The 105118-nt window shown below is 38.9% G+C and overlaps 1 protein-coding gene across 1 annotated transcript; it reads left to right on the top strand.

Annotated features, from left to right (window-relative positions):
* The first annotated feature begins 1402 nt into the window (after positions 1 to 1402).
* On the top strand, positions 1403 to 102023 carry ephb6 (eph receptor B6). Its single transcript, XM_038284425.1, has 19 exons — positions 1403 to 1524; positions 29531 to 29595; positions 50667 to 50939; positions 56441 to 56610; positions 56713 to 57008; positions 85313 to 85468; positions 85829 to 86100; positions 88139 to 88220; positions 92714 to 92838; positions 92932 to 93094; positions 93633 to 93747; positions 93828 to 93883; positions 94909 to 95025; positions 95104 to 95351; positions 95442 to 95660; positions 95750 to 95899; positions 97708 to 97892; positions 97990 to 98148; positions 100746 to 102023. The coding sequence occupies exons 1-19, from the start codon at positions 1467 to 1469 to the stop codon at positions 100849 to 100851; spliced, it is 3015 nt and encodes a 1004-aa protein (XP_038140353.1). The 5' UTR covers positions 1403 to 1466; the 3' UTR covers positions 100852 to 102023.
* The last annotated feature ends 3095 nt before the right edge of the window (positions 102024 to 105118 follow it).

The raw sequence follows: 105118 nt of genomic DNA, 5'->3' as shown, positions 1-105118 counted from the left end.
GTGCTTGAAACTAAAAATTTGAAACAGCTTTGGTCCATTTTTATATATCATTTGTAAAAGAAATAAATGTCCTGAATTTATTTTTTGAAATACGACGTAACTCAGGTTAAGACATTTTACTGATTTTATCAACCAAATTCTATACAGTCTCATGTTTAGTTCACGCTCTCAACAACAGAATTATATTAAAACGCATTTTATGGTATCATTTTAATCAGAAGCAAATGTATAAACCAAGGTTTGTATTATACACAACTGGTGTAAGGCTAATTAGCTTCAACCGTCAATAAAGGATCATGTTTTTAGACTGTGGGAAGGATCCAGGTTGCCTGGACAGAACCCATGGATGGATACACATGAAGAACATGCAAACTCTAAGCTGAAAAACTTCCAGTCTTGGGTCTGACTGGAAGATCCATGCCCAATGTGCAGACCGAAGTTTGATTCAATAACATTTGTAATTAATTTATTAATCTTATGGCACCTTTAAAAATGAAAAGGAAATATAATCACAGACTTTTTTGCTTTTACAGCTGTTCTGATATTTTTCCCACCCATCTTGCCCTCAGAGCTGCAGCCCGCTGGATCATATAGCTTGGGTTCAGACCCCCCTGGCTTGCTGGGAATTGGGCCATCTAACTGTGTCAAACCAACGAGCTGCATCTTCAAAGTAAGAGGCCACGGTGGTCTGACGGATCACAGTGAACTGGAGCATGAAAACCCATCAACACGCTGCAATTCTGCAGGCTGTCCAGTGAGGGGCACCAGCATGTTTATTATGGTGTGTATGTGGATGTTTTAATGCATACAGTCTGGGTGATCTGTCTTGAGAGGTTAGGAGTGTGTCTGAGAGGCATAAACAGAGGAGGCTGTTTGGAGGAGAGAACTACAAAAAGTACATGGAAAGTATCAAAATTGCTTCTGATATTTTTTTATTTTTTCCCTACAAAGTTGAAATAATAAAAAAAGACAGATAAATAAAGGAAGTTTTGAACTCCCACATGCCATAGCTGTTTGCACATAGTCCAGATGTGTGAGGGATGCTTTCCGGGTGGCATTGTAGGAGCCCTGAAATGGATGTTAAACATGTCATGACAGCGGCTTCCTAAAAACCGGACAAACTCGTATTCATCCTTTCCAGTCTGGCAGACAGGGGAAATAACTTTTTCTCTTCTCCTCTCTCTGTTTCTGATGTCTTCATCTCCTCCTCCTCCCGTCTTGCTCTGCAACAGCAATGTTTTGCTGCTCTGTAAATATTTTCTTTGCTCCCTCCTTCATCCATTTATCCACTAACACCACCCTCCCTCCATCTTTTCTCCCTCCTTTTTTCTCTCAGAGAAAAAGGATCAAGCAGACTCCTCCCCCTCCTCCTCCCTCCCTGTCACCCACTCCATCTCCCTCTGCCTCTCTCTTTTTCATGCTGCTCTCCCTTCCTCTCTGTCTGTCAGTGTCATTCTAAACTGGAGATGTGGAGTGTCTTTCTGTCTCTCTGCCTTTTCTTCCAGCCCAATTCAGCTGAGGAAGGTAAGAGATTAACTTTTTCTTCAGATTTGTGCATGCTGAAGCCCATGATCCTCTCATCATGAGCTTGTAATCAGCATTAATCTTCTACGGTTAGGATGACATCTATGAATAAACAAGACTTTTTCAGTGTGTGAAACTATGCCACGTGGGAGCTATGTGCCTCACCTGAACAATTATCAGAATTTTACCTTCTTGTGTCTTTTCACTACTGTCTGTGAATATGCATGTGCAGATACTTTAAAGTGGCAGCAGATCAGACAGGACTTTCTTGGCATGGAGGTGCCAGGTGTCCTGGTGCAGCGTCGGGTCCCATCAAGCTCTGACAACAAAAGGATATGGAAATAAGGCGGGGGAATAAGTGAATAATATACGTTGCATAATCCATTTTTCTTTGCCTTTGGGCGCATGAAGCCACCACCGTTCTCCAAGCCCACGCCTAACCCCCCCCATGTCACTCATGATCTCTCAGATGTGACTACCCAAGACCCCTACCCCCCACCTCCAAGACTGGTCTTTCACCAACGGGTATTTTTCAACGACTCCTACTGCTGTGCTAAATGGGAGCATTAGGAGTCTTAAAAAGCGCAGAAGTGAGTGAAAATGATGGACACTTAAGCGAGACTTCATCCGTAAAGTGGTCTGTCAGAGCAGAGTGGGGTGATTCAAGAAAGCTGTGATCATCTCATGACTCAAACTGTCTTAATGTTGCACAAAAGTGTGTGCATGCACGAGTCTGCATGCACATAGTAATTATAAACTATCTCTACATCTCCTCTCCAACACTGAAGAGTGTGTTGGCAGTCAGCAGGCAATTTATTTTCCAAAGGTTATGGCTGTATGTTGGAAAGAGCTGCACCTGTTCGCACTCATATCCCTGTGGCTTTACGGAGCAGTCTGAGTCAGTTTAACAGCCTATTGCAGTGGGAACCTATATGTCTGACTCGGCTCCAGATTTGAGCCTTGTTTGTAACAGATGGCTTGGACTTAGTTGAGACAGAACAACAGCGAGGCTGTGCAGAATTACTGGTCTACTGACTCTCTTATGTCGTATCAAATGGGGGCTCCACATAATACAGTATTAACCCAGTAGCATGGATGTCCTTATAATTCCACAGAAACTGAACCATCTAGTGATATCATGAGGATGAGCAGCCGTCGCTTTGATTGGAGTCTGTGGATTTGTGTTGATTGGACTGTTGTTCTTTCTACTATGTGAAAAAGAAAAATTGTTCATATTTAACATCAATTCTACAAACTCTAACTACAAACTGTATTCAAAGGGGTGATTAGCAAATTATTGCATACCTGTACAGTAGGCTAAAGTTGAATTATGTCTTAAAGGTGTTATGTTTTCTATGAACCCAAATATGCTCTGTTTTAAATAGATTGCAAACATGAGGAAAGTCACCCAAAGAATATTCTGGAGGAGCAAGAGATTCATGTTTTAGGTGGACAATGCTGTTGACAAGGCAATTTATGTCATGATCGGTACACGAATGTGACCCAATTATGCAGAACACCACGAGGCAGGAAACAGTTGAAAAGTTCACAGAGTTTATTGAATACAATTTTCTGAGATAATGTGTTCAGGTTCTGGTCCTGGGAAAAACGGGTTCACCGGAGTCTGTGAGGAAGACAGTTTAGTTAGTTGGGTTCTTAGAGGACTGTCCTTAGATAGTTTCTGGTTTGTACCTTGAGGGTCCTTGAATAGCACTTGGAGAGGAAGGTTGTTGGAACTGGAGAGAGTCTGGTTAGCAGAGTCCGTTAGCTGCTTCAGCGTCTTGCTTCTAGGAAGGTAGCAGACCTTGACTTTGGGTTTCCAGCTCTTGGTCCAGAGCTGCATGTGAATCCAGAGGTAATCTTCAGGTTTGGCTCAGAGGGCAGGCTCGGCAGGTTAAGCTCTTCCTGAGCTTCGCAAGGGAAGATCAGGTTTTCCTGGAAAGACAGAGACAAGATTAGGATCCAGTCAGGACTCAGAGCAAACTAAGTTCTCAGAGGTTCTAGGTTTAGGTTCTAACCAACTGGCTCAACACTGCGGCGTTGAGGCAAGGTCTGAAGGCAGCTTAAGTAGTGGATCCTCTTGATGATGGTAATGAGCAGCAGCTGTGCAGGAGGCTCTGCTCAGGAGGATCCACGGCGGACTCTGCTGGAGAAAGGAGGTACTTCTCCAGCTTCCAACAGTACCCCCCCCTCAACGACCGCCCCTTGGCGGTCCGGAGGAAGTAGATGGACAGGAACGCTCGTACTCCTCGATCAAGGAAGGATCGAGGATGTATGAGCCAGGAACCCACTGACGGTCTTCAGGTCCGTAGCCCTCCCAGTCGATGAGGTACTGCCAGCCGCGACCTCGCCGACGGGAGTCCACAATGCGACGGACGGTAAACGCAGGGTGGCCATTGACTTCCAGGGTGGGTGGTGGGGAGTCGGATGGCGGGCACAAGGGACTAGAAAACACGGGCTTAACCTGAGAGACATGGAAGGTGGGGTGGATGCGTAGACTCGGAGGTAGCTGGAGGCGGACTGCAGAGGGACTGATGACCTGGGAAACCTTGAATGGACCGATGAATCTGGGAGAAAGTTTCCGAGACATCCCCTTGAGGGGGATGTCTCGGGTAGATAGCCAAACCTCTTGTCCGATGGCGTACTCGGGGGCGGGACGTCTTTTGGAGTCAGCGAAGCGTTTATTGGTCTCGGATGATCTTTTGAGGGTGGTGATGGTTTCCTTCCAAATTCTCTGACAACGACGAATGTGTTGGTTGATGGTCTTGACCGCTATTTCTTTCTCGTCTGCAGGGAAAAGTGGAGGTTGGAAACCATGACTGACCTGAAATGGTGACTGGCCGGTGGAAGCTGACTTTTGTGAATTATGGGCGTATTCGATCCACGGAAGGTATTGGCTCCAGTCGGTGGGGTTGTTGGAGGTTAGGCAGCGGAGGGTGGATTCAAGGTGCTGATTCATGCGCTCGGTCTGACCGTTGGATTGTGGATGATAACCTGAAGTTAAAGCAGACTTACAGCCCAGAGCTGAGCAGAAGGCTTTCCAAACTTGAGAGATAAATTGAGGACCACGGTCTGATAGGATTTCCTGGGGAATGCCATGTAATCTGAAGACGTGTTTCACGAGAAGCTGAGCAGTCTGGAACGCCGAGGGGAGCTTCCTGAGAGGGACTAAATGACAGGACTTGGAAAAACGGTCAACGATGGTGAGTATTGTGGACATACCTCGAGAGACGGGGAGACCAGTGACGAAATCTATGGCAATGTGGGACCATGGACGTGAAGGGATCGGAAGAGGTTGTAGCAGACCAGAGGGTGGCTGATGCGAGGCCTTGTTCCTAGCACAAATGGGGCAGGCCAGCACATATTCCTTTACGTCCCTGTGGAGAGTGGGCCACCAGAAGCGTCTGGTGATGAGAGCTATGGTTCTACTGACTCCAGGGTGGGCCGAGAATTTGGCAGTGTGCATCCATTGAATGAGCCTGGACCTGACGGAAGACGGAACATAAGTTCTGTTAGCCGGACCGTTACCTGGGTCGGGTTCCGTGGCCAGGGCGGAGTTAATGAGATCGGATATCTCCCAGTTCACGACTCCCACAGTACAAGAGGCCGGGAGGACTGGCTCTGGTGTCTCGGGTTGATCGACGGAGTATAGGCGCGAGAGGGAGTCTGGTTTCACATTCTTTGATCCGGGTCTGTAGGAGATAACGAGATTAAATCTGGAGAAGAAAATGGACCACCTGGATTGACGAGGGTTGGCCTGTTTGGCAGACTGGATGCTAGCAAGGTTCTTGTGATCAGTCCAGACTAGAACCGGGTGCTCAGCTCCCTCTAGCCAGTGTCTCCACTCCTCCAACGCCAATTTGATGGCTAATAGTTCTCGATCTCCAACGCCGTAGTTCTGTTCTGCTGATGACAGTCTGCGAGAGAAAAAAGCACATGGATGAATCTTTTGATCTGAGTCGAGTCTCTGGGAAAGGACGGCTCCAACGGCAGAATCCGAAGCATCGACCTCCAGGATGAACTGTTTAGAAGGGTCAGGCTGAATTAACACCGGTGCTCTGGAAAACAAAGATTTCAGTTTGTCAAAAGCAGACTGAGCTTCGGGAGTCCATTGAAAATTCCTCTTAACCGAAGTTAAAGAGGTCAGAGGTTGAGCCGTCTGGCTATAATTTCTAATGAAACGACGGTAAAAATTGGCGAACCCCAAAAACCTTTGAAGCTGTTTTCGAGTTTCAGGAATCGGCCAGTCCAATACCGCCTTTATCTTGTCCTCAGCAGGCTTAACCTGCCCGCCCTCGAGCACAAACCCCAAAAAGGTCACTGATGGTTGGTGGAACTCACATTTTTCTGCCTTGACGAATAACTTGTTCTCCAGTAGCCTCTGTAACACCAGGCGGACATGTTTCTTGTGTTCAGTTAAGTTCCGTGAATAAATGAGTATGTCGTCTATATAGACAAAGACAAACACATTTAAAAAGTCTCTGAGAACATCATTCACTAGTGCTTGAAAGCAGGCGGGGGCGTTTGTTAAACCAAAAGGCATCACCAGGTACTCGAACTGACCTAATGGTGTCTTGAAAGCAGTCTTCCATTCATCTCCTTCTCTGATTCTGAGGAGATGATATGCGTTTCTCAGATCCAGTTTGGTGAAGACTGTTGCCCCCTGAACAGGTTCAAAAGCTGAGGCTAGGAGAGGTAAAGGGTACTTATTCTTTATAGTGATTTGGTTCAACCCTCTGTAGTCAATGCATGGTCTTAATGAACCATCCTTCTTGTCAACAAAAAAGAAACCAGCACCCAAAGGAGAAGAGGACGGGCGAATAATTCCAGCAGCTAAAGACTCGTTAATATACCTCTCCATTGTCTCTCGTTCTGGTTTGGAGATGTTATATAAACGGCTGCTGGGTAACGGTGCTCCAGGTAACAACTCAATTGCACAGTCATATGGTCTATGTGGTGGAAGGGACGTAGCACTGACCTTACTGAAGACCGGGGCCAAGTCATGGTACTCAAAGGGAACTGAAGATAGGTCAGGAAAGTCCATCTCTCCCCCCCCTCTAGGAGGCCCCACCACGGGGGCTGCCGACCGAAGACAAGTCTCATGACATGACGAAGACCATGCTTCCACGTGACGTTCAGTCCAATTAATGCGTGGATTGTGTTTCTCCAGCCATTCGAATCCGAGCACCAACGGGGAACATGCAGAAGGAATGACAAAAAATGTGATAGTTTCACGATGGTTACCTGAGAGGAGGAGCTCGAGTGGTTGAGTTTGATGAGTAACTTGGTGGAGATTTTTCCCATCAATGGCTGAGACACGGAGAGGTTGAGAAAGGGGAACAGTTTCAATCATCAACTGTTGAACAAGGTTAGAGTCTATGAGGTTCCGTTCACAGCCTGAGTCAATAAAGGCAGAAAAGGAGAGGTTCTGATTATCACAAAACAAAGTGGCAGGAAGCATCAATCGAGGAGATTTCTTAGAGTTGGTTTGGCCCGCCAGACTCCTCAGATCCTCTGGCGGGCCCTGCCTTTTAATTTAGCCGGGCAGGAAGCAATGAAATGTCCACTTTCACCACAATAGATGCAAAGTCTGCTCAAAAAACGTCTTTGTCTCTCCTCAGGAGTAAGCCGAGTGTGTCCCACCTGCATAGGTTCGACCTCCATACCACCTGAATGTGAAGCCTGAACAGGCAGAGGGAGGGACTGGGCCTTTGGTCGCTCTGTGGGAGGAGAAGAAACAGTCACGATATTTGAGGCAGATGTAGGGGCGTGAGACCCAGAGTTTCTTATCTTGGAGCTGTTTCTGGCTCTAATTCTGTTGTCCAATCTAATTGTTAGTTTGATTAGATCCTCAAGGGAGGCTGGCTCGTCGAGAGTTGCCAGTTCGTCTTTAATATTCTCATTTAAGGCCATGAAATAAGCTCCCTTCAGAGCACTTTGATTCCATCCGGAAGCTGCTGCCTTAACCCGGAAGTTGATCGAAAAATCAGCCACCGATGAATTTCCCTGCTTAATACTGAAAAGAGCACGAGAGTCAATTGTTTGATCAGTTTCTTGATTAAAAACCTGGGAGAACTCAGAAATGAAATCAGAGTATCGGCAGTTGAGACTTTCATCTGAGGGAAATCTGGCCTGGGCCCACTCCAAAGCTCTTCCTGTTAGTTGAGAGAGAATAAAGGTTACTTTCTTAAAGTCCGTCGAAAAACTGTTGGGAGAGTTCTGGAACAATAATCTGCACTGAAATGAAAATCCTCTGCATTCCTTCATATTACCCGAGAATTTTTCAGGAAGGCTTAGGCGGAACTCTGATGACGTCACTTCTGGTGACCTCTGAGGGGGAATTGGACCCGGAAGTGGTTGCGCTGCCGGAACGGCATTAGCGCTTCCAAAATAGCCGGTGAAAGACTGTAAAGTCTGGTTATGGTGTTCAACAAAAGCATTCAACTCACGGAGAGTTTTGGCTTGACCATGGACTTGAGCTTCTAGTACTTCAAGCCTCCTCCGGAGGTGCTCTGCTGGGTCCTGTGTTTGGCCGCAGTGTTCTGTCATGATCGGTACACGAATGTGACCCAATTATGCAGAACACCACGAGGCAGGAAACAGTTGAAAAGTTCACAGAGTTTATTGAATACAATTTTCTGAGATAATGTGTTCAGGTTCTGGTCCTGGGAAAAACGGGTTCACCGGAGTCTGTGAGGAAGACAGTTTAGTTAGTTGGGTTCTTAGAGGACTGTCCTTAGATAGTTTCTGGTTTGTACCTTGAGGGTCCTTGAATAGCACTTGGAGAGGAAGGTTGTTGGAACTGGAGAGAGTCTGGTTAGCAGAGTCCGTTAGCTGCTTCAGCGTCTTGCTTCTAGGAAGGTAGCAGACCTTGACTTTGGGTTTCCAGCTCTTGGTCCAGAGCTGCATGTGAATCCAGAGGTAATCTTCAGGTTTGGCTCAGAGGGCAGGCTCGGCAGGTTAAGCTCTTCCTGAGCTTCGCAAGGGAAGATCAGGTTTTCCTGGAAAGACAGAGACAAGATTAGGATCCAGTCAGGACTCAGAGCAAACTAAGTTCTCAGAGGTTCTAGGTTTAGGTTCTAACCAACTGGCTCAACACTGCGGCGTTGAGGCAAGGTCTGAAGGCAGCTTAAGTAGTGGATCCTCTTGATGATGGTAATGAGCAGCAGCTGTGCAGGAGGCTCTGCTCAGGAGGATCCACGGCGGACTCTGCTGGAGAAAGGAGGTACTTCTCCAGCTTCCAACAATTTACAGTTATGCACTTCTTATACAATTTGTTTTTTTTTTTTTTTATGAGAGAAAGGCAAATAAATAGATAGGCCATTGTTAAAAAAATAAGTCACAAGCTAATTTCTGTAGAAGATACAGCAACCACGTGTATATATATATATATATATATATATATATATATATATATATATATATATATATATATATATATATATATATATATATATATATATATATATATATATATATATATATATATATATATATATATATATATATATATATATATATATATATATACATACATATATATTATTGTATTTAAATGTTAATCTTATTAATTATAATAAATATCTAGAAAAAAAGATCTAAATTAACATTTAGACTAAATGAAAGGGAGCAGAAAGAAAGGTAATCTTATGTTGTCTGGCCCTAAAACAATACATTTATAAACAACTTAAATTACAAAAGGGATCAACAACAATACTTTGCATCAGCCTAAACAAAAGCCGCCACAATGAAACAAGGTAGAAGCAGCAGAGATGGGAAACCTGTCAGCTGGGAGATGGATGGAGCTAAATGTAAAGCAGTAAGAAGAAACAAACAAACACATAATGTTAGAAACAATAATGTTAGAAGTTAGAAACTGTAAAAAACCTGAGATTCAACGTCCGGGTGGACAACCAACCTAAACATACAACCAGAGGTCCATTCAATTCAACTTAGCTTACCGTAGGTTATTTTGCACAAAGACAGAATGGTAAAAATTCTCTGCCTCTAGATGTGCAAAGCTTGTAAATATAAACTTCAAAAAGACCTGCAGCGGGAGCTGCAGTTAAAGGTGGTTCTAAAATATCCACTCAGATGTCTGAATACAAATGCAGGTCATATTTAGAAAATTGTTATGAGTAAAAGTTGTTATACCCCCAATTGTTTTGTTTCTACTTACGGTACAGTGAAGTTTATGCTGATTAAATGGGAAAATGACCAAAACATTTGAAGGCTGCTGCAAGGCATAAATGTGCTTTTTGCTTTGGATTCTTGCCCCTGCAGTTATAAGAGCTTTCTGTCCTCTCCTTTGCGTGCATAAAACTAGAATAGGTGTGACTTTGGATTTTTCACCCTCACAAGTGTTGATTCACTGCTGATGGGAAGCCACAGAGCTGGGCTTTGAAATGTGAGGTGTGTGAGAGACTGTACGCTCACTCTGGATTAACACGATAAATTAAAAGGAAGAAGCCGGCGCAGGAAACACACCTGATGCCCTCCAGTGTTTCCCATCATGGGTGAGCAGAGACACGGTGATGCTCACTGACATGTGCCTGGGCAATTACTGAAAGTTATGTTGTGCTTTTAAAAGATAATAACATTTGATTCTTAATAAAGATAATTGCAGGCAAAATAGTGAAAATTCTAACATTTTTTTAAACTTTTATATAATTAAAGTAAAAAATATCCTTCCTATTCCTATCTTCAAGGAGTTTAAGAATGATTAAAAAGAAATTAATCAGAATACAAAATACACACAATAAAAAAAACAAAAAAACAATTATGTCTTGAAAAGCTGAATGAGAAACTAGAAACTGATGTTGTTGTTAAGCAGGATTGACATAAAACTAAGAAGGGTTCAATCTCACCTTTGAAGGACAGGCATAAATCTTATCTGTTAGATTTCCAAATACTTTAGAAAACAAGTTGTTAATAGTTTGCAGGCTAAAAAGGAGTTTCAGAGCCGTGGAAAACGGTCTTGAACCCTCTTTTTCAGCAGGGTCAACCTATAAATGTCATTCTAAGGAAAAGCATTAGGAAAGAACTGAGCAACAATGGCTCAAAGAATAAATCTGTGTTCTGTGAAAGAGGTTTCATTGCATCAGGCCCACGCAGCCTGCTGCTGTTCATGCAACGATGGGTCCTGAGCTACACAAGTGAACTCTAAGGGAAAGTGCCAGGACATCTGCTCACAAACTGTATCAACGTACTAAGTGGGTCAAGCGGCAAGACAACTGCCCAAAGCTAGAGAGTCATTTTACCAGAGACCCCCTAAAGATGGATAAGGTCAAATTTTAGGAAGAAAAAAGTCAAAAGCTTGGCTCTGATTCAATGTTGGGAAAAGGCCTACAGTTCTTTTCAGAAAACCCATCAGCATCACAGAACTGATGCTAAAACGACCAGAGGAAAATTCTGCAATCATTTTAGTTTGGACTCAGAGTGAACACTAAACAACAGGGAGGACTTTTGTAATCAAAAAGGAGACGTTTGATTCCAACTTTTACTTTTTATTTGCGCTTTCAGTTTACAAAGGTGTGTTAATTTGTCACATTTAGCTCTTAATTGTTTATTATTTTATTCCAAAAGTTTTACTACCGTTATGTACATTTTTAATATATGTATTTTTATAATTAATTACTGTTTTCTACTTTTCATCATTTACTTACTTATACGTTAATCACTTTATTTTTCTCTTATGCTAAATAATTAATAATTCCTAATATTTTTTTACTCAGTGTTACATTTCCACACTTTATTTATGTCTTACAAATAATTGCATTTTTCCATGATTAATGTATTATTATGCATTTAACTTATAATTTAAAATTTTAATTTCACTTATTTATCTTTTTATGTTTTTGTTCATTTATTTGTGCAAAACCCTGTTTTAAATTGGTATTTCTTAATTTAAATGTTTCTTTTTTAAATAAATTTTTTCATTTACTTTTTTTTACTAGTTTATAGTTCCTTAATTGTTTCTTTGAAATTAGATTTAGTTTTCCATTTATCAATAACCTAAAATTACATTATTGATTAAAAAAAAAGCCAGCCTCTTTCTTATTAAAATTCTATTCAAAAATATTTTCTGAATCTCACATGGAGATTAAATGTTGTAACTACTATTATAGTAGTTAAACACCCTAAAGATAAAACAAGTGGCTTCAATACAAACATGACAGGACAGTAATTTGAAGGTGTTAGGAATTAGCCTGAGAACAGAAGTAAGGTGCTTCCTAACAATAAACTTGTCTGCATGTTGACAATTCCCACTTTAGGGTCACCTGGGCCACCTATCCAGCTGTCAGCTGCTTCCAGCTCTAACCGGGTATTAATTGGACAGATTTCCCTCTCCATCCTGGGTGCCATAAGCTGCTCTTCAAGTGCACAATAATTTAGGAGAGTGTGATGAGAAAACAAACGCCACGCTTTTCGCAGACCTAATTCTGTTGGGAATAAGAGATAAAAACAAAGCAGCATCTTTATCTACCTGTGGCCTTATTTTCATATGCATTGTTGACGTATTTTCTGTTGCGAGCACTAAAATAACATACGGTCATATTTCCTTCAAATGAATCACCTAACTGCCATTTTGCAGGTGGGGATTCTGAAGCCTCCAGGCAGCCTGTGAGACAGGCCGCTCTCTTAGGGGTTAGTTAGATAACTCTTTCATGAGGATGGAAGTTGAAGTGTGATGAGAAGAGAAAGATGAACACAAGGTTTCGACTTGCACTGAGCAGGAATGTTGTTTTAAGTTTTGGATTTCACATTGAGAGAGCTGCTGCAGCGACACACCTTCCAGACTGAGAAAAGAGTTAGAGATTATAGAAAACTGATCTTCTCTCAGAATTGCATTCCTTCAGTGCCCGACGCAAAGAAGGAGGAAACAGTGATGAAAATAGAATCTGTCTTTGAAAGTAATTCAACAAGACTTTTTAAGGGAAGCTCTTAGTCATTAGACAACTTTTTTATTTTCCTTTGGAGTTATGATTTTAACCTCCTTGCAATGATTATTGAAGCATGAGTAATTTACAGTGGGCTAAATCAAGCAAAAAAGTTTACTAATCTGGTCCCACCAAAAGCTTCAACAGTGATGAGTACAGCATATTCTTCTATATCTATCCTAATTGTACTGTTTTAAGGCGTTATTAGGACAATGGTTTAAATTTATCATTTAATTAAATATGAAAATTTCTAATTGGGTAAAGCAAATTTTCTTTAATTCTTTTTTTTAACCCACATATACAAATTACAGCCTACCCACTTCCATGCTTTGCATTTAGCTTGAGTGACAAACATGCCTGCCAACACAAGCAAAGCTCACAGAAGAAAATGTCAACTGTTTGCCAAAACCAAAGAATATTACCGTTGGCTGTAGTCTTCTCTACTCATTACATGCAGATGATTGCAGACAAATCTGTCTAGACTTTAGTAACAAAGCCTCATTTTTTAAAAGTCTACAGGTTATCATCGGTTTGAAATAAATACCATGAGACATTTGCCTAAAGCTAATTACTGTGGATGTTCCTGTTTCTGGGCGTTATCAAGAGGCTGAAGAATGACGTGGAAGAATTCTGTGCTAGAGTGGCTTTGTGTTCTCAGATATTGAGTTTAGTGAAATACACACAGAAAAGAAAAATACAAACAGGATTTTTATTCAGTTTATGATTTAGCATAATGCTCATTTTTTTAGATCAGAGATCAGAGGTGATCGCTGTAGAACGATACACAGACACTGGCAGAGCTTTTGAATATTTAAATAATGAGTGTGATATGATCTAACTGATTTTTATTTAAAATGATATTGTGTTCAAAACTGGTAAATTGATACATTTATTTTTACCAGCATCATAATGTCAAAATATAAAGTGAATATCTTTATTGACGGGTAATTACTGTGATACATACAGCCACATTCATTAAATTTAAATATTATTATATAAGTAACTCAGTTAAATAAGTGAAACACATTTAGATCTGTTATAAAAAACTGATATTTCAATCCTGTTTCTGATAATCATGATACCTTAGAATTAAACATTACATCATACCAATAAAATGTTGAATGTAGACATGCAAGCCTAATGAAAACTATATTATGAACCTGTTTGTGTGTTTTTTTTTTAGAGCTTATTAGAAAGCCTCATTGGAAAACATACTTTAATTAGTTATATATGTCTGTAGAGTTTGTCAGTCTTGAGTAGCTAGCCTGCAGTTGGCTGTTTGACAGACATTGTCACTCAGTCCGCAACTGGTCCTTGTGTGTCATGGGTGGGGCTCTTTGGCTTCTGATACTGTGATTTTTGAGACCTGAAACATTTCCTTTCCCACAAATTGCATTTTTCCACAGGTAAAAGTGTAGAAACCTATTGTTAGCCAATTGACTGAACATTTGCAGGGAGGGGTCAGCCCTCCCTACACCCAAATTAAACTTCGGCTATTGCAGCACATTCTCTGGTGTCCCATTAAAAGGATGACATTTTAACAGCTTTAAAACCATAAATATTTATTCAAACTTTTCTTTAACTTGCTACCTATTTACTGTTGAAATGTATTGTTGGATTTTAATCTGTGCCCCTGTTTGACCTGTGGGTAACATATCTGGAACGATGAAAAAAACTTTTCATATTATCTGTCAAACCTGATATAGTTCTTCTACGGTTTAGCACAATTGAGGATATATTTTGGACTTGGTCATCTCTAAAGGTCTAAATATTTCTAATGTTTACGTAACTGTTTACTTTCAAACCGTTTTTCCTACTGATCTAATTACCAAAAGAGATTTTATAAGAAAGTGCGTTATCATAAATAGTACAATTAATAACTTTCCAGGTTTATCCTTCTGCTTCCACTTTACCCCCAGTGGATGAACTGTTTGATAAAGTCCATTCTAAAGTTGCAGACATCATTGTTTCAGTTGCTCCTGTTAAAGTGAATGTTCTCTCTGGGAAGATGAAATCTCCATGCAGAAATGCTCAAGCCATAAGAAAATGAAAAAGGGAGTATCGAAAAGCTGGACGAAGGTGGCAAAAGAATGGCGAAAGAAGATATGTATAATTTACAACTAAGATGATTCCTTAAAAAACAGCAATTATCAAACCATTGTTGAAAAATAGAATCTTGGACAAATTGGTCCTACAAAACTGTAGGCCCATCTCAAACCTACCCTTCATCAATAAGATTATTGAAAAAGTTGTGTTTTAAGAGTTAGATGCCTTCTGACAATGAGCAGCTCTTTGATGTTTTCTAGTCAGGGTTCCATGCCAACCACAGTACAGAGACGGCCCTGATTAAGATGTTCAATTACATCCGTATAAACCCAGACTCTGGAAGAACCACAGTGCTGGTATTACTGGACTTCAGTGCAGCGTTTGCTACTGTTGATCACTTGATTTAATAAGAGTGTCTAGAAAACTGGGTCTGCCTTTCTGGTACAGCACTGGAATTATTAAATAAGACTTGAAAGATATTATAACCCCATTAACACTAACCTCTGAAAACCGATCCGTGCCGAACTTGGATCAGTTAACCGCGCAGAGCTTGGTTCCTTACGACCATTTACACACCACGCTAGCACGGTTCCTCGCCTCCTAGTGAAGATCTACGGTACTTCTGCTCTCTAGTAGGAAAACAAGCACACCACATGGCGCTGCCATGTGGAGTCAGGCAAAGAAGGCAGCATTTGGTGAATTCACTTGACAGAGTAGACTTTTGGGAAGTGGATACGACAAACGATAGTCTAAACAGGGCTTACAGATGCAGGAAACAACAACATAAGTTAAGATAATCACACTGCTAAGCAGAAACATCACTGGAAATTGTGTGGCATGGTAGGAAAGCTAGTAGTTTTATGAATGTCTGAAGTTTCATGATTATGGAGGTTGACTGTAAGGAGATAACATGGTCTGCTCATGCGCTCTTTGTTATCTGAGAACCGAGCCAGAACTAAACAGTGCTGAGCCCTACTGATGAAGCTTGGTTCGAATGTGTCTGGCGTGTGTGTCTAGAACCAAACATGAGGAAGCTGCATTTAGTTCCTATGCTCAACAGATCTGGAACAAACTTCCAGAAGACTGTAAAAGTGATAAAAACCTGAGTTCTTTTAAGTCAAAATTAAGTCAAAATTTTAACAATGTTAAAATCCCATTTTTTTAATGCCTTTGAATTTGAAGTTAAACTGTTAACTGAGGTATCATAAGTTTAAGGTTAAAACTGTTTTATTTGTTTTACCACCTGCTTTTTGTCATTTTTTATCTTCATTTGCTTTTTCTCTGCTTTTATTTTCTTATATTTTATTGTCTAATTCATATAAAGCACTTTAAATTGTTAGTATTCTGAATTGTGCTATACAAATAAACCTTGGCCTGCCTTGACCACTAGTTATTCCTCACAAACAATTTAAACACAGGAAACTATCTGAGATTCAGAGGTGGTATAAAATGCAGAGTAGTGCTGCAAAAGGCCTTTTTGTCAGTAGCAAGAAAGCAGCGCTGACTCAACACATGGGAGTTCCAAGTTTCCATTGACTCCAAACAGATGAAAATAATATAAAGCTTATCTGATAGATAAATTATGTTTCTGTGTTTGTAATGCCCACCCAGTCCATATAAAAATCAACCACAGCTCCTAGAACTGTAAGAAACCTGGTTCTCACAGCTTCTTCTCAAGACATTTTAATGAATTTGCTTAATGAGATGTCCAATTGTTTGATTGATCGAAATCAAGTTGAGTTGAATAATGCAGAAGAGTGTGCTGTGGTGGGCTGTATGCTGCAGTCTATAGGCCTCAAGACTGCAGACACAGAAAACCAAAATCTATAGACATAACCAAAGCAGATCAAACACAACTAATCATTACAAAAATCAACTATCCATTCAAAGTACGCTACATTGTTTTTAACAAGAATAGTGTCAAATTCAAATAGATGTTAATTTCCTGACTTTACTGTAGATGAAAACGACAAGGGGAAAGTGTTCTGACAACATTCCCACTTAGGGTTTAAAGATCCAGTCAGACCACTTAAGCCCCAGTTTAGTTTGTTTTGCTTTTAAAACTCCTTTCACAAGAAGATGAAGGTATGATTTACTCTTACAAAGCAAAAAAATAACAAACATGCAGAGAACAATGCATTGGTTTCTTCAGAAACCATCAGTTCTTTGACGGATCTTGCTAGAGACATAACTATATACTAACAAAAAAAAAAATGATTTTAACTTTTTGATAGAATAAAATTGGTGGTTTTGATTGATTGATTATTTTTTAATTGCTTTAAAGAAAACTTTGCTAACACAAATGTATTGTTTAGTCTTCAGGGAGAACATCATCCAGAGAACAGGAACAATCTGAACAACTTCCAAAGCAGCTACAGTATTGCATCAAAAGCGCTGCAGATATTGGCAACAGTAAAAGTTAGTTTCATGACTAGAGTAATGCAGCAGGACAATGATGAAAAGCAATCTACCAAATCCACATTAAAAAAAACAAAATTGACTTCTTGAGGGGTCTAGTTAACGCTGTAATAGACTATCCACTGATAAAAAAAAAATCAAATGGTTGATAAGAATTGGTCTGAAAAGAAGAGAAATTGGAAAAAAAATTATGGAGATAAAATTATTTTTTGTTGTTTCTGTAAATGCTTAATCTGAAATCAAATCTCAGGGTAAATCATTTAGGAAAAAGTTTGCTATTGAAAGCTTTTTTCATCTTTAACTTTTTTTTCAATTTGTATTATCTTTGTCTGATATCAGGATTTGTTGGATGATATTAAAGTTGTCTATATGATATTTCACTAAACCTCCTGAGTTGCTGAGAACATTTTAAAATTCTTTAGGCTTTTACTACTTTTTTTTATGTTTTTTTCCATCCAGTGCCTGCCTATATATAGAGAAATTATGGTATTTTTTTTATGTGCGGCAACTTTGAATAATTATGTCATTAATAAAAATGACATAAAGTAACTTAATAATTCAACGTATCAAAGTTCTTCTTTAAAAAATCAGTGTGTCTCTGAGAAATTTTTGTTCTATTTCTCTTCGTTTGGCTTGGTGTGAAATCCAACGAGAAGAACACACACACTGAATAAGGTGATTTCCAAAAACTAGTTAAAAAAAAAATTCCAGACAGGTAATGAACATCTTGTAATCAAGCAGTCAGTTTTTGTGAGAAGTCCTCCCCTTTGCTGCCTGTTGCTACCTGCTCAAAGTTTCTTTGGGGATTTCACTCTGTCATCTTCCTTGGCTTAAACACTGTATTTTTGCAGCTGCACTTTCATTCAGCTTAAACCACCACTGAGTTTTTTGATAACTCCCTTTGACATGTGCATGCTTATTTCTGGATTCACGTTAATCCCCCGCCCTTCTTCTCCTCCTTCTCCCTCTTTGTCCTGGCGTATCACTCTCACTGTGGTTGTTTGTAATGAAGGTTTAGCGCAGGCCTTGTCCTTCGCTGACTGTCTGTGGGTGGGAGCATCTGGAGCATATAAAGAATTGGTGGGAACGGGTGCATTGGAGGACAAAAGACAAAACACAAGATGAACACTCAAAAAGTATTCACTGACACTGCAGGAAACATGTAGCGGACATTTGTCCACAAAATAATTCATGGTTTGTTAGACTTGTTAGACCATGTGTTTTATCCTGAGTTTATGTAAAGACACATAATCTTAAAAATGGGGAAACCTTTGCTCTAAAAACCCTTAGATAAAATCATAAGTATTCAACAACCTTATTGTAAGTTGAAGAGTTTAAGTCTTTAATGTTTTATTGCCATATTCAGTGCATGGTGAGAAAATAGAGCGCCCTTTGAAGCATTACTTTTTTCCCTTCATGTTAAAAGTAGAGCCTTAGATTAAAAAGTAATCATGGATAAGCAATGCCAGTCATGAAGATGACAGGAGTTCTGAAAATCTGACTGTCATGGGAAGAAGAGGAGCAGAAGTGGTCCCAAGGTGATAAGTTATGTAAATCTATATTAAAGAAGGTGACAGATTTTTTCAAAATACTAATAATCAAATCTTGCTAAAGTTTCTTTACATGTAAAAAACTTAGAATTTACTCTTTAAGAGTATAAAAATTTTAAAATGGCTCATTGATGTCCAAACACAAATCCATTTAAAAATCAACAAAACGTTTTGAAAAAAAGTGATATATTTTCCATTGAACGTGAGAGAGGATGGCTTATTTTCAAAGAGCAACTGGCAAGAGATGACACTGGTAAAGCTGGTCAGCACCATATTTCCATCTGTACCTGAAGAAAAATGGGCATAGCATTAACTTAACAGCACAAAACAGAACTACATACATTACATGTTAGCTGCATTAGTTCATTGAGTATGCATCAGTTTCACTTCAAAGTAAAGATTTCAGTTAGATACAATGAAGTTGTGGCAGGTAACTGAGAAAAAAAAGAAAAAAGATGTGCACAGTGTATTTCTGTTCGTTTTTTTGACGTTGATACTGAGGCATTATTTAAACTCCTATCTCTCATAAATCTGTGAAATACAAGTAGCTAAGTCCTTTACTGAACAGTGGGCAGAGCTGTGGAAAAGTGTACTGTAAAGTATCCTACATCTGCTGTCAAGGGGTGTAACATGGGCGACAGAACAACACTTAGCGCCGAAGAGGGTGTCGGTGCATGCATGGGTGCACTGAGAGGGAGAAGTGTTGGGCATGGCGATGTGAATGGCGAGAGCAGAGGGGGGGTCATTCAACAGAAGAGCACACTCCAGAGGCAGAGGGGACAGCCAGAAAGTAATGCAGGTCACCTCTGCAACAAGAGAAAAGAGCATTTTACACCCACGGCATGCACAGTAGGAGAGGAGAAACAAATTCATATGCACAAGCACAATCATATCACCTAATCCTTTCATAACCAAGCTTTTTTCTACTCTATTGTATCCCACTTTCTTTTGCTTTGGTTATCAGGGCACTTTCCCAACAAATCCAGCATCAATAATGGAGCAGAGCGTTATCTCCCTCCTTTATGTTCAGAGATGCCTTACCCTGCTGTCACTTTTCAGATTAATAATACACAGAAAGCGGAAAGCAGACAAGAAAGTTGGGAGGTGGGGGGAGGGACAGGGTGGAGGTGGAAAACTTTTTCAACAAGAGAGAGAGTGGAGCGAGACGCAGGCCTGTATGCATTAACTTAGCACTCAGGTGGAGACTGCAGACTCAGCGGTTCCTCAAACTGTTGGGGACAAACTTTGAGTGTTTCGTCCCTCATAGACGTCTCACAGAGATGCTGCGGCGCAAACAGAGTTAAATAAAGGGGCTTTTATAGCCACATGAAAGCTGAACGCACGCTCTCTCTCCTCGCAAACCCCAAGCAGCAGTAATTTCCACAAGTATTTTCTGAAAATGTGTTCAGCTTCAGCGCTACATGTCATGGTGAATTATTCAACACGTTTAAGTCACACAATGAGACATGCATGCTTGGGTGATTAAACCCTCCTCCATGTAATCCTGGTGTACAGGTCTGTAACAGAAAAAGAGCAAAAATGACGTGAGGTCCTGGGTCCCCACAACAAGCGACTGAATAGCAGGCACATAAATATTAATGCCAAAATTGTTTGCTCTGTGTTATTTATGCATGACTGTGCCTGAGGAGGATAGCTAAATGAATCCACAACGACACATCCACGCTACTTATGAAGGGGTGTGTGTGCGTGTGTGTATTTGTCTGTGCATCTTTTATCTGATGTGAAAAGGATGATACTTAATAAGGTCACAGTGCAGAATCTGTGAGTCTATGTGGTTCAAACATGGCTTGTTTTGCAACTTAAAAAAAACATATCCCCTTTAATTAACCCACTTCATCTCATTGGCCAAGGACAGCTGCGGTGCACAAACATTACCAATCATATAATTACGGATATTAAAAGGCAATACATAGCAATAGAATAATAAAAACAAAGACTAAGTAGCAGAAGAATTCCACGCATTAAAATTTTATTGAACCAATATAATTTTAATATCAGCTTAAACAACTGCCTCATTTAGACACTGATTAAAAGGTGCCTTAAACATTTAAAACAAACATTTTAATTACTATTTTTTATTCTTTTGATTGTAAACTGAGGAGTTTTTTGTTTGTTTTTTATGCCATGTATAACCTTAGGTATGGGTTACAAAATTAGCTTATTAAAAAGCAGATAATGCCCTCTTGAATATTTCCTAAAAAAAATAAAAATAAAAAAAAACAGACCGTCCATCCAAAAGACCTTGATGAGTAAGGGCTCCAATACCAGTAGTAAAAAATAAAAGGCTCAGTGATATACAGAGTCCAATATATGCAACCAGTAAGAAGATTCATGCATGTAAACCAGTGATCTCAAAATCCAGTCCTACAGGGCCAGCTTGTCCTGGAACTTTCAGATGTGTCTCTGCTTTAATTATCACACCTGATTCCAATATAACCTAATCAGTAGAGCTCTGCCTCGCTTTAATGTTGCTAATGAAATAGTTTAGCCTTTTGATCCAGGTGTGTAGGGCAAGAAAGCCATCTAAAAGTTGCAGGACACCACCCAGAGGATTTGAGTTTGAGACCACTGATCTAAACCATGTCATTATTGTTTAAGATGAGCAGAAAAGAGGAGGCGACGAGAAGCTTCTAAGCCTTGAAAGATAAACAAGATATAATTCTACAATAAAAACTCAATGACAGCTTTGGAAATGAGCGCCAACTTTTGAATGAGAGGAACAAAGGACATAGATTTGTGAGTAATACAACCATAATATTTAGACATAGCCTTGAGCTGAGAGTCCTGAAAAGCGGCTGCAAAAATGTACTTTAGACATTTGCTGTTGACATTTTTTAGTATTAAAAATAATCATAAACTAGAAAAAGCTGTTTCGGAGAAACAGCAAGTGGGAATGCTTTTGCTGAATGAAAAAAGCTGAAATTAACTGCATAACATATGAAAATGTGATAGGAAGTCATCAGAAACTTCAAACTGCAGAAAACAATAGAATAATCTGAAGATTTTGTAGGGTAGAATCATTTGGCAGTAAAATGGCAGAAACAAACTCATCTTAAAAGCTGCGCAGCCAAACCATACATGATATCAAAAATGTCTAGACTGTGGGTGCTACAAGGGTCTTAATATAATGTCTCCCAAGTTTCTAGAAAAATATATAAAGACATTTTGAAGGGGGGCCACCTACTGCCCAGAAACATGTCAGGCGTGTTATGAATTAGCAGCAAACAGAAAAGCTTAATTCCTGTCCAGAAAGAGAGCAGAATGAAGCCAAAGTTCACAGCATAGGCTGAAAAGTATTAAATTAGCTGAATCAGAAAAGAAATTACAAAGAAAAACTTGAATCTTATCTGTTTGAAGAAAAAGTGAGTAGCTTAAGGATGGGAAGTAAAATGTTGAGGAAGATGGTATTGAATAAGTATCAATATTTTGAAATCATATGTGGAAATGTCAAGACTTGGTAAAACAATTTGTAATTATTTAAAATGTGTCAGTTGATCAGCATAAAGAAAACAGTGTCATCCTTAGAGGATTGAAAATCTAAAAAACTATGTGCAAGACCGACCATGACAAGCAGAGGAAGGACAGAGAGAGAAGCTTATGGAAAGAGAACTAATTCCACTTAAGGAGCTGAATTTATCAAAAAAACTAACCTGCATGTTATGAGCCGCTGTGTTGATGAAAGCACCGTTGGCAGGCTTAGGCTGCATGTTACGAGGTTAGCAGATGCTTTATTACAGTGTAAATCTTTGAACCTGATTAAGAAATATGCACTGAGGTGTGTGGTCAACAGGCCTTGTTAGTGTAATCTGAAGAAATTGGTTGAGTTTGGGTCATAGCTACGAGCCATAAAGCACAATAAATTAGTGTGTGTAAGGAAGAGGCTTTTATTTTGTAGAGTCCCTTTAGTCGTATTTCGAAAGTCTATCATGGAAGTGTGTCAAGGGAAGTGTCATGCCCAGCAGTGATATCCATTTCTAAATATGAAATCACTGGTTTTCCATGGTATTGGGTGAATAGATGATGTATTAGAGCGTAAATGGGAGACTTTTATTGTGAAATTCGCTCTAGGGTATGTTTTGAAAAGGTCCCTAGAGTCTAATAGAAACAAGCTGGTAGAGTTTGGGTCATAATGCTGAGCCATTTGCATCAATTAATACGCGAGTATAATATAGAGGCTTTTATTTTGTAGGATCACTGGAGTCTTATTTTGAAAGTCTAGCAGTAGTGTGTTGAGAAAAGGGTCAGACCCAGCAGTGATACTTGATGACTTTCCAATCATTAAATCACTCTTTCCCCTTTTATTAGGACAGTAGATGAAGTGGCAATGAGATGCTTTTATTTTGAAATTTGCCGTGGGGTGCGTTTTGAAAAACCCCTAGAGTCTCATTTTTAAAAAAGTGGTTGAGTTTGGGTCATAATGTTGAGCCATATGCTGGGAAAAAAATATGAGTTTAATGTAGGGGCTTTTATTTTGAAGGGTCCCCGGAGTCTTATTTTGAAAGTCTATCAGGGTTGCGTGTGAAGGGAAGGGTCATGGCCAGTAGTCATATTGTATCCACTTCCTAATGTTAAATCAGTGTTGTCTCCCTTCATTAGATTAAAATGTGCTGTTTAAGGTGGTGGAGGTAAAATCCCTTTGAAGCACGGTTACCTTGACAACGCTTAACGAGCCTGTCAGTGACAGAGAGAAACACGCTTCACTTTCGTTTCTTTGTTCTCAGGCTTTTTTGAATGGGATTATCAGCTCCGAACAAACGAGTGCTGAAGACAAACCGTAAATGTTATCTAAATAATTCTTTCAGTCTAAGCGAGAGCTATCCTTAGTCTCCGATTGGGGTAACTTTCATGGATGTAGCTCATTCACAGCCTTAATGGGAAGGAGAAATATAAAGGTTTGAGAAATCCTGCTGGTCTCATTAAATAACATGCAGCCCAATGGTAGAGCAGAACTCTCAAAAGCAAAACTTTCCCTCCGAACAAACGAGCGGTGAGCCAAAACCGTATTAGGTATTCAAAAAATTCTTTCACCGTGAGCGTCAGCCCTCTTTGGAGTACAACTGGTGTAACTCGCATATTTCTATAATATTTCGTCTAGGCGTGGTGACGATGTAAAAAAGTGTATAATTGTCAAAATCTTGATTTTGGGGTTCGGACAGATTTGTTACCCCCGAACAAACCTTTTTCCTAGCTAAACGATAAACGATATCGACACACTTCCTTCAATGTGAGTGCTAGGAAGGTCTGAGGAACAACTTCCACAAGGCTCATGTTGCTACGTCGCACGGTTCCCGAATGGGAGCGATACGAAAAAGTCTGTTTTTTTGAATTTTCAGTTCGGATTTTCAGAGAGCTCTCATTGGATTTCTATTGGAGAAGTGTGGACTTCTTCGTGGTCTGGGCTAAACTGTCGGAAAACCGTAAATGCCACACAAATGAAGGTTACATTTCCTGAATCCTGACAAAAATCCCTACGTTTTGATGTAAAATTTATCTAGATAGAGTAAAAAATGAGCGAGTGAGTTGAAGCTGTTCGGCATGAGTGAAATTTTTGAAAACGCTAGAGTGTGCCACTCAGCTGAACATTCCATCCATAGACTTCCATTATAAATTTGAAAATCTGTAAAAATTCTTTAAAAGTTTGAAGCTTCACTGAAGCAAAACTGTAAAAGTTAGCTGAAAGCCGAGTTAAACAGTAATAGCAGAAAGATACGGAAACATTTTAAAAGTTGAATGGTGTTTCTAGCTGAAAGTATGCAGAAGTAGTTAAAGGTCAAAGATGATGAAGGTTTAGCTGAATTTTGCTGAAATCTAAGAATTCTACATGCATTTCAATGGGACAAAAAAAAATACGCAGAAAAAGCTGAATATCGCGAAAACTACAAAAAATATCTTTACCAAAAGACATAGCAGAATTCTCCTGAACAAGCTGAACGTTTTGATACCAAAATTGTTGAAATCAGTTGAAAACTGCGGGACTAGTTAGAGTCAGAAAAATTACAAGTGAAAAACAATAAGTGGGAATGCATAAGCATTCCCACTTGAATATCATCTGTTGGCGTTAAAGACTGTTTAAATCACACAGACTGGACTGAAGCACACTAAAACAGAGAGCCTGGAACTTATGCACAGTTTCTTGCATAATGATCTTAAACTATAAGACAAAAACTGTATTTATGTTTTCACAAATGTTCCACAAACAAAAAATCTAAAATGCATTTCAGATTTATTTTATGCTCTATTTAACTTAAAACAATAAATAGTTTTTCAAATTTCTGCCTAAAAATATGAACAGTCTGGAAAGCTGTTACCATCATCAGTAACGCCTGACATCCCCACCATGGACTGTTCTTCCTGCTGCCCTCTGAGGCTTTGCAGCATTTGCTGCAAGATCAGCAGGTTCTGCAACAGCTTTTCCCCTGCTGCCATCAGACTGTTGAACTGCTGAAACTTGTTAAAGGTAAGCTCTGTGTCTACACCTTGAAGCTTTCCCTCTTCGGTTAATTTTCCTGAAAATAGATCACTTTGGACAAACTCTTTGAGCAACACTTCATTACTTATATGTATTCAATAACCATGAGACACTTGACAGCAGATTTTGATATAAATTGTAATCTTACTCAGTTTAGAAAAGTTGCTTAGGGTTACAGAAGGCAGCTGCTTACCAACCAGGCTCAGTTCTGGGGAAGTGGCCCTGATAGGCAGGCAGATAAACATTTTATACTTCTGTATGCCACATCAACACATCGTTACATCATACACGTTTGCAGATGAGGAGACATCCATGACTCCAGCCTTATCAAAATATTCCACTTTGTTCTTAGCTAAAGGAAACCGCTCTCATTCCATTCCCAAATCTTTGCCATGTACAGAATGAAGATTATAACTGTATATAGCCGGACCGAGGAACTGGCCTAATTAGATAAACTACTGGGAAAAGATTACTTCTGACACCAAAAGGCAGCTAATATTAAGGTGCAATAAACTCACAACTCATCAATGATAATTATTCTTACTAACACACTTTTGCGTCACACATCAGATTTGCATTACATGGCTGAGTTTTTTTCATATCCTTTTAAATGGAACACAACTCAATATTCTACTGCAATTAGCACCACATTTATTTATTTGCACTGCTCTGATTTTTTCCTTATTTATACCTTTTTGCACCATGACTTTCAACAGGTTTCACTTTTCTCCTATACTGTTTACATTCTGATCACTGCTGCACTTTATAAATGGAAATGTTCATTTCACTGCTGTAAGCAGCTCATTCACTGTTGAAAAGCTGTATGCACTGAAATTTTGTTTTGTATAAACTGACAATGACAAAGTTTGTCAAAGTAATTTTATTGTTTTTTCATGTTTTATGATGCCACTTTAGTACAGCATATAGGAGTGTTTTTCTAGCTGCACATCTACAGTCCATTTTATTTAGCAAAGTAGTTCTAACTTGGGCTGGATGATTTAATCCATACCATTGTAGTTCTGTCTATGTTTAGGTCTGTTGACCTACTAGAATGACAATCTCAGTCCAAATCTCAAATTTTTTGCAGACTCTATCATCTTTTTTTTCATGTTCCCCTTTTGTTCAGTTCCACCCATTTTAGCATTCATTTAATCCAGGTCCCCCTGTCCCTCTGAAGAAAAGCCTTCCTATAGCAACAATGCATCACAATATCTGTGTTTCAATTTTCTTCCACATTTAGTTTTTTTCTTGGAGCCCAAGAAGCTGTGATGGTCTTATCTGAACAGGTCCTATCTTATATGTTCCTCTTGTAAAAACAATTCTAACTTTTATGACCTACGGGTTTCTTTCCCAGATGGCAAGGCAAGGCAAGGCAAATGTATTTGTATAGCACAATTCAGTACAAAGACAATGCAAAGTGCTTTACATGATTAAAATATAGGAAAATAAAACAGAATCAAAGCAAGTAGGAAAAAAGTGCAGAAACAAAAAAGGACATTAAAAACAGTTGGACTAAAGAAAATAAAAAAGTTGAACTAATGATGTTTTAGTTGAACTTTTTAACTAGAACAGTCAAAGGCAATCCTAAACGAATGTGTTTTTAGTCTTGATTTAAAGGAACTCAGGCTTTCTGCACTTTTACAGTTTTATGGAAGTTTGTTCCAGATAAGTGGAGCATAGGAACTAAATGCTGCTTCTCCATGTTTAGTTCTGGTTCTAGGTATGCAGAGCAGGCTGGAGCCAGAAGACCTGAGTGGTCTGGAGGGTTGATACACTGATAGCAAGTCTGTGATGTATTTAGGTGCTAAGCCATTCAGAGATTTATAGACTAACAGAAGTATTTTAAAGTCTATTCTCTAAGATACAGGGAGCCAGTGTAAGCACTTTAGAACTGGGGTGATGTGCTCTACTTTCTTAGTCTTAGTGAGGACACGGGCAGCAGCGTTCTGGATCAGCTGCAGCTGTCTGATCCACTTTTTAGGCAGACCTGTGAAAATACCATTGCAGTAATCAATCCAACTAAAAATAAACGCATGGATTAGTTTTTCCAGATCATGCTGAGACATTAGTCCTTTAATCCTGGAAATGTTCTTCAGGTGATAGAAAGCCGACCTTGTAATTGTCTTTAAATGCTTTTGGAACTTCAAGTCTGAATCCAGCACTACACCTAGACTTCGGGCCTGATCAGTGGTTACTAGCTGAAGCGACTGAAGCTGTGTGCTAACTTTAGATCTCTCCTCTATTGGTCCAAAGATTATTTCTTCATTTATGTTTTTATTCAGTTGAAGAAAATAAAGGCACATCCAGGCATTGATTTCTTCTAAGCATTTCCTCAGTGCTTGAATTGGTTCATAATAACCTGGTGACATGGTGATGTAAAGCTGTGTGTCGTCTGCATAGTTATGGTAGCTGATGTTGTTGTTTTTTATTAACTGAGCAAGAGGAAGCATGTAGATGGTGAATAGGAGGGGACCCAGAATGGACCCTTGGGGAACCACATGTGATTTTTGTCATCTCTGATGTAAAGTTGCCTACTGATACCCAGTTTTCCATGCGCTCTAACAGGATGGAATGATCGACAGTGTCAAATGCTGCACAGAGGGAAAAATGGGAAAAAGATTACGGTACTTTCTTTTTCCCATTCTTCCCTAAAATACAGTTATGTTAGTGTACAACTTAAACTACACAGTGTACAATGTGTTTGTCCCTTTTAAAGATTAGTGGGGCTTGCATGTAACCACACATAACTTCTGTCCTCAAACAAGAAGATAAAGGATTTTTCTCTTGTAAAATCCTTGTTTACTGTAGCGCTTGCTTCTTCATCCCAACTCAACTATTTGGTTTGGTGAAACAATCTGTGCTGCACAAACCTAAAAGCCGTCACAGTTCATTTGTCCTCCTGCAGCTGATTCAGCTTGTATCACCTCAGAATCTGGCAGACATCCATGGAAAATCTGTGACTTTAATGAGATCGACATAAAGAAAAGCAAGTGGGTGAAATCAGACATACCCACTGAAAAAAAGGCTTGCAGGGGCGACTTGTGGCTTCTCCATCTGTGTGTCTAATCCTGAAGAATCAAAGTGGTTTATATAGGTGGAGAACAGTGATATGCTTCAGGAGCAACAAGAGATATCCTGTTCTTTGATTTATTAAGACAGGCAGCAGATTTCAGAGCACATCTCCAGCATTTCCGGGACACAAAAATCTCTATGTCTCGATCTCTGTGGGTCACTGTTGTTTTGACTGGTTGGCATACTTTTTAAATCCCAGCATGCATTCAGAAGGTAGCATTATCCTATCTTTGTTCAACTGACAGAGAGAGAAGAGAGCCTTTAAATTGCTAGTAAGCAATTTAGTGACACGAAATGGAAAATAAATGATAAAAATGAAAAGAGTTATTTATTTGAAAAGAGAGAACGATGGCTGCTCTCTCCCACAGTGCCTCGTTGGTTATTATGTGTCTGGAGCCCTTTAGGTGATTAGTGCCCTCTCTGTTTTTTCCTCCATTACCTCCATATGCACAGGCTTGCAGAACTGAAGTCTGATGCGTTCACCACCTCTATGTCGAAACAAACTTTGGCGTGCATTCAGTCCCCAGTGAAGGCTGTGCCAAACTGAATGAAGAGCAACCACCACAGCTTCAGAATACTAATGGAAAATTCAAGGGCTTTGGTTCTGTGTGGGAAGCTGCCATGTGTCAGCATGCGGCGCTCAACATTAAAGTCACTCTTTGAGAATGAGCTAGTCAGTGAGTGTATGTGAGAGAGTCTGTGTAATTTATTTGCCAGTTTGCTTTTTTAAAGCTCTTAAACCCTGAAAAAGCAGATTTATGGGAAAATATGCTATGGCACAAAGGTATAGGCTTATATTCATTGCTCTCTCTGCAGATCTGAGAAAATATGGAAATATCCGTTAAGGAATGTAGAAAACTTCGAATACTGAGCTTTCTGATCTAGTAAAGTCAAAAGAAAGGGTTCTCCCAAAAACTGTTTGCTTCTATAAACATGTATCAGTTAGAGGCGCTGCATGTTTAATCTGGGGAATTTGACCTGAAAGCACGTTGCCCCCTCAGGTCAATCAGTTTAATTTCCTAAACCCCAGAATTCGGTGCCAAGATGCATCATCACACAGATTTAGTTATGGGGTTTGACAGATGCACGCAGCTGGAGATTGCCCTGATTTCACTCCACAGAGAAGGAGAGAAATCAAGAAGAAACGTGGACAAAGTCTGTTGCAGTTACACAAGCTGTGCAGTGACTTCTGACTTTATCGATATATAAAAAAAAAAGTCTTATTCTAAACAGATGCTTGAAAAGAATACTTAATGAACCGAATCTGAGTTTTAGATCTTGATGGAAAACATCACACAGAATCCCGCGGCTGTTCTAAAACCGTTAATTATTGATTCTGTTTCTCAGTTTCTTATCCTATTTCAGTGCCCAAGCTGTTCCTCCGTGAAACTATCAAGCTTTAAGCAATTATTTTAAACCAAAAGCTTTAGATGTCAACTGTGAGTTTTCTTACATCTTTTCTCTTTGTCTCTGCTTTTTCTACCTCCCAGTGATGCTGCTGGACACAACAGAAACTACCTCAGAGCTGGGCTGGACAACCTATCCAAAAACTGGGGTAAGAAGCCACTTGATCTGCTAATATGGCATCCAAATGTTTGTGTATTAAAGCCGCTTTTAGGCCAGGCAAGTTGGCTGCACACACAGATGTGATCTTAAGTTTTAAACACAGTTCTAAGTATCGGATAGGCATCCAAATGAAGGCCTTTTCCAACTATTAGAGTAAGAGTTCCTGGCTTAAGTCAACTCCCAGTTACTGTTGTTGATGTAGTGTTTGGGATTTTATGTCAGCTCTACAGATGTAGTCTGCAACCTGTATAGTTGTGTTTTTTGTGGCTTGTTTTTAAAATTCAGGACTTTATTTGCACTTTGTTGGACTGATAAATACATATTTCCCCCCAACACACTGTTCTCACACACTGACATAACATTCATAATAAAAAAGGTACTATATTGGCTGCAGCTACCTTTTTAAGTCAGATAAATATGAAGGTGTTATAGAATATTTCTTGGATGCATTCCATTACCTGGAGTAGACCTTTCCTGGTGTGATAATATAGTCTTGTTCCAAAATAAAACAGCATTGATATATATTTTTATTTAATATATGTTTGCATCAGGTGGTGATCAAAGACAGAAATATTTGCTTCCAGCTTGGAAGAACCAGTTATCATTTTGAAAACTCAGTTTCAATTTCATTAGAGTGAATTTAATGCAGTATTTTATTTTGCTGGTTTGTTTGTATTAAAATAACCCGAAAAAACTGATTTAGCAAACTAATTATTTAATATATTAGGACCACAAAATACATGTCAAATATATCATCAGACTATTTATCACAGAGAGCTGATTGAAGAGCAGTAACTGTTTGCTAAAGTACCGGTATCCCTAATCTTATGAACTTGCATTTTTCATGGTAATGTAATATTTGGTAAGTTGAACATCTCATGGCAGAAATGCTAACACCGGACAGAAATGATAAATTTCAAAAGACTCACACACAAAGATGAAAAAGAGAGAATAGAAATATTGGTATGACACATCATACCAATATTTAATCATGGTGCTGACAATGCAAGATTATCTCACATTGTGAAACCTACTAGAAATAGAATATTTTTTAGCATAATTGATACATAATAAAGTCTTACATTGATGTTTAAAATTAAAAAATTCCACAATTTCCCCATTGTAAGACAAGAAAGGGGTTTTCTATTTTTGTTTCTATTCTACCTGTGATTTTTGTTTTAGCTTGGTTTACAAAATAGATTTAAAAAGATGAATGCAATGTAAACGCAAATGGAATGATTCTTTCTTAGATGGATTTTTTTAATTCTTCCCAAGAATTTACTTTTTTTTTTTAATGAATAATCCAAATAAAACTGGAGTTTCAGCTTCTCTTTAAATAATAGAGAACTATTTTTAGTAAAACGATGCAGGTCTTCTTTTCACTCAAGAAACATATTTACTTTTTTTTTCCTGGTTAAAAGGAAGAGTTTAGTTGGTTGCACTCTGTTGTTGGTTTTCCAATTGCAGACATAAAAGCTTTTACAAAACCAGAACTAAACCCCTAAAATATTTCATGGGAAAAACAGCATCAAAGAGAGAGAGAAAGAGAGAGATCAAAAAATAAATCTATTTCCAGGGAGCAAACTTTTTTTTCTGCAGATCAGCAGGTCTTAAATCCAAACCCTGAAAGGGAAAAAGGATTGATTTTGCTTAAAACATCCTGCATATTCAGAACCTAACACAGGGACATTATCATTTTCTGTAGCCTCAGAAACACTCATTCTCACTGTTTGGTTCAACACATACATGGGGTGTTAATTTCTGCATAAATCAGACAGCATCACTGTAATATTTCACACTTTCACACCTAGACATAAACCTAAACCTGCAGCTGATTTAACACAGTTTGCGCCACACATTTCCCACGATTACCAAGATAACATTAGCTGAAACATACAGCTGACTTCCACAAACATCCTGCTTTTTTTTCTGTCCTCTACAGCGTTGGTCCTGTTGATGCTGGTACACAGCAGGAAGTGTTGAAAAAGCCAATGGGGGCACATAACAAATAACTGTGTTACCAAACAGTTGTTCAATATAAAACGATTTTCAGGCTCTTGTGCAGTTTCACTTTGGTGTGACGCTTTGTTTAATAGAACACTGGCAGAAGAGCCTAAGGATCATTCCCAGGATATTCAAATCCAGCTTTTACATGATTATCTGTCTATTTTTTAAACCAACAACCTTAGATTTGCACCAGGCTTGAAAAGGCATGTCTAATGTATGGTAATGGGTTGGAGGAAAAGGAATTATTTACTATAATAGCTAAAAGCTGACATTACAAGAAGCAGCCATGACAGGCTCCATCTCATTTCTCATGAAACTTAAAAGCCTCTTACTTGTAATTTTATCTAGTCTTTCTCTTTCTCTTTGATGAAAAAAAAGACACCCTAGTTGAATCACAAGTCTTCCAGCTAGAGCTTATATTATGTTTGAACTTAACATTTGCTAGAAGCATATTTCACTGAATTATCCTTTTAGACACTAACATTTTCCCCATGCTCTACTGTGATGCAACTCAATCAAGCTCACTCAGCTGGACAGGGAGCTTCTGTTAACATCAGTTTTCAGTTTTTGCCTAGATTTATCTAGATTTTGGTCCATTGACTGGGCCATATAGATACCGTACATAAATATGCTTTAAGCTACATGTTTGCATTGTAGCGATGACAGTAAGTTCAGTGTTGCTGAACCTTCCCCCAGTTTCTAACCATTTCAGTTGTTTGAAAGTTTTCCTTCAGGGTTGGTTTCTATTTAGCTTCACACAACGTCCAACTTTGACCAAATCTGCTTCAGCACAGCATGATGCTGCCTGGTTTGGGTGTTTTGGTGCACTCTAGTTAAGCTGATTGAACACAGAATCCTTTTTTTCGCAGTGTTTTCCACAATGCCAACTTAGGCCAAGTCCTATGTTATGCTACATTTGAAACTTAAAAATATTAACAATGAGGCCCCCAAAGCATTTTTTTTTTTTTTGCTGTTTAATAAGGACGATTCCTTTTAGGTCAGGCAGATGGCCTTTACAAAAATAAAAATCCTCATTCAGCCCTCTTCTGCAAAAGTTGTTTGGCTTTCCGTGCCCCGCCCTCCCAAAACTCGTGCACCACAACCATGACAACCAGTCAGAGTTCATAGCGAAAGTTGCGTGGAATAATACATTAGATAAAGGTCGTAGCTTGACCACTCTGGATGGCTTATTTCCCCTTATGACATCATAATGGGAATGTTTTTGAAACCGCTCATTTTGAGCACACATTGGCCACATGACTGTTAAATTGGGAATTTTGCATAAGGTTCCATAATGTTCTGCCAGGCATCATGGCTATTTGGAATAAACATCGGATATATGAGGGGATATATGAGGGGAAAAGGGGATCAGGGGATCAGTCAACGTCAGCCAAACATATAACATTTAGGGCCAGATTTATCAAGATCCAATTTTGCGTGCAGTAATTTGCGCTCGCAAACTGGAATTTTGCACAAGGGGCTGAACCATGGTTTGCGGGTGATTTAACAAGAGTGATTGCGTAACTGGTGGCAGGTGCAAAACTGTTGGAGACGCCCTATTAGAATGTCAGACAGCACTTCTGAAAAACTAGATTGGGAGATCCAATGTTGCAAGGAGTTTTGTGATATCTGGTATTGCGTGGGTCCTCCTTGTGGCTGGCTCCAAATCCATTCGGAGTTCCCCCAACAGCTCCAAAATGGCAATGCTGGATAAACAATATGTTTTGATGATCGTTTCCTCGTTCATTCCAAAAATATTCACACGGAGTGAAAAAATGCGTTCTCTGCGTCTCCTTGCTTCATTTCGATGTCTCCTTCTTGCGACAATAACCGCTGCCATCTGTGCGCAATTACGCATACAGACCATTTGCACCTTCTTTTGAAACGTGTTAAATATAGAGTCAGATACTGTTAGCAAAATTGCTTTCAGGTTTGATAAATCACTTTGCGAGTGCTAAATTAATATATTTACATGTTCTCCTCCCACAAGACGCACTTTTGCGTGTAAACACCCCATATTGCATATTCATTGCAGAAAAAGTACTAAATGGATAAGAGGCGCTATTTAGTATGTTTTAAAGACCAAATCCTTTTAGCACGCTGTTGATAGATGAGTTTGTACATTTTTTAGCGTGCGCAGTGAAATAGCTCATGTTTTTATACATGCAAACCTTTGATAGATCCGGCCCTTAGAGCCTAATCTGAACACATTAAGATAGGCTGCCCTGCTTGTCTAAGACACTGTAAACAGGGTAGCCAGTAGTGGGCACAGTTCCAGAAATATGCTAAGAGCTAACAGCAGATCCAATTACTACATTTGCAAACTTTAGAAACCATTAGAAAACCATTAAGCTTCCACTGAAAAAGGTTTAAGCAACTTAAATTCTGCTAACAAAATTCACCAACTGGTCCCTCTCCCACTCACTCTATTTTGGCAAGCTACTGGCTTACTACATGCACACATGACAATTGTGTTACGCAGCAGAAAGCTCTTAGCTGTGGTGGCCGAGAGGTGTAATTGCACTACAAATACACAAACACATTGCAAATGCAAAATCACACTGCAAATACAAAAATAATGGCAAACACATAAGCAGACTAAAACGCAAACATACCGGTAAGCAAATCAAATGCAAAGTAAAAACCCTGCAAAAGAGAAATGCAGCAATCACAGAAAATACCGAGGAGCACAATAGAAAGTGCTGAAAAAAAAAGACCCACTGGAAAAATAAATGATGCAAACACACAAAAGTCATGCAAAGGGAAAATGCTAGACTGCATCATGCCTCTCTTTATCTTGGCAACAAAATGGTGCAGTACCACCAAAAATTTTATGTTTGCTTACTTTCCGAAACACCCAGCCTCACAATGGTATGAAAAGTCTGTTGGCTTAAGTTGTCTTGACAGATCATGTTGTTAATGACAGCTCATCAGCCTTTTAGACATTATGCAAATCCCTGTTGGAACTGCAGCATTTACAAAAGCTATATGGACTGTGAAAGGTATTCAGTGTGTCCCAAGTTCAAACATATAATCTACCTGTAGCTCCTCCAAAGCAGCCCTGTGCCTGATAGTACTGTGTTTTGATTTGGGGTCAAATTATTTTAGATGCTGAAATATATAGAAACATTCAAAGCTTGCAGATAAATATTGTTTTATAACATAACGCTGCTTAAAACCTATAAATACAGCTCCAAAACACAGCTGTGTTTATAGTAATATTTATTTACACACAGGTGTACTCTGGTAATTAGCTGCCTTAATGAGACCGTTGTTTGCGTTTTGTATTATTCAAATACGTGCCTTATATCGCACAACATCAATGTACGTGTTGTAAATGAGGAAACTATTGGACTGCACAAGTGCTATTTATTTAAAGCAAGGCAAGTTTATTTATATAACACAATTCAGGTGGAGAATTTAAAGTGCTTTAAATGAATTAAACGATAAAATAGAAGGGAAATAAAAGCAAAAAAGATAAAAACAAGATAAAACCAGGTAGTAAGGCCAATAAAGTAGTTGGACCACAAACCTAAACTACCGGTAATGATACCTCAGTTAACACTAAGGCAGTTCTAAAGTAATGTTTTTTTTTTTTTTTGGCTTACAAGAACTCAGGCTTTCAGCCCTTTCTTAATTCCTGAAGGCATCATTAAGAAACCATGCCTTTAGGCTCTCTATGGGTATAATTTATCTGGGAATAATTTAATGCTGCATAAAAAGATTTGGGAAATTAAGGATTGGGTAAGTTGACCAGGTTATAAAACGCTCAAACCAAGTTCATACTGTCAAGAAAAAACTTCCTCAGTTTTCTTGACATAAATTTCTGCACTAGTTTTATATTGTGTGTGTGTTTTTATTTTCACTGTAGCTGGATTAAACCACTCATTATTCAGGGTCTATGTTCGCCATGAGCTCAAGGCAAATAAACAGTGATGATTTCATTATTTATTAATACTATTTATTGCAGGTCACAAAATTATCCCTGAATCTACCGTGTTGTAGGATGTCAACTTTTCCAAACATCCTGCAGCTGTGCAGGAATGTTGCTTATTTTTGCTTCCTATCCATGCCCCACATTGTTTTGAAGTATCACAGCAAACCCAATTAGAACGCAGCGAAATGCCTTTTAGAGGCACTAAAATGTTATTTGGGTACCTTAAATGTGTGTGCCTCCTTTTGCATGGCGGTTCCTTTCCGCTATGTGTGTGATTGCGTGACTGTGCCAGGGTCAACTCTTGGGTCAGTTAAATTCATTCATCTGTGAGTGATTATGGCTCAGTTCTAATATGCTTCATAATTGCACTTATACATTGTTCTGATCCTTTGACGCTTGTGACTAAAATTTCCTAATAAAGGAAGTGGATAGCAGACCCTAGTACAGAATGACACCAGATTGTGTAGAGAAGTCCAGGAATTCCATGAAGAGCATCTAACAACACTAAGACGTTGCTGAAAGTGATCAGAAAGGTCTGTCCGTAAAAGAAGAGAGGAAACTAGCCAACATGTGGCAGGCACACTCACTAATCGCAGCCTTTTATCTCCTTCCACACTGATTTTACCTTCTGGCCGCCCAGTCTGTCTTCCAGCGTCGGGATATAATTGAACATGATGTTTGATTAAATAGGGCCCCGTGTGCGTCAGAAAGCTGTGAACCGTGATGGCAGCTGCTAATAGGAGGCCATCCCTCTGTGTGTATGTGTGCTGGAGAGAGGAAATCACTGTGTGTGAGCTTGAGTTTTTTCTTTCTTTTTTTCATCCGCGGTCCCAGGATGACAAGGGCAGTTGAGATGGAGATATGGTTATTTGACCTCGGGGCATCGAGCTGAGAAAAGTAGAAAGACAGACCATGAGACGAGTCTAGGGATAGAGGGTGTATGTGTGTGTGTATGGTTTTCTTTTTAACCCTCTTTTTTCTTTTCTTTTCACATCCCAACTTTTCTTTTGCTTTAGGCTCTATAAATATCAGTTACTGCACTTTTTTCCTACTCAGTCGCTTTGCCTCCCCATGTGTAAAACTCCATCCTGCTGCTGCTCTTCACACCATCATTGCATCTGTCCTCCCTCAGTCATCTTGATCCTTTTTATTCTTTTCTGTCTACAATCAGCAGAAACGTTTTTCCCCCTTCTGTTGGCTTTTTTTGTTTTGTTTTTAGTAATTTTAAATCTGCTAATTGTGAGTATTCTCTTTGCATTAATCTTTTAGCAAAGTGTGCCTTCATTTGTCTCTGCAATCCCATGTTTGTGTGCCATGTCAAAGGCCCTGCCCCTCCCATGTCCTCTGTCACTGGAGAGCTTGCATGGCTCTCTGGCATTTCGCTTCAAATTAAATCAAAACGATGAGTGTTCCTCTTTTTTTTTTTTACTTCCTTTCGAACAACTCATCCACCCCTCCTTCTCAGTTTGGCCCATTTTTTCCTTTTCCCTTTTTACAAAAGGGAAAAAAATGGGAGCAATAAAATATAAAATTAGATAAAATATGAAAACATGGATGAGGGTTAATGGATGAGGAAGGGGTCAAAGTTAAGGTCAAGAAATAAATGATAGCTGTGTTTTTGGATGCAATCCCTTTTAAGAATATTATAGACTCTGTTAGGATTAATCTATATATTTTTTGGTAATATTGCTCATTGCTGGAGTAAATGTACTAGATGTATAGTATGATATCTGAAAGATAGTGGCTGGGTAAATAAAAAAAAAAAGACTGATGTCTACATCATGACTGAAATTCACTGACATCTGCATCTCTGGAAACAGTTAAAATGAACCACAGAGGAAGCCATGATCTACAGCTGGAGAAAGCATGCAGCAGTGTCGAACTTTCCCTGGTGTGGAAATGTCCTCTGAAATCACCACAAAAACGTGTCAACAACTTATCCAAGAGGTCACAACAGAATCCAGAACTATATCCGAAGTGCTGCAGGTCTTGGTTAAAATCAGCTCTGTGATTTAACAGTAATACAGACAATGGGCCAAAATACCGTCTTTAGGAGAGTTCAAGGACAAAACCAAGTGATCCTCAGAAATTATAGTAAAATTTGACTGTTGTGTAGATTTTGGACCTTGTTTTATTTAGTATAGAAAGTTATCATACCTGAAGTCAAACTTAAAATAGAATAGAATATCCTTTATTGTCCCACACTGGGGAAATTGTGGTGTTACTGCAGCAAAAGGTTGTAGCAGAAGCGGTCACACAATGTGGACCTTATAAACTTGGAAGATGATGCTTGGAAATCCTCTCTATAATTAATAGAAACATAAATTTGTAAAAGAAAATGTCTGCTCAACGGTCTGTGATGTGTGTAAGGACAATTGTTTTGAGCAGCAGGACAATGATCCATGATTTACCCTGGTGCACTCCTGAATAAATGATAAAGAAAGAATCAAAAATACTACACAAAGTAGAGTGTGTAGTCAAAGTCTATATTTCAAACGAACTGAATATAAGTAGTATAACTTCAAACATGCTTTTGATACTAAATAAATTTGGTCCATTCTACAAAGAGGAGTGGGCCAAACTCTTTAAAGGGAATGTTTCTGCCAATGGTAGCGTAACCTCTATGGGAAACATTGCCCAAAATCATCATTTAAAAGCTACTTTATGTAATTAAGTTCACAGATTTTAAGATTTCTTTTGTGAGCCTAACATTTAAGTGTGGCAATAGAAAAAAAAGCATAAAAAGTCTATATAGTGAGAAATCCTTTTCCAAAGTTAACTTATTTATCTCACTTTCTGCCTACTCAAACCTACTTTCTTAAAATGCAAAGCAGGAAAACTTCACACCAGTTCTCCCATTTCATTTGACAAAATGTTCTCCGCCCTCTATATCTGCATCCATCCACCCCACTATGTACTTTGCATGTGTTTCCTGCCTCCAATTTCCCCTCATCGTCTTGTCTATATTAGTTAGTCAGAGCCTTGGAGAGACATTTCTGTCCTTTCACTCAATTAGACTGACTGCGCCTCAGACGCTTTTCATGTGCTCACTGATCGCATCATTATTCCAGCTGGTCCAAGCACCAAATCACTCTCTGATGTGTGATGCTATGAAGATTCTTCCCTACTGACTGCTAGAGCCACAGTGAAACAGACCTAAGCATGCCAAGACAGAGTAACACATACAAAACCATGAATCACACACCAGTAACACTGGTCTGAGCTTTTGTTCTCTTCATTGTTGTAAAGGGAATAATGATGATCATGGGCTAATACATAATTCTTTTGAATTATAGCAGAAAAAGGTCCTGCTTGTCACTAGAGGCCAAATGTGCTTAAAATCAGAGCCTTTTCATCCCTGTGAGGACTGTTCTCTATAGCTTGTGAAACTAAAACCCGCCCCTGGGTTTTCATTTTGACAAATCTCACCAGGTCCTACTTGATTTAAGCCACGTCTTGTTCTGATCTTTTAGTGAAATCTAATTATTGCATGTACTCCTCCCTAAGTTAAAATAAAAATCGATTATTTTGTTTCAAAATAAGCCACCTGCCGAAGGTATAAAATTGCAGGAATGCAAATGCAAAAAGACACTACAAGACCTGTCTGTTTTTTTTACACTGAAAACAAATGTATTTAATATTTCATTGTTTTAATTATCACTAAATATTGCAAACTATACAGATATACTCTGAAACTGCAAAAATGTACATAGTGTTGCAATAGTTCATCTGTTGACATTGATTTTTTTCTGTGCCTCCATCTCCCTCATACTAACGTTGGCCATGAACAGAATTTTAGATGTGTCCTTGTTGCCCCGTCCTTTGTACAGAGGGGGAATTCACGTTGAAAATCACTTCCATTATCTTCACAGTATTATACATAAAAACAAGCATATATGCTTTTGGGACATGGGGATTTTATTTCATTGTCTGATCAGCATAATCCCTGTGATTCCATGAAATATTAAGCAAATTGAAAAACAGATGACATTAAGGCTGTAGAGAAATGAAAGCTGGTGGATCATCTCTGCAAAAACGTCTCAATGTTTTCTGAAATTACTGATGCAGAACATTTCAAGGTATAAAACGAATTTACTTAAAGAGACCTGTAATTTTTAGATGTTTTTCTCTGTGCATAAAGGAAACATCTGGAATGAAAAAGCACAATATAAAACTGTGATATTGAGCAGGATTCATCTTATTTGGTTGCACAGAAAAATCGGAGTGAACAAATGTTTACAGCGTATAGTTCTGTTCATTTTACCATGTGGTTTCTCAAGGTATTTGGGCCACAGCTGACGAACATCCAAGTGAGCGGAGATCAGTTATTGAGCTCATTGGATGCATGTGTGTAAATCAGAGTCATGTGTCTCAGCTGTGCAGCTGTCAAAATGTCAGCCTGATATTTGAAATCAACAACACAGCCTCACATTTCAGCAGCATAGATAACCAAGAAGCAGCATCATGATTTGAAATAGTTTTTTTTTTTTCAAGAATGTGTATTGCCTGCTTTACTTCTGCAAAAAGAACTAAAAAAGCATTTTACTTTCATTTTTTTTTCATATGTGTGCATTTATTCACTGTCCCATCTAAAATTATAATAAAAACATCCTTGTGGATGTAGTACTACTTTCCCATTAAGGTTGGAGCATGAAAAGAGAAATATATTCAACTTATTTTTTTTTGCAAAATCCCTATAGATTATGTATCATTAATTCCTGTCCTCGAGAGCCACTGTCCTGTAACTTTTAGATGTGTATCTGCTTCAAGTAAAATAATCAGGTCATTAGCAGAACCTTGGAAATCTTGACTGCATACTGAGGAGGTAATTCAGCTATTTGATTCATGTGAGTTGAAGCTGAAGAACATCTAAAGGTGCAGGCAAGCAGACCTCGAGGACTGGAACTGAAAAGCCCAGCTACAGATCATTCAAATTCACTGGTTCTCTCTTATCCTCTCATCTATTTAGCTCACCTGACACAATCTCTACAGGGTTTAGGTCTGAGGGCAAAAGGGGCCTGTGGTAAAAGTAATATTTTCTTCTGACAAACAATTTATGTGTCATTTTGGCCATGCTTTGCATAATTATCAAAGACAACAATTTTTCAGATTTGTGGTCGGCTTTGTTGTAAAGTCAAAGAGTTCATAATGCTATCATTTTAAAAAAAACAAACATGCTTGTAGGCAAAAAAACAAACAAAAAAACAACGCTGTATGACAGACCCTCTATATTTCATAGTAAGCTTTATGGTAGGTTTTCACATCGACATCCTCTGTATTTATCCAGACCCCCTCGGTGGTCTTTTATGCAGAAAAAGGAGCTGTTATACTCATCTGTTCAAGTTTTGTTTTTAAGACTCATTGATTAAAGCAAATTCCAGATGTTAATAAATATGGTGGGGCAGAAAAAGTTTTTTTATTTTGTTATCGTTTTAAAACAACCAGTTGACACATGATCTGATAGTAATAATGGTACCGGGATGGTATCCCTAATATAAATCTTACAGTACTAATATTGTAATTACTAATATAATACTGGAAATGGGCATATTTAGACAAGTAGCTAAGCTACATATATCATATGTTAGACCTGCCATGACCTCTTAAGACCAATTCTATTCTCTCTTCCATTTTCAGGACTTGCTAAAAGAAATGGACCAATCAGTCACATTTATTCCACATCTGAAGAGATGGATCATCCTTAAAAAAGCTCTAGACACTCCAACCCTCTTTAAAAAGTAAAAAACGGGAGAAATACTTGAACCAATAGTTGGAAGGCTGGAGGCGGAAAATGTTTACTCTGACTTGATCATTTAAAATGACAAACAAATCAAACCAACCACCTTAGAGCATAACTGGTGAATCTGTGAAGAAAGCAATGGTTTAAATATTATGGATGTAGTTATTGGAGTGGAAACACATAAAACCGATTAACTGTAACAGCTTAAAGGTAAATTAACCCCCACATTCCACATCCTCTCTAACCTCTCCGCTCCGCTGCGCTCCGTTCAAGAACGCCTCTGAGAAGCAACTCCTGTCTTGTTCTGCTGTGAGTTCCTTGGAGCTAGAGGAGAACATGCACAATATTATATTATTATTTGTTAATAAATAGGAGCACAACAGGAGTTGATGATCTGTTAATTTAGTGTCCAGCACTGGGGCAGTTCACTGAACTTCCATACCAAATCATTTTTTGCACCATGTTTTTTCTCCCACACTGTTTACATTTGATCACTGCTGCAGTTTAAGAAATGGAAATGTTATGAAAGCTATACAATACTAAAATTTTGTTTTGTATAAATTCTGTGTATACAGAATGACAACAAAAGTTGTCTAAGTCTAAAGTCGGACATTTTCTGCCCAAACCTTTTCTTTCTGTTATGAGTCAATAAGGATGCCTATAGGATCATATGAAATTGGTTTGATTTCAACTTCCAAAATCGGCGTCTCTTCATCCCTCTCTGCGATAAGAAGTTGCTCTTGAAGTTGTAAGATGAACTCTTAGAACTTTGTGTGACTGAATTTGACAGAATTCAGACTGTGGCATTCAAAAGGAGTCAAGGAGAGTATGGAATGGCTCTTACTATGCAAATGCTCAAACAGATGTATGTGACTGGAGAAATTATGGAGGATGTGAGGGTTAGGGATACTGAAAAGACAGACAAACCAGGTTAACTGTAATGAAGAAATGCAGGAGAAAATAAATATGATGAGCACAGATGAAACACAGAGATGAGTAAAATAATTACTAAACAAACAGGCCTGAACAAAAAAGGCTGATAAAGTTGGAAAAAAAACCCCAACAAAAACAAGACTGACTGACTGATTTCATAAGCATACAGACAAAAATATTAAATAAGAAGGCATCAGAAATGCCTGTAAAGTTAGGGAAAAATAGACAGAAATGAATTCAAATCACTTCTCTCAAGCACAAGCTCACTCCATTGTGGACATAAACAACCGGAACTTATGTTCTGACTAGATTCATCCTTGGCCAGTGCTTCATAAGAGGTCTTCCAACAACAGTTTCAAAAAAGTTTATAAGATAATGACCCACCTTCCTCCTTCAATTATATTATTATCTCATTAAAAAAAAGAAAAAACAGCCTGTTTAAATATTATTCAAGCTGGTTTGTTCAGTAAATTGCAGCTTTCCTTAAAAGTGTATTTTCCAAAGTTGTGAAATCTTAGCTTTTTTGAATAACCAGAATGCTGATGGGACATGAGCTTCCAGCCTGTTCTTTATCATTCCTGTCTTGGCCAGTAAATGTTGGAAACCATTTCAAGAGCCCTGATTGGTTGCAGTAATATCCAGATTTAATTTTGCTCCAGACTAAATCCAATTCAGAGGAGTTCTCTTATTTGTTTTAGCCTTGCATTGTAGTAGAAGATGTGACTGTATTTAACATATTAAAACAATAGCAAGAAAATTTAAATGAACCACAAAACTACAAATGCTACTTAAAGTGTCTCTTAATGATCAAGTTCTTTTTGTTTTTCTTAGCTGTATTATTTCAGAAGAGCTGAGCATTTACCTTGATCAAAGACCTGTAACTAACACAGCATGAATCATACTGTTGGTCTAATTACTGTTTCCTTAGGGACCAATGTCAGAGAACCATAAAAAAATCATGGGCAGCCAAAACGTCAACCTTGAGGTTGCACAGAAGAAGTTCACAAACCACCATATGACATCATTGTAATGAAGCTTTTAAGTTCTCATCGATCGACCCGGAGGAGAAGAAATAGAGGAGGCAGCAGAGGTCTGTTCTCTAACAGGAAACCAAACAGACCTGTTAGAGGGAAAGATGTTGAAAATAAAAAGGTTAAAACAACTTAGTTGCATAAGTGTGGACACCAATCCATTTACAAAAAAATCTTTCTCAGGGAATGAGGCATGCTGTGGAAAGGTCTGCAATCTATCACAGGCCAACAAAGACACAGAGGACAACTCAGCAATCTGTAATCAGTATAACAATTGATAATTAACACCCCAAAAAAGTCTGTTTTGGGTCTGTTTGGTATAACACCTGCAGAAAATCCAATTGATATTTTTTTTTTTTACAACACAATGCATAGAACTGTTTTAATCAAGATAAGCATAAAAGCTCAAATTTTTAAAAACAGTTAGAACTCAGTTCAGCTAAAAGCCAGGGACAATTGTGAGTCTTAAAAACCTGAATAAAGGGTGAGAAACAGAAAAAAAACAAAAAGTCAGAGAACAAAATAGGTCACGTGGATTTTAGATTTAGTTTGTCTTTTGTCGTTTTTTCAATCAGTGTCGCAATGTAGAAAGCAAAACAAACAAAAAAACTATAAAGATTTGTAGCTTGTAGCTCTAGAAAACCATGCCTACTGTAACTGTTGAAAAAGTCATCAGAAGACATCAATGTTGGATCCAATTCAAGTAGAACTGCAGTGGTGCCATGATTCTGTGTTAAGTTCTGTTTCCCTGTTTAGATCCGCTCCCTCTGCACTGCACAGGAACTGCACAGTTCAGCACCTGCAACACATGCATTTATGGAGGCATTTTTTTCCCCTTGTTTCCTTCAACTCAAATTTGACCTCATTAATTGTCAGCTTCTTTTGTCTGACTTTATCTTTCATATGCGAGCAGGCTCCATTTCTGAATTATCAATATGATCTGTATCAGAAACTGTTATTTGTAGTGATATCTCAAAGCCGTGCTAATCTTAACTATTAGTGGTAGGAATCCATCTCTCTCAGGCACTTTTTGCAGAACAAGCACTTTTTAATCACCTGCCTGAGTCAGAAGTATAGAGAGAAAACTGCAGAACCCCAGCATTAAAGGCTAAATTTATCTCATGGATTTACCTTAAGGAGAAACATAAAGAAATTAATTAGGTTATCTCTTGGTCATTAGTTTTTATCTCTAACACTTAAACCATGTTCCAGAAGCTTAATGAAAGACCCAAGTGGTTTAATTACTGCTTTTTATAATCATGATTAATTAGAAACATAGAAGGCTTCTGCGGGAGGATACAGACATGGCCTACATTTGTAGTGTCTGTTATAAATAAATCTTTAATACATCCAGTCTAGATTTGTTATGTACCACTGGGAAAGAGTAATCTAAACTATTCACAGATAGATATCCATACCAAAATGATTTAAAGAAATAACATCAAATAAAACCCCTGCTTTGATGCTAAATAGTTAGTGTAAATTTGGTGGATGAGTGAAGAAAATTACCAATGCTGTGATGTCTATCTAGATTCAAAAAGGCTCAATCAAACTGAAATCACAAAAATTCAATTAAATTCAGTTCAGTTTATCTATATAGCACCAATTAACAACACACGTCATCTTTACTCATTGACTCAAAGGCAATCCTTCACACTAGGCATGCTTTTGGCAACAGTGGAGAGGAAAAACTCCCTTTTCTCAGGAAGAAACCTCCAGCAGAACCTGGGTCAGTGTGAACGGCCATCTGCTGATGCCAACTGGGGTTCAAGGAGACAGAAGCAGACATACAAAAGGCAACTGGAAAAGGTCATCCTGGAAACATACAGCCAGGCAGATGAGCTCTGAGCCTGCTCCCATGTCTGATTGACTGAAAAACAGGCCAATCTCGGACATCTATAAACAAAGGTGTTGATGGCAGCAGCAAAGCTGATATTTTTCCCCAGGATGGTGTCACAGCCAAACAGGAACAGACGAGGCAAAGCTACTATGAGAAAAAGCAGAGAGAGCATATTGTTAGAGATTGAACTAACAGATTCTGCAGAGTTGGAGAATAGAGATAGAATGATGAAAAAGGGGTCCCTATGTCCTCCAGCAGTCTAAGCCTATAGCTCAGGATAATCTGAGCCACTCTAACTATAGGCTTTTATCAAAAAGTGCTATTAAAAAGAAGTTGCATTAATATCCATTTATAGTTACTTTTGACATTTTTAATTACAAGGTCATTATTTCCAATGTTCCCATTATCAAGCTATTTCTGATCCATCAACTCATGTCTTTGTTACCTGTAGCATAGCTTTTTACACTACTTTATTACTTACTGGGCTCATGGAGGACCGAAGCTGGAGAGAGGTTTTTCTTGAACAAATATTTTGAATTGCTTAACGCTAATAATATATTTTACATATTTCTATTTTAGATATGTCGTTATTTAGTAGGATTAGCTACTATATCTGATTTCTCACAAACCCATTTCTTTTGGTTCCCCCTCTGTACTCTGTGTCCTAGTGTATGGAAGCCCGTTTCCGCCACTCTGTAAAAAAAAAAAAAAAAAAAACTATCTCAATATAATGAGATACTATCTCATTAAAATGAGATAGTAACTCAATATAATGAGATAGTATCTCATTATAATGAGATAGTAACTCAATATAATGAGATAGTAACTCAATATAATGAGATACTATCTCATTATATTGAGTTACTATCTCATTATAATGAGATACTATCTCATTATATTGAGTTACTATCTCATTATATTGAGATAGTTTTTTTTTTTTTTTTTTTACAGAGTGGCGGAAACGGGCTTCCATACTAGTGCCTGACACCTGTTCACTGTAAAATATTATGGCAGAGGGTAGCCATTTTAGGGCCAGAAGGAAACTTTTGTAAGTGAACCATCCCTCAAGTTTGGTTAATGTCCCAGTAGTCAACTAAAAATCAGAGGCTGATCCTACAGCGATCAACAACTTATGCCTATTGCTCTGCAGGGGGCTGTCAATCAATAGGCATGTTCCCCAGCGTGCTTAGTACTAGATGGACAATGTATCTGAATGAGAAACTCTGCTGCATTGGATAGGAGGAGCTGCTTTAACGAGGGAATAAAGAAGGCAATTTCTCTGTCTCCCTTCTTTGAAGATAAAAATACAGCCGAAACCTGTAAAATTTCATTAGAGGAAAATATTTATGGATCTAAATTTTGTATCAGTAATAATCACTTGGCTTTAAATTATTGTGTATTAAACCCAACATTTTTTACACTTTTATATAGTTTTTGTTTATGTTTGTTTAGTTTTTATTTAAAAAATAGCATACAGTATTAAAGAAACCCTCAAATGTTTGGGGTGCTTTCACTCAATATAAAGGTGCTTTAGCAACCCCCCAAATTAGCCTAAAATCCTCTATGATTGATCATTGATCATTTGTTGTAACTGAAATTTAACCCACTCAGATATTTTGGTTTGATCAGTAAATGCAGCCTGGGTTAATCCATCTCTACCTGTTCCAGTGAGTAAAGATGCACCAGGCTCCAACTCACTAGCTGTGCAGTCACAGTGCAGCATGTGCATAAATACTCATTTTCTGTTTTCTTTTATTGTCACGTTGGATTAAAACCTTTTATTATTTTGAATAAAATTATTTAATTGGTTTTAAATAAAAATGATTAAATCTAATGTTATTTTGGGACTTAATGCATCCTTTTAAATGTCTTTTAAAGAGTCTTTGGTAAGATGGAGCTAATAAGAAAACATATAATGTTGCAGCTAATTTCACTATCGAATATATACGTTGTTTTTCTTTTTTATCAGAGTTTCTCCACTGTTCAGCATTGCTTTCATAGATCTGATTTATCTTCCTCTTTTCTGATGCCTCCTGCTGTTGCTAGGGGGCCCTTGTTGGTAAAGCACTGCTAAAATGGCATTGGATTGTTTAAGCCAGGTTTAATAATGAAAAAAATACAGGCACTCTTAAGACTTAGTTGTAATTTATTTATTCAAAAAGATATTTTATTTTAGGCCATATCTTTATTTTTTATGAAATATTTTCATTTTAATACCATGATGCTTGAACAGTCTCTGTGACACTAAAACTGGCTTTGATTTCTTGTTCATTGAAAAGCAGTGGTCCGTTTCACAAAGCAGGTTTACTGAAAACTGTAAGTTGTCTAAATCTAAAAATCAGGGAAACTGACTTTTTCGGTTCACAAAGAGAGTTCATTTAACCTCTGTTTCAGTCATCGTAGTAACATTTTCTTGAGAGCTAACTTGGTTGGTAGCAGGTTTTCTTCAGTAAACTCAGAGTGTCCTCTGTCGCTGCTTTCCATACCGCCGATCATGTTGTTTTATTCCCTGATTTAGTCCGATTTTTGTGCATTAAAGGTACACTATGCAACCGGTGTTGATTTTCCAGCGAGGCTCCCCCCAGAGGGCGAAAGTAAAAGTGCACTGTCGTAAATATGCACAGCTGTTCTCCTGGTTTCTCCGTCAAGCCAGGCGCGGTTGTTTTGAGCTTAGCAGACAGGCGAACGCAACAAATGACTAATGCTGCGTTCACACCGCAGCTGGCGCGACAGAAGCAGCGAGTTTACATGCAACGTAACGTCAAGGCGCAGCAAAAGGTCCCGCGGCGCGTTTTGAGCAGCAGGCGCAGCACGTCTGAGCAGCTGAAGCAGCGCATCGGGCGCGTTTAAGCATCTGACGCAGGGAGAGAGACACAGCGCTGATGATCACTCCTCTTAAACAGTTTATTGACGCCTAAATTAACTTAAAATGCAGAAATCTGCCGGCAGAATATGCAGTTTGGATTATTTAGATGAAAAACACCTACCAGCTGCTGCAGTGAACCGCGAGGAGGCGACCAGGCCAGAGGCTGCTGATGAAGGGATCCCTACTGTCGGCGCACCGCTGGTATGTGGGGGTCTGAGCGGCTCCGACAGAAAAAATATTGAAGGCAGGATAATAATCTGAATGAACTGACGGCACTGATTACGTTTTCAGGTGTATTTTCTCACTTAAACACATATTAAAACTACTTTATTCCCACTGATCACAGCAAATATAGCTGCAAGGCAGAGAAAGGATAGTGAATCTCCGCCCAAAGTGCGTCAGACACACTTTTGCATCGTGCAGCCAGAGCAGCAAAGCTGCTTCAGCCGCGCGTCAGAACTAACTGGTACAAGCAGCAAAAATGAAGCAGCAGACGCGATTTTGCTGCGTCCGATGTGAACGTAGCATAACTGCACAAAGATCACCACTGTGCTAGGAACGAGAATGCTTTTAACTGGGGGCGTGTAACAGTTCTCGCCTTAAAGCAAGACTGACTCTCACGAGACTTCTGAGCCTGTAGGTGCGGGTCGGTGCTCCTGCAATTGCAAGTGCGGTATTTCCCCCACAGACCACCAGGGCGGCCGAGAATACCTTTGTTCAACCTGAAATGAATCATTTAATCATCCATAACGTTATGGAACACATTAATTAACTGAAAAATGTTGCATAGTGTGCCTTTAACATAAATATATATCATTCACTAGATCTATTACACAAATTAAGTTCTAAAAACAAACATTGGATGTCCGCCTGACAAGGATCTTATTAAAGAAAGATCAGCACTTTTTCCCAGAGAATAAAATATTTATAGGGAGAAGATTCCACAACTCAGTTAACAGGATGTGAGATTACTTGGTTTTGGTTTGTTTAATGTGAGCGAGATGCCGATCATTTTATTTTTATTGTATTCATATTTACAGTACATGAAAAACTACTGAAATTATTTTCAAATTACACATAAATAGATTCATTAATTCCATGGGGGAAAAGGAATTACTTTAAGGTTAGGATTAGGATTCAGTCAATAACAGCCTAATGAGTCTACTGTACTGGCACAATCTAAAGCCATTCTATAACCGCCATTTTACTGTGTAAAAGAAGACAAAAATGTTGTTCAATATATTAGAACAACATTTTTAGACTTCATCCTCAACTACTGCTAGTAGATTTCACCTAAATAGATACATTGATCTACTACCATTCAAGAAATAATCCAGTAATATCTTCATGGTAAATACTCTGTGGGAAGCTGTTTTAATATTTACTAGTTTTGCTGAATATGTATTCCTGATATCTGAAAAAAAAAAATAAAATCTTTGTCTAAATGACCATTTAAAAAAAAGATATTGTCCACATCTATAATAAACATTCTGGATGTCTATAAATTAATTTTATATCTCCATATTCCTAATATTACAGGCCAGCATTTGTATTATTTTAACAATGAAAATTTTTTTTTTCAGATATCATCAATACATTTTCAGTCAAGCTGATAAATTTCATAACGGCCAATTAAAATATGTAAACATTTCTAGATATATAAAACTTAACTGTTACCAGTATAATTTTGTTTTTGTTTTTGCTTTCTAACATTCAGTTTCTACTATAAAAATATAATTTGGAAAATATATTATTACAATTAAGTCTAGGAGTGTGATTTTTATCCGGAAGAATCTAATTTTAGTGATCTACAAATGGAACAAAAGAGAGAAATGCTTTTAATAAAATGAAAAATGGCCTGCCATAGCCAACTTCATATAAAATTTACGCATTAACTCAAGCAACATACTTTTCCTTCGGCATCCTCCTTTCCTTTGTAGCTGTAGCGCTGTTTCTCTGTCTTATAAAGACATTCTCCTTTATTTATTTTAATTTTTTTTGCATTTCTGCATTAAAATCTCTACTTCCAGTGAGGTGAAATTGGCACTTCCCATTGGTTGTTTTCATGGTGACTCAGTGTTTTAGGGTGAATCAGTGCGCCACTGATAAAAGCTTTACATACTTGTTTCATACTTGTTGCGCACACGCTTAACTCTGAGTGGACCTAGTTAAAATTAATTGAACTAATTGATAGCAGCTGTTATGAAATCGAACACTCAGAGTTCCCGATTTTAGGTTAGGTCAATTTAGAATAGCGGATTTAAACCTGAATTTGTCAAACTTGCTTCGTGAAATGGACCCCAGATTATAAAGAACTTTTAGTTTTGGCTAATTTTGGCTCCATCTAGTCGACAAAAGCTGTATTGTTTCACCTGAAGGAAGACCGGATTTCCCATGAGAACCAGCACATGGTTAAATCCTGATCTCCTGATGCCATTGAAATAGATACAGAGCCCCTGGCCATGTCATTCAGCTAATTGTAATTCGGCGTGTAATCAATAAAGTTGTGAAAATATTTTTTGAAGTTTGAAAAGTTTCTTAGAGTTGGTCTAATGAGATGTTTTGATGTCTCTGTTGCATGTTTGTATGGCATTAAAGGGACTACTGACATCTATTTCTTGTATCTTACAGCAATATTCATGATACAAGATCATATCAAGCCAATACAACTCTTTCACCACCACATGTTGTCTCTGTCTCTTTCAGTGGGATGAGGTCAGTGTGTTGGATGACCGGGGGAAGCTCATTCGCACCTTTGAGGTCTGCAATGTCAACCAGAATCCCCGTCAGCAGGATAACTGGTTGGCAACACCTTTCCTCTACCGTCAATCGGCTCCACGGATGTTTGTAACGTTGCGCTTCTCTGTGCGCGACTGCACCAGCCTGCGCACACCATCGCCCACCTGTCGTGAAACGCTCACCCTCTACTACAAGCAGGCTGACTCACAGAGGGAGCTGATGAGAACCTGGGTCGCAGAGGTAAGGTCAAAGCCTAAAATGACATTTCCTATTTCTATGGAAGTTAATTTGGAAAGTCCTGCACTTGGGGTGTAAGAGTATAAAGTCCACTTTGTTCCACAAGTACCACAGAAAACCTTGAGGAAATTTCTCAAGGAACCCAGGATCTGGCCTATCCCGTCAGTTAGAGAAATACTTTAAAAGTTAACCTGATCATCTAAACTACTGTTACTTAAAGACAAGCAATTACCACAGAGATAGCGCTTTTTAGAACAGTTTAGTTTCCTTTAGGAAATTTTGGATTTATTAGCTTTATTTCGGCCCCAATTTTTTCTAGTCTCTTCTATTGTATTACCATTAAACAGCCTTGTACCATTCAACTCGTGCAAAAGCAACTGGTTGTGTGCTGTTTAGTAACTTTAAAGAGCTGCAATAAAATAATTTCAGCTAGGTTTTGCTGTCTGCTGCAGTACTGTACGTCATGATTATTTTTTTTTTAACAACGTTATTGCATCCATAGAGTCTAACGTGGGATGTAGCTCTACTGTTCTGAAAATGTGAGTTGATTGAAGGAGACAGCTCAGCTAATAAACACCTATTTATTAGCAAAAAAAAGGTTTTTATTATTGTTTTTGGGATGAGTTACCCTTTATAAATTTTCCACACCATTTTCCCCCGAATACACAATAATCCAGCCGTTCTGACGGCCAGAAATACTGGTATGTAACTACAGGTGCTGGTCATAAAATTAGAATATCATGAAAAAGTAGATTGATTTCAGTAATTCCATTTAAAAAGTGAAACTTGTATATTATATTCATACATTACATACAAACTCATATATTTCAGATGTTTATTTTGTTTAATTTTGATGATTACAAATGACAACAAATGAAAATCTCAAATTCATCATATCAGAAAATTAGAATATTGTGAAAAGGTTCAAAATTGATGGCCCCTGGTGCCACACTCTAATCAGCTAATTAACTCAAACCACCTGCAAAAGCCTTTAAATGGTCTTTCAGTCTAGTTCTATAGGCTACACAATCATGGGGAAGACTGCTGACTTGACAGTTGTCCAAAAGACGACCATCGACACCTTGCACAAGGAGGGCAAGACACAAAAGGTCATCGCTAAAGAGGCTGGCTGTTCACAGAGCTCAGTGTCCAAGCACATTAATAGAGAGGCGAAGGGAAGGAAAAGATGTGGTCGAAAAAAGTGTACAAGCAAGAGAGATAACCGCACCCTGGAGAGGATTGTGAAACAAAACCCATTCAAAAATGTGGGGGAGATTCACAAAGAGTGGACTGCAGCTGGAGTGAGTGCTTCAAGAACCACCACACACAGACGTATGAAAGACATGGGTTTCTGCTGTCGCATTCCTTGTGTCAAGCCACTCTTGAACCACAGACAGCGTCAGAAGCGTCTTGCCTGGGCTAAAGAGAAACAGGACTGGACTGCTGGTGAGTGGTCCAAAGTCATGTTCTCTGATGAAAGTAAATTTTGCATTTCCTTTGGAAATCAAGGTCCCAGAGTCTGGAGGAAAAGAAGAGAGGCACTTCATCCACGTTGCTTGAAGTCCAGTGTAAAGTTTCCACAGTCAGTGATGGTTTGGGGTGCCATGTCATCTGCTGGTGTTGGTCCATTGTGTTTTCTGAGGTCCAGGGTCAACGCAGCCACATACCAGGAAGTTTTAGAGCACTTCATGCTTCCTGCAGCTGACCAACTTTTTGGAGATGCAGATTTCATTTTCCAACAGGACTTGGCACCTGCACACAGTGCCAAAGCTACCAGTACCTGGTTGAAGGACCATGGTATCCCTGTTCTTAATTGGCCAGCAAACTCTCCTGACCTTAACCCCATAGAAAATCTATGGGGTATTGTGAAGAAGAAGATGCAATACACCAGACCCAACAATTCAGAAGAGCTAAAAGCCACTATTAGAGCAACCTGGGCTATCATAACACCTGAGCAGTGCCACAGACTGATCGACTCCATGCCACGCCGCATTGCTGCAGTAATACAGGCCAAAGGAGGCCCAACTAAATACTGAGTGCTGTACATGCTCATACTTTTCATGTTCATACTTTTCAGTTGGCCAACATTTCTATAAATCCTTTGTTTTTATTGGTCTTCAGTAATATTCTAATTTTCTGATATGATGAATTTGAGATTTTCATTTGTTGTCAATTGTAATCATCAAAATTAAACAAAATAAACATCTGAAATATATGAGTTTGTATGTAATGTATGAATATAATATACAAGTTTCACTTTTTAAATGGAATTACTGAAATCAATCTACTTTTTCATGATATTCTAATTTTATGACCAGCACCTGTATGTAACTATGTAGCACAAACCTGAAGTGAAGACAAGGGTTACCATCCCCAGTAGCAGTGTTTTATGTAGTGATCTTTAGTAGTATGATTACTCTGTTGTTTTCTCATGGTCACATGTTTTTGTTATTGTTCTATTGATTTTTTTGTTGTTTCCCACAAAAGATCTAAAAGCAGGGAGAAAATAAATGAAGCAGAAGATTTTTTTTATGGCCCTGTCTACGCCTTCAGCCTCACTGCTGTGATGGTATGACCAGGCGATGCATTTATCAGCTTGCCACCACCACACACTGACTTGACCTTTGTGCGGCGCATGTGTAGAAGGGCATGCGTTGCTCAGTGCTCACACAGCGATGATGTCCTCATAGATAAACCTCTTGAATCTTAGCCTAAGGGAAAATAACCATGGCTATTTTAGCAGGCATCTCAGAGTAGAACATCATGCTGGTGTATACAGTAGCTGTCACTGTTTTCCAATTCCATTAAAATACAGGCTGATATTGTCAAGCAGTGTGGCAGGGTAGTGACAGTGAAAAAGGACTATATCTCAAAATGTGTTATTTTGAAAACCTCTTAAATTTATGTTAGATCTAAAAATGTTATTGTTTACCAAATAAAATCACTAATGACTTAAATTCAGTACCCAGAAGAATTGGCCTGATTTAGGCCTAATTTTGCACACATGCCTGCAAGCAAATGGCATGTAAATGATTCAGTTTGCAAGGAGCTGGCATGTCTACAGTGGGACGCAAATGGAAGTAAGGCGCTTTGTATCCAGGCCCGAGGGGCTGGCATGGGACCGTAAATGTGCCAGAATTGCCAAATTAGATTTTTTATTCTCTATGACCTAACACCACAATCATTCCCACCACAAAATTCCAAAGCTCTCATTTTTTCTTATTTTCCAAAGATAGTTATCTAAAACAGTTAATTACTGACAAGCCTGTTTAAGTTTTGGATTAGAGTTGTTAATTATTAAATAAGCCTGAGTGGTGACTTCCTGTAGTCGGTGTAACAAAATTAAATCTAACATTAAATTTACAAAGCTCCTGTCCATGTTATGTATTGAATGCAAAGCTCTTAATCCCCGGTGACGACTGTAAGGCAGTGACTTCCTGATTAAATAGAGTCTGGCCACAGCAAATTTAAACAGGTATTATTTTAGTCACTGCTTGAGGCTAAGTACCTTCAGACAGAATTATTAAAGCCATCATTAGTGATTCATTGCAGTTAACATTAATGCAGCAGCCTTTTCATCATGGCCCAACAATGACTGATTGCATAATCACTCTGATTACTAAAAAGGTTCTGAGATTAGTTTCCTTAGACCAGAAACACTGGCTACAATATTTTACATAAAAAATCTCTGTTTTCATCATAAATTTATCATCAGTCCTCCAACACGATATAAAGACCTCCAATCAAACTTTTGCATGACAGATAGATGTTGAAACCAAATGACTGGAGTCAGAGATGGGCTGCTTTGTTAACTTCCTTTAAAGTTACCAGATTTCAACTTGTACAAATTGTGCATTGTGAGTTTTTTCGCATAAAAGAGAAAAAAACTTGAAAGCACTTGATGCAAAAAAAAAATAAAAATTGTGGCAGTTCTGATTATTTAGTATTTGAAGACTATCGTGAATAGGGTCCGACCATAGAAACACTATATATTTCTGTCTGATCGTGTGGTGCAACTCTAGCTGAGATAAATGGGTAGTTATGAAGGATTGGTGTACATGAACATTTTACCCCTCTGGGAAAAGAGGTGCTTTTTAAATATGCAAATTGATCAGGAAGAAGTGGAGAGACATAAAGTAGCTGCAAATGGCACGTTGCTGAAAGTCACAGCAAAGATTAAAACAGGAACCCCCATGGAGAACTGCACAGACTCATGTCAGCAATCATAATTCCTAAAATATTTAAGTTATGCTTAAAACATTGCTTGCTTATCAAGAAACAACCTTAATGTTTTCCTGTTAAATTGATGGTTAGTAAGATCTCTACTCTGTGTTCTCTGATTTATCTTTACAAAAAAAGGCAGAATTTACAAAGTAGAGAATAATGAATAAACAGCTTCAAGGTACTTTTCTACAGATACCCTAAAGGTGTGGCATGCATTGGTATTCGGCTCTCTTTAGTAATCACTTAAAAGATTTAAGTGATGGGTGGGTATATTTCAACCAGCTTTGTGTAACAGGAACTTCTGGAGGAAGATAGGTAGATTAGTGGTTGAGCAAGAACTAAGCAATGGTAATGTGTTCAATAGTAGAGCCATTAATCTTCTCAGAATCCAAAGTAGAGCAGGGGAACTGAATTTTGGTTCCTTAGAGTGATTCATCAGCAGGCAGACACAAGGTCAGAAGAATATTTGACAAGGGAATGAAAGAAAAGGGAAATCCAGGAGGCAAAAAAGACCGGCAGGGAAACAACGCTGGCTTTCGATAATCTGGCAGCTCAACCGGTTGTTGGCAAACCAACCTAACATGCATTTACTGCCACCTATCATACTGGACTATGGAAGTCAATATGCAGATCCTTATAAGCAGGATAACAGGTGTGATGAATGAGGGGTGATTAGGATACAGAAACAATGTGGTGGGGTTTGGGTGGAAACAGCTAGCTTACTTACGTGCAGTGCAGAGAAGAGCAGGGAAACAGGCCAAAAACAGAAAAAAGCAAAACACAAATCATGACAGCTTTTCACATCTTCAGAAAAAGTAAATCAAGCTCAGTCAGATTGGAAGAGGAGTGTGGAAATATTCTTCCAGCTCTTATCCAAGATTCTTTATCCAGTTTGCATGCTTTGATACAAACCATCCATCTGGAGCTTCTGTTATATTTTTTATTGTTGTTGTCTTGCACGAAGTGAAATCCTGTCCCGGTCAGTTTTCCAGCAAACTCTGACAGAAGGAAAACCTCCATGCAAAGTTATTCTGCCATCGAACAGCTTTTTTTAATGCAGATTGATGAGGCTTTATTATACTGTACCACACAGATTCAGATTTCCAAGCAGGGCTAGTGGAAATTGGGATCTTTGATGGCTTTCTTTCAAAAACAACTTGTTTTTTTTTACTTTTTAAGTAAGTCAGGATTGCATTTGGCAAGACTATGGCCAAGTCAGATTTGTAGGTTTGTTTTATTAAATAGTGATTTTGTGTGTTTTGTGCTCTTTTTCTCCATAGCCATCTAGCGGTGAGAGAGAGACAAGGGAAGGTTGGGTGAAGATCGACACGATTGCAGCTGATAAGAGTTTCTCCAAAGTAGAGCCCAGTTCACCTCACCAGTATCAGCCCAACCGCTACAGTCGCATCAATGTTAAAACACGAAGCTTTGCTCCTCTGACACGTAATGGGTAATCATCCATGCCCTGGTTTCTATTTCTAATGTTTTCTCTCTACATAGAATCTAAAAAGGTCTTGACATTCCCCATCCTTGCATGTGACCATTGTTTCAGGTTTGTTTTAGCAATTGTGGACAGTGGAGCTTGTGTTTCCCTCATGGGGGTGTCCATTTTCTACCGTCGTTGTCCAGCCACCAGCCTCAACTTGGCGTCCTATCCGGCAACTCCATCAGGTGCAGAGCCGACTGCTTTAGTGCCTGTGACTGGGATGTGTGTCCCCCACAGTAAAACACAGGGCGGCACCCCCCCTCGCATGCACTGCAACGCTGAAGGCGAGTGGATGGTGCCCGTTGGAGGATGTGTCTGTGACAAAGGATATGAGCCAAACATCAACGGATCCGCCTGCTTGGGTGAGTTCAGAGGCCAGTGGTGAGGTTAATTAGTCGGCCTCAGTTGTGATGATCACAATTATGTCAGTTATCATTTGTAACAAAATTCTATTGGTCTTTATTTATGCAGCTGATAGCTTCATTTTTGTGGCACTGAAAATTTTGCTGGATTAAGATTTTAGCACCTAAGATAGCGGAGTAGCTACTCATCTATGAAAGGATAGGCAGGAGGAATTATTGAGGGTTTGAAGAGGGGACATTTGAAGCTAAAAACGTTAGTTCAAAGTTAGTCACTTTATGTAAGGTGGTTTGATTCATATCCTAGAGATTAGGCTGTTGATACATGCAACTTACTTTCTCATGTTTTCTTAAAAAACAGATAACTGTTTACACTTTTGTAAAAAGAAAGTTGGCTGCAGCAGGTAATTAGACACAAGCAAAGCATGCAGTTTGCTAATTAATGTGGCCCCACTCAGCGCTCAGCTTCTCTCATCCACATCACACTTGATTTGGATGTACTCAAAGTCAGGATGGAGCCCATCCTGCAGCTGTGGAAGCAGAGACAGATCGCACATCTGATGTGAGTCTGTTCTGCTCTGCTACACTCTGCACCACGGAATGCACATGTAGGCCAGACATGCCCTGGGCTAACAGGCAGTACATGTGGATCAACCTTGTTGATTACCGCAATATTCTGCCTTTAATGAATCTAGAGACTTATCTATGGGGGAAAAGTATTCAATGTTGTGAAAAGCACGGTGCAATACAACGACACCCAAGTTGTGACTTTAGTGACATCAGTGAAAAGCCCCCATTGGGAAAGCTCACGAATCTGAAACAAGGGATTCTCCTAAGAACCTTAGGAAATCCTGGAGATTCTTTGTTTACGGAGTAAAATAGGTTGAATAAAATGTCCTTCTTGTAGAAGATGCTCTGTGCTCCTGGCAAAAATACAGTCCTGTTTTAAAATTAGCATATAAATCCACAAATTATCTCACCTTTGGCAAAGATGCATAAAACACCTTTAACTACAGCCCTCTTTGATTACAAAAATAGAATCTGTTTGGGGGAAATGAGTGTATGATGACAGGACAAACCACCTCATCTATTGCTGGTCTTCACAGTTTAAGTTTTCTCATATTTACAAATCATACCTGGGTAAAAATGAGAAGGATTGTCTTTTTTTATTTCCTGATCAACTTTGAGTTGTGATTCTTATCTTTCTTATTTCGAAGGGTACAAAAACTCCTAATATGTGTACTAGTTGTGTGAAAGCCACCCCAGAGAAAAATATTCCTCAATAAAACTTTGCAATCAATTTTGAATAAAAGATTAATAATGAATGAATTACAAACATTTTAGTAACAATTATAAGGATAATAAGAGGCACAAATAACCAACATTTCTATAATTTAGTCTGAAATTACTTTTTAATCTTTTAAATAATTAAAGTGATTTATAAGTGAAATGAAGGCCAGAGGTGCCAAGAATTGGAAGACACTGTGCATAAAATATTTTTTATTAAGCTTTGAACTATTACATTTTCTAATAGATTTTTGGTTTTGTTTTCATTATTATTTTTATCTTCTGTAACTTAACAGTTATGACTTTTAAATCTTTTTTTATACTCTTATCTTTATATTTTATATCAATATATCACATATAAATGATCAGATCTCAGCATATTCACAACTTTTAATAGTTTAACTAGACTGCTGCATTCTTTTCAGCATAAGTTGCTCACAAGGCCTTTTTATTAGCACAGACATTTTACTGTTATAAAATACTGGACCATATAAAAGTGAGGAAAAATAAAAGCTCTACATTCCTTAGCCAACAGAACCTCATTCCCTTTTCGTCACATACTGATCTAATTTTCTTGCCTTGGACATTGTTGAACTAGACTTAAACCTGAATTTTGTGGCTGATTATTTTGTCTCTTTCTTTGTGCAACCGTTGACTCAGATTCAAGCATTGGCTGATGCAAATGGACAGAAAAAAGTATGAAAAAAAAACATGTTTTTTATAAACCTTTATGTGTAGAGGTTTATTTTCTACATAGATAGCAGAGGAAATGCCAAACTATATCTGTGAAGGTTATTGCTGTAAACTCCATTTTAATGATATATAAAAAAGACAAAATGATCCAAGGGTAGACTCTGACTTACCATCTTTTGCTGGTGATTAACCTGGGTAGCTTTACCTATTAACATCAGGCTCAGTTTTTTTGGTGAACATTTTGCTTTCTCTCGCTCCCTCGCAACCAGAAGAAATCATGGATATTTATAAAAATATCCTAAAAGATACCATATTTATTTGATCTGCTTCCAAAATCTTTTTGGTTTCTGTTGCTTATTTTAAAAAATGTAAAGCAGACAGAAATAGTAGCTCAATGTGTGCTGTTGTGCTATTTAGAAAGAGGTTAACACCAGGATTGTGTGTTGTTACAGAGGGTAAGACCATCCCTCTTGGATAATTAATAGAAATGCTGCAAATGAGCAAGAATTAAATGTTTGACACCACAGTTGAATTGCACAACTACAATGTTAAGCTCAACAGATACATGAGACCGCTCCCATTTTTAAATCCTTTTAAAAAACACCCCTATCTATATCCAATTACAGTACACTAGTCGGACTCCCCTAGAGAAAACAGTCTACCTAGAAATTATGTCAAGAACAAGCAGTGAGATCCCCTGAGACAGGGTTAAGAGACCAAAATGACATAATTTGCTGAAGGAGCAAGGACAAACGTCTTGGTTCTCGAGAAACAGGTAGCAGCCTTTAGTAGCTTTAACAGACTTTAGACTGGAGCTAAAACACACCTTAGAGCAGGACACTGATCATAAAAAATACAAACAGAAGTATTTTTTACATGTGCCGTCCATACGATCTGAAAGATTTTAGTATTTTTTTTTGCGAAGAAAAGTTTGCAACGTCAGTTTCTGGATGTGCAAAGCTTGTCAGGAAATTTGCTTAAATTCTCCAGGCTGCAATTGCAGTTAATCTGCTTTTTAAAGTATTTTTCATAAGTACAAATGCCCAAAACCATTTAAATTAAGATTTTTCTCTGCAACGAAACATCACATCTCAATAATAAATATTGACATCTTTGGTTGCAAGACGTTTTGCTTGAAGAAGATTAAGGTGCACTTTTCTGCAAGACACTTCTACAGCCGTGAGCTTGATGCTTTTCCATGCAGCTCTTTCACAGACGATTTCCTAATAAAATAAATGGTCTTAAAAGTCTTTTTGTGGTGATAAATGCTTCCTAGAGTCAAAGCAGACATGTGACAAAGACCTCCTGTTCCCACAAGGTACTTCTCCTCCTTACGGGTAATCCAGCCTTGATGTGTTGTGACATTGCCGTCTAACAGTCTCTGTAAAAGGTGAGCTCATTTGAATTCAGGTGTCCAAAGATCTGGGCTTGTAGTCAATCAGCTGTTTAGACCGATCTTTTCCACCTGTCAGTTTTCTTCTCTGTTTTTAAACTGATCTGCGGAGTTTTCGATCAATACTGCTGTCGCTCTGATACACTTCTGTGATTGATGAGGAAACCAGAGGGAATTGAGGGCAGGCAGGCTGAGGTGGGATGAGATGTGGAGAGTCTATCCTATCCATACGGTCGGTAATCAGCAGAGGTTTTTCATCCAGAAATACAGATAATTTACGGTCAGAGTGGTATTAACGGATCAAAGGAACAAGATCTGCAAATACAGCAGAGAGGCCGGGAGATTATAATAAGCTCAGCAATGGTAAAACTGGTCAAGGGGCACTTTTCACTTTTTAACTGTGTATAATTAAGGCAGAAAAGTTGAAGAAAAACTGAGAGACGCCAGATGGACAGGAAAGGATATATGAAGAGAGCGGCGAGGGGGAGGGGTTGAATAAGAAAGGAAAAGAACCATAGTGGGAGGGAAGTGACACATTTAGGTCATGGCGATGTAATGGCCAGTCGTCTGTGAACAAGTGACAGAAACCGCAGGGGGAGTAAGTGGAGGAAAACTAGGAAGAGACTGAAAGATAGGAGTATGCAAGTTAATGACTTAAAGAACTGAACAGGCAAAAATAAAAAGACCAGAATAGAAAGAGTTTTTCAAATGAATAAGTTTAAGTTTATTAAACAGTGGTCCTGATATTTACTCTACTAGTCCTTAAAATATAAGATCTCAGTCAAAAACTGCAGTTTCGCTGGAATTGCTCAGGTCTTAACTAAAAGTTAATCTGCAATCCTGCCAAGTCGGCGGTGAAATGTGTTTGTGCTGTTTGTCTTTGAAAATATGCTCGACCTGCTGTTGTGTTTGCTGCATCCTACTGTTATCTGCTGATAAACTAACCCCAAACACTCGGCTACTGGAGTGAAAATGTCCAGTTGCTCTCTGCGAGCACCTCAAGGCAGTGCTGCTCCCACTGCTTTAGCTTTTTGTTGAAGCTTTATTCAGTTTTGTTGCTCCCTTCATTCACTAATAATGCAGGTTGGGATCAGTACATCGTTGTCCTCACAGCTCCATGGCAATGCTGAGCAATGCGACAGCTGGTTTACCAGAAATAGAGGGATTATTAACTGGACCAAAACTTTGTTCCTGCACAGAGGAGCGCCAAAGTTTCTTTACCTGGAAATGTTGTTCCTCAGATCCAGATTTAAAAAGTAAAAATATTTTAAATCATTGAGAGAAAAAACATCGTGAGGGAAAGTTGCTGAAATTCTTTTACTGCAAATTGAAAAATGTAAACCTTTATTTTATACGTTCTAATTTTTTAGATATATATTTATTTTTTCTATTTTACTACTAAAGGTTGCTGTTAAGGGCTCCAACTAACGATTATTTTTCAAAATGATTAATCAGTCCATTATTTTTTTCGATTTATCGATTGATAATTAACTGATAGCCAAAGGTTTTTAAAAAAATACTTTTGAAACTCAAACTTTCTTTCTTATTCTTTTTATCTGAAATGCAAAGTGTTTATATATTTTTTTTTTTACAATTTTGGTATAATTACTGCTCTAAATGGGTCTCTCTGTCGGTTAAAGGCATTTTACAGTCTCTATACTCCACTTAGAGGTTAATAAATTTTTAAATTAGTAGACGATTATGTAAATAATCAATTAATTACAATTAATCAAATTCATTGTTTCAGCCCTAATGCTGTGTTTCACAAAGTTAAATAAATGGGACCACCCAAGTAGTCTTTCACTTCCTGGATGTTTCTAGGCCTGTTAATTATACAGCTAAAATAAAAGCAAATGCTGTACATAAATATAATTATATAATAATAATATATAATATACAGTGCATAACATCTTTCTTTTAAAAAGCTTTTCCTTTGTGAATACAAAGAAAAAAAAGCTGTATATAAACTGCTGGTGCAATCGGAGGTCTTGCTAATTCATTCACTGTGGTCAGAACGCTGGTGTGTGATAACCCCACTGCAGTTTGAATATGCCACAGCAAACATTACTCCTACACAAGGATGGATAGAGTGGCCAAAAACTGTTCCCTACCGTAGTGTAATACAAGTATTTCAGGGTATTTCTATTCAACTTGAAGCTAAAAGTAGTTATTTAAAAAATATGGCCGTTTGATTGTTCGAGTTGAATTAATATACAAAACAAAAAGATTTATTTAGACATAAAAATAAATGATTATTTTCCATTTTGGTATTTGAGAGAAGAAAATAAACATTTTGTTAAAACATTTTTTTATGACAGAATAAGAAATTCAAGCAGAAGAAGTTTATGGCTCATCAGATAAAAATTAACATTACAACAATAAAGCTTTTGTAAAAAACAGAAAATTCTCATTCAACTTTGATGTTAATTTTGGGTTAAACCTCCTAGTTCTTCTTTCAGTAAATAGTTGTGTAGAGTCAACAAACATTTTACTTTAAAGTAGCGTTACCCAATATCTCTGAAAAATGTTAAAGTACAGTTCTGTTCAACTGCGTGTAGAAGTTTTCTTTTTTTTTTTCTAAAGCCACTAAGTCAAAAGTAACTGTTTGCACAATTCTGATATTAGAAGAAGATAATATAAGATAATAAAATAAGAATAAGATGTTCGATAATTAATGAAGTGCACTATATAAACTGATTTTTATATGGTTTATACATCTTAGTTTGTATCCACCAGTAATGATATCCTAATCTGTGTTTGTGTTGTTGATGGGTAAATTACTTTAATTTGGTAATTTCACAAAAATATACAGTTTATGGTCTGTTTTAAATTATCTTTGCAACATAAAACTAAACAGCCCAAAAGAAAAAACCAACATAAAAATACTAAAACCCTCCACCTGACTAACTCACTAATTTTGAGACATTTTTCTCTACATCTGTTTGTTCTCTACAGTTTGCATTTCAGTAAAAAATTTCATTTTCTTTGGGGTTTTTTTTAAGCAAAAGCGCTCTGCCAGCTTTTCACTCATAATTAAGGCAATCTTATATTTTAACCCAAAATACTGCAGCAAATCTGTATGCAAAATGATTTCTCAATATATATTGACTTAGTCTGATAACCCTGTCAAACTGCACTGTTTTTCCTTTAATAAAAAAAAACAATATGATCAGAGATGGCAAAAGTACTCACTTTCCGTACTTGAGTAAAAGTACAGATACTTGTGGTAAAAAATACTCTGGTAAAAGTGGAAGTACTGATTACACTTCTTTACTCAAGTAAAAGTAACAAAGTACAGGATTGTAAATTTACTTAAAGTATAAAAATAAAAGTAGAAACCACTTTTTTCATGCCGTTGCCTACATTTTAAATGGATGTCTGCCAATAGGACTAGATCTACGTTGTGTTCATTTTCAATCATCTCGTCGTCCATACTACTATGCTAACGCCACCGCCACCAAGCTGCAATGATTTGCCGCGAACGAATACCGCCGAATCTGTCGATTCATCTTGTAGTGGTGTGTCAAATGCAACGTAGATTCCCATCCAATTAGATTGAATTTGGTATTGATGACGTGAAAAATAATAACGGTAACTCCATTGAAATGATTCAAAACTAAAGTAACGAGCCAATTTTTTAAAATATAAGGAGCAGAAAGTACAGATATTTGTGTAAAAATGTAAGGAGTAGAAGTAAAAAGTCGCCATAAAAATAAGTAGTAAAGTAAAGTAAAAATATCAGAAAAATCTACTTAAGTACAGTAACAAAGTATTTGTGCTTCGTTACTTCCCATCTCTGAATATGATAAAGTAAAAATTTTTATAACATGAAAATATATTAATTTCCTTTTCGTTTATAGCTATAGCCAATTTAGAATAATTTAAAAAAAATCATTTTCAATCATTATTTGTTGATTTATTACCAGAAGGTTTGAATGATGTTCTTTAACTCTTCTTGATTATTAAACAATTAGCTAACTATTACCAGTTCAAATTTAATGACACCAAAACACATTATTTCTGTGTGAACAATTTGTGCAGACTTTGTGTGATGGCGTTGCCGACACGCCTCTACCAGATTTTCCCAGGAATAGATTTCTTTCATCTCCTATGCTGTGGCAATTTTCCAAGATGGCAGAATTTAGGGCTCAAGTTGTGAAAAAACTAATCCAGTAAGCATGAGACATCATTTTCACATGTCCAGATTGCAACTCCTTTGGGAACTGTGTCAGCCTCTATTAATCTATCACATGCTTCTTGATTCTTCTGGAGTCACAGTCACAAAAACAACAGTTGGACTGATGATAAATTGAGACTCTGACTGAGATATTGGAGATTTGCACAAACAACTAGCATTTTTTTATGCAGTAGGATGATTATAAATAAAAAAAAATCAAGCATTATTTTTGATTTATTCATAGGACTATTTATTACATTTAAAAGAGCACCCAAATTGTGACTGATCAGTGTGGCATTCAGATGTCAGAAATTTGCTGGTAGTTTTTGGAAGAACGACAGAGGATGATTGCTTCAACAGCTGCCTGCTGGTTTTTAATCTTTTTCCTGCCAAACAGAATAAGGATGAGTTGGCCTTTTGACATTTTCATCTCATATAGAAGAGCAAGGAGCAGAGAGCGCACACAGGAACATGACTGAACGCGTGACATGATTGCACCTGTTCAGCAAAACACAAACAGTTCCTTCATTTTTTTATTATCCCCCCAAAATCTGCTTCCTCCTGGCGTCACATCATCAGATAGACGCCCTTCATTTGATTCCCTCTTAGCTACAGAAGAGGATTTGGGACAGAGATTAGTGTAAAATAAGCCTTGACTTCATTTGGTGCTATGCTGTATGTGAGTGTGACATGGCTGTGAATTATTCTGCATGTCAGTGTCCTTGTTCAACTTAGAGATACTGGTCATCAGAAAATCTCCATTGTGTATCTTGTGTCTGTGAGAATTTTGCACCTTTACAGTTTTATTTTTTGGCTTTCTTTGTTGCACATATGAGTTACAATTACACTGTAACATCACACATAAAGATAAATACAAACATTAATATGTGAGTTATGATTTACTTCTAAGAGGAAAAACCCTCTCTGTATAAGCCTTACCCTTTGTGAAAAAGTAAAGTATAATTGACAGTAATGAATTTTTGATACAGCTTTAAAGGACTTTTGACCTCATCAGTTGTAGTTCAGACCCACTCGAGCAGTTTCAAGTATTTCTATAAGAAATAAAGGTGGACGCCGGTGTGTTTTGTGGTCCAGTGCAAATTGAAAGTGCCTTTGTTTTTTCAGCATAAGACAAGTTGTCCAAGTCCTGAAACTGCAAAGCAGCCCTAGATCAACTATCGACTAACACAACCACTGTACCTGACTATCAGTATTATGGTTCTTGTTTTAATTGCTGTAATTTAGAATGGGTAGTGAGTCAGGCCTGTGTACTCTCTGTGTTCTAAAGTGATCTTTGCTTGGATTTTGTTCTTTGTTTTATTGCTGAGTCATGTAAACTCACCTCAGCTAAGAAAAATGAGGTCTGAATTGCTTAAAAAAAAGCAAGGTTTCATTTGCAAGCTCTAAGAGTTATTAATTATGATATTAAAAGTTATGCTGCAGCTCTCTGTTTGAACCATATATTTTCAAGTTTCTTGTTTTTGTGCATGATTATCAGTACTCCCCATGCTTATTAGCTTTGTTCATTCTTTTCAGCTCTGATATATCAAAAAGGTTCTTGCTTTAGATAACATAATGAGAAAAATCAATGATGACATAAATGATGAATGTTGACCTCTGGCTTGACCTCGCTGCAGGATGTTTCCAGGCCAACGTGATGACTGTAGTTGAACACAAACAGCCAACCCTAATTAATCTCATGTTGGGGATTTTATTGAACATACTGGAGCATCTGAAGAGAGCCTGTGATGCTTACTCAAAATCCAAATGGTTTAAATGATGATTTGTAGTATTTCCCACAAACATTCAAGAAATTTTAGTAATCAGTCTGGAAAGTTATACATTTTGGAAAGTGTATATAAAGATTGAGAACATGCTCAAGCAGTATTTGTTTATGTAAATAAACACTGCAAAATGTTGTAGTTAATTAAGGCAAGAAAAATTGTTACTCTTTCTTGTCAATGTTTTGTTTTTAATTATTATTTTTTTTGTGTAGTTCTAATGTTTTAAACGGTTTTGTCGGCTGCCTTGTTAATCTTATTCATTGACACTCAAGATTAATCAGAGGTTGGAATTAAATCGGTTGCTATGATCATGAGTAGTAAGTTGATCATTTACTCAGTACTTGAGTAGCCTGTTTACCAAATACTTTTTTACTCTTACTTGTGTAATATCTTTAAAAAATGTTTTTACTTTTACTTTAGTAAAAATATGATGAAGTAGGGACACTTTTACTTAAAGGTATAGTGGAGGATTTGCGCAAATTTTTGAAAAGATCCGCCCTCTCCACAAAATTCACATGCACAACCCTGTACCCGCTCCCGAGAGGAAATGTCTATTAAATGCTTGAGAGAGCATGCACAAGCCCATCTCTCCTGGTGCACGCTCTGTTTAAACGTTGCTGATTGTTCATACAAGCTTACTTTGCAAAAGAAGATTTGCAGTTTTTCCACTATGTCAGACTCACCATCTGTACGTGAAAATGTGGACAAGTACGTAGGACGGCCTTACGCAAACATATAAACAGAATTATTGACAATTAAGAGGACCACTTATTTAGATGATCCACCCAGAAAAAGAACATCCTCCACTATACCTGTAAGTTTTTTTGGTAGTTTACCCACCTCTGAGATTAATGCAACCTATTGACCAGTGCAGAGATTGTCATGGTTAAAATTCTGGTAGATAAGTTGTCTCAATCACATTCATGTACATACTGGTCACACCCCAAACCCACACAGCACCTTACGTATTTCAAGCTAAAGAGTGCTGGTGTGCTAAAGCTATGCTCCAGTGTAGCTCATTGATGTTTCGTCCATGTCAGTAAATTTGCCACAGACGTTTATTTGCCATCATCATCAGCCCTCGTTTCTAGCCTGTACGTTGATGGCGGGGAGGAGCTGTGGAGGAAAAACCCTATGGCAGCTGGCGGAGGAGGATCTGTAAGTTTTCCTTCTTCAAGTGTAACATTTTCTCAAAACTCCCTACTGGAGCTTTCTGGTACAATATTAAAAAGCAAACAGCACCATACATGATTCTCTGAGCAGCCGACACATGCAGTCTCTGTAAGGAAATTCAGCTAGAACAAGCTAATCCTGATCTCCAGGATAAAGTCATATAACTTAATCCAGCACCCCTCCTAAAACCTTATGTAAACTTATTAAAAGAAAGCACTCATGCAAGTTGCCAGAGCTTTCGCTCTTGGCAGCTTAAATACAGAGCAGGAAAGACTGCCAAAAAGGACACCATGAGCACATATCTTCTTAGAGGAATTGCAAAAGAATCTGGTTGGTTTATGCTTTATATTTTCACAGAGCATAATCTCCGTTGACAAAGCTAAATATGTGAAGGTCTGTCTATGCAGCAAAAAAGGCAAGACGTGTGATTAATAGGTTTGGGTTGTTAATGTGTTTTGTTAACAGGGTCATAAATTTGTATTTAAATGGCGTAACTGAATGAACAGAAAGCAGCATACAAGTCAGCCAAAGAGTTTGGAGAATTATAGTCCAACTGAAGAATGGTGACATTAACATCTTGTTCTAATCTGCAATCTCCTTTCAACCAAAACCATTCCTCTGTTTCCACTTCCCTCCCTTTAGGGAAGGTCTATAATATTTCAGGACTGCAGTGCACGAGGGAAGAAGTGTCAGAAGATATTTTGTGCTCTCAAAGTTTTGTTTGATCATGCAGAAAGGAGAACAGCACGATTCTTCAGTCTTGTCAGCTTTATCATGAGCTACAGCTTGTTGGTTGTACATTTGGCTTAACCTTTCCAATGCTGCTTTTTCTCCTATATGAATAAAATGTGAGCGATGTTAACTAATCAATGTTGGCAGAATTTTTAAAAGAATTAAAATTAGCAGATATAAAGTTCTTAATGACAGCATTTTAGCTCATTACTGATCTGAATTGTCTGTGAACATTTGCAGCATTAGAGTCATTGCTGCGCAGACTTTTATTATGGTGGTTAATGTAGTGTTAAGAAACTGAGAAGTTTGATTTTCTGCAGATTTAATTACTTCCACCAAGGCCGGTGGAAAAATGTTTACCCTGGCATTGGGTGGAGGAAAAATAAATAAATCCTTTATTCCATATTAAAGGTTCTTGTTGCTGTTTATGTCTATGACCCTGAAACATCTGTGGTGCACTTTTTATTTAGATAAAGAAATATATGCTTGGTGTTTTTTTTATTTTTTTTATTTCTTCTTGTATTGTATCTGTTTTAAAGTTTGATTTCCATTAAAGCTACAGTGTGTAATTTTCAGCGACATCTAGCGGTCAGACTGCAGACTGCAGCAACATGAACGTCTCCCCCCCACCGCTTCTCCCCCCCAACAGTACGGCGAGCGTTACGGGACAAAATGTCTTCCACGACGTCCGCATCACCTACCTTCTCAAGTGATGAGGTTTGTTTACATAGATAATTTTACAGATAGTATTTCATTAGTCTGTGTAGGGTATAGATTTCATGTAGACTTAAGATAATAAATATACCCGTTATTTTTTCTACGTCGTTGTGACGTTTTGGTGAGCTGCTTTGCATGGTGATATAAACAGACGAAGTAATTGTAGTCATTAGTTTAACAGCGAGATTGTGTTCGCTGGAAGAATATATATTCCCCGTTTACAGAGTCCAAGTCTTGTTTGTGGCACGGGGGTTACAAGGCAAGGAAGAGGGAAAGGAAGAGGGCAGAGAGGCCGGGGTGAGCGTGCAGCTGGGGCCAGGCGAGAGAGGGGAGCCAGCGGGGTGAGAGCAGAGGAAGAAAGGCTTGAAGATCTCCAAAGGAGCCGGAGAGAAGTAACCGAGGTATATATCCAGAAAATTATTTTACAGAAAATTACTGAATCATTACCTGTGAAACGTCAGGGACGTTGCTGAATAAGTATACTGGAGAGTAACAGCATCATCACGCAGCATGTTATTGTTTTAGACAGGTCTGAGCATCCTGTACTCCAAAAACGGCAGTGATATTAGACAATAGTGTGTGTAGGATTAATTACCTGTCCAAGAGAAAACTGGCAACTTGAGCGTCACTTTGAAAACCTTTTTCCTCCATCAGTGACTTCCATCGTGTAAATGCCGTGCCAATGTTGATCCGTGTTTTTTGTCGTTTCTTGTCACTCTTGCGTTTATTCTCGTCGTGTTTCCGCTTCTTAGATGACGGGGGTTCGGTGTCCGCCGCTTTTCGTTGTGATACAGAGTAGACATGATCCTCCATTCGTCTGATGTTTGGCCACACAGTGCCAAACAGTTTGCAAAGTCACTCACGCCTGCCGCCTTGTTTACCTTTCTTGTTACCGAGGCGCAGTATACCTGCTTCTTCTTCTTCTTCTTTGGTTTCAGGCAGACTAAACGCTTCTCAGGCATAATACTGCCATCTACTGTTCAGTACCGTCTCAGTTCATCTCTCTCAACTTGCCGTAGTTATTTTCGAGCGTCATGGGAGATCTCGCAATCGCTAGTTTGTTGCCTCTGCGCTGCCGTAGCGCAAAGATGTCAGCCTCCATGGCTGCGAGACCCGCTCCTATGTAATTATAAATAACGAATTCTAAGGCAACGCAAATGTTATGGTTAAAAGGCTGAGCTCATAGGTGATGATAAATAACATAGTTATGTATAATATATTAAATTTCTGAATTTATATGCCTGTAATTATTACACACTGTAGCTTTAAATGAGTCATCATCTGTATGAAAAAAAATTGTTGATCAAGTAGAATGGTTCAGGATTCACATGGTTTGTGTTTGGGATGCGGCAGTGTGCTGTTTTCAGCAACACAAGTTCAGTAACAATTGGTGGGAGTAGTGGGATGGTCTGGAGGGGCATCTAACTTAGTGAAAACAAATCTTAGTCCACAGTGGAGAAAGGACTCGAGAAGTGATTCTGCAACCAGATTCCATATCTTGTCAGTCAGGCACTGAGCTCTATCCTCTTACAAAAGCATTCTGGTTTCCACAGAGCAGGTTTTATCAGAGCAGATCCTGACTTTGGACGTGTACAAGATGGATTCTCACTGAGTATTTAAGAGCCACAAATGCTGTTTGAAGAATGGGAAGTAATCCAGCATCAGTGCGTAACCAAACTGTTGTGCAGTATAGGGGATGTGCAAGATGTAGAGGGTTTTATGGTTCCTCCACAGATAACATCAGTCCCTGTTTTTGAGATTAAGATGTGTTCTGTTGAATCTATCTATAATTATCTAATACATGTCTTTAAGGAAGACTCTATAAGAGAATAAACCATTTGGCAAAGAGGAATTGATGATTTTTTTTAATGGACACAACCGAAATACGAAAATACATTCCTATGAGTGTTCCTATATTATGATTTATTTTCAGTAGATATTGTTACAACAAAGAAAAATAGTTAGTTTTTCACCATATTTACAAGTAGTTCACTACTGTACTATTTATTTTCAAATGACAGATCCCAGTTTAGTTTAAAATAAACTTACATATTAATATTATGATTCTTAATATCACAATTATTTTATATATTTTTTATTGCTCTTTCAAGTATGCAATAAACGCAGTAATTGCAGTAATTGTAAGTTAAAGGGATAGTTCGGGATTTTTGACATGAATCTGTATGGCATCCCCATCACCAGTGTCATGCAATCACACTGACTTACCCCTGGCAGCGTCCTGTGAGCAGAGTTCTCGTCCAGTTTTGGTCAAGCCGAAAGTAGTCCGGCAGGTTTGCTAGACCCAGCGAAATAAAACGTTTCTCTTCCCAAAACATTATGTGTTCAAAAGAGTGATATTTTTGCATCCCAAAAACATTGTAGTGGAAAAAGTCACACGTCGTTATCACTTGGTCCTATTTTCTCTCTGTTCGTATCTGTTCGCCTAGCTCCTAGCTGGGCGGAGGGAGACATGCATCTGGCTGTTGTCAGGTTAGTAGGTCTGAATGACGGCGCGCACTGATACGAACAGAGAGAAAATAGGACCAAGTGATAACGACGTGTGACTTTTTCCACTACAATGTTTTTGGGATGCAAAAATATCACTCTTTTGAACACATAATGTTTTGGGAAGAGAAACGTTTTATTTCGCTGGGTCTAGCAAACCTGCCGGACTACTTTCGGCTTGACCAAAACTGTATGAGAACTCTGCTCACAGGACGCTGCCAGGGGTAAGTCAGTGTGATTGCATGACACTGGTGATGGGGATGCCATACAGATTCATGTCAAAAATCCCGAACTATCCCTTTAATAATGAAACCATTTACTGCTTATGAGACAAATTAAAATAGAATAGACTAAAAATTGCAAAAAGATCAAACATTTAAAACTTACGTAAAAGAGAACTAGGCATCTCAGAAACTCAAATAAGTTAGGTGTAGGTATTAATAAAAAAAGCATATTAGGCTAAAAAAAATAGAAATGTACAAGAGCCTGTTAACAGATTGACATGAAAACTTGCAATAAACACAACAGTAGAAACACACATTTCCAGAGCAATAAAAAAAAACTTTGCAAATGAAGCCTAGGGTGTATTTTCAAGTTTGAACACACCTGCACATCAAGACTATCCAGCTCTACCTCTAACTATATTTTTCTCTTCTCTTTGCATCCTTAATAACCAATACAAATTCAAGTTCCTGCCTCCAATCAGCTGCAACCTCCCTCAGCTCTCTTTCCTGTCCTGGTCTAACTCCTATTCACTTCAGCTCCCTTCTTTCTTCATCTTCCAGTCCATCAGCATAGGTGGATGACATATCCATTGTCAAAATATCTGCCAATACTATCATCATCAATACCAAAACGTGTCCAGGCTACCGATACCGGGTTGACTTTGGTCGCTCTGTCCTGCTGGCTCCTTGCACCTGTCCGCCGGTGTTCACGGACCAGCCCCAGAGCTGATGGCTCGGTTCGAATGCCCCGTGGGTTTCGACTACGTGCTGCATTGTAGTCGACCAAAATCCCCGACGATTTCAAAATTCCCCCCCGGACATGTCCTATATAAATTAGGACATGCCCGTGAAAAAGAGGACATCTGGTCACTCTACCATATCAACAATTTGATGTTTCAATGAGTGAGTGCTTGTTGCTATGATGCGTCTTTGCTCAGCAGCTTCGCTCGTTGTAAACCAACCAAGCAGCACACAGCTCATCTAAATATTCATGAGCAAATCATAAACGGAAGGGTCTAGGGCTTTTAACCAGGCTTACATAGAGCAGCAAATATGCCATTTTCAGCCCAACCAATGTTACACACCCTATTTAGTGACCTTAAGGACCATCTCCAAATACCCTATATAATCATTCTATGACCCCTTTTAAAAAAAATAAAGCATTTCTTGTTCTGCTTTATCTGCATTTAAATTTTTAGCTAATTAGTGTTTCTCTATCCATGAGTTAAACAAAGGTGGTGACAGTTCTCACAGTCCATCATCTACTTAAGTATTCAGAACAAAATCAAACAAGAATAGACAATAACAAATTATTAGACATTTTTAAAAACATTTAACTGTATCGTAGCATTTACCCATTTCTATTATTAAATATTTTGCATAGTTTCCAGCTTTAAAACAACAGCTCTGTGAAAGATCACGGTGTGTTAACAGATTTAACTGTAGCTGTTTATCTTTATGTCCACTGGCTACATCTCAAACTTCCTAAAATCGACAGGTTTTTAATCAGTAGCTCAAGCAGCAGATGATAGCTGATGGGATGTCAGACTGCACAGAAGGAGTCAACACACCCATTCAGGCACTGGCAGATAAACAAAGTGGAAATAATGGAAGCCAGAAAAAGCTAGAAATCTTGAGTCATTATAGCAAAAGGACTTGAAATGACCATTTTGCTTTGTAAACATATATTTTCAAAGAAACTCTCGACTCAAATATCTCCCAAGTAGTAACTGTTTAAATGTCTGAGTCTGGACAGATATTACATGTGTGTTTTTCCTTTATTTTTGGTTAGAAGAAAAATAAGAATTACTTTATGTACTCAGTATTATTACAGAGGGTTTATTTCATTGAATATGGCTTGATATGTTCTGATCTATCCAGCACAAATGAGGCACACAAAGGGAAAGAAAAGAATAATTTTCTCATTGAAAACTGGAGATTTCCAACAGTTTAATGAGTCCAGGTCTGAGATAAATATCACAGTGAAAAGAACTGTTACAATTATGATAATTTGCATTTGGTAATCTCCAATCTTACTTACATGGATGTTTGCTTGACAAAGACTGTGAGAGCCATTATGCAGTTTGCAGGAAGTCCTCCATCTTTCAGGATTGTCTAACATTCATTTGCCTCATTGGACTAAAGCAGACATGAGCAGAAATTACAATGTATTTTTTTTACTAGCACCTGGATTACATTTACAAGCCCAAACAAAAGCAGTACTAAATTGTTTAATGAAATTAAAATATAGGTAGTTTGCTGGAGCCTATAAAAATAGAGAGCAGTCAGATTCAGCTGGAAAGACAAAAAGTCAGGACATATTTAAAGGCCTTTATAGGTGGGCAGGTGTGTGCTGGACTCTCCTGCTGCGTGGTCACATCTGTGGTCGGAGCTTATGTGATTTTATGTGTTTTTGTGTCGCAGAGCAAAAACTAAAAGGGAAAAAAAAGGAAAAAAAGAGGGGGAGAGAGAGAGATTATGCTCAGAGCCAGAAAAGGGGAATGAGTGCATGAAAAATGGACTAGAGGAGAGAAAGAGAGAAACTGGGTCACTGATCAACATTGCAGTGTATTATGTTGACATTAACTTACTGACCTCTCTGCCATCTCTTTTATATTTAAAAATGTATGTCTCTTTTTAATTGGGTAGAATATTTTCATTTTTTGTTTTTGCTTTATCTGTGCTGTAATTCTCAAACTACTATTTTTTTTTTTTTGACTTTTAACGTCTCTTACTTCCACTAGTTTTCTTATCATTCCTCAGCTGCTTAATTACATTTTATTATATTTTAATTATGAATGTATCCAATGCAACTTAAAACTGGCATCAGTAAAAGTAGAACAAATATTCAGACTATATTTTATTGTAGCTGTTTAGATATTCAACATTACTTGGAGGCCATCTTATTTCTTCAATGGTAATAAATTATTTTTGCTGGCAATTTCCAATCACTTGATCTATGTCATAATAAATGTCTGTTTAATTGTTTTTTTCAAATGGGCTGAAATGGAGGATGGATGGATAGAGCGGGGGGAAAGGTGGGGGTTGCAGATCAAGCGGCAGGGCAGAGGGTATGCAATCTCATTGGCTGATGTAATCAGGTGGATAGGAGGAGGAGGAGGACATGGGCCGAGCTGCAGTTGGAGATCGTGTTGGTGGTAATGCTGAGAGCCTTTGTAGCAAAGTCATTTCGCATGTCAGACCCATTCAGGAACACGGCTGTTAATGTACAGCAAGTATATAAATGATGAAGGAAGCAATCATTCAGTTTCTTGCAGTTTCATCCAAAATTCCTTACATTTACAAAAGCACCCAGATTTATAAGATACGCTGTATAAAGAAGAAACATCCCACTTTTTTTAACTATGTGACATTATTAGTCAAATGTTTTTCTGTTTGGTGAACGTTATGTTTTCAGACCAAATTGTGTGGTTGTTGCCCACAAAATCATGATGAAGTTTGCTGAATTGACACTGACACCCGGCACATATCTGTAATGAAAAGTTTAGTAGAAGTAAAACCTGTTTTAGAAATAAGCTGTGCATGCAGGGATACCAACAACCCCGAGATAAATAAATAATAAACCCTCTTTGAGAGGACTTTTTAAAACAAAGGTAAAGATATGAAACTGCTTAAACAATGCTGCTGAGGATTGAAGAAGCCTGGGTAGCTTTACTTACTTGACATCAGACTGTTCTGAGTCTGATGTATGACAAATAGATATTATTAATAAAATATTTAATATTAAATTATCTTTTTAAATTGAATCACAAAAAAATCAACTTATTGCTGATTATCAAATTATTTCAGATGAAATCCCAGCACTCTTCCTGCGTCCTTCTTTGGCTATCCATCTCTGAGTTTCACCTCTTCTTCCGTTCTTTCTCTCAACACTACTTCTCTTCCTGCAGCCTCCTCTTTCCCACTTCACACCTGTTTGATCGCTGAGTGAGCTCTCAGAGGCAAGTGAGAACACAAAAAGCCTTTTATCTGTTTATTCCTCCCCTGTCTCATCCTGACTTCTTATTTTATCCTCCCACGCTGTCTAACCACCACACACACAGAGCCACACACGCTCATTCTGCATTTAAGGCTTGAGACGCGCTGCATGTTTCTGACAAGGTTATATAAATAAGGTCAGACAGTCCCTCCCTGCAGACCATAAAGACCAGACACACACATCATCCTTCATCCTCCAACTCAAAAAGTACTTTACTTCTGATTAAAAACATATGAGTAGGTTGTATAGGGCTCCTGATTCTGGTGGTAGCAGCCGCTCCATTTGCACCCAGAATGATGCAAGAGAGCTTCTCTAGATGCACACACTCTACTTTTACAGACAAAGTGAGGGTGTTTTAAATGATGCATCTTGTAAGGGACACCGCTTCAGGTGCTCACACTCCTCCACACAGGGTGTGAAAAAGGCAGCAGACAAACCTGCAGGCGTCACACTCTGTGCTCTAGTGATCTCAGAGCCGTTGAGGTTCCGGCAGTTTGCAGCAGGAACTGATGTGTCACTAAGATCAACCTCAGCTGTCTCACAGTTGACACTTAACAGTTGACCCTTTTCACAGATCAGCTTTGAAACTGAAAAAAACATCCACGTAGGCAGGTTCAGAATGTGTGTTTAATGTCTGCAAATGACAGAAATAGTTTATACAGCATTTTTTATGTCAACTGTCAGTTAAACTGCATCGTATATCAATTTAATAAATTTTATTGTACCCAGTGATTAATCAAATGTCACTGATAATTCCTTCTACAATTGTCTACATAGAGATTAAAATAATTTGCTCCCCGGGTGCCACACAATGGCATCCCACTGCTCGCCAATGGGAGGGGCTAAATGCAGAGTGAATTTCATTGCTCTGTGCTTGAGACAGTGTAATGACAACAAAAAGCTGGGGGAAAAAAAATGTCCAGCTAATAACCCAAACAGTCTTCATCTGGAACTGATTTAAGCAGAGTGGCGCAGTGGAAGCATGCTGGGACCATAACCTAGAGGTTGGTGTAGCGAAACCACCCTCTGCTGTAAACCTTTAAGGGGAGTGTGGCAAAATGGTCGGGCATTGAGCTTGGAATCCAGAAGTTCTGAATTCAAGCCCCACTCCCATAGACAGCCACTCTGGGTCCTTGAACAAGTCCCTTAACCCCACACTGCTCCCCAGGCGCCGCACAATGGCAGCCCACTGCTCCCCAAGGGGGATGGGTTATATGCAGAGAGTTCATTTCAATGCTACTTGTGACAGTGTAATGACAATAAAAAGCTCGGGGGAAAAAATATAATTTCTAAATAGTTAGAGACTTAATGCTTTATTTTCACTAATACAGTTATAAAAAAAAAACATTTTTGTGGGTTTTTGTAGCCATGGTGTTGGTTCCTATAAAGTATTTCTACATACCCTTATAAAAAGTTATTTTTTATAGCCTTGTCTCAAAACTGTTTTGTCTGAAAGTTTTATTTTTTTACTTTGACATTCAAATAAAAGCTTTATTTTACATTTGTAACATTTTTCTCTATTGTAAAATTTTTTTCTTCAATCTTACTTTTTTTTCTTCATTCTAATCATTTGTTAATGGATCAAACAATTTAGACTTGTACAAGTGAAATCCATAAGAAGCCCAGAGTGTAGCTGTTAACCAATTAAATAATCCTTTTCAAGGAAGGAGAGACACAAATTGACTGCAGCACTGTGTTTTATTTGTGACATTTTTTTCTTTTTACAAAAATGCCAGACATTTTTTTTTACAGTTTTAGTTTGTCAAAGTGTAAGCCCCAAATCTAAATTTTACTGAAATCTGCGGATTATTTTCCAATCTTGTTCATGCAGCAACTTTTACAGACAAAAAGTGCTTTACAAATTCAAAGCATGACACATCAAATATTAAAAAGACACAATAAAATATAGAAAGTAAAAAAAAATCATATTTATATATATATATATATATATATATATTCAGAGATTGTTGCATAAAATACTGCTTAGGTGTCAAACAAAAAATTTATAAAACTAAATTATTATCATGTAAGACATTAATTACAAATCTAACTTTTTTAGATGTTCAATTTCAAATCAAGTTGAATGTTTAACTTAACATATATGCTAAAATGTCACAAAAAGAAAGTTGTAAATGTGCTTTCATTCTTCATTTTTGCCTTAATGTGACTGACTCTAGAAAAACACCTGTATAAAAGTGTAAACACTCTTCGGATAAACTCCATTTTAAAAAATCTGCAGTTTTATAAAATTGAGCTTTGTTTTGTTTTATCATTCTACCTTCATCCTCTTTTTTGCAGAGGAGAGATACAGATATCCACCCTTTTTTGTTGTTTCTCTGAGTGGAAATGTGGTAGTTCAATTAACCAATGTGGGAAGTCTCCTATGAGATTCTGTTGTTTTTCCAGTTTTTAAAAACGGCTAATGAAAATGGAGCTCTTTGTCAAATCTACTCATCATGAAAAGAGATATCAGATTACTAACTTAATCTTAATACACACAATTTTAATTTATAAATCAAGTATAATTCAAAGGAATTCTTTGTTTTTCTGTTCCATTAAGAGAACAAGTATCTGTTTCTTTTTTAAAAACAATTTGTAAAGTTTTTTTTAAAAAGTTACTTTTTTTTTTTACTTCTCAGTGTAGGATCTTCACATTACTCTGAAAGAGGAATTAATTCTCTTTACAAATCTTTGCCAGTGTAAAATAAGTGTGCAGGAGCACTGAACAAGAAGGCATGGAGTAGCTCTCCTGAACCGTAATTGTTATTTTTCATTGAATCATTAATATTTATTTATAAAAAGTTACATGTGAACGAAGCAGATTGGGTATTGATTATTTTCAGCTGTGTCTCCAAAGGGGCATAGGAACTGCATGAACACCTGGAGCAGAAATGGAATTACCCCCATGCAGACAGAGAGAGGTTTATTTGTATCAGGCAAACTTCTTGATTGAAAACTGGGTCCTGTCCAGACAGTAGCAGTAAAAACCAGACTTTGGAAACCAGCTACCAGAGGGCCATCTCCTTCTGTAAACCCCTATCTGCATAACCAGGGACAAACTGCTGTATTTGAGCCAGCGTAGACCGTACCTCTCCCTTAACATGTACGGGCTGACACAAACCACAGCAATGTGGACTTCAGAGTTGTGGCTGTGTTTAGGAATATATTAGATTTATTGCTGATCTTATACTAACACATTTTGCTCCTATGCTTTCATTCCTCTGTTCTGTGCCTCTTTTCTCTCTCATACTGGTTTTATTCCCTTTTCCCCTTCCTTCTTCCTCTTTATTTCTGTCTCAGAGGTTCTGGCGTGAGTATTATATTATGGTTGCTCCAGCTTTGTTGGTTCCATTTTAACACTAAAACCTTCCTGTGCAGATTCCATTGCAGGGACGTTTCTTTTGACATTTCTTCATATTCTAAAAAGACTTTAATTTTTCTTCTGCTGTCCTTCTGTGTTCTATATATCTGGGATTGACTCTGGTAATGTTAGGTTGTGGGGGCGTTCTAGAGGACCCAAATGCAGAAACGGAAGCTGAGGTTTTTTTCTTGTAGATCTAATAAGCAAAAGGTGGCAACTGAAGCAAAGGTTCACACCAAAATACAGAAAACCAATATCCAAGGTATGTCACAGGAAACACATGTTAGGAACACAGAATCAACTAGGAACCAGCAAACAGTAACTGAAGAGGAGTATATATTTCAAACAGAACAAAGAAGGGGGTAATCAACTGATTGGGAGCAGGTGCGAACAGAAGAATCTAGAAGGGAGCAAGGGGCAGGAGGCTGAAACAAGACTGCAACAGAGGGTAAACAAGAAGAACTCAATACATCCAGAAAACAACACAAAATGGAAATGAAACCAATAAACTAGAAAACACAGAAAAACATGAATCAAAGTGTAAATGAAAACTAAAAAAGAAAACTTAAACAGAACCAAGAAGTGTAGAATGCTGACAGGTAGTGTAATAAGTAACTTCATGTTCTTCAGCCCCAAAATGACCACATTTTCACTGTTATTGATAGAAATAATAACACAAGTAATTTAAGTTTCAGGTTTAGATGAATGGGTCCCGTTGACGTTCATGGCTTGCATTTCCCTAAATAGAATTTTTAAAATATGAACACATTTCAAATTGACATGAATCAATGTTTTGCTTTTTTCTTATTTAAACCTTGGTATTGTTTAATCAAATGAGCCATAAACCTTTGACACAAATTTGTTCACTGTTAAAAGGTGGCCTATCGTCCTGTTTGACCGGTGGGTTGGGCGTGCTCTGTAACGCTGGACCCACATCCTCTCTAAACAAAAGAAAATGACAGTGTTGGGCTAAGTAACAAACAACAGTCCACAGCGGTGAACTTATGACCTAAAGGGAAACCACAAGTGATACCAAAATACTTTCCAAACTCCAAAATCATGTCGACAGACCTGACCAAAGCAATAAAAAAGGTAACCCAGAACCTAAACATGACTTCTTAAAAAAAAATTTAGACCATCACAGTAAACCCTCTAAATACAGTTGGATTTGGTGAACTGTATATTTTTCTTAAAATGTATAACTTGACTTTTGTTTGTGTTTGTTTGATGTTTCTGTCCTCACAGAAAAATGATGCCTTATATAAACCTTTGCTGGAGCTTTAGTGTCCTCTGTTCAGTCTCATTCAGGGGATTTTGTTGTTATTTTATAACAGGGTGGCAGTAATCTGCTTAGGATACGTCCTTCCTGAAGAGCCACTACAAATATATATATATATATTAGGGCTGTCAAAATTAACGCGTTAACGCGAGATGATTAATTTCTGGAATTAACGCGATATTTTTTTTAACGCATTAACGCAGTCCCGCCCTGTTTTACCCACAATTCAATTGTAAGACATGAGCGAGATGGAGGAATCAGAAGAACCCGTTGGCCCGTTGGATGGACAGTTCAAGTATAAAAAAAACAAAGACGGGACCATAAATAAACATGTTGTGGTTTGCTCACATTGCAAGAAAGACTTTTCGTTTCACCGAAGCACCTCGAGCCTTAAATATCATCTTAATGCCAAGCATTCCTTTGTTGGGGCTTCAACTTCAGGTGTTCAGACTGGCACGCGTCAGACCACCCTCACCGAACGCAGGGCATTAAGTAAGTCTACGTCTGAGAAGCTGACAGACAAAATTGCCAGATGGATAGCCAAGGACTGTAGACCAATTAATATTGTCGAGGACACGGGCCTCGCAGAAGTTTTGAGAGTCGCAACTTTAGATGCTTTCTACAAGCCACCATCGAGAGGCACAGTGATGACTAAAATCAACCAACTTTATGAGACTAAAAAGAAAACGAAGGAGGACGATTTGGCTTCAGCGGAACATGTTGCTTTGACAGGAGACCACTGGACCTCCGTGAGTAACAATAATTATCTGGGTGTGACGGCGCATCACATCACTAAAACCTGGGAACTGAAGTCGTTCGCTTTAACTGTTATTAAATCAGAAGAGCGTCACTTCGCAGAGGCATGCGCTCAACAGTTTCAAACCGTGGCACACAAGTGGAAAATTGAAGAAAAAATCACAACTATAGGGACGGACAGTGCACGCAATATGACAGCTGCGGCTAAACTGCTGCCATATGAGCATATGCCCTGCATCGCTCACATGCTACAGAGAAGTATCACCGTGAGCCTCTCCGATAGTGGATTTACAAATGTACTGGCCAAGTGTCGCAAAATTGTGGGTCACTTTAGACACAGCGCAGCCAACAGCATGGAGCTTAAAGCACAGCAAGCAGCCCTGGGACAGCAGCAGGAGCCACTGATCCAAGACGTGCCAACGCGGTGGAATTCCACGCTGGAAATGATCAAGCGCCTGAACCGCAATCAAGCAGCAATTAAAGCAACCCTGGACCAACAACGCCACAAACTGGTTATGCTGACGCCACCAGAATGGGACAAACTGCAGAAACTGAGCAAGCTTCTAGAGCCCTGCAGGTAAGGAATTCACATATAATGTGCAAATTGAAAATTAAATTGAACTGATCAAACTGATCCTATTAAATGTTTAACTGATTTACCAGCATACCAACTGGTGTTCAAATATGTTATGAGTGTGTTTGTGTGTGTTATTTTACTGCAGGTATGTAACTGAGATTCTGGGTGGGGAGGCCTATATCTCCTGCTCAGTAGTACTGCCTGCTCTCCGCCACCTGCGTCAGGTGATGAAGGTCTCTGAAGAAGACCCTGCATATGTGGTGAGCTTTAAGACAATCTTCATGCAAGACCTTGCCTCCCGCCAAGAAAATACTAACAATGCATGGCTCAAGCTTGCAACGGCTCTGGATCCACGTTTTAAAGACTTGAAGAGTCTGCCTAAGTGTGAAAGGGAAGAGGTGTGGACCTCACTTGGAGGCATGCTTAATGAACATTCACCCAGAAGGTCTCTGCTGACTTCTCAAGATGGACCACCCACGAAGAAAATTCATCTTCTACAGATGGGCTCAGATTCAGAGTCAGATGAAGAGGTGCAACCTGACAAAGACATACACAGGTATAGGGCAGAGCCAAGCATAAGTATGGAGGACTGCCCTATGCAGTGGTGGGCTGCTCATTCAGGAGCACATGACAAGCTGGCACGGCTTGCCCGCAAATATCTAGCAACTCCTGCATCCACTGTTCCCTGCGAACGACTCTTTTCTGTCGCTGGTCATATTGTTCAGAAAAAACGGTCCGCTTTGCATTCAGAAAATGTTAACCAGTTAGTTTGCCTTAACAACTGGCTAAAAGATGAATAAATAATAGATAAATGACCTCATGTAATTGTTTAAAAGTCAAGTTGTTTGTTTTAAATGAAAAAAGTTCCATTCACCCATCCTGTATTTTCTAAAAAAAAAAAAAGCAATGGCTAAGTTGCCAAAATTGTTGAGAATTAAATTCTTTGTTTGGATTTGTCATTAATAAATACTAAATGTAATACCCATCTTGTTTATCTTTCTGTTTTGAAAACAGCACACAGAAAATGTGTATTTTTCAATAATAATTAGGCTAGTGATTAATCGAAATTAATTCAGGAAACCTTGTGATTAATTAGATTAAAAATTTTAATCGCTTGACAGCCCTAATATATATATATATATATATATATATATATATATATATATATATATATATATATATATATATATATATAGGAAATGAATGGGTCTGTGCAAAACACTCAAGACCTGAAATCAGTGTTCATCAATAGTCAATATTCACCCATAGTCAGCATTCATCCACAGTCAGCGTTAATCTTCCACAGTCAGCATTCACCATCCACAGTCAGCATTCATGCACAGTCAGCATTTAACCACAGTAAGCATTCATCCATAGTCAGCGTTAATCTTCCACAGTCACCGTTCATCCACAGTCAGCATTCATCCAGTCAGCATTCAACCAGTCAGCATTCATCCACAGTCAGCATTCATCCACAGTCAGCATTCACCCAGTCAGCATTCAACCAGTCAGCATTCATCCACAGTCAGCATTCAACCACAGTCGGAAGTCAGCATTCATCCGCAGTCAACGTTCATGCACAGTCAGCATTCACCCTCCGCTGTCAGCATTCATCCACCACATTCAGCATTCATCATCCACTATCAGCATTCATGCACAGTCAGCATTTAATGACAGTCAGCATTCATTCACAGTCACCGTTCATCCACAGTCAGCATTCATCCAGTCAGCATTCAACCAGTCAGCATTCATCCACAGTCAGCATTCATCCACAGTCAGCATTCATCCAGTCAGCATTAAACCAGTCAGCATCCATCCACAGTCAGCATTCAACCACAGTCGGAAGTCAGCATTCATCCGCAGTCAACGTTCATGCACAGTCAGTGTTCATCCACAGTCAGCATTCATTTGCAGTCTGCAGTCAGCATTTATTCGCAGTAACCATTCATGCACAGTCAGCATTCATCCACAGTCAGCATTCATCCAGTCAGCATTCATCCACAGTCAGCATTCAACCACAGTCGGAAGTCAGCATCCGCAGTCAACGTTCATGCACAGTCAGTGTTCATCCACAGTCAGCATTCATTTGCAGTCTGCATTCAGCATTTAACCACAGTCAGGATTAATCCGCAGTTATCGTTCATGCACAGTCAGCGTTCATCCACAGTCAGCATTCATTTGCAGTCTGTAGTCAGCATTTATCTGCAGTAACCATTTATGCACAGTCAACGTTCATCCACAGTCAGCATTCACCCTCTGCTGTCAGCGTTCATCCTCCACATTCAGCATTCATCATCCACTATCAGCGTTCGTGCACAATCAGCATTCATCCACTTTCAGTTTTCATCCATAGTGAGCAGAAAGGTTCTGGGTTCGGTTGCCGGCCCGGGGTCTTTTTGCATGGAGTTTGCATGTGCTCCCCGTGCATGTGTGGGTTCTCTCCGGGTACTCCGGCTTTCTCACAAAGACTGGAAACATGACCTTAGGTGTGGTTGTGCATGGTTAGATGTCTCTATGGTGCCCTGTAACGGACTGACGAGCTGTCCAGTGTGTACCCTGCCTCTCGCCCGTAGACTACCGTTAATAGGTACCGGCCCCACAGCGAAACTGACAGAATAAGTAGGAGAAGATGGATGGATAGATTTTTTTTTAAAGAACTGCATTATAAGAAAATGTAAATAAAGCATTACATTTTCTTTCCAACCTTCCACAGTGAGTGGTAACATCAAAAAGAGAGGTGACTTAATTTCCTCTTCATCAAATAGGATCTTCATATTTTAAAACAAGGACAAAACCACTCTAGTGCTGACATTTTAAAACATATTACGCATCTATTAGTGATTAGCATAATTAGCAATGATAGCCCGTCTGTCATCATTAAATGATTTTTTTCCCTGGGAAATGTCGGAACTTGACTAAACTCTGAGTGTTTCAACAATAACTCAGTCAGCATTGACAAAGGTATTGTTCTGACAGAGGGATGTTAGAAAGGAATAAACAGAGCTATATGAAAACTGTAATCTATTCAGCCTGTCATAAATAGACTTTTAAAAACCTCTTAACATGGAGTATAAAATGCAGGATTTTTTTTAGAATGTACTGTAATCACTAAAGGATGCATGAAGTCACTCTGCATAGTAATGTTGCATTTTACAGATTGCCAGTTATTTTCAACACTTCAGCCTTTTTAATATGTTGTTCTCCTGATTTCTTGTGGCAGCGACACAATGTAAATGTAAAGTCATTTATTTTACCATCTCTAATATATTATGTTCTTAGTTGCTGCTTGTGAGAAGCTGCAATGGGAAATTTAAGTCAAAATAAAAGGCAGTAAGTCTGCAGCTTTGGCACGCTTCCATTGTCTATGCTTATGACAGCAATGTGTAAGAGGGTCGGAATAAATTAAGGACTAGAAATTATTTCAGCTCCTCTTCTAACAAGTGATTTGTCACAAATCCTTATTTTTTTTGTGAGTAAAAAGTTGGCTACCACATATATTCACAGCTTAAGAGAAAAACCCAATTTCTTGTTATTGCTTTACCCATTTCCACTTTTTCTGCAGCATTGTGGCTCACTGGGATCAATAATCATACTTTTTATATGGTGAAAATACTCAACCATCTTTTTTCCCTTTTTTGTCTCTCCGCAGCTTGTCCTGTGGGCTACTTCAAGTCTGTGTCTGGCTCCGTTCCCTGTTCTGTGTGTCCCCCCAACAGCAGAACCAGCCAGGAGGGGTCGAGTGTGTGCGAATGTCGCAGTGGCTTTTATCGAGCATCCAAAGATGCCAACTCTTCCGCCTGCACAAGTGAGCTTTATGTGTTTGTTTGTTTATGCCTAGCTCTGTTGGAGATGTGCAAGGGCTCTTACTAGGCTTAAACTTTAAAAATCATCAACTTACACGGTGTGTGACCTTAACCATATTATTTTATGAATTGCTTCTACAGGAGATAAACTTGAGAGGTAATAAAGTTCTGCTCTCATTTAACTTAAAATACATCCCTGTCAAGCTGTTTTATGACCTTGGTTCCATTACTTTTATACACGACTTAATGGCTTCGACAGGATGAAGCTTTTCTTACATCATAAACTTTTCAGCAGATGCTTCATTTTAACTATCCTCTACTTATATCATACATGTGCTCCACTCTCTCTGTTTTTTGCTCAGCTCCTCCTTCTGCTCCAGTCTCTCCAACCTGGGAGTATGAAAGCGGCGATGGTGGGGTCTCCTTAAGGTGGCGTCCTCCTTTGGATATGGGAGGTCGCAGTGAAGTGTGGTATGGCGTGGTTTGTCGCATTTGCCCCTCTCCCACCTTCAGCAACCCAGCCGCATGCTCCTGGTGTGGAGAGGGGGTCACCTTCAGCCCGTCACAAACCAACCTGAAACAGACTAGAGTAACCCTCAACAACCTACTGACCAGGGTCACTTATCTCATACAGGTATTGGTCTTGTCACTGATGATAAATATCCCATAAAGTACATGAAACATACAGTTTTAGCTTTTTATTTATTAATGAATATCCAGTATATACTTCTTACAGACTAAAGTGTATTTTTTTTATTTAATATACACTTATGAGCAAAATATTTTTTTTCATCAATTGTTCTGTAATTGAAAATCTAAGATAAAACGATGTGAAAGGTTTTAATTGCTTTCATTGCTTTCATGATTCAAATATCAACTTTTTTTTTGTCCTTGCACAAACTGTCATTTGAACAAGTACCAAGGGGAAAAAAAGGAAACAATGCATTTGTTTAGTTTTTATGTCTAAGCAAGAAGCCTGACTTTTTTTCTCCACTATGGATATGGAAATGTTGCTCAACTGTGACCATTCGTAACAGAGTCATAAGCAATATATATTATTGCTTATGTAAAGCTGCATTTGTTAAAAATAAGGAATAAATAAAAAAGCTTAAAAGCTACTTGTGCCACTGCTAAAACCCACTGTTTTGAAACAAAAGCATTTTGCCCTAGAAAAAAACAACAACAACAACAACAACAAAAACGTTGAAGACATGAGTGCAACATATCTGTGTCTTTTTAAGCATGTGAACCTTTTGAGGCTATAGTCCTCCATTATTAATTTGGAAAATAATAATTTCTGGCGAAACATCTAAAAGGAAGGAATTCTAATACCATTCAATTCAGTTAAAAATGTTTTATAAATCCCAAATGGATACTAAATAGTGAGGTAACTCATAGTTAATTTTAACAAGTCATTGTAGATCATAATGGTTGTAGCAGTTCATCATGCATCAGATCTAGATAGACATTCGACTGAAGACATTGTCGTTCTTCAACAACCTTCTAAAGAGAATACTGGGACTTTTCCATTTAGTTCTATATTTCATGAAGATTTTTTTGGGGGGGGGGGGTGTGGGGGGTTGTGTAAAATCCTCTCCAAATGGTATAGATATTTCCCAGAATAGAGCTGGCACTCTTTATTAGCCTGTTCAGCTTCTTCAGTCACTTTCCTTGATGCTGCTAACACAACACAGTCCTCATCTTTGTCCTTTGTAAATAATTTAATGTGAAAAAGTACGTTAGTCCACTAATTATTTTTATTGATATAACATAACTCCTGTTATTTTACTTAAGGAGATTAGATGCCCCTGGATGCAAACACAATCCACACTTTGGACAGCAATGAAAACACTTTGCTGGCCTCTAGTGGTCAGAGTATGATCTGCATCTGGTTGGTTAAAAAACATTGAAGATTGAATAATAGTACAGAAATGTATGTTGTTTTACAGTTTGAGTGCTGTGTTGGTGCAATATCACCTAAATAAATAAATAAATAAAATAAGCTACCTAACTGTGACTGGAAAAGAATGTTTAGCATTACAAACAGTATTGAAAGTTGCTCATTTGCATCACACCTAAATATAAGATAGACTGTAGGAATTATATTTCAGTTTGCTTTCTTTACTGATTAATCACCACTAGCAAAAAAAATATTTTTTGTATTTTACTGTAAATAACTCCCAATTTACAAATGTTCTTTTGACGTCTGCTAAACGTATCTTTTTTCCCCTACCAAATCCTTGTTCATTCACCATAAGCCTATACTCCTGTTCATGACGAACATGCTCTAATTACTAAGTTCTTCTTTTTCTTGTTTTTTCTCTCCCAACTGATCAATGAACCATGTTGTAAACTGGGCTTTAAGACCTTTATGTGAGCCTGAAGACCTTTTCAATGTTCACATAAGTAAAGCTCAGAGGGTATGAGCTAAATTAATTACAAAGCTCCACATTATCAACTACACACATTTATTATTTAGCTCAACACAACTCACTTGGATTCATGGCCTATCTCTTATTAATTATGGGGAGATATTTCCCATTCAGTAGGATGTGTTCCCTTGCATGGTGAATGCTCCATGGCTTTCTTTGTTTCTAACACATGTGGTAAATGTCAGCGTGGACTCTGAATGTCACATCACTGTGTGTGTGTGTGTTTTTTCATATTGACAGGTGCAAGCCATGAATGAGGTGTCATCTTTGAGTCCTTTTCCGGCTCGATACACGAGCATCAATTTCACCACCAGCCAGTCAGGTAAGAACAGGACAGAAAGGATGAAAAAGATGAGATGAAAGAAAATGAGAAGCTCTGCATGTGTGGATCCTGTCTGGTTGGATTTCCGCCTCCTCCTCCTTTATCTCTTTTGGTGCTTCAGCCCCATCTTTTCTGTTGCCGCTCCCTGGACGAGGGGTCGCTCAAGGTTTCAGTGTCCTGTCAGATCTCATTATTATCAAAGAGGAGGGAGAACGGGAAGATTGAGAGATGGGAAGACAAAGAGACTGAGAAAGAGAGATGAAAGGGAATTAGTTGGGGGACGACAAAAAAAAACAAGTGTGTGATTGTATAGCTTTTCAAGAGACCACTTAGAATAATTCAGAACTTTAATTTGTCAAAATGATCTGAAAACCTCCTGTACTGCCTTCAGTAGACTATAGATGAAATAACTGTATTTTTTTCTGTAGCTTTGGCAGCCTTGCCAGCACAGTGACAGTAACAAGATCCTGTTTGGTGCTCCATAAAACTCCACATATAGACATTTTCCACAGGTTTAGTAACACTGCCCCCATGTGGGTACTTTGTCTTTATATTACAACTTAAGCGGTTATAGCTTATAGATGTAATTCGGTTATGATTACATTAGATCAGTTCATTGTAAGATGGTTCCAGTTGATTTCTATTATATTAAACCTCACTTCAAAAAAAGGCTCCAGTTCATCCATCCATCCATTTTCTCCCGCTTAGTCCTTGTCAGGGTCCCGGTTGGGCCGGTGCTGCAGCTGTCTACGGCCGAGAGGCAGAGTACAGGTCACCAGTCTGTCCTAGGGCAACACAGAGACACACAAAGACTCCATTTCACTCAAATTCAAATCAGCTCATTTCAATTTCAATTTCATGGCATCCTGTCAATGAAAACCCAATATTAAACTCACTCGAAATTGGAACATTGCATCAAAACAGCTGAAATTGTATTTCAGACAAAGAAGTATATCATGCTGATAAAAAGAGCATTATATCACTCTATAGCTGTACAGGCCTCCTCTTTAACAATTTGTTGCGTCAGTGGAGTGTAAATTAGATATAACATCTGTTGTTGGTGTTGTGTTAGGTGTTCCAGGTTCTGTTCTGTTGGCTCTCATCTTAGCATCGCCAGTACCACATACCCTCTCCATCAGGTTACTCTCAGCTCACCAAGCTTCCCATTTCAAATACAGTCAAATTGGATCATTAAACAAGCATCAGCATCCTGATTTCAGTTGCACTAATATCATTAACGTTAACCCAACATGATGGTGTCTCCAGACACGCTGCCGTGGGTGGGCAGAGGGCTCGCAGGATAAAGACAACTGACTAAAATCAGCAGATGGCATTGCTTTTTAGGATATCACTGACTAGAAACCCCATACTGATCATCTTGTAATTTGCATCTGCTGCCTCTCCATTCTTTCTCCAAACTCTGGAACCTTGTATTTTAAATGATATCTGTTAGTTGCACTGATGACATCATTAACGTTAACCCAACATGATGGTGTCCCCGGACACACTGCTGTGGGCAGACAGAGTGCTCCCAGCTTGCGAGCGAGGGGTTATGCCCAGCTTTTTTTTGCCAGTGGGAATGAAGCCAAATGCAGATTGTTAGCGGGTTGACCCATGTTTAAAAAAACATGCGTTAGCCCTGTATTTTCAGTGGGAAAGAGGCTTTATTTAAACTTAAGCAACCCCTCACACTAAGCATGCATGTAGCAATGGTGCAGAGGAACAGGAAGAAACCAGGCTCAGGTGAGCAGCCATCTGGGTTCAAGGAGACAGAAGCAGACATACAGAAAGAAAAAAAGGACACAAAAGTTGCCCCTTTCTGGAAAAACACAGCTAGGAAGATGAGCTCTTAGCCAGCTCTCATGTCATAGGCTGAAAGAGAGCACATACAGTTTCACAGTCAGAGAAGCAAGACTACACTGAAAACAGGCCAAGCTCCAGCATCTATAAACAAAGGTGTTGGTGGCAGCAGCACAGCTGATATTTCTATCCAGGATGGTGTCACAGCCAACAGGAACAGACCAGATGGAGCTACAGTGAGGAGAAAAATCAGAGAGAGCATAATGATAAAGATTGAACTACTGCAGAATGGAAGAACAGAGATAGAATAAAGCAGAAAGATGGAAATGGTCACTATGTCCTCCAGCAGTCTAAGCCTATAGCAGCATAACTGTAGAGGTAGCTCAGGATATCCTGAGCAACTATAGCTATAAGGAAAGTTTTAAATCTAGTCTTTAAAGTAGACAGGGTGTCTGCCTCCCTGACTAAAACTAGTTGCTTCCAAAGGAAAAGAGCCTGGTGTAAAAAAAAAAAAAGATCCGCCACCCATTCTACTTTTAAAAATTCTAGGAACAACTAGTAAACTGTCAGCTTGAGAGTGAAGTGCTCCGTTTTGAACATAAGGAACAATCAGATCCATGAAATACGATGGAGCTTGGCCATTTAAGGCTTTATATTTGAGAAGGAATATTTTAAATTGTATTACGGATATAACAGGAAGCCAGTGAAGGCAAGCTAAGATAGAGAAAATAAGATCTCTCTTTTTAATTTTCCTCAGAACTGTGGTTACAGCATTTTGGATTAACTGAAGGCTTTTAACCACACTTTGCAAACTTTTCCAAAAGTTCATTATAGTGTAAGTGGTCACGGACTTGTTTGGCAACTACTGTCTCAAGAATTTTAGATAAGAAAGTAAGATTAGAAATAGGTCTATGATCAAATCATCTGAGTCAAGAGACATTTTTTTAAGTAAAGGTTTACAGGTGCTGGTCATAAAATTAGAATATCATGAAAAAATAGATTGATTTCAGTAATTCCATTTAAAAAGTGAAACTTGTATATTATATTCATACATTACATACAAACTCATATATTTCAGATGTTTATTTTGTTTAATTTTGATGATTACAAATGACAACAAATGAAAATCTCAAATTCATCATATCAGAAAATTAGAATATTACTGAAGACCAATAAAAACAAAGGATTTATAGAAATGTTGGCCAACTGAAAAGTATGAACATGAAAAGTATGAGCATGTACAGCACTCAGTATTTAGTTGGGCCTCCTTTGGCCTGTATTACTGCAGCAATGCGGCGTGGCATGGAGTCGATCAGTCTGTGGCACTGCTCAGGTGTTATGATAGCCCAGGTTGCTCTAATAGTGGCTTTTAGCTCTTCTGAATTGTTGGGTCTGGTGTATTGCATCTTCTTCTTCACAATACCCCATAGATTTTCTATGGGGTTAAGGTCAGGAGAGTTTGCTGGCCAATTAAGAACAGGGATACCATGGTCCTTCAACCAGGTACTGGTAGCTTTGGCACTGTGTGCAGGTGCCAAGTCCTGTTGGAAAATGAAATCTGCATCTCCAAAAAGTTGGTCAGCTGCAGGAAGCATGAAGTGCTCTAAAACTTCCTGGTATGTGGCTGCGTTGACCCTGGACCTCAGAAAACACAATGGACCAACACCAGCAGATGACATGGCACCCCAAACCATCACTGACTGTGGAAACTTTACACTGGACTTCAAGCAACGTGGATGAAGTGCCTCTCTTCTTTTCCTCCAGACTCTGGGACCTTGATTTCCAAAGGAAATGCAAAACTTACTTTCATCAGAGAACATGACTTTGGACCACTCACCAGCAGTCCAGTCCTGTTTCTCTTTAGCCCAGGCAAGACGCTTCTGACGCTGTCTGTGGTTCAAGAGTGGCTTGACACAAGGAATGCGACAGCAGAAACCTATGTCTTTCATACGTCTGTGTGTGGTGGTTCTTGAAGCACTCACTCCAGCTGCAGTCCACTCTTTGTGAATCTCCCCCACATTTTTGAAGGGGTTTTGTTTCACAATCCTCTCCAGGGTGCGGTTATCTCTCTTGCTTGTACACTTTTTTCGACCACATCTTTTCCTTCCCTTCGCCTCTCTATTAATGTGCTTGGACACTGAGCTCTGTGAACAGCCAGCCTCTTTAGCGATGACCTTTTGTGTCTTGCCCTCCTTGTGCAAGGTGTCGATGGTCGTCTTTTGGACAACTGTCAAGTCAGCAGTCTTCCCCATGATTGTGTAGCCTATAGAACTAGACTGAAAGACCATTTAAAGGCTTTTGCAGGTGGTTTGAGTTAATTAGCTGATTAGAGTGTGGCACCAGGGGCCATCAATTTTGAACCTTTTCACAATATTCTAATTTTCTGATATGATGAATTTGAGATTTTCATTTGTTGTCATTTGTAATCATCAAAATTAAACAAAATAAACATCTGAAATATATGAGTTTGTATGTAATGTATGAATATAATATACAAGTTTCACTTTTTAAATGGAATTACTGAAATCAATCTACTTTTTCATGATATTCTAATTTTATGACCAGCACCTGTAATTACAGCTCACTTAACTGAATTTAACTTTTAAATTCCATTAGCTGGAATCCTTATTCATCACAAATAAAAGATAAAAGCATTTGCACATAAATGACCAGCCATGTTTTGCCCTCCACAGTTCCCAGTACAGTTCCTATGTTGCACCAGCTGAGCCGAGCTCCAGACTCCATCACACTCTCTTGGCCTCAGCCGGATCGACCCAACGGAGACATCTTGGAGTACCAACTCCGATATTATGACAAGGTATTGTTGGAAACAAACCACATCCTATATCCATCACATTACTTTACTTAATTAATGAAAATGAACTGAACTCTCTTCCCCTGCATACCTCAGGGTTCAGACATGGACAGTGCAATGACGGTATTCAGCGAGACCAACACAGTGACCGTCAGTTCTCTGATTCCTGGATCTATCTATGCCTTCCAGATCCGAGCTCGAAATGAACGAGGCTATGGTCCATACAGCAACACCATCTATTTCACAACGCTGCCACTTGGTACACCACATTTTTCTAACTGTAAAAAGCATGTTTTAATAACTAGTTATACCAATGAGATTTGCTATACCCAGAATGGAAGTTTAATTGCTATTTTTATTTAGCTTTTTTTTTTTTTACTAAATTTGTTAATATTTGGTGGAAAAATTGAGAGATTAAAAAAATTAAGTTCTCATGACTTTATTCAAGATTATTATTTTGGTTTTATGTTTGGTTTTCTCATACTAGGGGTAACAAAATTTTAAGAAATGTATCTTTCCTCCATCATAAAATATAATGGGTATTTTCTTATTCGTAACATTAATGGTAAATAAATGTAGACTTTGAAAATAAGATCAAATAATTCCCTTAAATATGCTTTTGCAATTATGAAACATCCCAAATCATGAATTATTTTTGATTCATTATCTGTGCAAAGTAAATTAACTATGCATTCAAAAGCATGGACCTGTGTGTTGCGAATAAGAAAACTCTTGAATAAAAGCTGTTTGAGAATGGTAAAACCCTAAAACCCTAACTTTACTGCTAACTCCCACAGAGGAACATTCGCTGCAGATCCAGAATCGACTTCCTCTGCTTGTTGGCTCGGTGATGGGTGGCGCAGCCTTTCTCCTAGTGGTGGCAGCAATTGTTGTTGTCGTTGTTTTTCGCAGGTAAGTCTTTAAGGACAAACCGGTATGTGTTCATGTTCTCAGTTATCCTCATATTTTAGAGCTTTTTATTTAAATTCCAGCAAACGGAGAGAGAGCCCATACAGCGACAGACTTCAGAGGTACATCAGTAACCGGGGTAAGGATATGTATGCTTTATTTAACTATTCTTGAATTCAACTTAAATTGGGAATCTTGAAAATGTTAAAATTCAACTTGAATTAAAGAATAGTGCTCAATCCACTTTTACAGATTTCTGAGTACACACCAAGCAGGAGAAGAATGGAAATTTGGATTTTTGTAATTAATATTACATCTTTTCCAGAAAAGCAAACTATATGTTTTGTAGATTTGAAACATTAAGAGATGTAGCGAATATAAAAAACATAATAGCTTATCTAAATGTTAACCTTCAGTATAAATTACTGGCATAGAGAGTACGAGTGACACAAGAAGTTAGCATTTGACCTAAAAAAAATTTTATACCCAAAAGAGCCCTAAGCTAAAGGAATCATAAAATGAACAGATCCGACACATGATGTGCTCATAATACTGAGACCTTTGCAATCTGCGCCCTTCAATTTGTTTCCAACTGTAATTTAAATATAAACTTCAGATTTGAACAATTAACAAACAATTTTTTACCAATTTACCGGTACTAAATATTTTAAAGAACATAATGCGTTTTTTTTTATTGTTTCTGTGATTTATTCATATGTGCATGTTTTTCGGCACATTCTGGATTTAGGTTATATTTTAGTTGTGTTGCCCGAGCAGTAGATTTTGACCCCTAATCCATCCTTCTGTGACCGTTGAGTGACCTTCTCCTGGTAGTAAATATCAACTACGGAATCAACCACAAGCCATACACATAGGTGCAGATAGAGCAAATAGAAACCAAAAACACATACAAACAACCAAAACTTTACTACAGAATGATACAAAGACAAAAAGGACCCGAAATTAAAACAGCATGGTTTATTTCAAAGTGAGCCCATGGCATTTTACTAAATTAATCTGATTTGTTCTTATCAATGTAAAGAGTAGATCCAAAGAATAAGGATCATCCCCACATTGTGATGACAATACATCTGTGATGAAATTCGTGTCAATGAATTTCTGACATTTTGATTTCTTTTCTAAGGTTTTGATTTGTAATTGTAGGTGGGGTTAAATATTATGTGGATCCTTCTACATATGAAGACCCCAGTGAGGCAGTTAAAGAATTTGCCCGTGAAATAGATCCTTCTCATATTAAGATTGAGGAGGTAATTGGTGCAGGTAGGTTTGATATCCTCCTAAATACATGCTCTCCAGTTCTGTGTCAGCTGTAAAAGGTTTTACTTTGTCTCTACTCAGCCCAGTTTGGAGAAGTGTCTCGTGGACGTTACCGTCCTGTGGGCCGCAGGGAAGTGCTGGTGGCTGTGAAGACTATTCGATGGGGGGCATCTGACAGAGAAAGGGGAATGTTTCTCAGTGAAGCAGGGGTCCTTGGGCAATTTGATCATCCAAATGTGCTGAAGTTGGAGGGTGTTGTCACGCGAACTCCTCCAGAAAGAATCATCACTGAGTTCATGGAGAATGGGCCCCTGGATGCTTTCCTTAGGGTGACAATATATCCCACTCTAGAGTGCTTTGTGTCTACACCGTCAAACTCGATATTAGAACTCAAACTTTCCATTCTGCTTCCTCTGCAGGAGAACGAAGGTCAGTTCAGTGTCCTTCAACTTGTTGGGATGCTCAGGGGAGTTGGCGCAGGAATGCGATATCTGTCTGAGAGAAACTTTGTTCACAGAGACCTGGCTGCCAGAAATGTGTTGGTCAATTCCAACCTAGTTTGCAAAGTATCCGACTTTGGCCTCTCCAGACTCATGAGGGGTGTGGACCACAATGTACCCACATACACTGCCTCTCTGGTGCGCACTTGGACCTTGGTTCTCATTTCATTCGGTTTCTTCAACCACTGATTGCTATTCTGACTATTTACATCTTTGTCCGCTATCAGGGCAGTAAGATTCCAGTGAGGTGGACCGCACCAGAAGCTTTCCAGCATCGAAAGTTCAGCACAGCCAGTGATGTCTGGAGCTTTGGCATACTAATGTGGGAAGTGATGTCCTATGGAGAGCGCCCATACTGGGATATGAGCAATCAAGAGGTGAGGATGGAACTTTAACCCAAAGAACTTACCAAAAAAAGTCATAACTCCCCTCTTAAAATTAAAAAATTCAATATATCCCTAGATTCACAACAGGCATTTCCCTTTCATCATTTAGCAAAAAAATTCTAACAGCACTATTCATTTTATGTTTTCCTGTGCGCAAATTGAAGTTACATTTAATTAATTAAAGTTGAATGATCTTATCAACAGACTAACAATTAATTAAAAACCTGAAATTTTCTCAAAATCTTAGAAACAAATATTTGGGGTTTTTTATTTTGTTTTTTGTAACTTTTAATGATCTGTCCAAGTCAAATGTCAGAAATTGTTTTAATTTTTGTGGCACAGAGACAGAAGTAAACAAAACTCATGCTTACCCTGCCAAAAAAAATCAGATTTTTTTTGGCAGGTGTCTGATTTTTTTTGGCAGGTGTGGTCAGGTCTTTACTTCAATTACCAGAGTTAAAACGTGGCGCCCTCTAGTGGATGGTGGTATCAAAAACACTGAAATAAATATTTTAGTGTTATCAATTCTTTGGATGAAACTAATTTTATTTAATAAACCATTAAACAAAAATGAATCATAACTTGATTATTTGTTTACATCCTAGTTTACAGCATGTTGTTTTACTTTAGTTACTTGAAGGAGTCCAGGACTCACTGAGTTGCGCAAGAAGACTTTGTTACATGTCCAAAATAGAGCTAGAACCATTAAGCATAGAATTGTTAAATACTGGAACCCTACTTTGGGGAATACATTGCTGGAAATAGATATGATAAACTGTGATTCAATATGATTCTAAGACTATAACTACAGTATAATGTTGAACAATGCAGGAAGCCAAATAGAAATAGAAAGTGGTTACCAAAAAAGGTTTAGCATAAGGCCCCTGTCACAGAGATTAAGACCACACTGCAGTTTCTAAGACACCAATAATGGTTCATACATGGATAAACTGTGTCAAATCAGAAAATCTCTCCTACAGAGCCTCATTTTAGCTGCATTTTCAAACTACCTTAGTCTAAAACATGCTTCTGTACAGTAGCTGCTCTCTGTTCTCTATTTCTCTTTAAGAAATATAAAAAGAATACTTATTAAAATACATTCCCAAATATTTGTAAATAAATATTTTGGAATATTTGGTAAATAAATATAAATATTATAAATTTGTAATAAATTAATATATAAATAAATACAGATTAACTTCTCTCCCCTTCCCCCCTTTTATTATCATATAGAAAGAACTCTCCATAATGTTTCCTTTGTTTCTGCTACAAGCATACAAGGACTTTTTCTGGGAATCGTCTTAAAGGAATAGTACACCCAAAACATGATTAGCCTTCATTTTCTACTCACCCCCATGCTGAACAAAACTCTGGAGTACTTTTTTGATATCTCAAATGCATCTGGAGATCTGGGAGGCTTCTTGCTGTCTGCTGACATTCAAATAATGGAGGTCTATGGCGCCCGAGACAGAAAGGTCCACAAAAGTCCACAAAAACGTGTCAATATTCCTCCATACTGCTCGTCCAATGTAATCCAAGTGTCCTGAGTGGGTAGCATCCAGAATTTACTCGAAACGAAGTCATTTAGAATGTTTTTAGAGCATAAACAGTAGTGTATAGGATTTCCTAATAGCGCCCCCATGCGCGCTCACGATTCTACGGAAGCCGGCAGACCAAACCAGCGCATTCAGCTCGGCAAAGAACTCATGCTCTTCCGAAGGCTAATCATGTTTTGGGTGTACTATTCCTTTAATGTTTCTGCATAAACAGCCGATGTCTCTCTGTGCCTGTGTCTGCAGGTGATGAAGGCAGTAGCGGATCAGTATCGGCTTCCTCCTCCTCACAACTGTCCCCCTGCTCTCCACTCCCTGATGCTTCAGTGCTGGCAGGCTGAACGGGGGGACCGGCCAGGCTTCGACCAGCTCCTCTCCTCTTTGGATAGGCTGATCAGACACCCTGCCTCCCTCAAGGCCGAGCCAACTCGGTGAGACAGCAGCTTCCAAACAGATGGCAGCTCTCTGCTGATAGGCAATGTGCATCAGTGATAAAACATCTCATTTACTTGTTTTTGACATTTACAGGAGCTGCTCGCAACCATTGCTCAGCCCAACCCCCACAGACTTAACGGCAGTGGCAACTGTCGGGGATTGGCTGAAAGCGCTGAGGATGGAGAGATATCAGGAGGAGTTTGATCGAGCAAACATAGACACATTAGACAGAGTCAGCATGCTCACTATGGAGTACGTAAAGGAATTATTTATACCGTTTTAGTTTTAAAAGTATTTATCAATCGTTTTTTTTTTGGTAAGGAATTTCAACAAATTCTTTTCAATTCATAAAATAAATAAAAGTAAAGAATCTGAAGGACAACTGATTTTTTCATGGATTTTCTCCAATTCAAAGGAGATCAAATATTATATAATAAATGCAGGCATATTCAGCCATGGAATATATATACACTATATTGCCAAAAGTATTTGCTCACCCATCCAAATTATTGGAATCAGGTGTTCCAATCACTTTCATGGCCACAGGTGTATAAATCCAAGCACCTAGGCATGCAGACTGTTTTTACAAACATTTGTGAAAGAATGGGTCGCTCTCAGGAGCTCAGTGAATTCCAGCGTGGAACTGTGATAGGATGCCACCTGTGCAACAAATCCAGTCGTGAAATTTCCTCGCTCCTAAATATTCCACAGTCAACTGTCAGCTGTATTATAAGAAAATGGAAGTGTTTGGGAACGACAGCAACTCAGCCACGAAGTGGTAGGCCACGTAAACTGACGGAGCGGGGTCAGCGGATGCTGACGCGCATAGTGCGAAGAGGTCGCCAACTTTCTGCAGAGTCAATCACTACAGACCTCCAAACTTCATGTAGCTCAAGAACAGTGCGCAGAGAGCTTCATGGAATGGGTTTCCATGGGCGAGCAGCTGCATCCAAGCCATACATCACCAAGTGCAATGCAAAGCGTCGGATGCGGTGGTGTAAAGCACGCCGCCACTGGACTCTAGAGCAGTGGAGACGCGTTCTCTGGAGTGACGAATCGCGCTTCTCCATCTGGCAATCTGATGGACGGGTCTGGGTTTGGCGGTTGCCAGGAGAACGGTACTTGTCTGACTGCATTGTGCCAAGTGTAAAGTTTGGTGGAGGGGGGATTATGGTGTGGGGTTGTTTTTCAGGAGCTGGGCTTGGCCCCTTAGTTCCAGTGAAAGGAACTCTGAATGCTTCAGCATACCAAGACATTTTGGACAATTCCATGCTCCCAACTTTGTGGGAACAGTTTGGAGCTGGCCCCTTCCTCTTCCAACATGACTGTGCACCAGTGCACAAAGCAAGGTCCATAAAGACATGGATGACAGAGTCTGGTGTGGATGAACTTGACTGGCCTGCACAGAGTCCTGACCTCAACCCGATAGAACACCTTTGGGATGAATTAGAGCGGAGACTGAGAGCCAGGCCTTCTCGTCCAACATCAGTGTGCGACCTCACAAATGCGCTTCTGGAAGAATGGTCAAAAATTCCCATAAACACACTCCTAAACCTTGTGGACAGCCTTCCCAGAAGAGTTGAAGCTGTTCTAGCTGCAAAGGGTGGACCGATGTCATATTGAACCCTATGGATTAGGAACGGGATGTCACTTAAGCTCATATGTGAGTCAAGGCAGGTGAGCAAATCCTTTTGGCAATATAGTGTATCTCTATCCGATTTAATTTTAAAACAATTTTTGTTTAACTTAAAAACATTGCATTCGAAATAATACAGCATCCCTAAATATTTTGATCAAATAATATAATTTTTTAAGGATAATTTCTTTGTAATATGCTAAAAAAAAATGGCACCTCAGAGAAAAATTAAACACTAACAATCAACAGAAAAAGCTTTATTCTTTTTACAGTAAACAAGCGCTTCTTATTACTGCTGAACAGCTTTTTGGATGTTTCCACTGGGTTTCTTTCCATTCAGCTTTGCTAATAAGCTCCAAGTCTGTAACACTTTAAAACCTGGACTATGAAATAATTTTAAATTAGAGTTGTCATTGAACTTTCATTAAAAACAAAATGTATAAGTTAATTTAGATAATTTATTTGCATAAAATTGATACACTAGGCATTTATGTATAATCTTTGAAAAATGTTCTGTTAACATGTGTCTGATACATCATCATACACACTCTGCTTTATTTTTAAAAGATATAAATATTAAAAATATAACCGCGGATGTCTGGGGGACAGTGATTCACCTATATATTATGAATGCTGGCGTACCATAAATAATAAATTATGAACAGTTTAGTTTGTGCCTTCAAGTCGTTTGCCCAAAGGAAGATGTTACTTGTAAATAACCTAACCGAATATCTTCAGAACAGCTCCAAATGACACAAAACTCATATGGTTTATTAGAACATGATGTAGTAACGTTATTTGATACTCTTCACTTTAAAGAGTTACGGTTAGACCAACTTCCCATTCTCCTACTTTTAAAATGACATGGGCCTTGGAACCTAACAGGACTTCCCAAACTATGAAACATGGTTGGGGTTGCAGGATGATAACTGTTAGTGGTGCATAAAAAGTACAATTAAATGATAGAAGTCTTCCCAATTATCAAGGAAAGGCAGACAGTTCTTACTGGGACAGCAGTATGTATTCCAACAGAATAATAGCATAACCAACAAAGTGGTTTAAAGGCCATCCGGAATTGCCTTTCCAAACTTTGAACTTATAGAATCTGTATTAAAAATTTTTTTTTTTTTAAATGTCTCCCCTGATCCTTCCGCACTGTTTGTTGCATGCTATTAACTGCACTGCCTTCTGTCTCTCTCCTGCTTTCTGTCAGAGATGTCCAGAACCTTGGTGTGAACCTATTGGGACATCAGAGGAAGATCGTCAGCGCAGCCCAGCAGCTCAGGTCCCACCTGATGCAAGGCCAGGTGGAGGTCTGAGGATCCGACCGCAGCACAATCTGTTCCAATTTTCACCTCCTTCTGCTTGTTGCATTTGGTTCTGCAACGGTTTTTTATTTAATGTGGGCACTTTTTAAACCAAATCGAAAAAGAGAATATGCTAAATGCAACACTCTGAACTGTATATTCTTGTAAACTCAATACAGCACGGTAACAGAACGTCCTCCCACTAAATAGCGGAAGAAAGATGCACAACGGGAGCTGGAATCCAGGCCAAACTGAAGCTTGGAAAAGTTCTAAGAAGGACTTGGAAGAATACTTTTCCCTTTGCTTTTCACTCATCCTCACTTCAATGTTCATAGCCCTTTTTCTCTCCACGATTCCATCCCATTCCACCTCATCAAAAGTAAGCAAAAGAAAAGTTTTTCTTCAAAACAGAACACTCAAGGAAATTTTCCTCACAAAGAATTGCGTGAAGACAATCAAAGGTTATAATTCTCTTTTTAAGTTATTTGTAAATCTGTATCACTTCCTCTCTATATAAACAACCAAACTACCTAGCAGCTTACGGTGGCTAAATGAGATCCCACTGTTTGCTTTTTTTTTTTAGATGTAAAGTTTATTTAATATTTAAGCAAAAGTGCTATAAAACAACAGTCCAAATCCAATCAAAATGATTTTGTATGAACAATCTAAGCCATGTCGTGTCCCTTAAAAAGGCATATCCAGGGTCTAAGAGCAGCTCCTTTTATTAGGGGTCACTATAATATTAGAGCTCCCTCTCTGTAAAATTTCACTGGAGCTTTGACAGAAACAGAAGCCACCAGCACCGCACGTGTACATTTCACACTTCACCACTGTTTGGTTTGATTGCCTGAGTGAAGACATCGAGTCACTGAAGCTTGGTGAATGTGAGAAATGAGAAAGACGGATAAAATCTGATCTGATTTACACCTGGAGGAGATAAATGCTTTGTGGCAGTTTGACAGGAGCAAGTGTGTGCCTGCGTGTGTGTGCGTGTGCTGCTTGTACGAGAGGCTGTGTTTTTGTGTCCACTGCTGTAACATGATGGTGTGTGAGTGTGGGCGTGATAGAGTCAAGTGTGTCAGGCTACACACACTTCTTTGTAGCTGTTTATTTGTATAAGGCTTCACCATTATTCTGTAATTGTGAAAATTTGTAAAATAAATATGATTTTATTTAAAAAAAAACACAGGCTTGTGTTTATCTTTTCTTTCCAATCATCTCTAGTTTTTGATTTTACATGTTAAAATGTTCCACTTTTAACAGCTTTTAGTATTTTTAATGAATATCTAAAAATATTTAGAATATGTTTATGACACAGAAGATGTGTTTGAATCCTTAGTGATTGTTATTTAAATGTGTTTCGTTAATGAAGATATGACATTTACAAAGAAAAAAACGGGGGACGACCAATCCCTCGACTATTTTAATTTTATTTATTTTTTTACTGATACTAATATAAAATAGCGCCATGTAAACTGACTTAACCTCTGCAAGTTGCTTAAGTATTCTTACAACTGCAAAGTCTTCACTGTAGTTTATCAAGATTTAACCCCCCACAGGGCCCCCCGGGGGACACGGTCGAACGCCTTCTCCAAGTCCACAAAGCACATGTAGACTGGTTGGGCGAACTCCCATGCACCCTCCAGGACCCTGCTGAGGGTGTAGAGCTGGTCCAGCGTTCCACGACCAGGACGGAAACCACACTGCTCTTCCTGAATCCGAGGTTCGACTATCCGACGGACCCTCCTCTCCAGCACCCCCGAATAGACCTTGCCGGGGAGGCTTAAGAGTGTGACTCCCCTGTAATTGGAGCACACCCTCCGGTCCCCCTTTTTGAACAGGGGGACCACCACCCCAGTCTGCCAATCCAGGGGGACTGCCCCCGATGTCCATGCAACGTTGAAGAGTCGTGTCAGCCAACACAACCCTACAACATCCAGGACCTTGAGGAACTCCGGGCGGATCTCATCCACCCCCGGGGCCCTGCCACCGAGGAGCTTTTTAACCACCTCGGCGACCTCGCCCACAGAGATTGGAGAGCCCAGTCCAGAGTCCCCAGGCCCAGCTTCCTCAATGGAAGACATGTTGGTGGGATTGAGGAGGTCTTCGAAGTATTCCGCCCACCGACCCACAACGTCCCGAGTCGAGGTCAGCAGCACACCATCCCCACTATAAACAGTGTTGGTGCTGCACTGCTTCCCCCTCCCGAGACGCCGGATGGCAGACCAGAATCGCTTCGGAGCCGTACGGAAGTCTTTCTCCATGGCCTCTCCAAACTCCTCCCACACCCGAGTTTTTGCCTCAGCAACCATCCGAGCTGCATGCCGCTTTGCCCGCCGGTACCCATCAGCTGATTCCGGAGTCCCACAGGCCAAAAAGGCCTGATAGGCCTCCTTCTTCAACCTGACAGCATCCCTCACCGGAGGTGTCCACAAACGGGTTCGAGGGTTGCCGCCACGACAGGCACCGACAACCTTGCGGCCGCAGCTCAGATAAGCTGCCTCGACAATGGAGGAACGGAACATGGTCCACTCGGACTCAATGTCCCCCACCTCCCCCGGGATGTGTTCGAAGTTCTGCCGGAGATGGGAGTTAAAGCTCCGCCTAACAGGGGACTCCGCCAGACGTTCCCAGCAGACCCTCACAACACGTTTGGGCCTGCCAGGTCTGACCGGCATCCTCCGTCACCACCGGAGCCAACTCACCACCAGGTAGTGGTCAGTGGAAAGCTCAGCACCTTTCTTCACCCGAGTGTCCAAGACATACGGCCGCAAGTCTGATGAAACGATGACAAAGTCGATCATCGAACTGCGGCCTAGGGTGTCCTGGTGCCATGTGCACATATGGACACCCTTATGCTTGAACATGGTGTTCGTTATGGACAATCCATGACGAGCACAGAAGTCCAAAGACCGAACACCACTCGAGTTCAGATCAGGGCGGCCATTCCTCCCAACCACGCCCCTCCAGGTCTCACTGTCATTGCCCACGTGAGCGTTGAAGTCTCCCAGCAGAACAAGGGAATCCCCAGGAGGGGCACCCTCCAGTACCCCCTCTAAGGACTCCAATAAGGGTGGGTAATCTGAACTGCTGTTCGGCCCGTAAGCACAGACAACAGTCAGAACCCGTCCCCCCACCCGTAGGCGGAGGGAGGCTACCCTCTCGTTCACCGGGGTAAACCCCAACGTACAGGCACCAAGATGGGGGGCAACAAGTATGCCCACTCCTGCCCGGCACCTCTCACCGTGGGCAACTCCAGAGTGGAAGTATGTCCAGCCCCTCTCAAGGAGACTGGTTCCAGAACCAGAACCATGTGTTGAGGTGAGACCGACTATTTCTAGCCGGAACCTCTCAGCCTCACACACTAGCTCCGGCTCTTTCCCCACCAGCGAGGTGACATTCCACGTCCCAAGAGCCAGCTTCTGCAGCCGAGGATCGGACCGCCAGGGTCCCCTCCCCCGGCCGCCACCCAACACACATTGCACCCGACCCCTATGGCCCCTCTCACGGGTGGTGGGCCCATGTAAGGGGGGACCCATGTTTCCTCTTCGGGCTGAGCCCGGCCGGGCCCCATGGGTAAAAGCCCGGCCACCAGGCTCTCGCCATCGTGCCCCCCCTCCAGGCCTGGCTCCAGAGTGGGGCCCCGGTGACCCGCGTCCGGGCGAGGGAACGCTGGATCCAAATATTGTGTTCATCATAGGGGTCTTCGGGCTGCGCTTTGTCTGGTTCCTCACCTAGGACCTGTCTGCCTTGGGTGACCCTACCAGGGGCATAAAGCCCCAGACAGCATAGCTCCCAGGATCATTGGGACACTCAAACCTCTCCACCACGATAAGGTGGCAGCCCAAGGAGAGGATGTCTTTCACCAACATGAAATATTTCCTGGTTGTGATGCAGTAAGAAAATCATGGCTGTCATTCTCCTTCTGATAAATAACAAAGATGTGAAATTTGGCGGCTGTCTGTATCCAACCTATTTACTTGAAACCAATTAAAAGAAATTAGTGCAAGGATTTAACCGTAAGACCCAAGTTGGTCAGATGCGACAAACTTGGAAAACATTCCATGGGGAATACATCACCAGCTTGAACACACTATCTGCAGGGTGACACAAAGTAGTAGTGATATCATGCTGTGGGAATTGTTTTTGCAAAGACAGAGGAAAGCCGGTTAGAGTTGATGTAAGGATGGGCTAATCTCAGAAGAAAATCTAGTGGGGTCAAAAAATGGCAGCTTTAGATAAAAAGGTATTGTATATGAATTTTCTCAAGGTCCAGAAC

This window comes from Cyprinodon tularosa, unplaced genomic scaffold, assembly GCF_016077235.1.
Source record: "Cyprinodon tularosa strain WSP-4 unplaced genomic scaffold, ASM1607723v1 ctg2, whole genome shotgun sequence".
Lineage (NCBI taxonomy): Eukaryota > Metazoa > Chordata > Actinopteri > Cyprinodontiformes > Cyprinodontidae > Cyprinodon > Cyprinodon tularosa.
This window is presented reverse-complemented; position numbering and strand designations above follow the sequence as displayed.

Bases quoted from the DNA above. Each gene is read 5' to 3' on its own strand.
- ephb6 (XM_038284425.1), top strand. From the start codon at position 1,467: ATGTGGAGTGTCTTTCTGTCTCTCTGCCTTTTCTTCCAGCCCAATTCA. The intron at 85,469-85,828 runs GTGAGCTTTATG...TTTTTTGCTCAG, and splicing joins CAACTCTTCCGCCTGCACAA to CTCCTCCTTCTGCTCCAGTC. The intron at 86,101-88,138 runs GTATTGGTCTTG...TCATATTGACAG, and splicing joins GGGTCACTTATCTCATACAG to GTGCAAGCCATGAATGAGGT.